The following is a 122,247-nucleotide window of genomic DNA, read 5'->3' on the forward strand; positions in this document are numbered from 1 at the left end:
CCCTGCCATTAGTATCTCTATTCCCCTGCTCCTGCCATTAGTATCTCTATTCCACTGCCTGCCATTAGTATCTCTATTCCCCTGCCATTAGTATCTCTATTCCTGCCATTAGTATCTCTATTCCCCTGCTCCTGCTCCCTTAGTATCTCTATTCCCCTGCTCCTGCCATTAGTATCCCCATTAGTATCTCTATTCCTGCCATTAGTATCCATTAGTATCTCTATTCCCCTGCTGCCATTGTATCTCTATTAGTATCTCTATTCCCCTGCCATTAGTATCTCTATTCCCCTGCTCCTGCCATTAGTATCTCTATTCTCCCCTAGTATCTCTATTCTCCTGCCATTAGTATCTCTATTCCCTGCTCCTGCCATTAGTATCTCTATTCTCCTGCTCCTGCCATTAGTATCTCTATTCCCCTGCTCCTGCCATTAGTATCTCTATCTCTATTCCCCTGCTCCTGCCATTAGTATCTCTATTCCCCTGCTCCTGCCATTAGTATCTCTATTCCCCTGCTCCTGCCATTAGTATCTCTATTCCCCTGTCATTAGTATCTCTATTCCCCTGTCATTAGTATCTCTATTCTCCTGCCATTAGTATCTCTATTCCCCTGCCATTAGTATCTCTATCTCCTGCTCCTGCCCTTAGTATCTCTATTTCTCCTGCCCTTAGTATCTCTATTCCCCTGCTCCTGCCCTTAGTATCTCTATTCCCCTGCTCCTGCCATTAGTATCTCTATTCTCCTGCCATTAGTATCTCTATTTCTCCTGCCATTAGTATCTCTATTATTCTCCTGCCATTCTCTATCTCTATTCTCCTGCCATTAGTATCTCTATTCCCCTGCTCCTGCCATTAGTATCTCTATTCCCCTGCTCCTGCCATTAGTATCTCTGTTCCCCTGCTCCTGCCATTAGTATCTCTATTCCCTGCTCCTGCCCTTAGTATCTCTATTCCCCTGCTCCTGCCCTTAGTATCTCTATTCCCCTGCTCCTGCCATTAGTATCTCTATTCTATTCCCTGCTCCTGCCATTAGTATCTCTATTCCCCTGCTCCTCCATTAGTATCTCCTGCCATTAGTATCTCTATTCTCCTGCCATTAGTATCTCTATTCTCCTGCCCTTAGTATCTCTATTCTCCTGCCCTGTATCTCTATTCCCCTCCTGCCATTAGTATCTCTATTCCCCCCATTGCTCCTGCCATTAGTATCTCTATTCCACTGCTCCTGCCATTAGTATCTCTATTCCCCTATCCTCTATTATTCCCTGCTCCTGCCCTTAGTATCTCTATTCCCCTGCTCCTGCCATTAGTATCTCTATTCCCTGCTCCTGCCCATTAGTATCTCTATTTCCCCTGTATCTCTCCTGCCCTTAGTATCTCTATTCCCTGCTCCTGCCATTAGTATCTCTATTCCCCTGCTCCTGCCATTAGTATCTCTATTCTGCTCCTGCCATTAGTATCTCTATTCCCCTGCTCCTGCCATTAGTATCTCTATTCCCCTGCCCTGCCATTAGTATCTCTATTCCCCTGTATCTCTATTCCTGCCATTAGTATCTCTATTCTGCTCCTGCCATTAGTATCTCTATTCCCCTGCTCCTGCCCTTAGTATCTCTATTCCCCTGCTCCTGCCATTAGTATCTCTATTCCCCTGCTCCTGCCATTAGTATCTCTATTTCCTGCCATTAGTATCTCTATTCTCCTGCCATTAGTATCTCTATTCCCCTGTATCTCTCCTGCCATTAGTATCTCTACTGCTCCTGCCATTAGTATCTCTATTCCTCCTGCCATTAGTATCTCTATTCCCCTGCTCCTGCCATTAGTATCTCTATTCCCCTGCCATTAGTATCTCTATTCCCTGCTCCTGCCATTAGTATCTCTATTCCCCTGCTCCTGCCATTAGTATCTCTATTCTCCCTGCTCCTGCCATTAGTATCTCTATTCCCCTGCTCCTGCCATTAGTATCTCTATTCCCCTGCTCCTGCCATTAGTATCTCTATTCCCCTGCTCCTGCCATTAGTATCTCTATTCCCTGCTCCTGCCATTAGTATCTCTATTCCCCTGCTCCTGCCCTTAGTATCTCTATTCCTGCCTGTATCTCTATTCCTGCTCCCATTAGTATCTCTATTCCCCTGCCATTAGTATCTCTATTCCCCTGCTCCTGCCATTGTATCTCTATTTCTCCTGCCATTAGTATCTCTATTCTCTTCCTGCCTGCTATTCCTGCCATTAGTATCTCTATTCTCCTGCCATTAGTATCTCTATTCCCTGCTCCTGCCCATTAGTATCTCTATTCTCCTGCCATTAGTATCTCTATTCTATTCTCCCTGCTCCTGCCATTAGTATCTCTATTCCCCATTAGTATCTCTCCTGCCATTAGTATCTCTATTCCCCTGCTCCTGCCCTTAGTATCTCTATTCCCTGCCATTAGTATTAGTATCTCTATTCCCCTGCTCCTGCCATTAGTATCTCTATTCCCCTGCCATTAGTATCTCTATTCCCCTCCTGCCCTTAGTATCTCTATTCCCTGCTCCTGCCATTAGTATCTCTATTCCCCTGCTCCTGCCATTAGTATCTCTATTCCCTGCTCCTGCCATTAGTATCTCTATTCCCCTGCTCCTGCCATTAGTATCTCTATTCCCCTGCTCCTGCCATTAGTATCTCTATTCCCCTGTATCTATTCCCATTCTCCTGCCATTAGTATCTCTATTCCCCTGCTCCTGCCATTAGTATCTCTATTTGCTCCTGCCATTAGTATCTCTATTCCCCTGCCATTAGTATCTCTATTCCCCTGCTCCTGCCATTAGTATCTCTATTCCCCTGCTCCTGCCATTAGTATCTCTATTCCCCTGCTCCTGCCATTAGTATCTCTATTCCCCTGCTCCTGCCATTAGTATCTCTATTCCCTGCTCCTGCCATTAGTATCTCTATTCCCCTGCTCCTGCCATTAGTATCTCTATTCCCCTGCTCCTGCCATTAGTATCTCTATTCCCCTGCTCCTGTCATTAGTATCTCTATTCTGCCCTTAGTATCCTATTCCCATTAGTATCTCTATTCTCCTGCCATTAGTATCTCTATTCTCCTGCCATTAGTATCTCTATTCTCCTGCCATTAGTATCTCTATTCTCCTGCCATTAGTATCTCTATTCTCCTGCCATTAGTATCTCTATTCTCCTGCCATTAGTATCTCTATTCCCTTCTCCTGCCATTAGTATCTCTATTCCCCTGCTCCTGCCATTAGTATCTCTATTCCCCTGCTCCTGCCTGTATCTCTATTCCCCTGCCATTAGTATCTCTATTCTCCTGCTCCTGCCATTAGTATTCCCCTGCTCCTGCCATTAGTATCTCTATTCCCTGCTCCTGCCCTTAGTATCTCTATTCCCCTGCTCCTGCCATTAGTATCTCTATTCCCCTGCCATTAGTATCTCTATTCCCCTGCTCCTGCCATTAGTATCTCTATTCTCCTGCCATTAGTATCTCTATTCCCTGCTCCTGCCATTAGTATCTCTATTCTCCTGCCATTAGTATCTCTATTCCCCTGCTCCTGCCATTAGTATCTCTATTCCCCTGCTCCTGCCATTAGTATCTCTCTCCTGCCATTAGTATCTCCTGCCATTAGTATCTCTATTCCCCTGCTCCTGCCATTAGTATCTCTATTCCCCTGCTCCTGCCATTAGTATCTCTATTCCCCTGCCATTAGTATCTCTATTCCCCTGCCCTTAGTATCTCTATTCCCCTGCTCCTGCCATTAGTATCTCTATTCCCCTGCTCCTGCCATTAGTATCTCTATTCCCCTGCTCCTGCCATTAGTATCTCTATTCTCCTGCCATTAGTATCTCTATTCTCCTGCCATTAGTATCTCTATTCCCCTGCTCCTGCCATTAGTATCTCTATTCTCCTGCCATTAGTATCTCTATTCCCCTGCTCCTGCCATTAGTATCTCTATTCCCTGCCCTGCCATTAGTATCTCTATTCCCTCCTGCCATTAGTATCTCTATTCCCCTGCTATTCCTGCCATTAGTATCTCTATTCCCCTGCTCCTGCCATTAGTATCTCTATTCCCCTGCTCCTGCCATTAGTATCTCTATTCCCCTGCTATTCCTGCCATTAGTATCTCTATTCCCCTGCTCCTGCCATTAGTATCTCTATTCCCCATTAGTATCTCTATTCTCCTGCCATTAGTATCTCTATTTCTCCTGCCATTAGTATCTCTATTCTCCTGCCATTAGTATCTCTATTCTCCTATTAGTATCTCTATTCTCCTGCCATTAGTATCTCTATTCTCCTGCCATTAGTATCTCTATTCTCCATTAGTATCTCTATTCTGCTCCTGCCATTAGTATCTCTATTCCCCTGCTCCTGCCATTAGTATCTCTATTCCCCTGCTCCTGCCATTAGTATCTCTATTCCCTGCTCCTGCCATTAGTATCTCTATTCCTGCTCCCATTAGTATCTCTATTCCCCTGCTCCTGCCCATTAGTATCTCTGTTCCCCTGCTCCTGCCATTAGTATCTCTATTCCACTGCTCCTGCCCTTAGTATCTCTATTCTCCTGCATTAGTATCTCTATTCCCCTGCCATTAGTATCTCTATTCCCCTGCTCCTGCCCTTAGTATCTCTATTCCCCTGCCATTAGTATCTATATTCCCCTGCTCCTGCCCTTAGTATCTCTATTCCCCTGCCATTAGTATCTCTATTCCCCTGCTCCTGCCCTTAGTATCTCTATTCCACTGCTCCTGCCCTTAGTATCTCTATTCTCCTGCCATTAGTATCTCTATTCCCCTGCCATTAGTATCTCTATTCCCCTGCTCCTGCCATTAGTATCTCTATTCTGCCTGCCATTAGTATCTCTATTCCTGCTCCTGCCATTAGCCCTGCCATTAGTATCTCTATTCCCCTGCTCCTGCCATTAGTATCTCTATTCCCCTGCTCCTGCCATTAGTATCTCTATTCCCCCTCCTGCCATTAGTATCTCTATTCCCCTGCCATTGGTATCTCTATTCCCCTGCTCCTGCCATTAGTATCTCTATTCTCCTGCCATTAGTATCTCTATTTCCCCTATTCCCCTTGCATTAGTATCTCTATTCCCTGCTCCTGCCATTAGTATCTCTATTCCCCTGCTCCTGCCATTAGTATCTCTATTCCCTGCTCCTGCCATTAGTATCTCTATTCCCCTGCTCCTGCCATTAGTATCTCTATTCCCCTGCTCCTGCCATTAGTATCTCTATTCCCCTGCTCCTGCCATTAGTATCTCTATTCTCTATTCCCTGCCATTAGTATCTCTATTCCCCATTGCTCCTGCCATTAGTATCTCTATTCCCCTGCTCCTGCCATTAGTATCTCTATTCTCCTGCCATTAGTATCTCTATTCCCCTGCTCCTGCCATTAGTATCTCTATTCCCCTGCCCTGCCATTAGTATCTCTATTCCCCTGCTCCTGCCCTTAGTATCTCTATTCCCCTGCTCCTGCCATTAGTATCTCTATTCCTCCTGCTCCTGCCATTAGTATCTCTATTCCCTGCTCCTGCCATTAGTATCTCTATTCCCCTGCTCCTGCCCTTAGTATCTCTATTCCCCTGCCCTGCCCTTAGTATCTCTATTCCCCCCTGCTCCTGCCCTTAGTATCTCTATTGCCCTCTCCTGCCATTAGTATCTCTATTCCCCATTAGTATCTCTATTCTCCTGCCATTAGTATCTCTATTCCCCTGCTCCTGCCATTAGTATCTCTATTCTCCTGCCCTTAGTATCTCTATTCCCCTGCCATTAGTATCTCTATTCCCCTGCCTGCCATTAGTATCTCTATTCCCCTGCTCCTGCCATTAGTATCTCCATTCCCCTGCTCCTGCCATTAGTATCTCTATTCTCCTGCCATTAGTATCTCTATTCCCCTGCTCCTGCCATTAGTATCTCTATTCCCCTGTATCTCCTGCCCTTAGTATCTCTATTCCCCTGCTCCTGCCATTAGTATCTCTATTCCCTGCTCCTGCCATTAGTATCTCTATTCCCTGCTCCTGCCATTAGTATCTCTATTCCCCCTCCTGCCATTAGTATCTCTATTCCCCTGCTCCTGCCCATTAGTATCTCTATTCCCTGCTCCTGCCCTTAGTATCTCTATTCCCTCTCCTGCCATTAGTATCTCTATTCCCCTGCCCTTAGTATCTCTATTCCCCTGCTCCTGCCATTAGTATCTCTATTCTCCTGCCCATTAGTATCTCTATTCTCCTGCCATTAGTATCTCTATTCCCCTGCTCCTGCCCCTCTAGTATCTCATTAGTATTCTATTCCCTGCTCCTGCCATTAGTATCTCTATTCTCCTGCCATTAGTTCTCCCCTGCCATTAGTATCTCTATTCCCCTGCCATTGCTCCTGCCATTAGTATCTCTATTCCCTGCTCCTGCCATTAGTATCTCTATTCTCCTGCCATTAGTATCTCTATCTCCTGCCATTAGTATCTCTATCTCTATTCTATTCCCTGCCATTAGTATCTCTATTCCCCTGCCATTAGTATCTCTATTCCCCTGCCATTAGTATCTCTATTCCCCCCCTGCCATTAGTATCTCTATTCCCCTGCTCCTGCCATTAGTATCTCTATTCCACTGCTCCTGCCATTAGTATCTCTATCTCATTAGTATCCTATTCCCCTGCTCCTGCCATTAGTATCTCTATTCCCCTGCTCCTGCCATTAGTATCTCTATTCCCCTGCCATTAGTATCTCTATTCCCCTGCCATTAGTATCTCTATTCCCCTGCTCCTGCCATTAGTATCTCTATTCCCCTGGCCCTGCCATTAGTATCTCTATTCCCCTGCCATTAGTATCTCTATTCCCCTGCTCCTGCCCTTAGTATCTCTATTCCCCTGCTCCTGCCCTTAGTATCTCTATTCCCCTGGCCCTGCCCTTAGTATCTCTATTCCCCTGCTCCTGCCCTTAGTATCTCTATTCCCCTGCTCCTGCCCTTAGTATCTCTATTCCCCTGCTCCTGCCATTAGTATCTCTATTCCCCTGCTCCTGCCCTTAGTATCTCTATTCTCCTGCCCTTAGTATCTCTATTCTCCTGCCCTTAGTATCTCTATTCCCCTGCTCCTGCCATTAGTATCTCTATTCCCCTGCTCCTGCCATTAGTATCTCTATTCCCCTGCCCCTGTCATTAGTATCTCTATTCTCCTGCCATTAGTATCTCTATTCCCCTGCTCCTGCCATTAGTATCTCTATTCCCCTGGTCCTGCCCTTAGTATCTCTATTCCCCTGGTCCTGCCCTTAGTATCTCTATTCCACTGCTCCTGCCATTGGTATCTCTATTCCACTGCTCCTGCCATTGGTATCTCTATTCCACTGCCATTAGTATCTCTATTCCCCTGCCATTAGTATCTCTATTCCCCTGCTCCTGCCATTAGTATCTCTATTCCCCTGCCATTAGTATCTCTATTCCCCTGCCATTAGTATCTCTATTCCCCTGCTCCTGCCATTAGTATCTCTATTCCACTGCTCCTGCCCTTAGTATCTCTATTCTCCTGCCCTTAGTATCTCTATTCCCCTGCCATTAGTATCTCTATTCCCCTGCTCCTGCCATTAGTATCTCTATTCCACTGCTCCTGCCCTTAGTATCTCTATTCCCCTGCCCTTAGTATCTCTATTCCCCTGCTCCTGCCATTAGTATCTCTATTCCCCTGCTCCTGCCCTTAGTATCTCTATTCTCCTGCCCTTAGTATCTCTATTCCCCTGCCCTTAGTATCTCTATTCCCCTGCCATTAGTATCTCTATTCCCCTGCTCCTGCCATTAGTATCTCTATTCCCCTGCTCCTGCCATTAGTATCTCTATTCCCTGCTCCTGCCATTAGTATCTCTATTCCCTGCCCTGCCATTAGTATCTCTATTCCCCTGCTCCTGCCCTTAGTATCTCTATTCCCCTGCTCCTGCCATTAGTATCTCTATTCCCCTGCTCCTGCCCTTAGTATCTCTATTCCCCTGGCCCTGCCCTTAGTATCTCTATTCCCCTGCTCCTGCCCTTAGTATCTCTATTCCCCTGCTCCTGCCATTAGTATCTCTATTCCCCTGCTCCTGCCCTTAGTATCTATATTCCCCTGGCCCTGCCCTTAGTATCTCTATTCCCCTGCTCCTGCCCTTAGTATCTCTATTCCCCTGCTCCTGCCATTAGTATCTCTATTCCCCTGCTCCTGCCATTAGTATCTCTATTCCCCTGCTCCTGCCATTAGTATCTCTATTCCCCTGCTCCTGCCCTTAATATCTATATTCCCCTGGCCCTGCCCTTAGTATCTATATTCCCCTGGCCCTGCCCTTAGTATCTATATTCCCCTGCCCTTAGTATCTCTATTCTCCTGCTCCTGCCCTTAGTATCTCTATTCCCCTGCCCTTAGTATCTCTATTCCCCTGCCCTTAGTATCTATATTCCCCTGCTCCTGCCCTTAGTATCTCTATTCCCCTGCTCCTGCCATTAGTGTCTCTATTCCCCTGCTCCTGCCCTTAATATCTATATTCCCCTGGCCCTGCCCTTAGTATCTCTATTCCCCTGCTCCTGCCATTAGTATCTCTATTCCACTGCTCCTGCCATTTCTCAACCATCACTGTCCATATCAGGCTTACTGCCTCTGCCTCGCTCATTGAAACTACAACATCCCCACTACTAAGTGCTTGTTTAGCCAGTATATCAACTACCTCGTTCCACTCCCACATGAGCTGGGACCCATGTAAATATTATCTGTATATATATTTGTCTAATCCTGCCATGGGTTTGTAGCACCTCATAAAGCTGGTCTTGTCTGCTACGTGATATAAAGGACTGAAGACTCATCAACACTGCACATGAATCAGAGTAAATAACTACTCTTTCTGGCTTAACATCCTCCACCCACTGCAATGCCAACAGTATGGCCATCATCTCCCCCGTACAGCCAGATGATCTGTAATGCGTTTCCTGACTTCCACCCCACATTCCTGCACTACAAATGCTGACCCAGAACATCCTGTCCTTGGATCTTTTGAACCATCTGTGTATATGGCCACAACATCCTGATAAACAGTATCCAGACATCTCTTAAACCAATCAGATGGATCAGCACCCTCCCGATCTGTCCCTAGTCTCTCCAATCAGATGGATCAACACCCTCCCTATCTGTCCCTAGTCTCTCCAATCAGATGGATCAACACCCTCCCTATCTGTCCCTAGTCTCTCCAATCAGATGGATCAACACCCTCCCTATCTGTCCCTAGTCTCTCCAATCAGATGGATCAGCACCCTCCCGATCTGTCCCTAGTCTCTCCAATCAGATGGATCAACACCCTCCCTATCTGTCCCTAGTCTCAAATCAGATGGATCAACACCCTCCCTATCTGTCCCTAGTCTCTCCAATCAGATGGATCAACACCCTCCCTATCTGTCCCTAGTCTCTCCAATCAGATGGATCAGCACCCTCCCTATCTGTCCCTAGTCTCTCCAATCAGATGGATCAACACCCTCCCTATCTGTCCCTAGTCTCTCCAATCAGATGGATCAGCACCCTCCCTATCTGTCCCTAGTCTCTCCAATCAGATGGATCAGCACCCTCCCTATCTGTCCCTTGTCTCTCCAATCAGATGGATCAACACCCTCCCTATCTGTTCCTAGTCTCTCCAATCAGATGGATCAACACCCTCCCTATCTGTCCCTAGTCTCTCCAATCAGATGGATCAGCACCCTCCCTATATGTCCCTAGTCTCTCCAATCAGATGGATCAGCACCCTCCCTATCTGTCCCTAGTCTCTCCAATCAGATGGATCAGCACCCTCCCTATCTGTCCCTAGTCTCTCCAATCAGATGGATCAGCACCCTCCCTATCTGTCCCTTGTCTCTCCAATCAGATGGATCAACACCCTCCCTATCTGTTCCTAGTCTCTCCAATCAGATGGATCAACACCCTCCCTATCTGTCCCTAGTCTCTCCAATCAGATGGATCAGCACCCTCCCTATCTGTCCCTAGTCTCTCCAATCAGATGGATCAGCACCCTCCCTATCTGTCCCTAGTCTCTCCAATCAGATGGATCAGCACCCTCCCTATCTGTCCCTAGTCTCTCCAATCAGATGGATCAGCACCCTCCCTATCTGTCCCTAGTCTCTCCAATCAGATGGATCAGCACCCTCCCTATCTGTCCCTAGTCTCTCCAATCAGATGGATCAGCACCCTCCCTATCTGTCCCTAGTCTCTCCAATCAGATGGATCAGCACCCTCCCTATCTGTCCCTAGTCTCCAATCAGATGGATCAACACCCTCCCTATCTGTCCCTAGTCTCCAATCAGATGGATCAACACCCTCCCTATCTGTCCCTAGTCTCTCCAATCAGATGGATCAACACCCTCCCTATCTGTCCCTAGTCTCTCCAATCAGATGGATCAACACCCTCCCTATCTGTCCCTAGTCTCCAATAAGATGGATCAACACCCTCCCTATCTGTCCCTAGTCTCTCCAATCAGATGGATCAGCACCCTCCCTATCTGTCCCTAGTCTCTCCAATCAGATGGATCAGCACCCTCCCTATCTGTCCCTAGTCTCCAATCAGATGGATCAACACCCTCCCTATCTGTCCCTAGTCTCCAATCAGATGGATCAACACCCTCCCTATCTGTCCCTAGTCTCTCCAATCAGATGGATCAACACCCTCCCTATCTGTCCCTAGTCTCCAATCAGATGGATCAACACCCTCCCTATCTGTCCCTAGTCTCCAATCAGATGGATCAACACCCTCCCTATCTGTCCCTAGTCTCTCCAATCAGATGGATCAACACCCTCCCTATCTGTCCCTAGTCTCTCCAATCAGATGGATCAACACCCTCCCTATCTGTCCCTAGTCTCTCCAATCAGATGGATCAGCACCATCCCTATCTGTCCCTAGTCTCTCCAATCAGATGGATCAGCACCCTCCCTATCTGTCCCTAGTCTCTCCAATCAGATGGATCAACACCCTCCCTATCTGTCCCTAGTCTCTCCAATCAGATGGATCAGCACCCTCCCTATCTGTCCCTAGTCTCTCCAATCAGATATCTATCTGTCCCTAGTCTCTCCAATCAGATGGATCAGCACCCTCCCTATCTGTCCCTAGTCTCTCCAATCAGATGGATCCCTCCCTATCTGTCCCTAGTCTCTCCAATCAGATGGATCAGCACCCTCCCTATCTGTCCCTAGTCTCTCCAATCAGATGGATCAGCACCCTCCCTATCTGTCCCTAGTCTCTCCAATCAGATGGATCAACACCCTTCCTATCTGTCCCTAGTCTCTCCAATCAGATGGATTCAACACCCTCCCTATCTGTCCCTAGTCTCCAATCAGATGGATCAGCACCCTCCCTATCTGTCCCTAAACTCTCCAATCAGATGGATCAACACCCTCCCTATCTGTCCCTAGTCTCTCCAATCAGATGGATCAACACCCTCCCTATCTGTCCCTAGTCTCTCCAATCAGATGGATCAACACCCTCCCTATCTGTCCCTAGTCTCTCCAATCAGATGGATCAGCACCCTCCCTATCTGTCCCTAGTCTCTCCAATCAGATGGATCAACACCCTCCCTATCTGTCCCTAGTCTCTCCAATCAGATGGATCAACACCCTCCCTATCTGTCCCTAGTCTCTCCAATCAGATGGATCAGCACCCTCCCTATCTGTCCCTAGTCTCTCCAATCAGATGGATCAGCACCCTCCCTATCTGTCCCTAGTCTCCAATCGGATGGATCAACACCCTCCCTATCTGTCCCTAGTCTCTCCAATCAGATGGATCAGCACCCTCCCTATCTGTCCCTAGTCTCTCCAATCAGATGGATCAGCACCCTCCCTATCTGTCCCTAGTCTCTCCAATCAGATGGATCAGCACCCTCCCTATCTGTCACTAGTCTCTCCAATCAGATGGATCAACACCCTCCCTATCTGTCCCTAGTCTCTCCAATCAGATGGATCAACACCCTCCCTATCTGTCCCTAGTCTCTCCAATCAGATGGATCAACACCCTCCCTATCTGTCCCTAGTCTCTCCAATCAGATGGATTCAACACCCTCCCTATCTGTCCCTAGTCTCCAATCAGATGGATCAGCACCCTCCCTATCTGTCCCTAGTCTCTCCAATCAGATGGATCAGCACCCTCCCTATCTGTCCCTAGTCTCCAATCAGATGGATCAACACCCTCCCTATCTGTCCCTAGTCTCTCCAATCAGATGGATCAGCACCCTCCCTATCTGTCCCTAGTCTCCAATCAGATGGATCAGCACCCTCCCTATCTGTCCCTAGTCTCTCCAATCAGATGGATCAGCACCCTCCCTATCTGTCCCTAGTCTCTCCAATCAGATGGATCAACACCCTCCCTATCTGTCCCTAGTCTCTCCAATCAGATGGATCAACACCCTTTATTTCACCTTTATTTAACCAGGTAGGCTAGTTGAGAACAAGTTCTCATTTGCAACTGCGACCTGGCCAAGATCAAGCATAGCAATTTGACAAATACAACAACACAGAGTTACACATGGAATAAACAAAACATACAGTCAATAATACAGTAGAAAAATAAGTCTATATATATAATATACCGATCCTGCGCAGGTGTTGTTACACGTGATTTGCCACTTCGAGGACGTTCAGCTGTCCGTCCTGTCTCCCTGTAAGGCTGTCTTAGGCATCTCACAGTACGGACATTGCAATTTATTGCCCTGGCCACATCTGCAGTCCTCATGCCTCCTTGCAGCATACCTAAGGCACATTCACGCAGATGAGCAGGGACCCTGGGCATCTTTCTTTTGGTGTTTTTCAGAGTCAGTAGAAAGACCTCTTTAGTGTCCTACGTTTTCATAACTGTGACCTTAATTGCCTACCGTTTGTAAGCTGTTTGTGTCTTAACGACCGTTCCACAGGTGCATGTTCATTGAGAAAGCATGGGAAACAGTGTTTAAGCCCTTTACAATGAAGATCTGTGAGGTTATTTGGATTTTTATGAATGATCTTTGAAATACTTTTTTTTCTGAGTTTACAAGTAGTGATGAAGTCAATCTCTCCTCCACTTTGAGCCAGGAGAGATTGACATGCATATTATTAATGTTAGCTCTCTGTGTACATCCAAGGGCCAGCCTTATATGTGGCACCTGGCCACACGACTAGGGCCTGTAGGACCTGCCTTGTTGATAGTGCTGTTAAGAAGGCAGAGCAGTGCTTTATTATGGACAGACTTCTCCCCATTTTAGCTGCTGTTGTATCAATATGTTTTGACCATGACAGTTTACAATCCAGGGTTACTCCAAGCAGTTTAGTCACCGCAATTTGACCAATTTACACATTTATTTATTACAAGATTTAGTGAATGATTTGTTCCAAATAAAATGATTTTATTTTTTGAAATATTTAGGACTAACTTTTTCCTTGCCATCCATTCTGAAATGAACTGCAGCTCTTTGTTAAGTGTTGCGGTCATTTCAGTCGCTGTAGTAGATTACATGTGTAGTGTTGAGTCATCTTCATACATAGACATACTGGCTTTAATCAAAGCCAGTGGCATGTCATTAGTAAAGTTTGAAAAAGTAAGGGGCCAAGACAGCTGCTGGGGGAAATTCCTGATTCTACCTGGATTATGTTGGATAGGCTTCCATTAACTCTTACTCCTACCTGACACGCAGGCGTCCCATCTAGACATCTGGAAATGCAAATGCGCTACGCTAAATGCTAATAGTACTAGTTAAAACTCAAACGTTCATTAAAATACACATGCAGGGTAGCGAATTAAAGCTACACTCGTTGTGAATCCAGGCAACAAGTCAGATTTTTTAAATGCTTTTTGGCGAAAGCATGAGAAGCTATTATCTGATAGCATGTAACACCCCAAAAGACCCGCAGGGGACGTAAACAAAATAATTATCATAGTCGGCGCTACACAAAACGCACAAATAAAATATAAAACATTCATTACCTTTGACCATCTTCTTTGTTGGCTCTCCTAGATGTCCCATAAACATCACTATTGTGTCTTTTTTTCGTTTAAATCGGTCCATATATAGCCTAGATATCAATCTATGAAGACTGTAATCAAGAAAAAAACGTTTTATAACGCGACGTCATTTTTTTTAATTAAAAAAGTAGACGATAAACTTTCACAAAACACTTCGAAATACTTTTGTAATGCAACTTTAGGTATTAGTAAACGTTAATAATCGATCAAATTGATCACGAGGCGATGCATATTCTATAGCTGTACGTCTGGAAATAATGTCCGGGTAAATCTCAACCAAAATATCCGGTCGGAGACCTGAAGAAATGGGCTGTCTCTTGTTCGTTTGACCAAGAAACAAAGCCTAGGCAAATGACAAGACTGTTGACATCGTGTGGAAGCTGTAGGTATTGCAACCTCGGCCCCATTTAATGTGGTTCACCTTTATCAATCGGTTGAAGTGGCGCATGGATATATTTTTCCATTTTCAGTGATCAGATTTTCCTGCACTTTTCCATGAAACGCACGTTCTGTTATAGTCACAGCCGTGATTTAACCAGTTTTATAAACGTCTTGAGTGTTTTCTATCCACACATACTAATCATATGCATATACTATATTCCTGGCATGAGTAGCAGGGCGCTGAAATGTTGCGCGATTTTTAACAGAATGTTCGAAAAAGTAGGGGGTAGGAGTAACAGGTTAAAGAACACCCTCTGTGTTCTGTTAGACAGGAATCTAATCATCTCAGTGCAAGAGGTGTCACTACAGTCCCTGGTTCGAATCCAGGCTGTATCACATCCGGCCATGATTGGGAGTCCCATAAGGCGGCCACAATTGGCCCAGCGTCATCCAGGTTTGGCCGGGGTAGACCGTCATTGTAAATAAGAATTTTTCTTATTCCTTAACACAACATTGGAATCACTACACAACTTATTGTATGACCTCTTATACACTATATTAGGCCCAGCCTTTGGAACTTTGGTTGTCCTACATATGGCTACTGTATTTTGATCACTACATCCGGTGGATTTGTGTAGAGGGTAAATTATTATGTTTTGGTCTTCAAAGTATCACAACCTATTTCTGCATATTGATTATGAATTTGGACATCAAAAATAAATAAAAATATGACAACAGGAAGCAGCAACAGTATAATTTAAGTTGTGTTTTGAATATAAATGGTACTTTTTACAGTTTCTCGATCGCTTTGGCACATTTTTTTTTAAACAGTCTTAACATTTTCTAAATTCTAAGTGCAATTGTCACAACAGTTTTATGGGACATCACAACTCTATTGCATGTCTGTCAAATGTAGTAACTCCCCCTAAAACATTTAATTCATGCTTCAAAATCTAGTTATTTTTCAGTAAATTGGCCAATGCCACCAAAATGAAACAAAATGTTTAGATGTTTTATTCACCATGGCAGTCAAACCCTGGAAATCTTTAGATGGTTTTTCACCAGGGCAGTCAACCCTGGAAATGTTTAGATGTGTATTCACCATAGCAGTCAACCCTGGAAATGTTTAGATGTGTATTCACCATAGCAGTCAACCCTGGAAATGTTTAGATGTTTCTTCACCACGGCAGTCAACCCTGGAAATGTTTAGATGTTTTTTTCACCATGGCAGTCAACCCTGGAAATGTTTAGATGTTTTTTTCACCATGGCAGTCAACCCTGGAAATGTTTAGATGTTTTTTTCACCATAGCAGTCAACCCTGTAAATGTTTAGATGTTTCTTCACCACGGCAGTCAACCCTGGAAATGTTTAGATGTTTTTTTCACCATGGCAGTCAACCCTGGAAATGTTTAGATGTGTATTCACCATGGCAGTCAACCCTGGAAATGTTTTATATACACATTTCAGTTTTGTTCTACTTCTTTGTTGACACTGACTGCTTACGGTACTATACCAGAATGTCAGTTCCCTCTAGCTGAATGCTGTGGTGTATCACACGGAGCTTTTTAGATACCGATTTCAACAGTAGGTCAAAGTTTGCTGGGAAGAGTCAATATTGTAGTACACAGAAAAAAAGATAATACACATTTGTATGTTTACAGTACATTTATTTTTGTAGCAATGTGTTTACATGTAAACAGAACGTTCACATTTGCATGTCCATTTTTACATTTCTTACATGTAAAGTCATATAGTGAACAGAAAATTTGGCATAAAGTGACATCCATGCAAATAAATAAATAAAACAAGCAACAATGAAAACCTGAGGTAGTTCTGTAAAAAATATATATATATATATAAAAACGTACCTCATGTCACGCTACAAGTTCCCCTCTTCTTGGTGGACATCCTGTCGCTCGTGTTGGTCTGGACAGAGATTTTTGTCAACATCACATCATATCTTGGCTAATAATATAATCCAGTTCCCCTTCAACGTCTATTCCACGTTGGTTCAATGTAATTTCATTGAAATGACATGGAAACAACGTTGTTCAACCAGTGATTGAAATAAGCTAGCAAGCTTACCTCAATTACCTCGTTAGACTCTTGTATTGCCCTTGATCATGATTTTCAGTTCCATTACATTACACAGAAGAGAAATTGGACGAAGGCGTCTTCTGAATGGGGAAGTATTGTTAATTAGGAGTCACAATGCTCGGTCTGAACATTAACAAGCATCGCTTGCGATTAGGGTTTGGAAACAGTAGGACCTTATCTTTCATATCTGCATCTTTAAAAAAAAATTGTTACAAAAGGTTCAATTGATACACACATTAACATGTTGTTGTTGCAAATATATTTTCAGATTTTGGTTTGCGCTAATGTGTAACCTAGGCCTAACCCGTTCGCGACTGCTCTCCTCTAATGTCCTTTCCCAGCCTCCGTACTTTCTGCTGGCCCCGCCCCTTTGTTGCTTCTTCTCGAAAGCGTACAGGCCGCTCTTTGAAAAGCTAGTTAGATAGCTAACTAGAAGACTATTGAACACTTCGAAAGGGAAACATAAAACTTGAGCTGGTGAGTAAAGCATTAGATATCTACCAATGGTCATAACGGGTCGCCCAGACGTCGTTATTAGTCGTTAGGTTTGCATAACCACTAGCTAGCTATCTGCTCTTCAGACCAGCTGCTGTTTAGCTTGGTAGCTAGCTAGCTAATAGCTCCTACTAACCCATTTGAAGCTGTGCTCAAACTCAGTCGATACACAAATACAATTATTGTTTTCTGACTGGTAACTACATGCAGATCGATTTTAGCTGTATAGAATAGCTATGTTAGTTAGCTTGTTAGTTAGCTTGTTAGCTATGTTAGTTAGCTTGTTAGCTATGTTAGCTAGCGGAATTATGCTTCCAGGTTGGATCCTTCAAAATAAAAGCCGTCATAGGAATATTTAAATTAATTAATGGACACCTGATATTGTTCTATTTAGTAAAAACAAAATATTTAAAATGAATGATAGAAAATGTAACGATTTGACACACTTGACAGCAATGGAATCTGACTATACATGTAGACATTGGATGGTACAGAGTGTTTTTGTATTACACCACATCCTCCTATCTACACAGGTGACCTCACAAGGAATTCCCCTCCTCCTCTGGTGGGAGGAAGAAGATCCAGTGTCATGACAACTCAGAACCTGGAATAACTTGTCTTGGTCGGAGACTCACAAAAGCAGCACTTCCTGAAACTCCCAGTGTGGGAGGAGAGATCTAGGAGACCTTTGAATACATATGAAAGGAAAGACACCTCACCCTATTTTTTGTTGTTGACCAAGACACATTGTAACTCATCAGAATAGGATCATTTAAGAATCTTCTGGGACAAAATGGATCGAGAGAAGGGAATGTTGATGGATGAAATCGAAAAGGGTTTATGGAATTTAACCGAGGACAATCTGCGTTACCTTTGTGAACGTCATGGACACGGTGGGAAAGATGGCTTCAGGGTTAAAGGCATGGATCACCGCTCGTTGCGGCGTAAAATCCTGGAGGAAATGTGGGACAATACGGATTCAATGAAATCAGAGGAGCAGGGAATATCTTGGTTAGTCCAACTGAAAGAGGACATCAGGAGGATACAGGAGGAGGGTAGCAGTGCTGCTGATGATGATGATGCTGTAGACTGTGACGAAGAATGGAACGGAGAGGGCGGGGTTCAGTTACCTAGCAATGGGTTGGAGGTGGAGCCCATGAGTTCCAGCCAATCTGATGACGATGGCGATGTAGACTGTGATGACGAAAGGGACGAGGAGGTCAGGGATTGGATGGCTAGCGATGGGCTGGAGGTGGAGTTGTCTCCAGAGAGACACACACCAGAGCAGAGAGTGAGAGAGGTGAGTACTTGATTTCCCAGTCTTACATTTTGTTTTGCAGGTCTTTCCTTGATTCCTCAACCTCCCTTTAAAAAAAAAGATCTGATGTTCCTCCTCTTGGTCTTTCTCCACATCTGGGGTGTAATCATTATTCCAAACAGTTGTAAAAAGTTTTACAACGGGGTAAGTGTTTTCTATAAGACAAAGTCGGTTAGGTCCCTCCCCGTTTTCATTCTGTTGACTTCTGTTTGTGTTCTCGTGAATACACCCCTGATGTTCCTCCTCTTGGCCTTTTCTCATGCAATGGATTTTGAGAAGTAGTTTGAATAATTGAGGAGGAATTGAGGAGAGACTTGGCGGGTAGGAGATGGTGTCCCAATCTGTTTCATTTGGTATTTTTACCGTTTCCAGGACAAGCCTCCCCGGCCCCCCGCCACCCTCTCGAAGTCCCCGGGTCGTGTGTCCCGCGGTAGCGCCCTACTGCGCTGTCTGAAGAAGAGGGTGTCTGTGCAGCTAGACGACAGCAAGACAACTCGCACAGAAGAGAAATCTCACAGCCCATCTAGCGCTAAACGATGCAAGAAAACTCTCCCAGGAGACAGGCCTAGCTCCCATATCTGTGATCACTGTGGGAAGAATTTAGGAAGTCAAAAAAGCCTGAAAAGCCACATGCGCGTTCATACCGAAGACAAACCTCATGAGTGCTCCGAGTGTGGGGAGACGTTCCGTCTGTTAAGAAGCCTTAAAAAACATCAGAAACTTCACACTGGTGAGGTTAGAGGGACGAAGAAAGTCAAAGTCCCTCATCCGTGTCCTCACTGCGGGACGATGCTAGCTTCGAAGAAAGAATTAAAGGATCATCTGAGAATCCGCCACACTGAGAAAACTCAGCTCTGCTCTGAATGTGGCAAGAGATTCTCTAGCACCTACGCCCTGAGGAAACACCAGAGACTACACACTGGGGAGCAGCTCCACCTCTGCCCTGACTGTGGGAAGACCTTCTATACTCAGGCACACTTGATATCTCACCAGAGGGTCCATGCTGAACACAGGGAAAGGCCGCATGTGTGTCCCGTCTGTGGGAGGGGCTTTACAGCAGCTTCGTCCTTGAAGTCACATCAGAGTATTCACACCGGAGAGAAACCTTATCTCTGCTCTGAATGCGGGAAGAGTTTCAGAACATTAGGACACTTCACAACACACCAGAAGCAGCATGTCGAAGCAAAGCCATCTTTCCCTTGCCCTGTTTGCAATCAGTGTCTCTCAACAAAGCGCAACCTGATATTTCACCAGAGAATGCACACGGGAGAGAAGCCTTACCATTGCTCTCAGTGTGACCGGCGCTTTGTTAATGAGCAGAAATTGAAAAGTCATCAGCGTGTACACACTGGAGAGAAGCCCTACCTTTGCTCCCAGTGTGGGAAAAGTTTCGCTCTTTCACAAAATCTTAAAAAGCATCTCAGGGTGCATTCAGGTGAGAGACGTTACAGATGTACCTATTGTGTAAAGAGTTTCATTTCTTCATCTGGTCTGAAATCACACCTGCAAACGCACACTGGAGTGAAACCCTGCCACTGCCCTGAATGTGGGAAAGGTTTCTCAGAGAAGAGAGCTCTGAAGAATCACATGCTCACACACGGGAGAGAAACCGCTCCAACGTTCCAATGTCTGTGAGAATGTAACTCAGCACCCGGAGATACACGCTGGGGTTGAAGAGCATAAATAACTGCCATTAGAATGAGTCGCTCTGGATAAGAGCGTCTGCTAAATTACTAAAACGTTTTAAAATAAAACGTAGATATTGTACACCGCTGCCTTCCCGACTCCCACGTGATAGTTCCTTTCTGTCTTATTTTCTCTGAAAAGACTTACCAAGAAACTACCATTAACTAGTTATTTTGTGTCTGGGTGTCCTGTTTATGAATTGTCTGCTTGCTTTTAACTGTTCTATCTAGCCTGAATCCAGAACCTGTTTTGTGCTAATATGTGTGTGTATATATAAATGTATATATGACTCCCATTTTGGCATGTATTTAGCAGTGTATGGTGCAGTACCAATGTGGACACAAAAAGGACACCACTTGCCTGTTTATTTTTATGTTGTGAGGTTGCTTCACTTGTCTTCTAGTACGGTTGGCTCGCGCCGTTTTAGAAGAGGTCTGCCAAGACAACTGTACACATCTGAACGAAGCAACTAGATAAATACATTATGACATCTTATTCCCGAGGTAACTAACATGCCTGAACTGATTTGCCTCGTATCTTTTGCATAGAGTTGATCAAAAGGACTCCGCCTACAATGGGCTGTTATAATGTTCAAAAATAATACTGAAGTGAAGTGAATTTATTTGTCAAAACAGGCTGATTTGGGGAGGGGGGGGTAGGCCGCCATTGTAAATAAGAATTTGTTTGTTAACTGACTTGCCTAGTTAAATAAAATATGTAAATATATTTTATCTAACTAGTAGGCAAGTCGTGGTGCTCCCTGTGCACATTGAGTGCTAGTGTGCATGTGAGTTGGCCCCGTGAAAAGGATGCAACCCGGAGATATACAGTGCGACAGGTAACCGAGCGGTTCGAATGAGACGAATAGGTGAAAAATCTGCCCTTGAGCAAGGCACTTAACTCTAAAGGCTCTGGATAAGAGCGTCTGCTAAATGTTTTGTATATACCGTCCACAAGTCAGCGTTTTGCGAACGTGAGTAGGTTACGTTGAAAACAGTTTTCCATTTTGGATGCGGTCTCCAGTTAATTAATAGGCCGAGAGGCTACGAATATAAAGTGTTCTCCCCCGCCTCTGTCCCTCTCCTTTAGAAACATTTCTCTCAAAACTAAGGATACAAATCATGTTTTGTGTTATTTTACACACATTCAAGTTTCTCTCTTTTAACGATGCTTTACTCCCCTCTTCTGAACCCTCGACCAATGTGATCGACATGGGGCTGTAGCCTCATATTTCTGAACGGCTGGAATATATCAACTCTGTGGCGATTTGAAAGAATATTCCCAAAATATATATATATGTGAAGTCTTTACTGTCTGTTGTGACGGATATTGCCTTGAATAAGACGCAGTTTACACGCTGCATTGGAGCAAAAAACGATCAGCCAGAGTTACTGAACACTAAATGCTTCCTCCATTAGCTAGCTACTGGCAACATTGTTATCGCAATAAATGAGGTTCTATTATTATTATTATTATTATTATTAATAATAATATCCATTAATTACATTTAGAAGAAGTCTGAAGAAGAAACTAGCCACATGTGTTTATATATTTATTTAAACGTCTAGGCTCCAATTCTTCTGAATGAGTGTATCTCTATCCGCTTCTTGTAATGTGTCATTGCTTAAGAACTAATGAATGATATTTTTAACAGACCCACGTTATGTTCCCCGGGCGCCGAACACGTCGATTTAAGGCAGCCTCCCCGCACCTCTCTGATTCAGAGGAGTTGTTAAATGCATTTCAGTTGAAGGTAGTACAACTGTCTAGGAATCCCCCTTTCCCCTTGACTTCCAGGAGTCATCTTTTAATTCTACATCAATACATGCACAATTCATAATGTAGATTATAGTGTTCATAGTGTACTCTGTAGTTTTTATCTTACTGTTCATAGTGTACATACTGTATGTGAATTGTGTATATCTAGTCCATATATTCTGTTTGTTGTCTGTCTGTAGCCTAGATTCTGTTTACTGTGTCAGCACCATATCACCGAGTCAAATGTCTGTACAGGCGAATGTGTTTGGCGAATAAAGGTGATTCTCCTTTTCCATCCGTTGATTGGAGGGGGAAGTTGACATGTCTCACACAGTTGTTCATCTAATGTTTCATTTTGATATGTTTAAAAATTAAACGTGTTTATATATTATATAAATAATAAGTCATGTTTGTTCCTGCTTGGCCCCAGTGGTGAGACTGGTTTGGATGCTGAGTCATGAAGTTGAGTTAATCTCTCGGTCTTGTATCTATCTTTCTTAATCCAGTGTTTCCCAACCAAACTCGGTCCGTTTTAGTTTTTGCCCCCTCCAGTACTTCACAGCTGATTCAAATAATCTAATCACATTTGCCCATTTGAATCCGCTGTGTAGTGTTCGGGCAAAAACCAAAACGTGGCAACCCTTGGGGTCCCGAGGACCGAGTTTGGGAAACACTGACTTCATCCCGCGGAAACTAAAGCGGGAACTGAAGTGGATAGAAAATGGGATGTATTCATTAGTTGCAGGTCATAGCAAACAGTTTTGCAACATAAAATGTTATGCAATGAAAACTAGTTTCGTTTGGACAAATCCCGAGTAAATACACCCAATGTATTAATGTATAGATTATTTCATAAAACTACTTTCACGTTTGCTTTCATCGCCCCATTTGGCAAATTACTCAATCATAAACAATACAACTAGTGAAAATCACCAGTAAACTCACTGAACACTCCTTTCTCTCTGTGCTGTGTAGAATTGCTTGCTGTTTGGGATTTTAGGCTGGGTTTCTGTACAGCACTTTGAGATATCAGCTGATGTAAGAAGGGCTCCATACATTTGATTTGACATAGGCACGTGGGATTGTTCGTGTACTGAGTAATTGTTCTTCGAATTTAGCTATGACGCAATATAGTGTATCTATGTCCCCAATGAGCGTAGTTGTATTGCTGTTCTCGAGACTCTCTGCCCTCCGCCTTCTGCTCTCAGGTCCTTCATGCTCGCCCCGCCCCTTTGTTTTGTTCTCATCTGGAACGTGAACAGGCCGCTTGCGTTTGAACAGGTAGCTAGAAGACGACTGAAAACGAAGAAAGGATTATGTTTACAATCCAACCGGTGAGTAAATCATTAAGGTATCTACTAACGGCCAGAAGGGGGTCGTCCAAAAATGTGTAATTAGCAAGTTGTTAGGTTTACATAACCGCTAATTTAGCTGGATAGCTAGCTTCTCTTCAGACTAGCTGTTTTTTTTTTAGCTTAGTAGCTAGCTAGCTAATTGCTCTTGTAAACAAGGTTTTAAGCTGTAGTCAAACTGAGTCGATATTCGAATAAAATTATTGTTTTCTGACTCGTAGTTACAGGCATATCGATTGTAGCTATATGAAATCATCAACGAGTTACCGTTGTATTTTCTGTCTATTAGCCATGTTAGCTAAGGTTAGCTGCTTCTTCTTTAGGATTTGGTTGGCGAATCGCATCCAACTTTTAGGGGCGCACGGCGCCACCTACTGTACTGGTGTGTGAGGCCATTCGGCCTACGTACGTTAATTGATATGGTAATACAAAATTAGGGAAAAGGAAAATTGCCCTGCCAACTATTAGCCATCTATAATAATTTAAAAAACACCACCCCAATCCACTATTTAACCCTCTTCTAACTCTACTCCAGACCAATGGTCTGAGAGCACTGAACACTACCACTCAACTTGTAATTTGTAAGTCGCTCTGGATAAGAGCGTCTGCTAAATGACTTAAATGTAAATGTAACACTCTCTGTTTTCCCCACGCTCTCCACCAGGTCTGAGAGAACAGAACACTACCACTCAACTCTCTCTGTTTCCCCCACGCTCTCCACCAGGTCTGAGAGAACAGAACACTACAACTCTCTGTTTCTCCACACTCTCCACCAGGTCTGCGTCACACCAAACGGCGGGTGTTATTTACATTTACATTTAAGTCATTTAGCGTTATAAACACTGGGAAACTTCAACTGATCCTCCTCAACACTTAATGCCAGCCCATGTATCACTCCTTTGAAAGATACCCTGCTCCACCAAAGCAAATCGCATGTCCCTAATGGCGTGATCTGAAGCGCCCGCTCCCCCTGGACTGAAGAAACACAGTAAATAATCACTTATCCTAGTTACTCTCAGCACCTCTTCTCCACCCAACCTGACAGCACATATGGATCTGCCCCACCCCACCCCAAAAAATGCAAGGATCCATTTTTCTCCACAAATCTCACTCCCACTGGGCCAGAATCATCCCTTTTCATCTTCTTGACGAGGCCCGAACTCGCCGGTCCTCGCCACAGGATAGCTTGTCGTAGCTGTTGGATCCTTCCAAATAAAAACTAGTATATGGGTCGCTGCAGCCCAATATGGTGACCGGAGTATGGGGGAGTGGGTGTGTCGGAAGGAGTGGGCGTGTCGGAAGGAGTGAAGCAACAGTACAATCAAAAATAAACAATCGTCAGTTTTATAACTGAAAATGTGTAATTATTTGTGTAAAACTAACAATGAAATACGACTGCCTCATCCTCTGGCTTCAGAACAGAAGTCCAATTTCTCGCGGTATCTCAATGTACGGTCGCTGCCTTTTAAGAAACCGAAGGGGAAGAAAGGGGAGCGATTTCCACCCACCCCTTTCCACACACCCACCCTTTTCTACACGCCCACTCATTATACACGCCCACTACTTTCCTTTTGACACGCCCACTCATTATACACGCCCACTACTTTCCTTTTGACACGCCCACTCATTATACACGCCCACTACTTTCCTTTTGACACGCCCACTCATTATACACGCCCACTACTTTCCTTTTGACACGCCCACTCATTATACACGCCCACTACTTTCCTTTCGACACGCCCACTACTTTCCTTTTCGACAGGCCCACTACTTTCCTTTTCGACACGCCCACTCATTATACACGCCCACTACTTTCCTTTTCGACACGCCCACTCATTATACACGCCCACTACTTTCCTTTTCGACAGGCCCACTACTTTCCTTTCAACACACCCACTCATTATACACACCCACTACTTTCCTTTCAACACACCCACTCATTATACACACCCACTACTTTCCTTTCGACACGCCCACTCATTATACACACCCACTACTTTCCTTTCGACACGCCCACTACTTTCCTTTTCGACACACCCACTACTTTCCTTTCGACACGCCCACTCATTATACACGCCCACTACTTTCCTTTCGACACGCCCACTCATTATACACACCCACTACTTTCCTTTCGACACGCCCACTCATTATACACGCCCACTACTTTCCTTTAAACTGATGGGCGAGTCACGACATACAGTACCAGTCAACAGTTTGGACACCTACTCATTCCAGGGTTTTTCTTTATTTTACTTTTTTCTACATTGTAGAATAATAGTGACGACATCAAAACTATGAAGTAACACATATGGGATCATGTAGTAACCATAAAGTGTTAAACAAATCTAAATATATTTTATATTTGAGATTCTTCAAAGTAGCCTTAACATTCTCTCAACCAGCTTCATGAGGAATGCTTTTCCAACAGTCTTAAAGAAGTTGCCCCATATGCTGAGCACTTGTTGGCTGCTTTTCCTTCACTCTGCGGTCCAACTCATCCCAAACCATCTCAATTGGGTTGAGGTCAGGTGGTTGGTGGTTGAGGTCAGGTGATTGTTTGTAAACAAAATAAATGTAAACAAACACTGTATAGTCTCAAAATATAGTTACAACTGTGTAATTTAGATTTCATGGATGGTCAGTCCTTGCATCTATAGCTCTGTCAATGAATTTGAGAGTGGTTAGATTTCTCCTGCCCCATCCCACCGCTTTTTATCAAAACAGGGTCGGGGATGACGCTTTGTTATTATTTTAACTGCTGATCGGTGCTTTAAGTAAAAAAATGTAAGATTGACAATCTAATGTAGAAAATGTTTTGATTTGACAGACTCCGCAAAACTGAGTGCCGCTACACATCTACATAGATGGTCAAAACTGTTGTTTCTTTTCTCTCACCATGTTCTCCTGTTTCCACAGGGGACCTCACAAGGAGATTCCACAGGGGACCTCACAAGGAGATTCCACAGGTGACCTCACAAGGAGATTCCACAGGGGACCTCACAAGGAGATTCCACAGGGGACCTCACAAGGAGATTCCACAGGGGACCTCACAAGGAGATTCCACAGGGGACCTCACAAGGAGATTCCACAGGGGACCTCACAAGGAGATTCCACAGGGACCTCACAAGGAGATTCCACTGCTCTGGTGACAGGAAGAAGATCTGGTGTTATGACAACTCCAGATATGAGTTCTCTATTTTTTACTTAACCAACAATGCAGTTTTAAGAACAATGATTGTCAAGGGCTTGTAAGTAAGCATTTCACTGTAAGGTCTCAACACATGTTGTATTTGGCGCATGTGAAAAATTAACATTTGATTTGACACAAGAGAGAGACACCTCACACTTGTTGCAGCTCCATTCAATAACCAGTTGTTATTGCTCCTTTTACCAAGAAACATTCAAACTCTGCAGGGACAAAATGAATCAAGAGGAGGGAGTGTTGATGGATGAAATTGAAAAGAGTTTATGGAATTTGACTGAGGACAATTTACGTTACCTGTGTGAACATCATGGACATGATGCATCCGAAGTTAAAGGAATCGATCACCGTTCGTTGCGGCGTAAAATCATGGAGGAAATGTGGGACAATACGGATTCAATGAAATCAGAGGAGCAGGGAACGTCTTGGTTACTTCAACTGAAAGAGGACATCAGGAGGATGCTGGAGGATGCTAGCAGTGCACCCTCGAGTCCCCTCCAGGCTGAGGATGCTAGCAGTGCACCCTCGAGTCCCCTCCAGGCTGAGGATGCTAGCAGTGCACCCTCGAGTCCCCTCCAGGCTGAGGATGCTAGCAGTGCACCCTCGAGTCCCCTCCAGGCTGAGGATGCTAGCAGTGCACCCTCGAGTCCCCTCCAGGCTATGGATGCTGTAGACTGTGATGAAGAGTGGAGCGGAGAGGGAGTGGCTGGGTTACCTAGCGACGGGTTGGAGGCGGAGTCCATGAGTCCCACACAATCCAACGACGCTGCAGACTGCGACGTGGAGGACAAGGATTGGTTACCTAGCAACAGACTGGAGGCGGAGTTTTCTCCAGAAAGGCACACACTAGAGCAAAGAGTGAGAGGCGTGAGTATTTATTATCCCAGTCGGAAAGGGAGTATTTATTATTCCAGTCCGAAAGGGAGTATTTAATGTCCCAGTCGGAAAGGGAGTATTTATTATCCCAGTTCGGAAAGGGAGTATTTATTAATTATTCCAGTCGGAAAGGGAGTATTTATTAATTATTCCAGTCGGAAAGGGAGTATTTATTAATTATTCCAGTCGGAAAGGGAGTATTTATTATCCCAGTCGGAAAGGGAGTATTTATTAATTATTCCAGTCGGAAAGGGAGTATTTATTCATTATTCCAGTCGGAAAGGGAGTATTTATTAATTATTCCAGTCGGAAAGGGAGTATTTATTTTCCCGTCGGAAAGGGAGTATTTATGATCCCAGTAAGAAAGGGAGTATTTATTGTCCCAGTAAGAAAGGGAGTATTTATTGTCCCAGTAAGAAAGGGAGTATTTATTATCCCAGTCGGAAAGGGAGTATTTATTATCCCAGTCGGAAAGGGAGTATTTATTGTCCCAGTGGGAAAGGGAGTATTTATTGTCCCAGTGGGAAAGGGAGTATTTATTATCCCAGTAAGAAAGGGAGTATTTATTATCCCAGTAAGAAAGGGAGTATTTATTATCCCAGTCGGAAAGGGAGTATTTATTGTCCCAGTCAAAGTGTTTCTCAACAGTCCTTCATTGATTCCTCAACTTCCTTTTATAAAAGACATTGGAGGAGAATATCTGAGGTTCCTCCTCTTGACCTTATGTAATCGGGGATGAGGGGAATTTAAAAACTTCAAAATTAATTGACAGGCAGAGGAGCATTTCCCACCCTGATTAATTCCGTCTCTATTTTTGTAATTTACAGGACACGTCTCTCCCGCCCCCCTCCACTCTCCTGAAGACCCTGTGTCGTGCCACTCCGGGTACCGCCTTAATTTGGGGTCTGAAGAGGGTGTCTGTGCAGCTGATGGACTGCAGGAAAACACCAGGGCAGAAAACACACAAGAAAACCCACTCCTGTCCTCAAGGCGGGAAGAGTTTTGCCACAAAAGATATTCTGGAGCGACATCTGCTAACTCACACTGGAGAGAAACAGAAAAATATATGCGCTGAATGTGGAAAAGTATTCAGTACATTTTCCAGCCTTACCAGGCATCTGAAAACTCATACTGGAGAGAAATGTCATGTTTCTGAAACCACATGCTCTGAATGCGGAAAGACATTCAGTACACATTCCAGTCTTAGGAGACATCTGCTAACTCACACTGGAGAGAAACCGTACGTTTGTCCTCGTGGGAAGAATTTCAATGATCCAGGCAACTTAAAGAAACACATCTTTAGAACTCACTCAGGAGAACATTTTGAAGAGGAACCTTCCGAAAACAATGTTGGTTCCTCAGAACATGATGGGGCCGTGAAGAAACAAGTCCTTCATCCATGTGCTCACTGTGGTAAGAAGTTGTCAACCAAGACAAGACTAAAGATTCACCTGAAGACCCACACTGGAGAGAAACCTCACGTCTGCCCCGACTGCGGGAAGAGCTTTGCTTTCCGTCCCTCCTTGACCAAACATCAGAAACTTTGTCATTCAGAGCACGGAGGAGTGAAACGGCACGAATGTTCAGTGTGTGGGAAAGTCTTTAATCAACCAGGAGCCTTGAGGTCCCATCAAAGAACCCACACTGGAGAGAAACCCCACCTCTGCTCCGACTGTGGGAAGCGTTTCTGTTTTCGTTCGTCTCTGAGAAGACATCAGGTACTCCACGCAGGAGACAGTGCGAAGCCCCACGTGTGCTCTGTCTGTGGCAAAGGCTTCAGAGATTCTGGATACTTAAAAAAACATCAATCCATTCATTCAGGAGAGAAACCTCACCTCTGCTCCAATTGCGGAAAAACTTTCACGTCCTTCCTTAGCTTAACAAATCATTCCAAATCACATCGTCTAGATGGAAACCAATTCCAATGCCCTGAATGTAAGCGCCATTTCCCAACAAAGGAAAGGCTGACAAGCCACCGGAGGACGCATACTGGTGAAAAACCGTTCTGCTGCTCCCAATGCCACAAGCGCTTCTCTCATTCAAATAGTTATCAAAGGCACCTTCGTATGCACTCCGGTGAAAAACCCTTTGTGTGTCCTCTCTGTGGGAAGCGATTTAATGACTCTTCGAACCTTAGAACACATGTTAGAAGACATAAAGGAGAAAAGGTAGGAAAGACACAGGTCTCTGAGCCATGCCCTCACTGTGGGAAGAGGCTGGCTTCTAAGGCAGGGTTAGAGACCCACCTGCGGATCCACACTGGAGAGAAACCTCACCTCTGTGCCATCTGCGGCAAGCGATTTACCTTCCTCTCCGCCTTGAGAAGACATCAGAAAACGCAGCACAGAGAGCAAGTAGCGAAGCCGCACGTCTGTTCTGTCTGTGGGAAAGGCTTCGTGGAGTCTGGAGCGCTGAAGAAACATGTGGTGACCCACGAGGAGAAACAGCACCTTTGCTCCGATTGCGGGAAGAGTTTTAGGGTGCTTCAGGCCTTGTCGATTCATCAGAGAACCAAGCATCAGAAAACAAATGAGCAAGTAAGAGAAAACAATTCATACCTCTGTCTTACTTGCGGCCAGGAATTCAATTCGAAGCATAGATTGGTAATCCACGAGAGAAAGCACACAGGAGAGAAACCTTACCAATGCTCTCTGTGTGGCAGGTGCTTCGCTGATAAGACTAACATGAGACGTCACCAGACAGTGCACACAGGAGAGAAACCATTCCAATGCTCCGTCTGTGACATGAAGTTCTCTCAAGTCGCCTCTTTAATACGGCACCGGCTAATACACTCGGGTCACAAACCGCACCACTGCACTTACTGTGACAAGAGTTTCTCTCAGTCGAACACGCTGAAAACGCACATACTAACCCACACCGGAGAGAAACCGTACCAGTGCCCCGACTGTGGGAAGGGTTTCACTGAAAAGAAAGCCATTAAGAAACACCAACACGACACACACGGGACAGGAGCACACAGCAACACACTGCTTTCTCATAGAGATTGAGTTAAGACCAGAGCCCTCGGGCAAAGCCCTACCGATGTCCTGACTGAAGAAAATGTTTCTCGGAGAAAAGAGCTCTTGTGAAAAACCAGAAGGCACACCGGAGCGACAGCGACCCTTATTGTTTCATTTTGATCTAAAGGTTTGAGAATGTTTTAAAATAAACATGTGCTTTTTAAAATAACGTTGTTTTTTTTCTCCACTTGGCCCCAATTGTGAGTCTGGTTTGGATACAGTCATGAATTTGAGCTCAGAACATTTTCTGGTCTTGAATGGTGATGTTTATTTTCGTATGTTTAGCTGTATAGATTAATCCTCTGGAAGCTAAAGTGGTTTTATTTCTGTATGTTTGGCTGTATAGATTAATCCTCTGGAAGCTAAAGTGGTTTTATTTCTGTATGTTTGGCTGTATAGATTAATCCTCTGGAAGCTAAAGTGGTTTTATTTCTGTATGTTTGGCTGTATAGATTAATCCTCTGGAAGCTAAAGTGGTTTTATTTCTGTATGTTTGGCTGTATAGATTAATCCTCTGGAAGCTAAAGTGGTTTTATTTTTGTATGGATAGAAACATGGATTTATATATTGATATTTCAATAATACTATTGCATTCATTTGCAAACCGTATCCTCAATGAGGATATCTTCATTCGTTCTCTCATCTCTCACCTCTTTAAATGTCATAGGAAAGCATCCAACAGGAAGATGTGGTTACTGACAGGAAACAGAGACAATGGAGCATGTTCTGATACAGTGTGGTCAGTAGGAGAGAGACTGATACAGTGTGGTCAGTAGGAGAGAGACTGATACAGTGTGGTCAGTAGGAGAGAGAAGGAGAGAGACTGATACAGTGTGGTCAGTAGGAGAGAGAAGGAGAGAGACTGACACAGTGTGTGGTCAGTAGGAGAGAGACTGATACAGTGTGGTCAGAAGGAGAGGGACTGATACAGTGTGGTCAGTAGGAGAGAGACTGATACAGTGTGGTCAGTAGGAGAGAGACTGATACAGTGTGGTCAGTAGGAGAGAGACTGATACAGTGTGGTCAGTAGGAGAGAGAAGGAGAGAGACTGATACAGTGTGGTCAGTAGGAGAGAGACTGATACAGTGTGGTCAGTAGGAGAGAGAAGGAGAGAGACTGATACAGTGTGGTCAGTAGGAGAGAGACTGATACAGTGTGGTCAGTAGGAGGGAGAAGGAGAGAGACTGATACAGTGTGGTCAGTAGGAGAGAGACTGATACAGTGTGGTCAGTAGGAGAGGGAAGGAGAGAGACTGATACAGTGTGGTCAGAAGGAGAGGGAAGGAGAGTGTGACGACCCTCCCACTCTGTCTGCCGTATTCTCTCTGTTATTTCCTTATTAGGATGCTGGTGGGCGGAGTTGGGAGGGTCGTCAGCTACATGGGAAACACCTGGGCCCGGTGTCTCCCAGGATAAATACACCACTTTATCATTCATGGAGGAGACTCTCTCCATGCAGACACCCTTTGTAGATTGTGTTGTGGTTCTTGGTGGCCGTTTGTTTGTTTGTTTGCTTTGGCACCTTTCATCACCTTGCATTATCACATTCATGCATGCAAAACACTCACTTACACTACTGATTACTGATTACACACACCATTGTATATTATACTTAGTTGCTTTAGGTAATAAATACATATTTTGCTACTCCTTATCTCCACGTTGTCTCCCTTTGTTACGGGCTTTGAGCCGGTTCGTGACAAGAGAGACTGATACAGTGTGGTCAGTAGGAGAGAGACTGATACAGTGTGGTCAGTAGGAGAGAGACTGATAGTGTGGTCAGTAGGAGAGACTGATACAGTGTGGTCAGAAGGAGAGGGAAGGAGAGAGACTGATACAGTGTGGTCAGTAGGAGAGAGACTGATACAGTGTGGTCAATAGGAGAGAGACTGACACACTGTGGTCAGTAGGAGAGAGACTGATACACTGTGGTCAGTAGGAGAGAGACTGATAGTGTGGTCAGTAGTAGAGAGACGGATACACTGTGGTCAGTAGGAGAGAGACTGATACACTGTGGTCAGTAGGAGAGAGACTGATAGTGTGGTCAGAAGGAGAGAGACTGATGCAGTGTGGTCAGTAGGAGAGACTGATAGTGTGGTCAGTAGGAGAGAGACTGATAGTGTGGTCAGTACGAGAGAGACTGATACAGTGTGGTCAGTAGGAGAGAGACTGATAGTGTGGTCAGTAGGAGAGAGACTGATAGTGTGGTCAGTAGGAGAGAGACTGATACAGTGTGGTCAGTAGGAGAGAGACTGATAGTGTGGTCAGTAGGAGAGAGACTGATAGTGTGGTCAGTAGGAGAGAGCCTGATAGTGTGGTCAGTAGGAGAGAGACTGATAGTGTGGTCAGTAGGAGAGAGACTGATAGTGTGGTCAGTAGGAGAGAGACTGATAGTGTGGTCAGTAGGAGAGAGACTGCTACAGTGTGGTCAGTAGGAGAGAGACTGCTACAGTGTGGTCAATAGGAGAGAGACTGATACAGTGTGGTCAGTAGGAGAGAGACTGATGCAGTGTGGCCAGTAGGAGAGAGACTGATACGGTGTGGTCAGTAGGAGAGAGACTGATACAGTGTGGTCAGTAGGAGAGAGACTGATACAGTGTGGTCAGTAGGAGAGAGACTGATACAGTGTGGTCAGTAGGAGAGAGGAGAGAGACTGCTACAGTGTGGTCAGTAGGAGAGAGACTGATACAGTGTGGTCAGTAGGAGAGAGACTGATACAGTGTGGTCAGTAGGAGAGAGACTGATGCAGTGTGGCCAGTAGGAGAGAGACTGATACGGTGTGGTCAGTAGGAGAGAGACTGATACAGTGTGGTCAGTAGGAGAGAGGAGAGAGACTGATGCAGTGTGGTCAGTAGGAGAGAGGAGAGAGACTGATACAGTGTGGTCAGTAGGAGAGAGACTGATACAGCGTGGTCAGTAGGAGAGAGACTGATAGTGTGGTCAGTAGGAGAGAGACTGATACAGTGTGGTCAGTAGGAGAGAGACTGATAGTGTGGTCAGTAGGAGAGACTGATACAGTGTGGTCAGAAGGAGAGGGAAGGAGAGAGACTGATACAGTGTGGTCAATAGGAGAGAGACTGATACACTGTGGTCAGTCTGAGAGAGACTGATACACTGTGGTCAGTAGGAGAGACTGATAGTGTGGTCAGTAGGAGAGACTGATAGTGTGGTCAGTAGTAGAGAGACGGATACACTGTGGTCAGTAGGAGAGAGACTGATACACTGTGGTCAGTAGGAGAGAGACTGATAGTGTGGTCAGTAGAGAGAGACTGATACAGTGTGGTCAGTGTGGGAGAGAGACTGATACAGTGTGGTCAGTAGGAGAGAGACTGATACAGTGTGGTCAGTAGGAGAGAGACTGATAGTGTGGTCAGTAGGAGAGAGACTGATACAGTGTGGTCAGTAGGAGAGAGACTGATACAGTGTGGTCAGTAGGAGAGAGACTGATACAGTGTGGTCAGTAGGAGAGAGACTGATACAGTGTGGTCAGTAGGAGAGAGACTGATACAGTGTGGTCAGTAGGAGAGAGACTGATGCAGTGTGGCCAGTAGGAGAGAGACTGATACAGTGTGGTCAGTAGGAGAGAGACTGATACAGTGTGGTCAGTAGGAGAGAGACTGATACAGTGTGGTCAGTAGGAGAGAGACTGATACAGTGTGGTCAGTAGGAGAGAGACTGATACAGTGTGGTCAGTAGGAGAGAGACTGATACAGTGTGGTCAGTAGGAGGACTTATACAGTGTGGTCAGTAGGAGAGAGACTGATACAGTGTGGTCAGTAGGGAGAGGAGAGAGACTGATACTGATACAGTGTGGTCAGTAGGAGAGAGACTGATACAGTGTGGTCAGTAGGAGATACAGTGTGGAGAGAGACTGATACAGTGTGGTCAGTAGAGAGAGATACAGTGTGGAGAGACTGATACAGTGTGGTCAGTAGGAGAGAGACTGATACAGTGTGGTCAGTAGGAGAGAGACTGATACAGTGTGGTCAGTAGGAGAGAGACTGATACAGTGTGGTCAGTAGGAGAGAGACTGATACAGTGTGGTCAGTAGGAGAGAGACTGATACAGTGTGGTCAGTAGGAGAGAGACTGATACAGTGTGGTCAGTAGGAGAGAGACTGATACAGTGTGGTCAGTAGGAGAGAGACTGATACAGGAGAGAGACTGATACATGCAGTGTGGTACAGTGTGGAGAGGAGAGAGACTGATACAGTGTGGTCAGTAGGAGAGAGACTGATACAGTGTGGTCAGTAGGAGAGAGACTGATACAGTGTGGTCAGTAGGAGAGAGACTGATACAGTGTGGTCAGTAGGAGAGGGAAGGAGAGAGACTGATACAGTGTGGTCAGTAGGAGAGAGACTGATACAGTGTGGTCAGTAGGAGAGAGACTGATACAGTGTGGTCAGTAGGAGAGAGACTGATACAGTGTGGTCAGTAGGAGAGAGACTGATACAGTGTGGTCAGTAGGAGAGACTGATACAGTGTGGTCAGTAGGAGAGAGACTGATACAGTGTGGTCAGTAGGAGAGAGACTGATACAGTGTGGTCAGTAGGAGAGACTGATACAGTGTGGTCAGTAGGAGAGACTTATACAGTGTGGTCAGTAGGAGAGACTGATACAGTGTGGTCAGTAGGAGAGAGACTGATACAGTGTGGTCAGTAGGGAGAGAGACTGATACAGTGTGGTCAGTAAGAGAGACTGATCAGTAGGAAAAACAGTGTGGTCAGATGGGGAGTTGACTGATACAGTGTGGTCATGAGAGAGACTGATACAGTGTGGTCAGTAGGAGAGAGACTGATACAGTGTGGGTAGGAGAGACTGAACAGTGTGGTCATGGAAGACTGTACAGTGTGGTCAGTAGGGAGAGACTGATACAGTGTGGTGTAGGGATTTGGAGGAGAGAGACTGATACAGTGTGGTCACAGGAGAAAGAGGAGAGAGACTGATGGAAGTGTGGTCAGTAGGAGAAGTTAAAAACTGATACAGTGTGGTCAGTAGGAGAGAGTAGGAGAGAGACTGATACAGTGTGGTCAGTAGGAGAGAGACTGATAACAGTGTGGTCAGTAGGAGAGAGTTAGGAGAGAGACTGATAACAGTGTGGTCAGTAGGAAAATGACTGATACAGTGTGGTCAGTAGGAGAAACTGATACAGTGTGGTCAGTTGCTAGATGTTTGATACAGTGTGGTCAGTAATCAAATCTCCCAGATAACATTCCTTAATAATAAATCAAATAAATGGGGTGCCCCAGAGCGAGACATTTCACTGCCTAATATCTTCTAAGGGAAAGCGGGAGGGGACAATAAGCGACCAGAGCTTCAGCCAATGCAGTGAACTCAACGAGAAGGATCGCCCACTTACACTGACAGGAACCTTGAATATTTTTATAATGGTAAGGCCTGAATCTTATTTATCCACAATCTTTGAATAACATTACATATCTATAACATATTGATATGTCACCTTATATACATCTACTATTGTAACTCTCAAAGTAGTTGAAACTGGCATCCCCCCCACCTTGTGTATTCTACTATTGTTTACAGTAAGTTGATACAGTCCCCCTCCCCCCACCTTGTGTATTCTACTATTCTAACCTCAACAGTAAGTTGATAATGAGTAAGTAACCTCCCCCACCTTATAAGGTGCATTCTACTATTCTAACTCTCAACAGTAAGTTGATACAGCCCCCATTTGTCAATTCTACATTATTAAAGTGGTAAGTTTGGGTCAGTGTCAATCCCCCAGTTGTGTATTCTACTATTCTAATCTCAACAGTAAGTTGTTTAACAGTCCCCCTCCCCCACCTTGAGTATTCTACTATTTTAACTCTCAACAAAGTTGATACTGTAGTCCCCCCACCTTGTGGATACTATTCTAACTCTCAACAGTAAGTAAGGATACTGATGAACCTTGTGATCTTTATGGCCTTCCTGTAACAGTGGTTGATGTCCTGAGCAGGTAGTCCCCCACCTTGTGATACTCTACTATTCTAACTCTCAACAGTAAGTTGCAGTGAGTTCCTTGTGTATTCTACTATTCTAACTCTCAACAGTAAGTTGGATACTGATGTTTTTATCGTTGTATACATCTACTATTCTAACTCTCATCATTTCCATCAACAGTAAGTTGATACTGAGTCCCCCACGTGATCCCCCAGTCTTGTGTATTCTACTATTCTAACTCTCCAGTGTTGACACTGACCCCCCTGGCACCTTGTGTATTCTAGTATTCTAACTCTCAATCAGCAAAATGATACTGAGTCCCCCCTCCTTGTGTAACTATTCTAACTCTCATACAGTAAGTTGATACTGATCCCCCCCTCCCCCCACCTTGTGTATTCTACTATTCTAATATGCTCAACAGTAAAGTTTACTGGAGAGTCTTGTTTTGTACTCTACTATTCTAACTCTCAGCAGTAATGATATGCAGCCTCCGGATCCTCCCACCTTGCAAAGAGTTAAATATTCTCAACTCTCATGTGTCAGTAAGTTGACACTGAGTCCCCACTCCCCCCACCTGTGTGTATTCTACTAGTGGTTCTCTATTCTACCCCAACTGAGTCCCAGTAAATTTTTATTTATTTATTTTTGAAATTGATGGGCCACCAGTTGCTCATCCCTGTTGTCCATGAAAAGTGGAGTCAATCAGAGTGACCAGATGCAACCTGGACTCATGGGTAGACGTAACATAGTGAATGGAAACAGTCCAATTAGTATGATATGGTGCATATTAATTTGTGGATGTCCGTTATCCATTTTTACGATATGTCAAATTCAAATCTTACGATATGTTGGAATGGAAATTAGTACAATATGTTTTTGCAGATATGGTATACATTTGCAAAATGTATGATACACTACGAATTCCAATTTCTCAACCTGTTAACCTAAGGTTAGGGAATGGTTATTAGCTAACATGCGAAGTTGCTAAAATGCTGAAGTTGTCTGTGATGAAATTCGAACACGCAGCCTTAAGTATCCTGTCTTATGTAACCATACCAAAACGTAACATATCATACTAATTTGAGTGTCCCCGGATTTACGTTCAATATGTTACTTCTAATCTATGCGGCCAGGCTGACAAGTGAGCTGGTTCTGATTCATTGTATTTCTAAAGAACAATAAAATTCCACTAGGACTCGCAACCATCGCAAATTCCAAAGTAACGTGCTTTGAACATCAGAGTAGGTTCCCTGTTAAAGGAGTCATTTCCGGGGTGTCTTTGGCAGTTGAGAATGAATACCTCAAGTAATCTCCGGGGTGTCTATGGCAGTTGAGAATGAATACCTCAAGTCATCTCCGGGGTGGTATGTCTATGAAGCAGTTGAGAATGCATACCTCCCAAGTGAAGCTCCGGGGTGTCTTTGGCATTCATGAATACCTCAAGTCATCTGGTGTCTATGGCAGTTGAGAATTACCTCAAGTCAGCTCATGGGATGTCTTTGACAGTTGAGAATACATTCACCTCAAGTCACTCTGGGAAGTCTATGGCTAGGAGAATATGCATTACCTCAAGTCAGCTCCGGGGTGTCTTTGGCAGTTGAGAATGAATACCTCAATTCATCTCTGTCTATGGCAGTTGAGAATGAATACCTCAAGAAAATAAGCTAAGGTGTGGTTGGTGCCCGTTTCCTGAGATGATTGGTGAAGCGGAGGAAAAGGAAGAAGAAAGTCAATGGTTCTATTGTTTTTTGATAAAGAGCATCTCCCTACATGCGAAGCTAGGTAAGGTATACATTCACCTCCCTACATGTGAAGCTAGGCTAGGTAAGGTATGCATTCACCTCCCTACATGTGAAGCTAGGTAAGGTATGCATTCACCTCCCTACATGTGAAGCTAGGTAAGGTATGCATTCACCTCCCTACATGTGAAGCTAGACTAGGTAAGGTATGCATTCACCTCCCTACATGTGAAGCTAGGCTAGGTAAGGTATGCATTCACCTCCCTACATGTGAAGCTAGGTAAGGTATGCATTCACCTCCCTACATGTGAAGCTAGACTAGGTAAGGTATGCATTCACCTCCCTACATGTGAAGCCAGGTAAGGTATGCATTCACCTCCCTACATGTGAAGCTAGACTAGGTAAGGTATGCATTCACCTCCCTACATGTGAAGCTAGGTAAGGTATGCATTCACCTCCCTACATGTGAAGCTAGGTAAGGTAAGGTATGCATTCACCTCCCTACATGTGAAGCTAGGTAAGGTATGCATTCACCTCCCTACATGTGAAGCTAGGCTAGGTAAGGTATGCATTCACCTCCCTACATGTGAAGCTAGGTAAGGTATGCATTCACCTCCCTACATGTGAAGCTAGGCTAGGTAAGGTATGCATTCACCTCCCTACATGTGAAGCTAGGCTAGGTAAGGTATGCATTCACCTCCCTACATGTGAAGCTAGGCTAGGTAAGGTATGCATTCACCTCCCTACATGTGAAGCTAGGCTAGGTAAGGTATGCATTCACCTCCCTACATGTGAAGCTAGGCTAGGTAAGGTATGCATTCACCTCCCTACATGTGAAGCTAGGCTAGGTAAGGTATGCATTCACCTCCCTACATGTGAAGCTAGGTAAGGTATACATTCACCTCCCTACATGTGAAGCTAGCTATCTTTCTGGTAAGAAGTATGCTGGGGCGTATGCCTCATGACTAACGAGACATGGTGTGATGAAGGAAACATACAGAACTCAAATCCTTCTGTTCACCTGATTTAGAATTCCTCACAATCAAATGTGAAGCCGCATTATCTTCCAAGAGAATTCTCTTCGATTATAATCACCAGTATATATCCATGTGAAGCAGACACATCGATGGCTCTAACGAACTTTATTTAATTGCAAACTGGAAACCATTTATCATGTGCATTCATTGTAGCTGGGGATTTTAACAATGCTAATCTGAAAACAAGACTCCCTAAATTTTATCAGCATATCGGCAACCAGGGGTGGTAAAACCTGGATCATTGTTACTCTGTGAAGCTAGCATATAAGGCCCTGCCCCGCCCCCTTTCGGAAAAGCTGACCATGACTCCATTTTGTTGATCCCTGCCTACAGGCAGAAACTTAAACAAGAGGCTCCCACGCTGAGGTCTGTCCAACGCTGGTCAGACCAAGCTGACTCCACCTCCAAGACTGCTTCCCGTGGACTGGGACATGCGTCAGATGAAAATATTGACCAATACGCTGAAGGTATTCATTAGAACCTCGAAGATGTCGTTCCCTACATGATAAAAACATTCCCAAACCAGAAACCGTGGATTGATGGCAGCAGCGTGAAACTGAAAGCACGAACCACTGCTTTTAATCAGGGCAAGGTGTCTGGTAACATGTGAATATAGGTAAGGTATGCTATTCACCTCCCTACATGTGAAGCTAAGTAAGGACAAAGGAATGCATTCAATGGCTCCCTACATGTGAAGCATGTGGCAGGTAAGGTATGCATTCACCTCCTACATGTGAACCCAGCCCAGGTCACGGATGCATTCACCTCCCTAGGCAGTAAATAACTTTTGCCCGCTTTGAGGACAATACAGTGCTGACACGGGTAAGGTATGCATTCACCTCCTACATGTGAAGCTAGGCTAGGTAAGGCTAGCGCCAGACGGCATTCACCTCCCTACATGCAGACCAGCTGGCCGGTGTGTTTACGGACATATTCAATCAGGCTAGGTAAGGTATGCATTCACCTCCTACATGTCAAGAGGCCACCATTGTTCCTGTTCCCAAGAAAGCTAAGGCTGAGGTAAGGTATGCATTCACCTCCCTCATGTGAAGCTAGGCTAGTCAAGGACCATATCACCTCCACCCTACCTGACACCCTAGAGGTATGCATTCTTACCGCCCAAATATGTGAAGCTAGGCAAGGTCAACCATGCATTCACACTCCCTAACACCTGTGACAAGCTAGGCTAGGTGAGAATGCTGTTCACGACTTCAGCTCGGCATTCAACACCATAGTACCTCCAAGCTCCCTACATGTGAAGCTCGAGCTGGGTAAGGTACCGCATTCAACTGGGTACTGGACTTCCTGACAGGCCACCCCCTAGGTGGTGAGGGTAGGCAACAACATCTCCTCCCCCTCCCAACATGGGGACAAGGGTGCGTTCTGAGCCCTCTCCTGTACTCCCTGTTATGCATTCACCTCCCTCCAACTCAAGCTAGGTCAAGGCGGACGACACAACAGTGGTAGGCTTGATTCACCGGCCTACATGTGGAGGTGAGGGCCCTCGGAGGTGGTGCATTCACACTCCTCAACAAAATGTGAGATGATTGTGGACTTCAGGTACAGGATGCATTCACCCCTATCCACATGTGAAGCAGTAGGGAAGGGTATGCATTCACCTCCATACACATCACAGACAAACTGAATTGGTCCACTACATGTGAAGAAGGCGCAGCAGCGTATGCATTCACCTCCCACATGTGAAGCTAGGCTAGGTAAGGTATGCATTCACAGATCCCTACATGTGAAGCATCCTGGCTAGGTATCAGGTATGCATTCAGGCTCTCCAGAGGGTAGTGAGGTCTGCACAACCATCACATGTGAAGCTAGGTCCAGGACACCTACACCACCCGATGTTACAGGAAGGCCATAAAGATCACCTCAACCTACATGTGTTCACCCCGCTATCATCCAGAAGCTAGGTCAGTACAGGTGCATCAAAGCTGGGACTGAGAAGACTGAAAAACAGCATTCATCTCCTATCATGTGAAGCAGACTAGGTAAGGTATGCATTCACACTGTCATGTGACACTGACCCAACTCCAGCCACTTTAATAATGGGTAGCCACTTTGAATGCTAGGTAGGTATGTTACTTGCATTCACCTCCCTACATGTGAAGCTAGTAAGGTAAGGTATGCATTCCTTATGTAATACATGTATCAAGCTTTAACTAAGGTATGCATTACTCTCTACATGTATATACTGTAGGATACCATCTACTGTATGCTGCTCTGTACCATTCACTCCTACATGTGAAGCTTATGTACATATTCTTTATCCCCTTACACTGTGTATAAGACAGTAGTTTTAGAACGGTTGCATTCACTTGTTGGTTATCACTACATGTGAACTAGGCACAAGCATTTCGCTATGCATTCACCTAACCATGTGTATGTGACAAATAAAATTTGAATTTAGGCTAGGTAAGGTATGCATTCACCTCCCTACATGTGAAGCTAGGCTAGGTAGGTAAGGTATGCATTCACCTCCCTACATGTGAAGCTAGGCTAGGTAAGGTATGCATTCACCTCCCTACATGTGAAGCTCCCTACATGTGGCTAGGTAAGGTATGCATTCACCTCCCTACATGTGAAGCTAGGCTAGGTAAGGTATGCATTCACCTCCCTACATGTGAAGCTAGGCTAGGTAAGGTATACATTCACCTCCCTACATGTGAAGCTAGGCTAGGTAAGGTATACATTCACCTCCCTACATGTGAAGCTAGGCTAGGTAAGGTATACATTCACCTCCCTACATGTGAAGCTAGGCTAGGTAAGGTATCCATTCACCTCCCTACATGTGAAGCTAGGCTAGGTAAGGTATACATTGAGAATGTTTGTTGTCAGTCAAGAGAACCGGGGACGATGTGTGTGGAAAAATGTGTATTTTATGGTGTTCGTTGCCACAGTTATTAATTGTACAGCACAAGAGTCGAAGGAATCGAAGAAACTGGACATATTGTCGCTGCGGCAGAAAAGTTGCTGGGTTTGCAAGAGTTCATAGCTGATGACCTAAAAATGCTACTGGCAGGTAGGTTCCACCCTCCCAGGTTCCTGAGCCTCAGTAGGGATTGGCTTTGCTGTTTTTAACAATAAAATAGGATGTTTTTGTTCAGTTTTTTTGCTGCCGTTGGTAGTCTGTATGGACCCCCCCCCCCCAAATCCCACAATGCTCCTGTTTTGTGAGATCTTTTTGTTTTCATCCCACACAGTAGGTGGTGGCGTACACCTCTGTTTGTTTGCGGACCGCCATAATACCATAGAAGAAGAAAAGCTAGCTACAAGACAACAGCGTTAAAATCGAGCTGGTGAGTAAAGCATCTACCAATAAAGGGGCCATCCACATGATGTATTTGGTAGCTAGGTTTACATAACCATTGACACAAGATGGCGCCAACAGACATGGTCAACCTAGCTCATAGTTGGCTATTTTATTTATTTAACCAGGAAAAGCTATGAGCTTCTAACTTTGCAATATTTTTATTTTTGTGTGTTATTTGTAACATTTATTTGCTCAGAACATTTTTTTGTATTATTATCTACAGCCGAAAATAACTTTTGGATATTAGATGAGCATGAATTTGACTTCTTGACCTGGATTCTTTATTTTAACTTTCTGAGACAGGTAATTATTTTCATCCCGGGAGCTACACTAAAACACTGACGCCGGAGAAGAAGGAGCCCTAGTCAGACACAGGTGGCGTGCATACCATCCACCGCTTCAGAGTACATTACTCGTTAACGTTCAGTCCCTGGACAATAAAGTAGACAAGCTCAGGGTGAGGATCTCCTTCCAGAGAGACATCAGGGATTGTAACATACTCTGTTTTACGGGATAGTGTCTCTCTCTGGATATATTGTCTCCCGTCCATTCAGCCTTACGAGGGTTCTCCGTCCATCGCGCCGACAGGAAGAAGGAATTCCCCAGGAAAAATCTAATCACATTTTATTGGTCACATATTCAGCAGATGTTATTGTGGGTGTAGCGAAATGCTTGTGTTCCTAGCTCCAACAGTGTAGTAATATCTAACAGTAATAAACATGAATCTACAAGTAAAAGATGTATATGTGATGGGATGTACAGATATTATGGACAGTATGTGGAAATAACATTTTTGTATATCTGTAGAATTCGTAGGATAGAATAGTATATGTACAGCAATAGTTGAATAGAACACCGTATGTATATATGAATGAGTGTTCTCTTATTAAAGTGAGGCGGAAGGGTTTGTTTCATGATTAACAACTCATGGCGGCGGCAGGGTGGTTAGAGCGTTGGACTAGTACCTTAAAGGTTGCAAGTTCAAATCCCCGAGCTGACAAGGTACAAATCTGTCGTTCTGCCCCTGAACAGGCAGTTAACCCACTGTTCCTAGGCCGTTATTGAATATAAAAGTTTGTTCTTAAATGACTTGCCTAGTTAAATAAAGGAATTGTTACATGGTGTGATTGTGGTAATGTACAGCAACTGAAGTGCTTCTGTTCTCCTGATCTGAAATACCTCACCGACTTCATGAAAATGGTTTTATTTGGTCATCGTCACTGCCGTGTTTATCCCCTCCCCGAGCCGACGCCGCAACGACTTTCAACGAACGACACTGGACTATTTGCAAACTGGAAAGCGCGTATCCTGAGGCCGCGTTCATTGTTGCTAGGGACCCTTTAACAGGCAGCTCAAACCTGTAGTTGAGATCATTTGAACAGCACATTTTTTATGAAATGAAACATATGCATTTTGTTTGGCATATTTTATCATCTCAAACAAACAATGCTATTTATCATCTCAAACAAACAATGCTATTTATCAGACTCACATTTTATCATCTCAAACAAACAATGCTATTTATCATCTCAAACAAACAATGCTATTTATCAGACTCACATTTTATCATCTCAAACAAACAATGCTATTTATCAGTCTCACATATTTTTAAAACACCCCATTCAAAGGTGGTTGAAAACCAGGAAGTGAACGTGAGCAAAACCAAACCTCATTTACCACAAATGGTTTTGTACTAATTGTGTGTATATATATAAAAAAAGGGAAATTACAAGGTTGTAATGTCATTTAAGGATGATTAAATTAAAATTGTAAAACAACATATTAGTAAAGAACTCTTTAAAAATATGCTCTACCAGGTGGTTGAGTTGCCCATTAAAGGAATGCTATTAAGTCAAAACTTGTGATAATGGGACAACAGAGAAATATTGTTACGGGATATGTTTGTCTGTGCAAGTACAACAATCCTTTCAAATCCAAATATTTACAGTCTCCCTGTTATCTTCAGTATGTTTCACAATATCATTCAGTACATGTAATATTACTGGAATTATAAGCATATACACTGCATTCGGAAAGTATTCAGACCCCTTAATTTTCTCCACATTTTGTTACATTTACAGGCTAATTATAAAATTGATAAAATGAATTGTTTTCCTTATCAATCTACACACAATACTCCATATTGACAAAGCAAAAACAGAAATACAGTATTTACATACTTATTAAGACCCTTTGTTATGAGACTCTAAATTGAGCTCGGGTGCATCCTGTTTCCATTGCTCATCCTTCAGATGTATCTACAACTTGATTGGAGTCCACCTGTGGTCACAAGGTGGATTGGGGAAGGGAACCAAAAAATGTCTGCAGCACTGAAGGTCCTCAAGAACACAGTGGCCTCCATCATTAAAAAAAATAAAGTTTGGAACCACCGAAACTCTTCCTAAAGCTGGCCGTCCAGCCAAACTGAGCAATTGGGGGAGATGGGAGTTGGTCAGGGAGTACCTGATGGTCACTCTGACAGAGCTCCAGAGTTCCTCTGTGGAAGATGGGAGAAACTTCCAGAAGGACAACCATCTCTGCAGCACTCTGCTAAATCAGGCCTTTAAGGTGGAGTGGCCAGACAGAAGCCGGTCCTCAGTAAAAGGCACATGACAGCCAAAAGGCACCTAAAGACAGAGCGTGAGAAACGAGATTCTCTTGTTTGATGAAACCAAGAATGTACTCTTTGGCCTAAATGCCAAGCGTTACGTCTGGAGGAAACCTGGCACCATCCCTACGGTGAGGGGTGGCAGCATCATGCTGTGGGCAAGTTTTTCAGCGGCAGGGACTGGTAGACTAGTCAGGATCGAGGCAAAGTACAGAGAGATCCTTGATGAAAACCTGCTCCAGAGCACTCATGAGCTCAGACTGGGGCGAAGGTTCCCATTCCAACAGGACAACGACCCTAAGCACACAGCCAAGACAACGCAGGAGTGGTCCTAGTACCCCTGGTTGAGAACCACTGCTCTCCTGTCATGTCATGTCCTTTCTCAGCCTCCGTACTTTGTTGTCCCGCCCCTTTGTTTCTTTTCTCCTCGAACGTGAACAGGTCGCGTTTGAAAAGCTAGCTAGCTAATAGTACACTGCTAAATACAGGGAAATATTTTTTCTTAAATCGAGCTGGTAAGTTAAGTATTAGGTATCTACCAACAGTCTTAAAGGTCGTCTAAACGTTGTAATTAGTTGATAGGTTTGCATAACCGTTAGCTTGGCTAGCTACCTGCTCTGTTTAGCTTGGTAGCTCGCTAGCTAATTGCTCCTGCTAACTTATTTGAAGCTGTGCTCAAATTGAGTCGATATAATAATACAGGTATTGTTTTCTGCTGACTGGTAGCTACATGCAGATCGATCGTAGCTGTGCATAATCAATTAGTTACTGTTGTACTTGATGTTCCTCTTTTCTTAGCCTGTTAGCTAGCGGAATAATGCTTCCGGGTTGGATCCTTCAAAATAAAATCCCTCATGGGAACATTGAAATGTCATTAAATCGGTAAATAAATGTGTCACTGATATTGTTCTATTAACTAAAGATACAAATTCATTATACAAAAGGTACATATTTGACACACTTGACAAAAATAGAATCGAAATATACATGTAGATATTGAATGGTACAAACAGTTGTTTCACTCCATATCCTCCTATGTACACAGGTGACCATACAAGATCTGGTGTTATGAGACTCCAGTTCTAGAAGACTTGTGAATAAACACAGCCCTCTTGGCACACACTGATTGAATCGGCGTTGTTTTCACATCATTTTACTTCCATTACTTTGAACCAACATGGAATAGACCTTGAATTGACGTCTGTGCCCAGCGGGAGGAGAGACACATCACGTGACAGCTCCATTCAATACCTAGGTTTATTTATTATTGCTGTTTTGTTTTTTTACCAAGAAACATTCTAACTCGACAGACAATATGAGTCAAAAGAAGGGAACATTGATGGATGAAATCGAAAAGAGTTTATGGAATTTAACTGAGGACAATTTACGCTCCCTTTGTGAACGTTATGGCCAAGATGCATCCGAAGTTAAAGGAATGGATCACCGCTCGTTGCGGCGTAAAATCATGGAGGAAATGTGGGACAATACGGATTCAATGAAATCAGAGGAGCAGGGAACATCTTGGTTAGTTCAACTGAAAGAGGACATCAGGAGGATACAGGAGGAGGGTAGTGGTGCACCCGTGAGTCCCAGCAAAGCCGATGAAGGAGGGGCTGGGTTACCTAGCAACAGGTTGGAGGTGAGTCCCAGCCAATCGGATGAAGATGATCCTGTAGACTGCGATGAAGAATGGAATGGAGAGGGAGGGGCTGGGTTACCTAGCAACAGGTTGGAGGTGGAACCCATGAGTCCCAGCAAAGCCGATGAAGATGATGATCCTGTAGATTGCGATGAAGAATGGAACGGAGAGGGAGGGGCTGGGTTACCTAGCAACAGGTTGGAGGTGGAACCCATGAGTCCCAGCCAATCGGATGATGATAATGACGCTGCAGACTGTGACGCAGGGGACACGGATTGGTTGCCTAGCAATGGGCTGGAGGCAGAGTCCACGAGTCCCAGCCAGTCCGGTGATTGTGATGCTGCAGACTGCGATGAAGAATTGGACAGGGAGGTCAGGGATGGGCTGGAGGTGGAGTTATCTCCAGAGAAGCATACACCAGAGCAGAAGGTGAATATTTATTTTCCCAGTCAGAAAGTGAGTATTTAGTTTGTTTCTCAATGCTTTCATTGATTCCTCAACAACTTATGCAAGGCTTTGGGAGAATATTGGATGCCTTCCTCTTAGACTTTCTCCTTTATTGAGAAGGATGAGGTTGAGTAATCGAGGAATTGAAAGACTTCAAAGTTCATTGACAGGCAGGAGAGGGTTTCCCATCCTGATTAATTAAGTCTATTTTTTTCTGATTTCTAGGACAAGCGTCGCCCACCGAAGACCCTGTGTCGTGCCTCTCCCGGTACCGCCTTAATTTGGGGTCTGAAGAGGGTGTCTGTGCAGCTGGTGGACTGCAGGAAAACACCAGGGCAGAAAACCCACTCCTGTCCTCAGTGTGGGAACAGTCTTGCCACAAAAGATATTCTGGAGCGACATCTGCTAACTCACACTGGAGAGAAACAGAAAAATATATGCGCTGAATGTGGAAAAGTATTCAGTACATTTTCCAGCCTTACCAGGCATCTGAAAACTCATACTGGAGAGAAATGTCATGTTTCTGAAACCACATGCTCTGAATGCGGAAAGACATTCAGTACACATTCCAGTCTTAGGAGACATTTGCTAACTCACACTGGAGAGAAACCGTATGTTTGCCCTCGTTGTAAGAAAGGTTTCAATGATCCAGGAAACTTGAAGAAACACATCAGGAGAGCTCACCCAGGAGAGAAGTTGGGTGTGGAGAGGCTCTACCGTGAACCGTGTCCTCACTGTGGGGAGAAGTTTCCCACAAAGAAGGCTTTGGAGGAGCACCTGGTAACCCACACAGGAGAGAAACCTCACCAGTGCTCTGACTGCGGGAAGGGATTCAAGGAATTGTCTAGTCTTAAGAGGCATCTGAGAACTCATACTGGGGAGAAACCATACATTTGCCCTCGTTGTGGCAAGCCTTTTAATGATCCAGGAAACTTGAAGAAACACATGAAAAGAACTCACTCCGGAGAACATTCCAAAGAGAAACCTTCCGAAAACAATGTTGGTTCTTCAGAACAGGAGGAGACCGTAAAGAAGCCAGTCCTTCATCCATGTGCTCACTGTGGGAAGAAGTTGTCAACCAAGACAAGACTAAAGATTCACCTGAAGACCCACACTGTAGAGAAATCTCACATCTGCCCCGACTGCGGGAAGAGCTTTGCTTTCCGTCCCTCCTTGACCAAACATCAGAAACTTAGTCATTCAGAGCACGGAGGAGTGAAACGGCACGAATGTTCAGTCTGTGGGAAAGTCTTTAATCAACCAGGAGCCTTGAGGTCTCATCAAAGAACCCACACTGGAGAGAAACCTCACCTCTGTGCTGACTGTGGGAAGAGTTTCTCTTTTCAGTCGTCTCTGAAAAGACATCAGGCACTTCACGCAGCAGGTAGTGCGAAGCCCCACATGTGCTCTGTCTGTGGGAAAGGCTTTAGAGATTCTGGATACTTAATAAAACACCAAGCCATCCATTCGGAAGAGAAACCTCACCTCTGTTCTGATTGTGGAAAGACTTTTGCATCCTTATTTACCTTAACGAATCATTCCAAATTGCATCGTTTAAACAGAGACCAATTCCAATGCCCTGAATGCAAGCGCCATTTCCCAACAAAGGAAAGGCTGACAAGCCACCAGAGAACGCATACTGGGGAGAAACCATTTCGCTGCTCCCAATGCCACAAACGCTTCTCTCACTCAAGTAGTTATCAAAGGCACCTTCGTATGCACACTGGGGAGAAACCCTTCATTTGCCCCCTTTGCGGGAAGCAATTTAACGACTCTTCGAATCTTAGAACACATGTTAGAAGACATAAAGGAGAGAAGGTAGGCAAGACACAGGTCTCTGAGCCATGCCCTCAATGTGGGAAGAGGCTGGCTTCTAAGGCAGGGTTAGAGACTCACCTGCGGACCCACACTGGAGAGAAACCTCACCTCTGCGCCGACTGCGGCAAGAGCTTCGGCTTCCACTCAGCTTTGAGAAGACATCAGAAAACGCAGCACGGAGAGCAAGTAGCGAAGCCGCACGTCTGCTCTGTCTGTGGAAAAGGTTTCATGGAATCTGGAGCGCTGAAGAAACATGTGGTGACCCACGAGGAGAAACAGCACCTCTGCCCCGACTGCGGGAAGACCTTCAGGGTGGTTCAGGCCTTGTCAAATCATCAGAGAACCAAGCATCAAAAAACGAACAAGGAAGTAAGAGAGAAGAATCCGTTCCTGTGCCTTACTTGCGGCCAGGAATTCAATTCAAAGCATAGATTGGTAATCCATGAGCGAAAGCACACAGGAGAGAAGCCTTACCAATGCTCCCATTGCGACAAATGCTTCACTGAGAAGTCATACATGAAACGTCACCAGACGGTGCACACGGGAGATAAACCTTTCCAATGCTCCGTCTGCGACATGAAGTTTTCGCATGGTGCATCTTTAATACGGCACCGCCTAATACACTCAGGTGAGAAACCGTACCACTGCACTTACTGCGACAAGAGTTTCTCTCAGTCAAATACGCTGAAAACACACATACTAACGCACACCGGAGAGAAACCGTACCAGTGCCCCGACTGCGGGAAGCGTTTCACTGAAAAGAAAGCCATGAAGAAACACCAGCGCAACACACACGGAACAGAGATACACAGCAACACACACGGGTCAGGGGCACACAACTCTGCTTTCTCTTTGCCTGGTAAAAAACAGAGATTGAGTCAAGACCGGAGCCCTCGAGCAAAGCCGTACCAATGCCCTGACTGTGGCAAGTGTTTCTCAGAGAAAAGAGCTCTTACGAAACACCAGAAGACACACCGGAGAGACAGCGCCCCCTATTGGTCCGGTATACTGCAGCGATGGAGTCAAGACCCGCAACACTCTAATACTGACTCAGACTCTGACCAAGACCAAGACTGGACCTCTTTATAAAGACTCAGACCAAGACTGGAGAGACTCAGACCTCCTTATAAAGACTCAGACCAAGACTGGACCTCTTTATAAAGACTCAGACCAAGACCTCTTTATAAAGACTCAGACCAAGACTGGACCTCTTTATAAAGACTCAGACCAAGACTGGACCTCTTTATAAAGACTCAGACCAAGACTGGACCTCTTTATAAAGACTCAGACCAAGACAGGACCTCTTTTTAAAGACTCAGACCAAGACAGGACCTCTTTTTAAAGACTCAGACCAAGACTGGACCTCTTTTTAAAGACTCAGACCAAGACAGGAGAGACTCAGACCAAGACTGGACCTCTTTTTAAAGACTCAGACCAAGACAGGAGACTCAGATCTCTTTATAAAGACTCAGACAGGGCCTCAGTATTGACCCCCAGTCAGATGAGCCCAGGACCTCGTTTAAACAGGGCAGATAGGATTGTGTTGTCTTGTTTTGGCCAGCAGTTCTTCAGGCTTTTCCCCTTCTTCACACTATGTCAACCTTCAGTATGTGAATTCTGCTTTAATTAAAGCAATTTTGTTTCGTTGCGTGTTGTATTGAGACTTTTCTCAATTATATAACATAATATATATATATATATATATAATTTTTTTTTAAAGAGTAATTGCACCAAGAGCATGAGAAGATCATTCTTTCAACCAAAGATCATTTGGTTGAAAACACCAAGATGATGAGATCAACACTCCATCTTCGGTATAAACAAGCTGAGGGATGGGAATGGGGGGAAAACAACCTCAAATTCATAGACATGGCAACAGAAAGCTGAGGGATGGGAATGGGGGGAAAACAACCTCAAATTCATAGACATGGCAACAGAAAGCTGAGGGATGGGAATGGGGGGAAAACAACCTCAAATTCATAGACATGGCAACAGAACGCTGAGGGATGGGAATGGGGAAACAACCTCAACTTCATAGACATGGCAACAGAAAGCTGAGGGATGGGAATGGGGGAAACAACCTCAACTTCATAGACATGGCAACAGAAAGCTGAGGGATGGGAATGGGGGAAACGACCTCAAATTCATAGACATGGCAACAGAAAGCTGAGGGATGGGAATGGGGAAACAACCTCAACTTCATAGACATGGCAACAGAAAGCTGAGGGATGGGAATGGGGAAACAACCTCAAATTCATAGACATGGCAACAGAACGCTGAGGGATGGGAATAGACATGGGAAAGGGGGGGAACAACCTCAAATTCATAGACATGGCAACAGAAAGCTGAGGGATGGGAATGGGGGAAAACAACCTCAAATTCATAGACATGGCAACAGAAAGCTGAGGGATGGGAATGGGGGAAACAACCTCAACTTCATAGACATGGCAACAGAAAGCTGAGGGATGGGAATGGGGGGAAACAACCTCCTTCATAGACATGGCAACAGAAAGCTGAGGGATGGGAATGGGGGGACCTCAAATTCATAGACATGGCAACAGAAAGCTGAGGGATGGGAATGGGGGAAACAACCTCAACTTCATAGACATGGCAACAGAAAGCTGAGGGATGGGAATGGGGGGAAACAACCTCAACTTCATAGACATGGCAACAGAACGCTGAGGGATGGGAATGGAGGGGAAAACAACCTCAAATTCATAGACATGGCAACAGAACGCTGAGGGATGGGAATGGGGGGGGGGGGGAACAACCTCAAATTCATAGACATGGCAACAGAAAGCTGAGGGATGGGAATGGGGGGGGACAACCTCAAATTCATAGACATGGCAACAGAAAGCTGAGGAATGGGAATGGAGGGGAAACAACCTCAAATTCATAGACATGGCAACAGAACGCTGAGGGATGGGAATGGAGGGGAAAACAACCTCAAATTCATAGACATGGCAACAGAAAGCTGAGGGATGGGAATGGGGGGGGAAACAACCTCAAATTCATAGACATGGCAACAGAAAGCTGAGGGATGGGAATGGAGGGGAAACAACCTCAAATTCATAGACATGGCAACAGAAAGCTGAGGGATGGGAATGGGGGGAAAACAACCTCAAATTCATAGACATGGCAACAGAAAGCTGAGGGATGGGAATGGGGGAAACAACCTCAACTTCATAGACATGGCAACAGAAAGCTGAGGGATGGGAATGGGGGAAAACAACCTCAAATTCATAGACATGGCAACAGAACGCTGAGGGATGGGAATGGGGGGGAGAAACAACCTCAAATTCATAGACATGGCAACAGAACGCTGAGGGATGGGAATGGGGGAAAACAACCTCAAATTCATAGACATGGCAACAGAAAGCTGAGGGATGGGAATGGGGAAACAACCTCAACTTCATAGACATGGCAACAGAAAGCTGAGGGATGGGAATGGGGGGGAACAACCTCAAATTCATAGACATGGCAACAGAAAGCTGAGGGATGGGAATGGGGGGAACGACCTCAAATTCATAGACATGGCAACAGAAAGCTGAGGGATGGGAATGGGAAACAACCTCAACTTCATAGACATGTCAACAGAAAGCTGAGGGATGGGAATGGGGGAAAACAACCTCAAATTCATAGACATGGCAACAGAACGCTGAGGGATGGGAATGGGGGAGGGGGGAACAACCTCAAATCCATAGACATGGCAACAGAAAGCTGAGGGATGGGAATGGAGGGGGAACAACCTCAAATTCATAGACATGGCAACAGAAAGCTGAGGAATGGGAATGGAGGGAAACAACCTCAAATTCATAGACATGGCAACAGAACGCTGAGGGATGGGAATGGGGGAAACAACCTCAAATTCATAGACATGGCAACAGAAAGCTGAGGGATGGGAATGGGGGGGAACAACCTCAAATTCATAGACATGGCAACAGAAAGCTGAGGGATGGGAATGGGGGAAAACAACCTCAAATTCATAGACATGGCAACAGAAAGCTGAGGGATGGGAATGGGGGAAACAACCTCAAATTCATAGACATGGCAACAGAACGCTGAGGGATGGGAATGGGGGAAACAACCTCAAATTCATAGACATGGCAACAGAACGCTGAGGGATGGGAATGGGGGAAAACAACCTCAAATTCATAGACATGGCAACAGAAAGCTGAGGGATGGGAATGGGGAAACAACCTCAAATTCATAGACATGGCAACAGAACGCTGAGGGATGGGAATGGGGGGAACAACCTCAAATTCATAGACATGGCAACAGAAAGCTGAGGAATGGGAATGGAGGGGAAACAACCTCAAATTCATAGACATGGCAACAGAAAGCTGAGGAATGGGAATGGAGGGGAAACAACCTCAAATTCATAGACATGGCAACAGAAAGCTGAGGGATGGGAATGGGGGGGGGAAACAACCTCAAATTCATAGACATGGCAACAGAAAGCTGAGGGATGGGAATGGGGGGGGGAAACAACCTCAAATTCATAGACATGGCAACAGAACGCTGCCCATAGCATTTTACACAGCTACCGTTTACAGCGATTGGATTTTAAAATGGATTCATTTATTGATTGACAGTTTTGTCCTTTCAAGATAACATTTCCACAACTCTTTAGTTACACACCAAGAAACAAGCGCCCCTCCACCACACACATATCTAAGAGACTCAATGAACTTAAAGTATATTGACATGTTTCACAGTGGTGTATAGCAAATAATTTTTTTGTTCTACATTTTTAGGGCTCTATTTCGATCAGATCCACTTTAGTGGTGTCGGAGGTAGAACTGCATTAGAGCTGTCAAATCCATAAGCGTCTCCTGGCATTATACCTCAAACCGGTTTTGCACAGTCACAGAAATCCCACGCAGCCCTTGTTCAGACGTTGGAACACTGAAATAGACATGGCAACAGAACACTGAAATGTGATGTAATCTACAGCCCGTTGAATGATTTTTAAATCCGAGTGTATTCTTTCTATGTATAGTCGACAGCTCCAACAGTTCCCCCTCAGACGCCACCAAAACATCCGCTATGTCGGTTTATGATCTCATTGAATCTAGGCCTAAGTGTATATACTTTGGCAGATGATATTGAGGAATGTTGTGTGTTTCAAAAGGCTGTTTTTGAGTCTTATGGAAAAACATCATGGAAACCGTGACAGTAAATATGTTTGAACTGAATTCTGATGTTGTAGTTTTTGTCTTCAGTTATTTGACTGTCTGGTCAGTGGAGAGTTTTACAGCAGAACCAGAGATTATCAATATGGACATCAGGACGACCTGGCATGGTGACTCCTTGCTGTCCCCAGTCCACCTGGCCGTGCTGCTGCTCCAGTTTCAACCATTCTGCCTGTGATTATTATTTGTTATTATTAATCAAATAAATTATAAATTCTTAATATTATTTATTAACTGGTCACCCCTCAGCCTGGTTCCTCTCTAGGTTTCTTCCTAGGTTTTGGCCTTTCTAGGGAGTTTCTCCTAGCCACCTGCATTGCTTGCTGTTTGGGGTTTTAGGCTGGGTTTCTGTACAGCACTTTGAGATATCAGCTTATGTACGAAGGGCTATATAAATAAATTTGATTTGATTTTGACATGAAGCGTATTAATTGGAGGTGCAGTTAGATAATTATATACACATGTCATTCAGACTAACACTGTCTAGATATAATTGCTCCTGGCGTCCTAGCCTGAAGTGCCAGGCAGTTGTATAATTATATACATGTCATTCAGACTAACACTGTCCAGATATAATTGCTCCTGGTGTTCTAGCCTGAAGTGCCAGGCAGTTGGGTGCCTTCATTGGCAGCGACGTAAGAAACATTTAAATTGTGATCAGGTCTGCGCCATCACATCCATGACCAGGATTGGCACTGCACAGGCAAACTGACAAGACATTTAGAAAAAACATCTTCCACTTCTAGAAATTGAAGCTCATTTCTAATAAAAACACATGATACCGTAAGGTTTGATTATAATTGTCAAGACGTAGGTGATGTGGATCTGTCTATACATGTTTGTGTTGGAAAAAAAATACACAAAAACTGAACAATAAGAAAACGCCGACAAGCTGAGACGTGACGTTGCCGTGGATATAGAACAGTACTAAATAGATCCTACACCGACAGCTGAGATTTTCTGTATCCACGGCAACGTTACATCTCAGCCATCGCTGTCGGATCTATTTAGTACTGTTCTGTATCCATGGCAACGTTACATCTCAGCCATCGGTGTAGGATCTATTTAGTACTGTAACGTTGCATTGGATATAGAACACTACTAAATAGATGAAAAAGGAAAAACACTGGATTACTAAGAAAACGTTCTTTAATTGTTCCTGTTCATAAGGAAATATTTGTTTCGACATTTTTCATACAAAAACAGCGTATTCTTTAACGTTGACACGTTTTGCATTGATACAATATTTGACACAGTTGCAAGGGAGGACATTACAACGAGGGGAAAGTAAAGACCGCAAAAATAAAGACATTTAAACGCCACAACAACAAAAAAGTTGTCCATACAAAAGTAATAATGCCACTAGACTGTCTGTTGTAGGGAAAAGACCAACCACGCCAAAAAACACACCTCTTGTTTCACAAAATGGCTTCCTACTCCCTAGTACACTGCACTACACAGGGCCCTATTCCCTAGTACACTGCACTACACAGGGCCCTATTCCCTTTCTAGTACACTGCACTACACAGGGCCCTATTCCCTAGTACACTGCACTACACAGGGAGCCATTTAGGACACACCATTAGAGAAGGTTCTAGCAGGATCTATAAAATTAGAGGGGAGGGGCTTTAACTTTATACATATTTTTTTAAAAAGGAAGTGATTTAAACTACATTTAAAATCCTACTACAGCACCAGGACAGTGTTACACTAGAATCAGTCAAGAGGCAATGGGGGGGTGGGTTTAAGAGACACTTAATGATGGTTCACGATGAACGGGACACGGAGGCAACATTTTTTACGGTTAAAACTAAACCGGTTTGGCACCGGTAACAGACACAGTGAGGGGAAAGATTTCAGACTCGGTGACAGTAACTATGAGGTCGTGGAACAACGAGCCTGGCCTGGTGTTCAGGATGATACAACGTAGAAAATACACACCACACCATGACACAATTCCCTCTTCTATAGAACAAAGAAGCGCATCAAATCTAGATAGTGATATTTCTAGATGAATAAACTATAACGTTGATCCTCATGGAACACAGACCCAGGCTGTGAACCAAATGGCCCCCATTCCCCTATATAGAGCACTAGTTTTGACCAGAGCGCTATAGACCCTGGTTAAGAGTAGTGGAACAGAAATCAGGCTATGAACCAAATGGCCCCCATTCCCCTATATAGAGCACTAGTTTTGACCAGAGCGCTATAGACCCTGGTTAAGAGTAGTGGAACAGAGATCAGGCTATGAACCAAATGGCCCCCATTCCCCTATATAGAGCACTAGTTTTGACCAGAGCGCTATAGACCCTGGTTAAGAGTAGTGGAACAGAGATCAGGCTGTGAACCAAATGGCCCCCATTCCCCTATATAGAGCACTAGTTTTGACCAGAGCGCTATAGACCCTGGTTAAGAGTAGTGCAACAGAAATCAGGCTGTGAACCAAATGGCCCCCATTCCACTATATAGAGCACTAGTTTTGACCAGAGCACTATAGACCCTGGTTAAGAGTAGTGGAACAGAGATCAGGCTGTGAACCAAATGGCCCCCATTCCCCTATATAGAGCACTAGTTTTGACCAGAGCACTATAGACCCTGGTTAATAGTAGTGGAACAGAGATCAGGCTGCCATTTCAGAGCCTGGTGGGTTGGTAGAGCCTGGGTGTGAGTTCTCCCTCTCTGTATTGAACAGCTGTCAGTAGCGCCACAACATGCAGAGTGGTAACTACCTAATCCATCACGATACAGGGGATTTATCAATCAATCAGAAATGAAAAACAGTGCGAGCAACAACAAAAAAAGCAGTGAAAAAAATATTTGGGACACAACAATCCATAGTGCACTAGTTTGAACCAGAGCTCTATTGGCCGTAGTTAAAAGTAGTGTACTATATACGGATTAGGGTGCCATTTGGGACCGTTTTTTCTTTCCTAAAGAATATCCTGCTATACCACATGCTGAGGACTCCTATCATGATTTATGGCTTCGTTTCTCTCAGCCAGTCAGATAAGTGCAGCTGGTTGAAACTTCAGGCATCGTTCCAAACCCGGTCCTAGGGGGTAGGAGTCAAGTGGCCAGGGGTAGGAAGTAGGAACCCAGGTGGTAAGGAGCCAGGAGCTCGGGTTCCATCGCTACCAGACCTGAGGTACGTCGAACAGAGAAGACGTCGTCTCTGCACCTAGAGGGAGGGAAAGACGAGACAGAGAGACAGGTCCCAGTCAGTCAACCTGAGGTACGTCGAACAGAGAAGACGTCGTCTCTGCACCTAGAGGGAGGGAAAGACGAGAGACACAGAGAGACAGGTCCCAGTCAGTCAACCTGAGGTACACCACTGGTGTCGAACAGAGAAGACGCTCGACCTCTGCACCTAGAGGGAGGGAAAGACGAGACAGAGACAGGTCCCAGTCAGTCAACCTGAGGTACGTCGAACAGAGAAGACGTCGTCTCTGCACCTAGAGGGAGGGAAAGACGAGACACAGAGAGACAGGTCCCAGTCAGTCAACCTGAGGTACGTCGAACTTTACCCAGTCTCTGGAATAACCCTAGAGGGAGGGAAAGACGAGAGACACAGAGAGACAGGTCCCAGTCAGTCAACCTGAGGTACACCACTGGTGTTTCGTTGTCCTGGTGATGATGCTGCGGACCACTGTTCCAATAGAGAGAAGCAGAGAGCAAACGCACAGCCAAGCTTCGCTGTTAGGCTCCAACTTATCAGGGTCTGGCACCAGAGGATGTTCCCTCCACAGATAAATTAGACTATTTAGTGATTTTAAAATACTTTAGAATTCACCAGCAATAAAGGAACCTTGATACAAGATACTCATCCTTTCATTTACCAGCAGGCTTGACTCCTGTAATGCTCTCCTGTCTGGTCGACCCAAGAAAGACATTGGTCAACTGCAAAACCACATACAGAACGCTGCAGCCTGGGTACTGAGGAGAACACACTTTACACCGGTTTAATAGGTCTCCGCAGCCTGGGTACTGAGGAGAACACACTTTACACCGGTTTAATAGGTCTCTAGAGCGAGGGGTACTGATGGAGAGGCACACTTTACACCCCAGTTTAATAGGTCTCTGCAGCCTGGGTACCAAGAGGAGAAGTACACTTTACCCCAGCCTCTGGAATAACCTGCACTGGCTGAGGGGGAGTTTATCAATTAAAAGCGTTCAGATTCTTGAGGGGGACCAAGAGCCTGTAGTAACTATACCCCCAGCCTCTATAGTAACTATACCCCAGCCTCTGATTTTTAAAATCAATCCATGATTTGTGCACCTCAATACAGGTCAGACATGCTTTTAAGTGATGGACCCAAGCAGGTCCCTCAGGTCCTCTGGCCTTTTAACTCTCCCAAAGCCTCAGACCAAGAGGCATGGAGAGGCAGCCTGTAGTAACTATACCCCAGCCTCTGGAATAACCTGCTAGAGAACCTGAGGGGGACCAAGAGGCATGGAGAGGCAGCCTGTAGTAACTATACCCCAGCCTCTGGTATAACCTGCTAGAGGACCTGAGGGGGACCAAGAGGCATGGAGAGGCAGCCTGTAGTAACTATACCCCAGCCTCTGGAATAACCTGCTAGAGGACCTGAGGGGGGCCAAGAGGCATGGAGAGGCAGCCTGTAGTAACTATACCCCAGCCTCTGGATTAACCTGCTAGAGAACCTGAGGGGGACCAAGAGGCAGCCTGTAGTAACTATACCCCAGCATCTAGAATAACCTGCTAGAGAACCTGAGGGGGACCAAGAGGCATGGAGAGGCAGCCTGTAGTAACTATACCCCAGCCTCTAGAATAACCTGCTAGAGAACCTGAGGGGGACCAAGAGGCATGGAGAGGCAGCCTGTAGTAACTATACCCCAGCATCTCAGCATCTGGAATAACCTGCTAGAGAACCTGAGGGGGACCAAGAGGCATGGAGAGGCAGCCTGTAGTAACTATACCCCAGCCTCTAGAATAACCTGCTAGAGAACCTGAGGGGGACCAAGAGGCATGGAGAGGCAGCCTGTAGTAACTATACCCCAGCATCTGGAATAACCTGCTAGAGAACCTGAGGGGGACCAAGAGGCATGGAGAGGCAGCCTGTAGTAACTATACCCCAGCCTCTGGTATAACCTGCTAGAGAACCTGAGGGGGACCAAGAGGCATGGAGAGGCAGCCTGTAGTAACTATACCCCAGCCTCTAGAATAACCTGCTAGAGAACCTGAGGGGGACGAAACTGGACATTTTTTTTTTTTTTTTAAACACATTTGTAGCTTTGCATTTCCTTAAGGTGCTTTTTAGTCGTTCGGTTGTTAGAACAAGCGTGGCTCTCACTCGTCTCACCATCAGTCTTCCTCATCCTGTTGTTCTTGCGGCTCTTCTTGCTCTGATTGGTTGAAGGCTGCTGTTGCCATTCGCCCGCCGCCGGATCACTAGCGTCGTCTACCGCCTCCGACCCCGCCTCTTCCTGGATCGGACTCATGCTCGACGAATCAGACTCAGACCTACAGGAAACAGCAACCAAATCACAGGCTTAACTAACTTCAACGAACACCCAGGTAGTTTTTCCAAGTTTAAGGCAGCACTGAAAGTACTGGAGTCACGTGTTCAACTGTACACAGCTTTACTTACTGAGTTTTCAGCCAGCCTTCTGACGTCCTACTGTCCACTACTCCTGCATACGTCCGTACACACACCCCTAGAGACAACACAGACCACAGATCAGATCTAAACACCCCTAGAGACAACACAGACCACAGATCAGATCTAAACACCCCTAGAGACAACACAGACCACAGATCAGACCGACACACCCCTAGAGACAACACAGACCACCACACCCCTAGAGACACCACAGACCACCACACCCCTAGAGACACCACCACACCCCTAGAGACACCACAGACCACCACACCCCTAGAGACACCACAGACCACCACACCCCTAGAGACACCACATCAGACCACAGATCAAACCCACACCAGACAACACAGATCACCACACCCCTAGAGACACAGACCACATCAGATCAGATGTTTCTTGATCAGTGTTTGCATTTAAACATTTTGTTCCTGATTTGTACTCTGGTGGTGGATATATACACTTAGTTACTGTCTGTCTTCTAGCAGGGGAGTGTGTGTGTCCTTACTGTCTGTCTTCTAGCAGGGGAGTGTGTGTGTCCTTACTGTCTGTCTTCTAGCAGGGGAGTGTGTGTGTGTGTCCTTACCGTCGGTCCTGATCTTCTTGCTGCCCGTGTCGGAGTGTGTGTGAGAGTGTGTGTGTGTGTGTGTGTGTGTCCTTACCGTCGGTCCTGATCTTCTTGCTGCCCGTGTCGGAGTGTGTGTGAGAGTGCGTGTAGCCACTCCACCCGTCAGCGTGTCTCTGAGCCTCTCCCTCCGTAGGCTGCTCCTCCTGGATCGGACTGACGCAGCGTTTCCCCAACGACGGCCTGACTCCCACAACACACGGACGTCACAGTTAAAACATCAACCTGCCTTAGAGACTCCACCTTGTAGAGCATCAACCTGCCTTAGAGACTCCACCTTGTAGAACATCAACCTGCCTTAGAGACTCCACCTTGTAGAGCATCAACCTGCCTTAGAGACTCCACCTTGTAGAGCATCAACCTGCCTTAGAGACTCCACCTTGTAGAGCATCAACCTGCCTTAGAGACTCCACCTTGTAGAGCATCAACCTGCCTTAGAGACTCCACCTTGTAGAGCATCAACCTGCCTTAGAGACTCCACCTTGTAGAGCATCAACCTGCCTTAGAGACTCCACCTTGTAGAACATCAACCTGCCTTAGAGACTCCACCTTGTAGAGCATCAACCTGCCTTAGAGACTCCACCTTGTAGAACATCAACCTGCCTTAGAGACTCCACCTTGTAGAACATCCTTCACTTCTTTTAATAAGAGAACAGGGACATTTTAATGGACAAGACGCCTTTCAACAACCCTCTTCCATTAAAAGTCCATTGAATAAAGGTGTGTGTGTGTCTCAGTGTACCTGTTGTGACCGTAGCTGTAGCCAGTAGGACCAGCACCAACTGTAGAGGGGGAGGTGTAGTGCGGTTTAACCCAGCCGTCCTCATCCCAGGACTGGGTAGAATGGCCCTGGCTCTCCCTGACCTGCTGCCTGCCCTGGACATACTCTGCATACGTCTGGATACGGTAGCTCTCCGCATAGCGACTGGTGTTCATCGCTGGACACGCAGAGAAGAGAACGGGAGACGGGTCAGAATAAATATAACGTAGCGCACTATATAGGGAACAGGGCCGGTCTCTGGGTCAAACGTAGCGCACTATATAGGGAACAGGGCCGGTCTCTGGGTCAAACGTAGCGCACTATATAGGGAACAGGGCCGGTCTCTGGGTCAAACGTAGCGCACTATATAGGGAACAGGGCCGGTCTCTGGGTCAAACGTAGCGCACTATATAGGGAACAGGGCCGGTCTCTGGGTCAAACGTAGCGCACTATATAGGGAACAGGGCCGGTCTCTGGGTCAAACGTAGCGCACTATATAGGGAACAGGGCCGGTCTCTGGGTCAAACGTAGCGCACTATATAGGGAACAGGGCCGGTCTCTGGGTCAAACGTAGCGCACTATATAGGGAACAGGGCCGGTCTCTGGGTCAAAACTATATAGGGAACAGGGCCGGTCTCTGGGTCAAACGTAGCGCACTATATAGGGAACAGGGCCGGTCTCTGGGTCAAACGTAGCGCACTATATAGGGAACAGGGCCGGTCTCTGGGTCAAACGTCAAGCGCACTATAGGGAACAGGGACGGTCTCTGGGTCAATAAGCGCACTATAGGGAACAGGGCCGGTCTCTGGGTCAAACGTAGCGCACTATATAGGGAACAGGGCCGGTCTCTGGGTCAAACGTAGCGCACTATATATAGGCAACAGGGCCGACCTCTGGGTCAGTCATAGCGCACTATATAGGCAACAGGGCCCGTCTCTGGGTCAAACGTAGCGCACTATATATAGGCAACAGCGCCGGTCTCTGGGTCAAACGTAGCGCACTATATAGGGAACAGGGCCGGTCTCTGGGTCAAACGTAGCGCACTATATAGGGAACAGGGCCGGTCTCTGGGTCAAACGTAGCGCACTATATAGGGAACAGGGCCGGTCTCTGGGTCAAACGTAGCGCACTATATAGGGAACAGGGCCGGTCTCTGGGTCAAACGTAGCGCACTATATAGGGAACAGGGCCGGTCTCTGGGTCAAACGTAGCGCACTATATAGGGAACAGGGCCGGTCTCTGGGTCAAACGTAGCGCACTATATATAGGCAACAGGGCCTATATAGGAACAGGGGTCTCTGGGTCAAACGTAGCGCACTATAGGGAACAGGGCCGGTCTCTGGGTCAAACGTAGCGCACTATATAGGGAACAGGGCCGGTCTCTGGGTCAAACGTAGCGCACTATATAGGGAACAGGGCCGGTCTCTGGGTCAAACGTAGCGCACTATATAGGGAACAGGGCCGGTCTCTGGGTCAAACGTAGCGCACTATATAGGGAACAGGGCCGGTCTCTGGGTCAAACGTAGCGCACTATATAGGGAACAGGGCCGGTCTCTGGGTCAAACGTAGCGCACTATATAGGGAACAGGGCCGGTCTCTGGGTCAAACGTAGCGCACTATATAGGGAACAGGGCCGGTCTCTGGGTCAAACGTAGCGCACTATATAGGGAACAGGGCGGTCTCTGGGTCAAACGTAGCGCACTATATAGGCAACAGGGCCCGTCTCTGGGTCAACGTAGCGCACTATATAGGCAACAGGCCGGTCTCTGGGTCAAGTCATAGCGTCGGTCTCTGGGTCAAACGTAGCGCACTATATAGGGAACAGGGCCGGTCTCTGGGTCAAACGTAGCGCACTATATAGGGAACAGGGCCGGTCTCTGGGGCGTCACTATATAGGGAACGTAGTCTCTGGGTCAAACGTAGCGCACTATAGGGAACAGGGCTGGTCTCTGGGTCAAACGTAGCGCACTATATAGGGAACAGGGCCGGTCTCTGGGTCAAACGTAGCGCACTATATAGGGAACAGGGCGGGTCTCTGGGTCAAACGTAGCGCACTATATAGGGAACAGGGCCGGTCTCTGGGTCAAACGTAGCGCACTATATAGGGAACAGGGCCGGTCTCTGGGTCAAACGTAGCGCACTATATAGGGAACAGGGCCGGTCTCTGGGTCAAACGTAGCGCACTATATAGGGACCAGGGCTGGTCTCTGGGTCAAACGTAGCGCACTATATAGGGACCAGGGCTGGTCTCTGGGTCAAACGTAGCGCACTATATAGGGACCAGGGCTGGTCTCTGGGTCAAACGTAGCGCACTATATAGGGACCAGGGCTGGTCTCTGGGTCAAACGTAGCGCACTATATAGGGAAGAGGCTTATGGATAGGCCAGTACTCACCGATCTGAACCTGGTCCGTCTGACTCAGAGATACAAACGCTGACGTGTCATCAATCCACGACACCTGGATGTTACCTAGGAGACATGCAGGAAGACATGGGAATTAAAAAGGTTTCCTGGTGTGGTGGCCCAGTCGGCGGTAGTGGCCTGGCCCAGGCGGCAGTGACCCGGCCCAGTCGGTAGTGACCTGGCCCAGGCGGTAGTCAGGCGGTAGTGGCCTGGCCCAGGCGGCAGTGACCCGGCCCAGTTGGTAGTGGCCTGGCCCAGGCGGTAGTGACCTGGCCCAGTCGGTAGTCAGGTGGTAGTGACCTGGCCCAGGCGGTAGTCAGGCGGTAGTGGCCTGGCCCAGGCGGTAGTGACCTGGCCCAGGCGGTAGTGACCCGGCCCAGGCGGTAGTGAGGCCTGACCTGGCCCAGGCGGCAGTGACTGCAGTTGAGTGGCCTGGCCCAGGCGGTAGGACCTGGCCCAGTTGGTAGTGACCTGGCCCAGGCAGGGAAGTGACCTGGCCCAAACAGTGACCTGGCCCAGGGGAGTGACCTGGCCCAGGGGAAGTGGGGCCAGGGGGAGTGACCTGGACAGGCGGTAGTGATAGATCATCATTATGTGGTGGGTCTTAGGGGGGCACTGAACAGCTGGGGAGGTCACTGGGGGCAGGGAAGGGGACAGAACATGATCCCTCTTGGGCTGGACTGCAGAGGAGAAGGGAAGGGGGCAAAGGGGGAGAGACAGAGGGAAGGGGATGAAGGGAAGGGGGAGGGGATGAAGGGAAGGGGGGATGAAGGGAAGGGATGAAGGGGGGGGGGAGGGGCAGAGGAAGGGGGGGGGGATGAAGGGAAGGGGGAGGGGATGAAGGAAGGGGAGGGGATGAAGGGAAGGGGAAGAGGGGATGAAGGGAGAGACAGAGGGAAGGGGGGGGATGAAGGGGGAGGAGGGGATGAAGGGAAGGGGGAAGGATGAAGGGAAGGGGGAGGGGATGAAGGGGGGGGGGATGAAGGGAGGGGGGGATGAAGGGAAGGGGGGAGGGGATGAAGGGAAGGGGGGGGGAGGGATGAAGGGGGGGGGGAGGGGATGAAGGGAAGGGGGGGGGGGATGAAGGGAAGGGGGGAGGGGATGAAGGGAAGGGGCGGAGGGGATGAAGGGAAGGGGCGGAGGGGATGAAGGGAAGGGGGGGATGAAGGGAGGGGATGGGGGAAGGGAAGGGGAGGGGATGAAGGGAAGGGGCAGAGGGGATGAAGGGAAGGAAGGGGGGATGAAGGGAAGGTGGGGAATGAAGGGAAGGGGGGGGATGAAGGGAAGAGGGGGATGAAGGGAAGAGGGGGGGATGAAGGGAAGAGGGGGATGAAGGGGGAAGGGGGGGATGAAGGGAAGGCAGGGGGATGGGCAGAGGGGATGAAGGGAAGGGAGGGGGAGAGGGGGCAGAGGGGGAAGGCAGAGGGGATGAAGTGAAAGGGGCAGAGGGGAGAAGGGGGGGGCAGAGGGGATGAAGGGAAAGGGGCAGAGGGGATGAAGGGAAGGCAGAGGGGATGAAGGGAAGGGAAGAGGGGATGAAGGGAAGGGAAGAGGGGATGAAGGGAAGGAAGAGGGGATGAAGGGAAGGGAAGAGGGGATGAAGGGGAAGGGCAGAGGGGATGAAGGGAAGGGGGAGAGGGGATGAAGGGGGAAGGGGGGGGAAGGAAGGGGATGAAGGGAAGGGGAGAGGGGATGAAGGGAAGGGGGAGAGGGGATGAAGGGAAGGGGGAGAGGGGATGAAGGGAAGGGGGAGGGGGAAGGGAAGGGGGAGGGATGAAGGGAAGGGGGATGAAGGGAAGGGGGAGAGGGGATGAAGGGAAGGGGGAGAGGGGATGAAGGGAAGGGGGGGAGAGGGGATGAAGGGAAGGGGGAGAGGGGATGAAGGGAGGGGGAGAGGGGATGAAGGGAAGGGGAGAGGGGGGAGAGGGATGAGGGGGATGAAGGGAGAGGGGATGAAGGGAAGGGGGAGAGGGGATGAAGGGAAGGGGGAGAGGGGATGAAGGGAAGGGGGAGAGGGGATGAAGGGAAGGGAAGGGGGGATGAGGGGATGAAGGGAAGGGGGAGAGGGGATGAAGGGAAGGGAAGGGGAGAGGGGATGAAGGGAAGGGAAGGGGAGAGGGGATGAAGGGAAGGGGGGGCAGAGGGGGAGAGACAGAGGGGGTAAAGGGAAGGGGGGGAAAGAGGGGAATAAGGAACGTTCTTAGTCACCACTGACTAATGACAGGTTTATGTACATCATTGTCACGGCCCATTTCTATATGCCATCTTTAATAAATCCTCTCCATTTTCTTTTCGCTGTCGACTATATGCAGACGAGGTAGTGTCAAATAGTGCTGTGCTGTAGGACATTGAACTACTACTAATACTGTGTTGTACAGTATATAGTATCACATTGAACTAATACTGTGTTGTACAGTATATAGTATCACATTGTACTAACACTGTGTTGTACAGTATATAGTATCACATTGAACTACTAATACTGTGTTGTACAGTATATAGTATCACATTGTACTAATACTGTGTTGTACAGTATCACATTGAACTACTATTACTGTGTTGTACAGTATATATAGTATCACATTGAACTACTACTAATACTGTGTTGTACAGTATATATAGTATCACATTGAACTACTACTAATACTGTGTTGTACAGTATATAGTATCACATTGAACTACTAATACTACTGTGTTGTACAGTATATAGTATCACATTGAACTACTATATACTGTGTTGTACAGTATATAGTATCACATTGTACTACTAATACTGTGTTGTACAGTATATAGTATCACATTGTACTAATACTGTGTTGTACAGTATATAGTATCACATTGTACTAATACTGTGTTGTACAGTATATATTATCCCATTGAACTACTAATACTGTGTTGTACAGTATATAGTATCCCATTGAACTACTAATACTGTGTTGTACAGTATATAGTATCCCATTGAACTACTATTACTGTGTTGTACAGTATCACATTGAACTACTACTAATACTACTGTGTTGTACAGTATATAGTATCACATTGAACTACTCACGGTCTGGTCCGCTGATGTTGAGGTAGGGAATATCTATGATCCTCATCAGGAACAGTCTGGCGAAAACAGGAGACGTCAACGTAGCATTATAACGCCTCATACAGCTGACAGATGTGTTATAACTACACTAAGACATGCTGAGGTAAGGGATATATACACCAGTCCCCCGTAGGAGAGGGAAAGAAACTGAAGGGGAGAGAACCAAGATCCTACTTGTTGACGAAGGGTTGGATGAGTTTCGATTGGGATGGGATGTGGGCTCTGGGGGGAGTCAGGAAAGTACCTGAGAAGAGAAAGAGAAAGTTTTAAAAGATTGAGAAACAGCCACGATGACCATAGGCATATCACAGCAGCTACTGCTATAGTCTACATGGCATCATAGAGAGATTCAAAGCTGTCCATGGAACTGTTCCCAGTAGTGTTACAGTAGTGTTACCATGGAGATGGCCTTTTCTCAACTGTTCCCAGTAGTGTTACCATGGAGATGGCCTTTTCTCAACTCCCGCCTCCTCTCCTGCCTCCTTTTGAAAAAAGGTCAGAGGTAAAAATCGAGGAGAGGCAGCGATGAGGGAACGTGGATGGAAATGGAGTCCTCCAGTAGCACCACATGAGGAGAGGCAGCGATGAGGGAACGTGGATGGAAATGGAGTCCTCCAGTAGCCCCACATGAGGAGAGGCAGCGATGAGGGAACGTGGATGGAAATGGAGTCCTCCAGTAGCACCACATGAGGAGAGGCAGCGATGAGGGAACGTGGATGGAAATGGAGTCCTCCAGTAGCACCACATGAGGTGAATGACGTTTACAAGGGGTGGATCTCAAAAGAAAAATGTATATTTGTGATGAAAACAAATTAGGTTCCGCAATACTTTTTATAGATAAAAACAATAAGTAGCATGTTGTTTTTAAGTGAGTACATGCTAGTCTCCTCCGACACCCGACTCAAAAAGCTGTGGTGGCAGAACAACTCCTCCATGAAGGACTTCGGGTAGGATACACTTCACTATCCTCAATGAAAAGGTGGCTGTCGAGGAGGGGAGGACTTCCGTTCCCTACGAACCAACTGACATCTTCGACCACAGGAGAGAGAGAGAAAGAAGTAGAGCAGATTTTTGGCCGGCGTCGTAGGGTTAGAGCCACGGGGCGTAGGGTTAGAGCCACGGGGCGTAGGGTTAGAGCCACAGCAGTACCTATAGCAGTACACAGTGTAAAAGGCAGTACCTATAGCAGTACACAGTGTAAAAGGCAGTACACAGTGTAAAAGGCAGTACCTATAGCAGTACACAGTGTAAAAGGCAGTACCTATAGCAGTACACAGTGTAAAAGGCAGTACCTAGGCAGTACACAGTGTAAAAGGCAGTACCTATAGCAGTACACAGTGTAAAAGGCAGTACCTATAGCAGTACACAGTGTAAAAGGCAGTACACAGTGTAAAAGGCAGTACACAGTGTAAAAGCAGTACACAGTGTAAAAGGCAGTACCTATAGCAGTACACAGTGTAAAAGGCAGTACCTATAGCAGTACACAGTGTAGAAGGCAGTACCTATGGCAGTACACAGTGTAAAAGGCAGTACCTATGGCAGTACACAGTGTAGAAGGCAGTACCTAGGTAGTTGGCCATGGAGATGAAGCAGAGACCAGTGATGAAGGCATCGTAGCCCGCCTCGTGGAGCTGTTCCTGGGCTGTATCGTAGCTGGGGAACCCCTCCGCCGTCACTGGGCCACGGAGGAAAGAAGCAGGGATAAATCAGACACTACATTAGCCATGGATGAGACCTGTCCTACTGTAATCAGACACTACATTAGCCATGGATGAGACCTGTCCTATTCTACTGTGATCAGACACTACATTAGCCATGGATGAGACCTGTCCTACTGTAATCAGACACTACATTAGCCATGGATGAGACCTGTCCTATTCTACTGTAATCAGACACTACATTAGCCATGGATGAGACCTGTCCTATTCTACTGTAATCAGACACTACATTAGCCATGGATGAGACCTGTCCTATTCTACTGTAATCAGACACTACATTAGCCATGGACGGAGACCTGTCCTATTCTACTGTAATCAGACACTACATTAGCCACCTGAGACCTATCCCAAAATCCTATTCTACTGTAATCAGACACTACATTAGCCATGGACGGAGACCTGTCCTATTCTACTGTAATCAGACACTACATTAGCCATGGACGGAGACCTGTCCTATTCTACTGTAATCAGACACTACATTAGCCATGGACGGAGACCTGTCCTATTCTACTGTAATCAGACACTACATTAGCCCAGACCTGTCCTACTACTGTAATCAGACACTACAGACCTGATTGACTGTAATCAGACAATGGACGGAGACCTTCCTATTCTACTTAATCAGACACTACATTAGCCATGGATGAAACCTGTTCCTATTCTACTGTAATCAGACACTGCATTGCCATGGACGGAGACCTGTCCTCCTACTGTGAATCAGACACTACATTGCCATGGACTGAGACCTGTCCTTCCCAGACTGAATAATCAGTTACATTAGCCCTGGGGTCACTTCCCAGACTGTCACTATCCCTGGGGTCACTGAATGAATACCACTGCAGTTGCCCTGGGGTCCTTCCTAGACTGTAATCAGACACTACAGTTAGCCCTGGGGTCACTTCCCAGACTGTAATACCACTGCAGTTGCCCTGGGGTCACTTCCCAGACTGTAATCACCACTACATTAGCCATGGACGGAGACCTGAATCCAGTTGCCCTGGGGGTCACTTCCCAGACTGAATACCACTGCAGTTGCCCTGGGGGTCACTTCCTATTCTACTGAATCAGACACTACATTGCCCTGGGGGTCACTTCCCAGACTGAATCTACTGTAATCAGACACTACAGTTGCCCTGGGGGACTTCCCAGACTGAATCCACTGCAGTTGCCCTGGGGGTCCTGTCCTATCCCAGACTGTAATCAGACACTGCATTAGCCCTGGGGGTCACTTCCCATTCTACTGTCAATCAGACACTGCAGTTGCCATGGGAGACCTGTCCCATACTGAAACCACTGCAGTTGCCCTGGGGGTCACTTCCCAGACTGAATACCACTGCATTGCCATGGGGGTCACTTCCCAGACTGTAATCAGACACTACAGTTGCCCTGGGGGTCACTTCCCAGACTGAATACCACTGCAGTTGCCCTGGGGGTCACTTCCCAGACTGAATACCACTGCAGTTGCCCTGGGGGTCACTTCCCAGACTGAATACCACTGCAGTTGCCCTGGGGGTCACTTCCCAGACTGAATACCACTGCAGTTGCCCTGGGGTCACTTCCTATTCAGACTGAATACCAGTGCAGTTGCCCTGGGGTCACTTCCCAGACTGAATACCAGTGCAGTTGCCCTGGGGGTCACTTCCCAGACTGAATACCAGTGCAGTTGCCCTGGGGGTCACTTCCCAGACTGAATACCAGTGCAGTTGCCCTGGGGGTCACTTCCCAGACTGAATACCACTGCAGTTGCCCTGGGGGTCACTTCCCAGACTGAATACCAGTGCAGTTGCCCTGGGGGTCACTTCCCAGACTGAATACCACTGCAGTTGCCCTGGGGGTCACTTCTACTGTAATCAGACAGACTGAATACCACTGCAGCTGAGGGTCACTTCCCAGACTGAATCACTGGGGGTCACTCCCAGACTTGCCCTGGTTGCCCTGGGGTCACTTCCCAGACTGAATACCACTGCAGTTGCCCTGGGGGTCACTTCCCAGACTGAATACCACTGCAGTTGCCCTGGGGGTCACTTCCCAGACTGAATACCAGTGCAGTTGCCCTGGGGGTCACTTCCCAGACTGAATACCACTGCAGTTGCCCTGGGGGTCACTTCCCAGACTGAATACCACTGCAGTTGCCCTGGGGGTCACTTCCCAGACTGAATACCACTGCAGTTGCCCTGGGGGTCACTTCCCAGACTGAATACCACTGCAGTTGGGGTCACTTCCCCTGAAAATCAGGATGACTTATAAAAACTTAGATTTTTATAGTCATCACTGTACTTCCAGACTGAATGGGGGTCACTTCCCCACCAGTGCAGTTGCCCTGGGGGTCACTTCCCAGACTGAATACCACTGCAGTTGCCCTGGGGTCACTTCCCAGACTGAATACCACTGCAGTTGCCCTGGGGTCACTTCCCAGACTGAATACCACTGCAGTTGCCCTGGGGTCACTTCCCAGACTGAATACCACTGCAGTTGCCCTGGGGGTCACTTCCCAGACTGAATACCAGTGCAGTTGCCCTGGGGGGGGTCACTTCCCAGACTGAATACCACTGCAGTTGCCCTGGGGGTCACTTCCCAGACTGAATACCACTGCAGTTGCCCTGCAGTTGGGGTCACTTCCCAGACTGAATACCACTGCAGTTGCCCTGGGGTCACTTCCCAGACTGAATACCACTGCAGTTGCCCTGGGGGTCACTTCCCAGACTGAATACCAGTGCAGTTGCCCTGGGGGTCACTTCCCAGACTGAATACCAGTGCAGTCCCAGACTGCCCTGGGGTCACTTCCCAGACTGAATACCAGTGCAGTTGCCCTGGGGTCACTTCCCAGACTGAATACCACTGCAGTTGCCCTGGGGTCACTTCCCAGACTGAATACCACTGCAGTTGCCCTGGGGTCACTTCCCAGACTGAATACCAGTGCAGTTGCCCTGGGGTCACTTCCCAGACTGAATACCAGTGCAGTTGCCCTGGGGTTGCCCTGGGGGTCACTTCCCAGACTGAATACCAGTGCAGTTGCCCTGGGGGGGTCACTTCCCAGACTGAATACCAGTGCCTGGGGTCACTTCCCAGACTGAATACCACTGCAGTTGCCCTGGGGGTCACTTCCCAGACTGAATACCAGTGCAGTTGCCCTGGGGGTCACTTCCCAGACTGAATACCAGTGCAGTTGCCCTGAGGGTCACTTCCCAGACTGAATACCAGTGCAGTTGCCCTGGGGGTCACTTCCCAGACTGAATACCACTGCAGTTGCCCTGGGGTCACTTCCCAGAGTCAGTGCAGTTGCCCTGGGGTCACTTCCCAGACTGAATACCACTGCAGTTGCCCTGCAGGGTCACTTCCCAGACTGAATACCACTGCAGTTGCCCTGGGGTCACTTCCCAGACTGAATACCACTGCAGTTGCCCTGGGGTCACTTCCCAGACTGAATACCACTGCAGTTGCCCTGGGGGTCACTTCCCAGACTGAATACCACTGCAGTTGCCCTGGGGGTCACTTCCCAGACTGAATACCACTGCAGTTGCCCTGGGGGTCACTTCCCAGACTGAATACCACTGCATCACAGTATCTACACAGGTCCTACAGATCAAAATGGTTCAACCTCGGTTAAAATACCAAGTATAATTTCCTCTGTCCGGAGTACACCCGAAGTACTCCCTCTTGCATTTTAACAGTAAGCCTATGGTATTAGGAGTCTTCTCAAGCACCCCATGTGGATAGGTCTAGTACCGCCAGGGGCTCCTAGTACCCCTGGTTGAGAACCCTGCGGGTCTTTTGGGGTGTTACATGCTATCAGATAATAGCTTCTCATGCTTTCGCTGAAAAGCATTTTAAAAATCTGACTTGTTGCCTCGATTCACAACGAGTGTAGCTTTAATTCAATACCCTGCATGTGTATTTTAATGAACGTTTGAGTTTTAACTAATACTATTAGCATTTAGCGTAGCGCATTTGCATTTCCAGAGAACCACTGCTGTAGAATCTTGTCCTCGACTATAGACAATAGAAGGTTGAGTAAGTTAGAAGTTTGTACACAAAATGTACCACCATTTCTATTATGTTCAAAGCTATATGATTTAGTTCATGTGATGTAGTTTATTTTGTTAGATTAGCTTCTGACATAACTTCCTGTTCCTTAAACGTGGCGTCGTCGTCGTGTTCTCTTACCAACTTTAGGAGATTTGAAGGGGCTCTCTTTCAGCTGTTTCTGCAGCTCTGCTAGAGACGTGATGTTGATCAACTCCTAGAAGGGTCATAATAACAAAGGCACAATGAATATTCTTCAGACTTCCACAGGGGGTTTCATGACATCCTTTTTGTTGTTGTTGACTTTTACCCCCTTTTTCCTCCCCAATTTCGTGGTATCCAATTGTTTTTAGTAGCTACTATCTTGTCTCATCGCTACAACTCCCGTACGGGCTCGGGAGAGACGAAGGTTGAAAGTCATGCGTCCTCCGATACACAACCCAACCAAGCCGCACTGCTTCTTAACACAGCGCGCATCCAACCCGGAAGCCAGCCACACCAATGTGTCGTAGGAAACACCGTGCACCTGGCAACCTTGGTTAGCGTGCACTGTTCCCGGCCTGCCACAGGAGTCCCTGGTGCGCGATGAGACAAGGATATCCCTACCGGCCAAACCCTCCCTAACCCGGACGACGCTAGGCCAATTGTTCGTCGACCCACGGACCTCCCGGTCGCTACAGAGCCTGGGCGCGAACCCGGAGTCTCTGGTGGCCCTGAACCACTGCACCACCCGGGAGGCTATGACATCCTTTAACCTGACATCTAAATACCTGAAATAGTATTACCTTGAAAGGTTGCGTAGTGGCCATGAGCTTGGTGTCCAACAGCCTGAGGAAACAGAGAAGATACTTGGTCCGTTGGTTAGAGAGGAACATCTGTCTTTACCAACAGCACCAGATATACACGCGTTGAGGGGGAGGGGCGGCGCATTGGGGAGGGGCGGGGGAGGAGGGGCGGCGCGTTGAGGGGGAGGCGCGCGTTCGAGGGGGAGGGGCGGCGCGTCGAGGGGGAGGGGCGGCACGTTGAGGGGGAGGGGCGGCGCGTTGAGGGGGAGGGGCGCCGGGTCAGACACAGAGCAGAGCTCCTGGGTGAAAAACGTGGTGGGTTAAGGGCCTTGCACAACGGCAGGAGATGGTACATGGGATCAGAGCAGCAGCCTTCCAGCTGCCAGTTCATTCCCATGTGTGTCGCCAGCTCTTCCAGCTGCTGGTCCCCCAATCCAACCTTTGGGCTACTGGAGAGGTTTCTAGATTAACAGCGCACCAGATAAATAGACTGACTCCCTGAGAGGTTAGGTCAAAGTAGTGGTAAGCCTTGTCGGAGCCAGAACGGCCCATAGAGATATAGTAGTAGTATGTCCTCACCCGGGGAAGACCCCACAAACCCTGACACAGCAGAATGTATTTACCTGGGGAAGACACACTGAGTGACTTCTTTAAAGTCATTCAGGTCCTGTGGGGAAGAAAGAAAAGACTGTCAAATAGAAAATAAACAGGGTTCCTCTAAACCACTGTTTCCGACCTCATTCCGTCAGTATGGAGAATAAGAGCACCACCTCCCAGCTGCCCACTGCACTGAGGCTAGGAAACATTGTCTCCACCGATAAATCTGCGATAATTGAGAATTTCAATAAGCATTTTTCTACAGCTGGCCATGCTTTCCACCTGGCCACTCCTACCCTGGTCAACAGCCCTGCACCCCCCACAGCAATTTTCCCAAGTCTCCATTTCTCCTTCACCCACATCCAGATAGACATCCAGATAGCCGATGATCTGAAAGAGTTGCAAAATCTGGACCCCTACAAAATCAGCAGGACTAGACAATCTGGACCCCTACAAATCAGCAGGACTAGACAATCTGGACCCCTACAAATCAGCAGGACTAGACAATCTGGACCCCTACAAATCAGCAGGACTAGACATCTGGATCTGACAATCTGGACCCCTACAAATCAGCAGGACTAGACCAAATCTGGACTAGACCCCTACAAATCAGCAGGACTAGACAATCTGGACCCCTACAAATCAGCAGGACTAGACAATCTGGACCCCTACAAATCAGCAGGACTAGACAATCTGGACCCCTACAAATCAGCAGGACTAGACAATCTGGACCCCTACAAATCAGCAGGACTAGACAATCTGGACCCCTACAAATCAGCAGGACAAATCAGCAGGACTAGACAATCTGGACCCCTACAAATCAGCAGGACTAGCATCTGGACAAATCAGCAGGACAATCTGGACCCCTACAAATCAGCATAGACACCCCTACAAATCAGCAGGACTAGACAATCTGGACCCCTACAAATCAGGACTAGACAATCTGGACCCCTACAAATCAGCAGGACTAGACAATCTGGACCCCTACAAATCAGCAGGACTAGACAATCTGGACCCCTACAAATCAGCAGGACTAGACAATCTGGACCCCTACAAATCAAATAGACAGCAGGACTAGACCATCTGGACCCCTACAAATCAGCAGGACTAGACAATCTGGACCCCTACAAATCAGCAGGACTAGACAATCTGGACCCCTACAAATCAGCAGGACTAGACAATCTGGACCCCTACAAATCAGCAGGACTAGACAATCTGGACCCCTACAAATCAGCAGGACTAGACAATCTGGACCCCTACAAATCAGCAGGACTAGACAATCTGGACCCCTACAAATCAGCAGGACTAGACAATCTGGACCCCTACAAATCAGCAGGACTAGACCATCTGGACCCCTACAAATCAGCAGGACTAGACCATCTGGACCCCTACAAATCAGCAGGACTAGACCATCTGGACCCCTACAAATCAGCAGGACTAGACAATCTGGACCCCTACAAATCAGCAGGACTAGACCATCTGGACCCCTACAAATCAGCAGGACTAGACCATCTGGACCCCTACAAATCAGCAGGACTAGACCATCTGGACCCCTACAAATCAGCAGGACTAGACAATCTGGACCACTACAAATCAGGACTAGACAATCTGGACCCTCTTTCTAAAATTACAGCCCAAATTGTTACAACCCCTATTACTAGCCTGTTCAACATCTTTCGTATTGTTTGAGATCCCCAAAGATTGAAAAGCTGCCGCGGTAATCCCCCTCTTCAAAGGGGGAGACACTAGACCCAAACTGCTACAGACCTATAGCTATCCTACCCTGACTTTCTAAGGTAATCGAAATCCAATTTAACAGCTCACCGACCATTTCGAATCCCACCGTACCTTCTCTGCTATGCATTCTGGTTTCAGAGCTGGTCATGGGTGCACCTCAGCCACGCTCAAGGTCCTAAACGATATCATAACCTCCATCGATAACAGACATTACTGTGCAGCCGTATTCATTGACCTGGCCAAGGCTTTCGACTCTGTCAATCACAACATTCTTATCGGCAGAATCAACAGCCTTGGTTTCTCAAATGATTGTCTAGCCTGGTTCACCAACTGCTTCTCTGATAGAGTTCAGTGTGTCAAATCGGAGGGCCTGTTGTCCGGACCTCTGGCAGTCTCTATGGGGGTGCCACAGGGTTCAATTCTCGGGCCGACTCTCTTCTCTGTATACATCAATGATGTAGCTCTTGCTGCTGGTGAGTCTCTGATCCACCTCTACGCAGACGACACCATTCTGTATACTTCTAGCCCTTCTTTGGACACTTAACAAACCTCCAGACAAGCTTCAATGCCATACAACTCTGCTTCCGTGGCCTCCAACTGCAAGTAAAACTAAATGCATGCTCTTCAACCGATCGCTACCAGCATCTGCCCACCCATCCAGCATCACTACTCTGGACTGTTCTAACATCTACAAATATCTAGGTGTCTGGTTAAACCGTTAACTCTCCTTCTAGACTCACAAAATGAAATCTAGAATCTGCTTCCTATTACGCAACAAAGCATCCTTCACTCATGCTGCCAAACATACCCTCGTAAAACTGACTATCCTACCGATCCTCGACTTCGGCGATGTCACTTACAAAATAGCCTCCAAAACGCTACTCAACAAATTGGATGCAGTCTATCACAGTGCCATCCGTTTTGTGCCCCCCAGTATCTCTACTTGCACATCTACCACTCCAGTGTTTAATTACTAAATCTGAATTATTTCACCACTACGGCTTATTTACTGCCTTAACTCCATTATCTTACCTCATTTGCATACACTGTATATAGACTTTTCTATTGTGTCATTGACTATATGCTTGTTTATCCCATGTGTAACTCTGTCACACTGCTTTGCTTCATGTTGGTCAGGTCAGATGTAAATGAAAACTTGTTCTCAACTGGCCTACCTGGTTAAATAAAGGTGAAATTTTAAAAATAAATAAATAAACCACTGTGTTCATATATAAATGGTGCGTGTTTTGTACCTCTGGCAGTAGGCAGTAGAACTGATGGATGGTGTGCATGACGTCCAGCAGCATGTTGTGGCCAACCACCAACTTTCCCTGGGTTGGAGAGAGGGGGGAAAGAGATGAGTCCCATCCTAAAGGTATAGCGCCCAAAGAGAGATAAAGGAGAACTCACTCAACTACAATATTCCTTATAGTTTCAGTGGTGGATTGCAAAGGCAGTTGGCATATACTGGTACATCGTAACGTAAAAGATAGATTAAAACTAAACAATTTGATACCAGGTTGTCAGGGTAACTCACAGATTTGGAGATGGCGTGTATGACCCTGGAGAATCCCACAGCGTCATTCAGCTCCTCCTGGAAGGATTGACGAGGGTCATGTTCAGTAGGAAACGTAGCAAAACATTGCAAAGTAACTACAAAGGAATGTCTCTTATTGGACAAGTAATCTCCCAGATTCAAAACGTTGCCTCCTGATCGTGTTTCTTCAGGGGGGGTTGAAGGTTTGGAATATTTCAAGAAGAAATGTATCGTCTGCTTTTTTGATACAGTAGAAGAAAATTCAGCTGGTCGTGTCATTCTGGAGTTACTGTGTTTAGACTGCTTCCATCTAGAACACCACAGTTCTGTGTTTAGACCGCTATCTACTATCCATCTAGAACACCACAGGGAGGAATGTTCTGGAATGTTGGGTTTGCTTCTTTTTTTTTTGAAAAAACGGTAGAAGGAACGTCACCTGTTCTCTCTCCTGTTTCTGCCGTTCCCTCCTCTTCCTCTCCTCGTCGTCCACCTTGCTGATCTGGATGTATCGCTCTTTCTGAAACCCCATTATGTCATCACATAATACACCCGTCTATTAATGTACATCAACACACACATACTGACTGGAGACAATCCCACAGCATCACTCACACCTACTGACTGGAGACAATCCCACAGCATCACTCACACCTACTGACTGGAGACATCCCACAGCATCACTCACACCTACTGACTGGAGACAATCCCACAGCATCACTCACACCTACTGACTGGAGACAATCCCACAGCATCACTCACACCTACTGACTGGAGACAATCCCACAGCATCACTCACACCTACTGACTGGAGACGATCCCACAGCATCACTCACACCTACTGACTGGAGACAATCCCACAGCATCACTCACACCTACTGACTGGAGACAATCCCACAGCATCACTCACACCTACTGACTGGAGACAATCCCACAGCATCACTCACACCTACTGACCACAGCATCACTCACACCTACTGACTGGAGACGATCCCACAGCATCACTCACACCTACTGACTGGAGACAATCCCACAGCATCACTCACACCTACTGACTGGAGACGATCCCACAGCATCACTCACATTACAGGAGAGTATTTCTGTACTCTAAGTATTGTGTTATTCCTTCTAGATCTGGATGAGATGAGAAAACCGGCAGGGGGGGGTCAGACTAGAACACCGGCAGGGGGTCAGGAACACCGGAGACTAGAACACCGGCAGGGGGGGGTCACTCAGAACACCGGAGGGGGTCAGACTGTGTTATTCCTTCTAGATCTGGATGAGATGAGAAACCGGCAGGGGGGTCAGACTAGAACACCGGCAGGGGGGGTCAGACTAGAACACCGGCAGGGGGTCAGACTAGAACACCGGCAGGGGGGTCAGACTAGAACACCGGCAGGGGGGTCAGACTAGAACACCGGCAGGGGGGTCAGACTAGAACACCGGCAGGGGGGTCAGACTAGAACACCGGCAGGGGGGGGGTCAGACTAGAACACCGGCAGGGGGGGGGGGGGTCAGACTAGAACACCGGCAGGGGGGGGGGGTCAGACTAGAACACCGGCAGGATAGTATTTCATCAAATCAAATCTATAATAAAACATACATGTGTTTATAATGTCAACAAACATACACCTCACACTGACTGGAGACAAGTTACTCTAAGCAGTTATATTGCAGAGAAAATAAAATAATTTCATTAATCCTGATTACTAACGTAGAAGATCCCTGAGTAAATCCATAGGTATAAAGACAGTTAAAACGGAGCCCTAAACTAAAGTTGAAACTGGTATCACTCATTACATCCTCTAGCTTAATGGTTTTATTTAACTCGGCAAGTCAGTTAAGAACTAATTCTTATTTTACAATGACGACCTACCCCTCCCCTAACCCGGTTGATGCTGGGCCAATTGTGCGCTGCCCTACGGGACTCTTGATCACGGCCTGTTGTGATACAGCCCAGGATCGAACCAGGGTCTGTAGTGACGTCTCTAGCACTTCAATGTAGTGCTTTAAATCGCTGCGCCATTCGGGAGCCTTATTCCTAATATAAAGGTCTTGATTAGCTGAATCAGGTGTGCTAGCGGTTTAAGGCACTGCATCGAAAGTGCTAGAGGTGTCACTACAGAACCTGGTTCGATCCCGGGCTGTATCACAACCGGCCGTGATCAGGAGACCCGTAGGGCTCTGGAATAGATCAAATACATGGACTGGCTGGGGTTCCTCCCCGAGGAGAGGTTTGAGAACCTCTGATCTAGCTGGCAGACTGACCTTCTCTGTCTCCAAGGTCTCGACATGAAGACCCTTTGGGAACCTATAGGAAATTAGATCAACATTATCCTTCTATAAAGATATGTCACCTCTGTACAATACACACACTCAGTACTAGAAATATATTAACATTTTATTATAAACATGAACTGTCACTAAGCAGCGTTAAAACTACAGTTATAAACCCTTATTCGTCTGTTTTAGAAATAGCTAGATGTCATTCATTTCCCTGTGTTCACGGGATGGAACACTGAATCATATCTGCAGAGTTCTAGAACATTGCTGCTCTTGAAGGACAGAACGTACTTACTTGGAGTTGAGAGTCTGGTAGATCAGCTTCCTCTGAAACCTGGAGTGGAGCAGAGAACAGAACAGGGGGAATGGAGGTTTTTAATAAACAAAACACCGGTAAATGTTGCTGGGGGGGGGGATCAGGAGAGCCATGTTAACATGGTAAAGCACTTTGAGACTGAAATTAAAGTGTTGCATAAATGCACATTTCTCTCTTTCACACACACACGCACACACACACGCACGCACGCACGCTTCTTTACCCAGTGCAGGGCTCCAGGTCCACAGTCTTCTCTGAGGTAGTATACAGAGATTCCACCTTCTCTCTGCAAGGGACAAGAGGCAGGAGGAAGACTTAACAAAACGACGACAGAGATGCATTCTGGGCTGGAGCTGAATGGTCGTGTCTGGACTGTTACCATGGATTTCTGCTCCGCTAGACATAAATCAGTACCATGTGACTTCACCGTGGACCGTAGGACGGGTTCCGCGCTGAGGCTGTAACACCCGTTTGGAGGAGTTTAAACCATGCCTTATATGAAGGAGCAACTGGTGTCAGCGGGTGGCTAGGGAGGGAAGGGGGCGGTAGGAGGAACTAGTGTCAGAGGGTGGCTAGGGAGGGAAGGGGGCGGTAGGAGGAACTAGTGTCGAGGGTGGCTAGGGAGGGAAAGGGGCGGGAGGAACTAGTGTCAGAGGGTGGCTAGGGAGGGAAAGGGGCGGGAGGAACTAGTGTCAGAGGGTGGCTAGGGAGGGAAGGGGCGGTAGGAGGAACTAGTGTCAGAGGGTGGCTAGGGAGGGAGGGGGCGGTAGGAGGAACTAGTGTCAGAGGGTGGCTAGGGAGGGGGCGGTAGGAGGAACTAGTGTCAGAGGGTGGCTAGGGAGAAAGGGGCGGGAGGAACTAGTGTCAGAGGGTGGCTAGGGAGGGAGGGAAAGGGGCGGTAGGAGGAACTAGTGTCAGAGGGTGGCGGTAGGAGGAACTAGTGTCAGAGGGTGGCTAGGGAGGGAAGGGGGCGGTAGGAGGAACTAGTGTCCGAGGGTGGCTAGGGAGGGAGGGAAGGGGGCGGTAGGAGGAACTAGTGTCAGAGGGTGGCTAGGGAGGGAAGGGGGCGGTAGGAGGAACTAGTGTCAGAGGGTGGCTAGGGAGGGAAGGGGCGGTAGGAGGAACTAGTGTCAGAGGGTGGCAGGGGGGTGGAACTAGTGTCAGAGGGGGCTAGGGAGGGAAAGGGGCGGTAGGAGGAACTAGTGTCAGAGGGTGGCTAGGAGGAACTAGTGTCAGAGGGTGGCTAGGGAGGGAAGGGGCGGTAGGAGGAACTAGTGTCAGAGGGTGGCTAGGGAGGGAAGGGGCGGTAGGAGGAACTAGTGTCAGAGGGTGGCTAGGGAGGGAAAGGGGCGGTAGGAGGAACTAGTGTCAGAGGCTGGCTAGGGAGGGAAAGGGGCGGTAGGAGGAACTAGTGTCAGAGGGTGGCTAGGGAGGAAAGGGGTCAGAGGGTAGCTAGGGAGGAGGAACTAGTGTCAGAGGATGGCTAGGGAGGGAACGGGGCGGTAGGAGGAAGTAGTGTCAGAGGGTGGCTAGGGAGGGAAAGGGGTGGTAGGAGGAACTAGTGTCAGAGGGTGGCTAGGGAGGGAAAGGGGCGGTAGGAGGAACTAGTGTCAGAGGGTAGCTAGGGAGGGAAAGGGGCGGTAGGAGGAAGTAGTGTCAGAGGGTGGCTAGGGAGGGAAAGGGGCCGATTTGGGACCAGGCTGTCATCTCTCTTACCACATGCAACTACAGTCTGAAGTTGTAACTAGAAATGGGAGTCAGGTTTAAACGTACACCACCCGTCCGATGTACTCCCTGTGCTCCTCGGGGACGCTGCCGGGGCCTTTGTTTGGGTTGGGGGAGATGTAGGAGGGGTTTCCTGATCCGTTACTCTGACTCCGCCTCTCCTCATACTGCTCCCGCAGCTGCACTTCCTCTTCCTGGTTCAGGTACGGGATCCCTACGGCAACCAGAAAAGGAGGCGGGGTTAGATGGCGGAGTGTTGGTTGGCTTAAATCAATCACTTAGTCATCTTTATTGACCTAGTTGGAATTCCTAGAGCAGCCAAAACAGAGGGGTTAGCTAGAGTAGCTTCAATCCATCAAATCGATTTATTGTCCTAGTTGGGATTTCTACGGCAACCAGACAGAATGCCACCTACCGTGACGGAACACTTTGTTGAAGTCAAAACCCTGACTGGCCAGGAAGTCTATGCTGGAACTCTGAAATAACAAACAGACATATTTACCAAAGCACCACCAGGGGCAACATGGGTCCTATTCTCCAGGGATGGAAAGGAAGCAAACGGGCTGAAACGCGGAGTGACGACCTAAACCTGTCCAATCAAATCAAATGTATTTACATAACGGACTGAAACGTGAAGTGACGACCTAAACCTGTCCAATTAAATCACGTGTATTTACATAACGGGCTGAAACGCGGAATGACTACCTAAACCTGTCCAATCAAATCAAATATATTTACATAACGGGCTGAAACGTGATTTGATTGGACAGGTTTAGGTCGTCACTCCCCATGTATTTACATAGCCCTTCTTACATCAGCTGATATCTCAAAGTGCTGTACAGAAACCCAGCCTTAAAAAAAAAAAAAAAACAGCAAGCGATGCAGGTTGTCGAAGCACCAATAAGAAACGCTTGTACCACCCGGATAAAATAAGACAGACCAACGGTTTCCTAACCTGGCAGATGAACTTGGTGTCTGGGGAGGTTCTGTTGAACGGCTTTGGGAATATATAAAAATTAAAAGTCTTGATGACATACCTGTGGAGACAAAAACACCAGGAGAGAAAGAACAGCAGGTCAGCTAGGTTAAACATTCCTATAGCCTGCATAGAGATCACATATAGCTGACTTACACTTTCTATTTAACACTATATCAGCCTATATCAGCAGGTCCCAGATCAGTATTTCAGACACAACCCATTTGTTATGACAGTGTAACAACACAGCAGAGAAAAGTTGGCTAAATCACCAACTGATCTGGAGTCAGGTCAGGGGTCCTATTGCGTCAAGGGCCGATATAGGATCAGGTCCATATGGAGTCTCATTCAGAACAATCTGAAAGGCTAAACACTGATCCTAAATCAGCACTCCTACTCTCAGTCAGGTCACGGGTCTTATGAGTCAAGCTTAAGAGGGCCGATATAGGATCAGGTCCACATGGAGTCTCATTCAGAACAATCTGAAAGGCTAAACACTGATCCTAAATCAGCACTCTGAGAAGCGCCATGTTACTCAGATGTAAACTCAGTTAAAAACTGACCGCGTGTTAAATGTTAAATCGGAGAGAGAAATCCCACTCACTTGGACTCTGCCTGGTCATATGTGAAGGAACACAGTCCAAACTGAAACAGCAAGAAGTCCATGGAATGCTGGGGGGGGAGGGGAGAGGGGGGGGCAGAGGAGTGGAGAGGAGGGGGGGCAGAGGAGTGGAGAGGAAGGGGGGGGGGGAGTGGAGAGAGTCTCAAACGTGTACATTTAAAGCAGGACCGATAGCACATGGCCTTGTTGTGGCCCATACATACAGACTCCAGGAATCAAAAACACCAGGAAACCATGATCAAATTCAGCCATGATATAAAAAGTTACGCGAGCTACCTCGCTATATTAGTTATATACAGTGGGGAGTTTACATACACTTAGGTTGGAGTCATTAAAACTCGTTTTTCAACCACTCCACACATTTCTTGTTAACAAACTATAGTTTTGGCAAGTCGGTTAGGACATCTACTTTGTGCATGACACAAGTAATTTTTCCAACAATTGTTTACAGACAGATTATTTGACTTATAAATCACTATCACAATCCCAGTGGGTCAGAAGTTTACAAACACTAAGTTGACTGTGCCTTTAAACAGCTTGGAAAATTCCAGAAAATGTCATGGCTTTAGAAGCTTCTGATAGGCTAATTGACATCATTTGAGTCAATTGGAGATTTACCTGTGGATGTATTTCAAGGCCTACCTTCAAACTCAGTGCCTCTTTGCTTGACATCATGGGAAAAATCAAAAGAAATCAGCCAAGACCTCAGAAAAAAATGGTAGACCTCCACAAGTCTGGTTCATCCTTGGGAGCAATTTCCAAACGCCTGAAGGTACCACATTCATCTGTACAAACACCATGGGACCACGCAGCCGTCATACCGCTCAGGAAGGAGACGCATTCTGTCTCCTAGAGATGAACGTACTTTGGCTCAAAAAGTGAAAATCAATCCCAGAACAGCAGCAAATGACCTTGTGAAGATGCTGGAGGAAACAGGTACAAAAGTATCTATATCCACAGTAAAAATGAGTCCTTTATCGACATAACCTGAAGGCTGCTCAGAAAGGAAGAAGCCACTGCTCCAAAACCGCTATAAAAGCCAGACTACAGTTTGCAACTGTACATGGGGACAAAGATTGTACTTTCTGAATTAATTTCCTCTGGTCTGATGAAACAAAAATAGAACTGTTTGGCCATAATGACCATCGTTATGTTTGTAGGAAAAAGGGGGAGGCTTGCAAGCCAAAGAACACCATCCCAACCGTGACGCAAGGGAGTGGCAGCATCATGTTGTGGGGGTGCTTTGCTGCAGGAGGGACTGGTGCACTTCACAAAATAGATGGCATCATAAAGGAAAATAATGTGGATATATTTTAGCAACATCACAAGACCTCAGTCGGGAAGTTAAAGCTTGGTTGCGATGTGGTCTTCCAAATGGACAATGACCCCAAGCAAACTTCCAAAGTTGTGGCAAAATGGCTTCAGGACAACAAAGTCAAGGTATTGGAGTGGCCATCACAAAGCCCTGACCTCAATCCTAGAGAACATTTGTGGGCAGAACTGAAAAAGCACGTGAGAGCAAGGAGGCCTACAAACCTGACTCAGTTACAACAGCTCTGTCAGGAGGAATGGGCCAAAATTCACCCAACTTAATTGTGGGAAGCTTGTGGAAGGCTACCCAAAACATTTGACCCAAGTTAAACAATTTAAAGGCAATGCTACAAAATACTAATTGAGTGTATGTAAACTTCTGACCACCTGGGAATGTGATGAAAGAAATTAAAACTGAAATAAATAATTATCTGTACTATTATTCTGACATTTCACATTCTTAAAATAAAGTGGTCATCCTAACTGACCTAAGACCGGGACTTTTTACTAGGATTAAATGTCAAGAATTGTGGGGAAAACTGAGTTTAAATCTTTTGCTAAGGTGTATGTAAACTTCTGACTTCAACTGTAGCGACTCACTCAGTGCCTGACCGACACCGACAGTTATGACCAGGGCCATACATTGTGTTTATGTTTATGTTAGAGTTTTGAATATCGTTCTCATTCTAGACATTCCGTTACATTGTTAAATATTCTCCATGTTAAACTAACGGGGAACCAACATGGCTGCCATAAAACGTTGAAGTGTCAAGTAAATGCAGCATAATGCAGGACACCGCATTGCCCCCCAACTCTAAACGCATGTCTCTCTTGACTGTTACCTTTTTTAGCTTCATGTAGCGCTCCTCTGGCGTGTCCAACCCGTTAGTCAGTGCGCTGACGTTGGGCCCATCGCTAATACCTGAAACCGAATAGAGTGTATTTTCTACTGTATTAACTAGAACGTGATGAAGATGTCAGAGTTCAAAACCGACTGCGTGTGTGTGGCTTGTAGCAGCCACGGAAACGGGTTGGCCAGCGAGCTAGTTAAGACTATAAATGTTTGCCAGTTAAATAGATAGCTAACAATGACTTACCTGAAAATTCCCCATCGATTGCGAGAAAGTCTGCTTCCTCTATTGCGCTATACACAGTGCTTAAACTGTCTTTGAAATCTGTAATACAAAAACAACAATCAGCCAACATGCGTTGCTGGTTTACTCAACACGCAAGCTAGCTATTAATGCTAGTTAGCGGGTTAGCATTCACAACCTCGCGGAAATGAACGGAATCATGATTGTGCGGTGAGAAACCACAGCTAAATTGGTGTATCTAATAGCATATGACTATAATCTTGGTGTATATTATCTGTAAGGGTGCATAAAGAGGTGAATTACTTGTTCGTGTCACCTCCATCCCTACAGAAAGACAAAAAATACAATGTACCAAACCGCTGCTGTCACTCAAGAGGATTTTAATCTTTCCAACACTTCCGGCGTAGTGACGTTTTTGACACGACGTCAATCAAAAATATGGCTACGACAAAATAAAAGCCGTACGATGCACGATTCACGATTACGCGCTTTCTAGCTCGAATGTACAGTGTGGGTTTATCAGTCGTGCGGTGAGCATAACTGAACATGTTATAATGGGTGTGTCCCCCCCCCATTTTGACCAGCAATTTTAATTTGTCTTTTCACGCTATCAACGGTCACCCAATGCAAAAGCCATGTAAGGCAGACTGAAATGAAGATCCAATTTTTTAGGTGTCAAATAATGGTAGTATAGCAATCTTATCCGGATTAATGTGTGTTTATGTTAAAATTACACATATGACTATTGTTATCTAACTGAAGCTAGAGTTTCACCTTTGTCATTGTTGATCAATTAACAAATAATTACAAATCTAAGATTTTCTTACATTTCTGTCCTCACAAAATGTTGATGTAACAGTACATTCATACACTTTGCCTGTGATACTTGAACCCTTGGTTATACTAGGACCCTTGGTTATGCTAGGACCCTATGTTATGCTAGGACCCTATGTTATGCTAGGACCCTTGGTTATACTAGGACCCTTGGTTATACTAGGACCCTTGGTTATACTAGGACCCTATGTTATGCTAGGACCCTAGGTTATGCATAAACATTCTTACTCATAAAGATCTACTCCAACAACACATTGCTGTCACCATTTTTATTAACTCTAGTTGGTGTTCAGCAATAAATTCAAAACATTCTTTGAAATGGACAACATACACTACATGACTAAAACGACCCCCCCCCCCCCCCGTTGCTATAACAACCTCCACTCTTCTGGGACGGCTTTGGAACATCGTTGCGGGGACTTGCTTCCATTCAGGCACGAACATTAGTGAGGTCGGGCACTGATGCTTGTAATTAGGCCTGGCTTGCGATCAGGTCAGGGCTCTGTGCAGGCAAGTCAAGTTCTTCCACATCGATCTCGACAAACCATTTCTGAATGGACCTCGCTTTGTGCACAGGAGGATTGTCATTCTGAAACAGGAAAGGGCCTTCCCCAAACTGTTGCCACAAAGTTGATTCATCTACAATGTCATTGTACGCTGTCGTGTTAAGATTTCCCTTCACTGGAACTAAACGGCCACTGACCATTACTTTTCGTAGGCATGTGTATGGCTGCTCAGCCATTGAAACCCATTTCATGAAGCTCCCGACTAAGTTATTGTGCTGATGTTGCTTCCAGAGGCAGTTTGCTACTCGGCAGTGAGTTTTGCAACCAAAGACAGATGATTTTTACACACTGGTTGTTTCAGCACTCGCCGGTCCCGTTCTGTGAGCTTGTGTGGCCTACCACTTCGCGGCTGAGACGTCGTTGCTCCGAGATGTTTCCACTTCATAATAACAGCACTTACAGTTGACCGGGGCAGCTCTAGCAGGGCAGAAATTTGATGAACTGACTTGTTGGAAAAGTGGAATCCTATGACGATGCCACATTGAAAGTCACTAAGCTCTTCAGTAAGGACCTTTTACTGCCAATGTTTGTCTATGGAGATTGCATGGCTGTGTGCTCGATTTTATACACCTGTCAGCAACGGGTGTGGCTGAAATAGCCAAAATCCATTCATTTGAAGGGGTGTTCACAACCACTACAAAAACAAAAATATCTAAACATCAACTCTTAATACAAAAACTCCCGGGCTAAAATGTGAACTCAACTTGAACAGGGAGCCGAGCAGAATAATTTCAGTTTGAGACAGATTTACAAAATATAATTATATTCCAAGTTATACATACAGGATACAACAGCATGGCATTTTGAATTTAGAATAAACTAGTCATGGTGGTAAGATTGCTGACAAGTATTTTAAAACCAGATTGACACATTGACCCAATGGGCCCAATCCTAAACCCTATGCCATATGCACTTGTGGAGATCGGAGAGGTTTTGTCAGGTGTAAGCAATATAGTAATAGCTCTACCACACAATGATAGGATAGGTGGAAGTAAACCCATATTGCTTACAACCAATTAGATTATCTTACATCTCCACAAGTGCATAAGGTCTAGATGTCAATTTGGGATTGGGCCCTTCTCCAATGGTCCAATGATAGGAAGTCAGCTGTATATAGTTCTACATTCAGCCGTTTTGTCTTTGGTAACCTCAGTCATCTTGTCCCTAGATCTGCCAACATGGAGGGTTGTCTACCACCAGACCAGAGGTTACAGTGACAGGCTTCTCTGGCTACTGATGGTCATTAGTAACCTACCAAACTAACTGCCTGGTACTCAGCACTGTATCATCCCTTTAAATCATCAATGTAAATGTATTACAACAGAATTATAACATCTCCTGATGCTACTGAAGGCATGAGAGCCCATGAGCTCATGTTGCGCAACATTTCTATAGGCTATGTAACTGCGTGAGAAAACAGAGTGGTGGCCTCTGTTAAAAAGAGGAGGATCCCATCAGCTTTCTATAGGTTAGGCCTATTATATTTATAAACTTTCCTAATATTAAGCACATTGCTTATCTTTACAACAGGAGTATAGCCTACCTGGCTGGCATGAAAATGAACCACGGGGAAAAGCGTCCTCCATTTTGCTATTTAAGTGCATAGTTGACATTCTTTCCCCCCATACCCGTTTCGATACAGGTGCATGATAATGGTCCATTCTAAATCAAAACTAATTTCACACACATATAATAAGGTATATGTAAAGACAAGATTAAATTAAGAATAGTCTGATGGGTGACAATATTGGCCTATCACTTGTGGATTATGTATTATCACTTGTGAATGACGCCCAGCTTGTGCAGTGAGGCGAGGAATAACTTGTGCGTTTTTTTGCGACTTCTTCAAATCGTATGTCGCACATCGTATGTAGCCCAGCCCATAGACCTATATGTTTTGATAAGGTTAGTATCACACCGTATGTAGCCCAGCCCATAGGCCTATATCAAATCAAATCAAATTTATTTATATAGCCCTTCGTACATCAGCTGATATCTCAAAGTGCTGTACAGAAACCCAGCCTAAAACCCCAAACAGCAAGCAATGCAGGTGTAGAAGCACGGTGGCTAGGAAAAACTCCATAGAAAGGCCAAAACCTAGGAAGAAACCTAGAGAGGAACCAGGCTATGTGGGGTGGCCTGTCCTCTTCTGGCTGTGCCGGGTGGAGATTATAACAGAACATGGCCAAGATGTTCAAATGTTCATAAATGACCAGCATGGTCGAATAATAATAAGGCAGAACAGTTGAAACTGGAGCAAGCAGCACGGTCAGGTGGACTGGGGACAGCAAGGAGTCATCATGTCAGGTAGTCCTGGGGAATGGTCCTATATGTTTTGATAAGGTTAGTATCACACAGTATGTAGCCCAGCCCATAAGCCTATATGTTTTGATATTGTTTTTTATCACAACTAAAGTGGCCAAATAACTCCTTAAAACGAAGCACAGAGAGCGCAGGTAGCCTAGTGGTTAGAGTGTAGAGGCGGCAGGTAGCCTAGTGGTTAGAGTGTAGGGGCGGCAGGTAGCCTAGTGGTTAGAGTGTAGGGGCGGCAGGTAGCCTAGTGGTTAGAGTGTAGGGGCGGCAGGTAGCCTAGTGGTTAGAGTGTAGAGGCGGCAGGTAGCCTAGTGGTTAGAGTGTAGAGGCGGCAGGTAGCCTAGTGGTTAGAGTGTAGGGGCGGCAGGGTAGCCTAGTGGTTAGAGCGTAGGGGCGGCAGGTAGCCTAGTGGTTAAAGTGTAGGGGCGGCAGGTAGCCTAGTGGTTAGAGTGTAGGGGCGGCAGGTAGCCTAGTGGTTAGAGCGTAGGGGCAGCAGGTAGCCTAGTGGTTAGAGGCAGGTAGCCTAGTGGTTAGAGTGTAGGGGCGGCAGGTAGCCTAGTGGTTAGAGTGTAGGGGCGGCAGGTAGCCTAGTTGTTAGAGTGTAGGGGCAGCAGGTAGCCTAGTGGTTAGAGTGTAGGGGCGGCAGGTAGCCTAGTGGTTAAAGTGTAGGGGCGGCAGGGTAGCCTAGTGGTTAGAGTGTAGGGGCGGCAGGTAGCCTAGTGGTTAGAGCGTAGGGGCGACAGGTAGCCTAGTGGTTAAAGCGCAGGGGCGGCAGGTAGCCTAGTGGTTAGAGTGTAGGGGCGGCAGGTAGCCTAGTGGTTAGAGTGTAGGGTCGGCAGGTAGCCTAGTGGTTAAAGTGTAGGGGCGGCAGGTAGCCTAGTGGTTAGAGTGTAGGGGCGGCAGGTAGCCTGGTGGTTAGAGTGTAGGGGCGGCAGGTAGCCTAGTGGTTAAAGTGTAGGGGCGGCAGGTAGCCTAGTGGTTAGAGTGGAGGGGCGGCAGGTAGCCTAGTGGTTAGAGTGTAGGGGCGGCAGGTAGTCTAGTGGTTAGAGTGTAGGGGCAGCAGGTAGCCTAGTGGTTAGAGGCAGGTAGCCTAGTGGTTAGAGTGTAGGGGCGGCAGGTAGTCTAGTGGTTAGAGTGTAGGGGCGGCAGGTAGCCTAGTGGTTAGAGTGTAGGGGCGACAGGTAGCCTAGTGGTTAGAGTGTAGGGGCGGCAGGTAGCCTAGTGGTTAGAGTGTAGGGGATGCAGGTAGCCTAGTGGTTAGAGTGGATGGGTGGCAGGTAGCCTAGTGGTTAGAGTGTAGGGGCGGCAGGTAGCCTAGTGGTTAAAGCGTTGGGGCAGTAACCCGAAAGGTTGCAAGATCAAATTCCCTGAACTGACAAGGTAAAAATCTATCATTCTGTCCCTGAACAAGGCAGTTAACCCACTGTTCCTAGGTCATCGTTCAAAATAAGAATTTGTTCTTAACTGACTTTCCTAGTTAAATAAAGGATAATAATAATAAATATTAAACCGCTTTATAACCGGTGTAGAGCCTAACTGGCAGACATAAGCTGTGTGAGTGTCACGTTTGGGGAAGATCATTTTCACCATAAATATGCACCTTTTATAATAAACTATTAAATGCACCTTTTATAATAAACTATTAAATGCACCTTTTAAAATAAACTATTAAATGCACCTTTTTAAATGAACTATTAAATGCACAATCACATTTGCCTTCACTTTCGGGAACAGTGTGCCACCGTGTGCACATTGATACGCTTCTAATGTGAAGAAAAAGCCCAATAGAAAAAGCCTTAATCGTTTATCAACATTTTAAGCTAAACGTTCTGATCTGTTGCATCAGCCTCACTGCTTTAAAAAAAAAAAAAAATGGATGCGAGTTGCTGTATTCAATTGGGATCTATCGCATCCCACAACTGTCCTACAGTATGTTTGGCATATTTATTTATTGCACAGAAGAACAGTTGACCAATAGCATAGGTCAACTTTTGCACTATGGGGGGGATAGTACATTGGCATAAGCTAGTGCTGTTGGTTAGACCGACTCATCTGATTGGCTGACGAAAAGTAAAATGTGGACAGTTCTCTAACATTTTCAATATGCGCCTCGGAATTGGACGCGCGCAGTTACGCCCCCCGATATGTCTGTCTTCACCAATCACGTGACGGGCATTGGCTACATCTGAAGGAACCATGTGAGTGAGAGTAATTATATAATAACACCCACATTGGCCGTAAAAGGCACAGATTTTTTTTTATGGGGCATTACAGCCACACAAGGGGGATGCCACCGGGAAACTCGAGGCCTGCTGAGAATATTGTCAAGTGCTTGTCAAAATTGTGAATGAGAGACTGATGAAGTGTGTTCAGCTTGCAACTTTTTTTCAAATCATCAGAGTCCCATCATGCAGCCTTATTAATATATTAAGAATAAGAACATATCTCAACGTTCGTATCACAATTAAAGTCGATAAAATAACTCTGAATGAAGCATATGAGAGAACCGGTTTCTTTGTTAACCTCAACACAGAATAGCCGCATGTGTGCACTTCGTTTGAAATCGTTTGGGGAAAATATCTTTTATTAAGCTATTTTATTAAGCTATGTTCAATTGTGATATAAATGTTTATACTTAAAAAATATATATATATATTATTTTTATTTAACTAAGCAAGTCAGTTAAGAACAAATTCTTATTTACAATAAGGCCTATCCTGGCCAAACCCGGACTACGCTGGGCCAATTGTGTGCCGCCCTATGGGACTTCCAATCAAGGCCAGTTGTGATACAGCCTGGAATCGAACCAGGGACTGTAGTGACACCTGTAGCACTGAGATGCTGTGCCTTAGACCGCTGCGCCACTCGGGAGCCGAAAGGTCCACATCAGTGGCTTGTAGGCTAAACATGTTTATGACAATTAAACATTCAATTGCCATGAGACCGGCAGTTATTTACTTGGCAGTTATTTGCATGCCAATCACCTGCTGACCACCACAGCACTAGTGAGGACCAAGCAAGGGCATGTGGTAGGTTGGGGTTTGGGACATCCTGAATTCAAAATGGCACCCCGATGGGCAGGGGTCAAAAGTAGTGCACTATATAGAGCATAAGGTGTTATTTGGGACAGGCTGAGTCTAGGGCAGTGTTCCAATACTTTTAGAAATGCTTCCTTCTGTACATAGCCTGTAGTCTTGTGGTAGCACAGCTGGATGCTCTATGTATGCCTCAGCCTCCCCACTGGAGACCAGGGTTCAATCCCTGCATCTACTCTTCACTGTCTTCCCTCCTCATCTGTCTCCCCCTCTACTTTTAACCTCTCCATTAAAAACAACTACAACATCAAATATACCCCCCTTTAAAAAAAACACATGCTTCACATCTTGTTTCCTTGAAGTAGTAAACACATCTGTAATGGATTGGACAGGTGTAAACCAGGTTACCATGGTGTCTGATGTGGGTAGGGAAAAGGGACATGCTGATTGGGTGGTGGGTAGGGATAAGGGACATGCTGATTGGGTGGTGGGTAGGGATAAGGGACATGCTGATTGGGTGGTGGGTAGGGATAAGGGACATGCTGATTGGGTGGTGGGTAGGGATAAGGGACATGCTGATTGGGTGGTGGTTGAGCTCTTTTCATGGGTCTCTTTAATAACTCCAAGCCTTCCCACAACGAAGGGCGCCTTCCGCTTCGTTCCATTCTTCTTTGCGGTCTGCAGTGTCATCATCGGATTGGCTGGGACTCATGGGCTCTGCCTTCAGTCCGATGCTAGGCAACCAATCCCTGTCCTCAACGTTGCAGTCTACATCATCAGCATGAGCCTGGCTGGGACTCACGGGCGCACCGCAAGCATCCTCCTCTTTCAGCTGGAGTGACCGAGACATTCCCTGCTCCTCCGATTTAATTGAATCCACAGTCATTTCCTCCCTACTCTCTGTAGGGTAACTCCTCTGAGTGTCGACCCTCTTAACAATCATCTCTTCTCCTGGGTGAGTTTTTCTCATGTGTCTCTTTAAGTTTCCAGAATCACTCCAAGCCTTCCCACAACAAGAGCAAACAAATGGTTTCTCCCCCGTATGAGTCCTCAGGTGTCTCTTAAGACAGCCGGCTTTTTTGAATCCCTTACCGCATTTAGTGCACAAGTGTGGTTTGAGAAAAACACTTTCTGACTGGGAAGTAGTCACATCACTCTCCCTCTGCTCTGGCGTGTGCCTCTCTAGATCAGATTTCGCCTCCAGTCTGTTGCTAAGCAACCAAGTTCCTCCCTCATCACCGTCTTCAGAATAATCATTGGCTTGGTTGGGACTCATTGGTGCACCGCTGGCATCCACCAGTATCCTTCTGATGTCCTCTTTCAGCTGGAGTGCCCGAGACCTTCCCTGCTCTTCCGATTTAATTGAATCCACATTAATTTCCTCCCTAATTCCTGTAGGGTAACTCCTCTGAATGTCAACCCTCTTAACAACCATCTCCTCTCCTGGGTGAGTTTTTCTCATGTGTCTCTTTAAGTTTCCAGAATCACTCCAAGCCCTCCCACAACGAGGGCAAACAAACGGTTTCTCCCCCGTATGAGTCCTCAGGTGTCTCTTAAGACAGCCGGCCTGATGGAAGCCCTTTCCACATTCAGAGCACACATGTGGGTTCTTCAGAGGATCCCTTGGCGGGTGTTGTGTCTTAATGTGTGATTCCAGTCTTTCTGCAGTTATGAAACTCTTCTTACATTGACCACAGCAATGAGGGTGATCTGTGTGAAAAACATCCCGGTGATGTTTAAGGCTTGATTTTACAATGAACTGTTTCCCACAATCAGAGCAGTGGTGAGGTTTCACTGTGTATTGTTTATTAACAGTATGCCTTCTCATGTGTCTTTTTATGTTTCCATAATCACTCCAAGCCTTCCCACAACGAGGGCAGATGTACGGTTTCTCCCCAGTATGAGTTCTCTGGTGTGTCTTAAGACTTCCGGCCTGCGTGAATCTCTTTCCGCATTCAGAGCAGATGTATGGTTTCTCTCCAGACAAATACAGGAAGTGTCTTTTCAGATTGGTTGCTGTGGTAAAATTCTTCCCACAGTGATCACAGATATGGGAGCCAGGCCTGTCTCCTGAGAGGGTTTTGTGTTGTTCAGCATTAGACCAGCTGTGGGGTTTCTCTCCCGTCTGTGTTGTCTTGTGTATTATATGGCTACTCTGCCCCGGTGTCTTCCTGCAGTCGACCAGCCGCACAGACACCCTCTTCTGACCGCACAATAAGGTGCCACCGGGAGAGGCACGACTCGGGGACTCTGCGAGGGTGGAGGAGGGCAAGAGAGGCTTGTCCTGGAAATCAGAAAAATAGACATGAAATCAAAAATCAGGGTGCTGGGATTTTTCTGTAATTGAAGTCCTGGAAAAACACTTTCAGGGTAAAGGACTAAAACCAGATAGAAAGTATGTAGAAAAGATAACAGACTGATACATGTATCAATAATATAATCTGAGAACTAACAATCATCAAGATAAAAACTAGACAGTCAGGGAGAATAAACAATGCCCAAAACAATTCATTTAGCAGAATTAATTTAGATTTTCTTTGTTTGAGCAAAATAACACAGCATTAACCATGGCAAAATGCATAGAGTTCAAGGAAATTAGCTTCAAACTCCAAAATCTTCTCTCAGGTCCATGGCAGAATACGTAGAAACACAAAAAAAAATGTTGCTTTAAAAATGTGTTAAAAATCTCTCTCAGCTCCATGGAGAAATTTGAAGAGTTGCAGAAAATTGGCTTAAAAATGCTAAGAATTCTGTAGACCGCAAAGATGGGGGTCTCTAAAATGCTGTCCAAAATTCAACTGAGCCAATGGGCCGAACCCGCCCATTGCCACGCCTCTATACCACGCCCCCATGCCGTACCCATTGCCACGCCCCTATGCCACACCCCCACGCCACGGCCCCATGCCACGCCCACCCCCTAAGTCCATTTATGATCCAGAAAAACCCTTAGTGTGGAAAACTCTCTCCTACCTGTCAAGGAATTTTGAAGTCTCAAGAGTCTTTCCTCGATTACTCTCATCCTCGATTACTCTCATCCTCGATTACTCTCATCCTCGATTACTCTCATCCTAGATTACTCTCATCCTCGATTACTCTCATCCTCGATTACGCTCATCCTCGATTACTCTCATCCTCGATTACTCTCATCCTCGATCACTCTCATCCTCGATCACGCTCATCCTCGATTACTCTCATGCTCGATTACTCTCATCCTCGATTACGCTCATCCTCAATTACGCTCATCCTCAATTACTCTCATGCTCGATTACTCTCATCCTCGATTACTCTCATCCTCGATTACTCTCATCCTCGATGACTCTTATCCTCGATGACTCTTATCCTCAATGACTCTCATCCTCAATGACTCTCATCCTCAATGACTCTCATCCTCAATGACTCTCATCCTCGATGCCTCCTTCTCAAAATGCATTGGAAGTCCAAGAGGTGGAGCCTCAGTTATTCTCCTCCCAATGCATTTATAAAAAGAAGGTTGGGGAATCAAGGAAAGACTGTTGGGAAACAAAATACACAATGACTGGGAAATACTCACGCAACTGTGGCGCTCTCGAGCTGACTCCGCCTCCAGGCCATCGCTAGGCAACGTAGCGCCTCCCACTTCGTTCCATTCTTCTTTGCGGTCTGCAGCGTCATCATCGGATTGGCTGGGACTCATGGGCTCCACCTTCAGTCCGATGCTAGGCAACCAATCCCTGTCCTCAACGTTGAGGTCTACATCATCAGCATGAGCCTGGCTGGGACTCACGGGCGCACCGCAAGCATCCTCCTCTTTCAGCTGGAGTGACTGAGACGTTCCCTGCTCCTCCGATTGAATTGAATCCACATTCATTTCCTCCCTACTTCCTGTAGGGTCACTCCTCTGAGTGTCGACCCTCTTAACAACCATCTCCTCTCCTGGGTGAGTTTTTCTCATGTGTCTCTTTAAGTTTCCAGAATCACTCCAAGCCCTCCCACAACGAGGGCAAACAAACGGTTTCTCCCCCGTATGAGTCCTCAGGTGTCTCTTAAGACAGCCGGCCTGATGGAAGCCCTTTCCACATTCAGAGCACACGTGTGGTTTGAGAAAAACCCTTTCAGACTGGGAAGTAGTCACATCACTCTCCCTCTGCTCTGGTGTGTGCCTCTCTAGATCAGATTTCGCCTCCAGTCTGTTGCTAGGCAACCTAGTTCCTCCCTCTTCATTCCAGTCTACGTCATCTGATTGGCTGGGACTCATGAGTGCACTGCTACCCTCCTCCTGTATCCTCCTGATGTCCTCTTTCAGTTGGACTAACCAAGACATTCCCTGCTCCTCTGATTTCATTGACTCCGTCTTGTCCCACATTTCCTCCATGACTTTACGCCTTAATAAGCGATGATTCATCCCTTTAATTTCAGGGCCATCCATTCCACAACGTTCACACAGATAACATAGATTGTCCTCAGTTAAATTCCATAAACTCTTTTCGATTTCATCCATCAACGTTTCCTTCTCTGAACTCATTTTGTCTCAGCAGAGTTAGAATGTTTCTTGGTTTAAAAAAAAATCTACAACAACTGGTTATTGACCGTAGCCGTCACTAATGTGAGGTGTCTCCTTTATCTCCCTTTACACTGGGAGTTGTAGTTTTTATTTAACTAGGCAAGTAAGTTAAAAGAACAAATTCTTATTTATAATGATGGACTACAACCGGGTCAAACCGGACGACACTGGGACAATTGTGCGCCACCCTATGGGACTCCCAATCACGGCCGGTTGTGATACAGCCTGGAATAGAACCAGGGTCTGTAGTGACGACCTCTAGCACTGAGATGCAGTGTCTTAGACCGCTGTGATACAGCCTGGACTCAAACCAGGGTCTGTAGTGACGACCTCTAGCACTGAGATGCAGTGTCTTAGACCGCTGTGATACAGCCTGGACTCAAACCAGGGTCTGTAGTGACGACCTCTAGCACTGAGATGCAGTGTCTTAGACCGCTGTGATACAGCCTGGACTCAAACCAGGGTCTGTAGTGACGACCTCTAGCACTGAGATGCAGTGTCTTAGACCGCTGTGATACAGCCTGGAATCAAACCAGGGTCTGTAGTGACGACCTCTAGCACTGAGATGCAGTGTCTTAGACCGCTGCACCACACAGGAAGCTTCAGGAGGTGCTGTTTTGTCAGTTATTCCAGGGTGAGCGTTATCTCAGAACACCAGCTCTTCCTCCTGTCACCAGAACAATGGGATCTCTTTGTGAGGTCACCTGTGTAAAAATAGGCAGACATGGTGAAAAGGTCAAGTCGGACGAGATCAGTTATTTACCAAACTGCCCCCTGTAATTTATTTATATTTTTCCTCATTCAAACTTGACCGTTATGATGGAAGCCTGGAGGCTCTTCTAGGCGTGCATATATTGCAACTTGTCTATGGATAGCCTAATATAATATTGACTTGCATTAAGATTGGAGAAAATCTAAATAATATCAATAAGAACTGTGAACTGTATGCTGACATCTATTTCAAGCTGTTGTATTTGGCCATGTATCAATTTGCACAGCCTTTGTTCCCATGTTCTTACCCAAACTGCAAGCAGCACCTGTTAAACACTGTAATAGCGCTCAAAACACAGTGATGTCGATTCGCGCAGGATAAGTACTATCAGAGGATCTTGGAGTTTGCCCCCCCCCAAAAAAAAATGTAGGTTATTCCGACTAGAATTATTATTCTCCCTTCGTGTGAAAATTACTGGACATGCCAGATTCGCACGGGGGGGGAAATGAGGATAGTTGAGTTATGTGCTCGTGCGCATAATTACTTTACGCGATCTCCCCCAGTAAAACGAACCCCGTCCTAATGGGGACAAAAGCTATTTGTACCGTCAAATATGTCGTGACATTCTATTTCTGTCAAGTCCATCAAATGTTTAAATGTTATATATTTCCCCGTCACCATTTCATGTTTACTTAATAGAAAAATATATTAGAACAATATTAGTGAACTTTAATACCATTTAAATTGAAAAGGTTTCCACAAATGAGGACTTTTATTTTGAAGGGTACAATTTGGCATTTTAGAAGCTAGCTAGCGAAAATAACATAACAGGAACATTATGTACAACAGCTCATTAATTATATGTAGAGTCCCCTGCCTGTTCGTACCATACAGAAAACAATTGTCGTTTTATTCCTGTATCGACTATGTTTGAGCAGAGATTAAAATGAGTTAGCAGGAGCTATTGAGCAGCTAGCAACCCAAGTAAAACAAGTAGCAATCTGAAGAGCAGGTACATAACAGTAACTAAGCTATGCAACCCTAACGACGAACTAACTACATCGTTTGAACAACCCCAATACCTAATGCTTTACTGACCAGCTATATTCCAAAATTGTCCCATTCTTGCTTCAATCAAAGAAGAATGGCGTCCACCATCTTTGGTATTGATACCATTGTGAAGCGGGCAAGAATAACCAGAGATACAGTTATGGAGATGAGAAACTCCAGTGTAATCGTGTTAAGGACCATTGGGTATGTTGCCCATGCTTCGTCAATGGGCCGCGTGGTGCATTCTGGGTGATTATTGGACAACGCGCTCACTCCTTCAGGGAGTCCATTGGGCTCCACCTTAAAAACCCAACATTAGCATGAATTACGTGAACAAGAAGTACAACATTCAACTTTTTTTTTTATCGGGGTGTGAGATAATTAACTTGTTCCCTGTGATATCGTATAGCTTTAAAATCATGACATTACGTACTATTGAGGAAAATAGGCAGGTGTCTCGACCCATTCCCCGACTTTTAAGAAGGAATTGCGTGCCGATTCGTTTTTACAACCACGTGACGCAACACATTGGTCGACATTCATATTGGCAGAGATCGAAAAAGTACCCAATTGTCAAACTTCAGTAAAAGTTTAAATACCCGAATAGAAAAGTAGAAGTGAAAGTCACCCAGCAAAATACTACTTGAGTAAAAGTCTGAAAGTATTTGATTTTTACACATACTTAAGTATCAAAAGTAAAATTATAAAATAATTTCAAATTCCTTATATGAAGCAAACCAGACACCATTTTCTTGTTTTTTAAATGTATGGATAGCCAGGGGCACACTCCAACACTCAGACATACTTTACAAACGATGCATTTGTGTTCTGAGAGTCTGCCAGATCAGAGGCAGAAGGGATGATCAGGGACTTTCTCTTGATAAAGTGGGTAAATTTGACAATTTCACTGAACTGCTAAGCATTCAGAATGTATTTGGGTGTCAGGGAAAATGTATGGAGTAAAAAGTACACGATTTTCTTTAGGACTGAAGGGGAGTAAAAATGCAAGTTGTGAAAAATATAAATAGTAAAGTAAAGTACAGATACACTTTATTTACACCACTGCATATTGGTCGACATTCAGATCCTGCTGAGATTCTTATCTCCTCATTCTATAATAGCTCTGGCATAACTAAGCACTTCCGTGTCACGAGTTTTGGAATCTTTCAGAATAAGAGTCCAGTCCTGTATACTTTGTAAATTAATAATTTGGGCGAAAATAAATGGAAAATGTGTACAATTGTTGATATTTAAATGGTCAACAATGTTTTTTTGGTGTGTGTGTACTCTTATAATTTATTGTACATAATTGCCTGTACGTTGTGTCGCATTCTACTCAGGAGCACTTCTACTTTCCAAATCCACAGAGTTTACACCCTGAGGAGCGTTGCTGCTCGTTTTGCGGCTCTTAAAGCAGTAGCGGTGAGCAGGTTAAATCACTGGGGCAGGGTAGCCTAGTGGTTAGAGCGTTGGACTAGTTACCGGAAGGTTGCAAGTTCAAATCCCCGAGCTGACAAGGTACAAATCTGTCGTTCTGCCCCTGAACAGGCAGTTAACCCGTCATTGAAAATAAGAATTTGTTAACACCGTGTTAAATAAAGGAAAAACAAAAATAACAAAAAAGCCAACTTATGTTGTGATAATTGCTCTATAAACCCATTCATTCATATGCCGCTGAGATGACAACGGTGGCGAAATATACGGAACAAAAATATAAAAGCAACATGCAACAACCTTCAATGATTTTACATACAGTTCATATAAGGAAATCAATCAATTGAAATAAATTCATGAGGACTTCATCTGGATTTCACATGACTGGGCATGGGTGAAGCCATGGGTGGGCTTGGGAGTGTGCAGGCACAGCCAATCAAAATGAGTTTTTCCCCACAAAAGGGCTTCATTACAGGCAGAAATACTCATCAGCTGTCTGGGTGGCTGGTCTCTGATAATCCAACAGGTGAAGAAGCTGGATGTGAAGCTCCTGGGCTGGCTTGGTTAGACTGGTCTGCGGTTTTGAGGCTAAAACACTAGCCACTTTAATAATGTCTCCGTATCTTGCATTACTCATCCCAAAGGAAGAATTGGCTTGGGGGTGACCAGTGAGATATACCTGCTGGGGCGCGTGCTATGGGTGGGTGCTGCTATGGTGACCAGTGAGCTGAGATAAGGCGGGGCTTTACCTAGAAGAGAAGAGACTTGTAGATGACCTGGAGCCAGTGGGTTTGGTAACGAGTATGAAGCGAGGGCCAGCCAACCAGAGCGTGCAGGTCGCAGTGGTGGGTAGTATATGGGGCTTTGGTGACAAACGGATGGCACTGTGATAGACTGCATCCAAAGTGTTGAGTAGTACACACCTTTAACAGTACAACCATCAAGATTAATTGTCAGATCCAACAGAAGATATCTTTGTTTCATGGTACTTAGCACTAGCATCTCTGTTATGTCCGAGTTTAAAAGTGAAAATATTGTCGCCATCTACTTCCTTATGTCTGAAACACAGGCTTCCAGGGTAGGCAACTTGTGGGGCTTCACCATGTTTCATCGAAATGTACAGCTATGTGTCGTCCGCATAGCTGTGAAAGTTAACATTATGCTTTCGAATGCCATTGCCGTTGTCCTTTCATGAGAAGGTCTCCATTACAGTGGAAGTCATTTTGGTGCACCCAATAGGGCTTCAGCAGTTGAGGCAGTTCTGGGCCATCCCTTTGGTGCACCCAATAGGGCTTCAGCAGTAGAGGCAGTTCTGGGCCATCCCTTTGGTGCACCCAATAGGGCTTCAGCAGTAGAGGCAGTTCTGGGCCATCCCTTTGGTGCACCCAATAGGGCTTCAGCAGTAGAGGCAGTTCTGGGCCATCCCTTTGGTGCACCCAATAGGGCTTCAGCAGTAGAGGCAGTTCTGGGCCATCCCTTTGGTGCACCCAATAGGGCTTCAGCAGTAGAGGCAGTTCTGGGCCATCCCTTTGGTGCACCCAATAGGGCTTCAGCAGTAGAGGCAGTTCTGGGCCATCCCTTTGGTGCACCCAATAGGGCTTCAGCAGTTGAGGCAGTTCTGGGCCATCCCTTTGGTGCACCCAATAGGGCTTCAGCAGTTGAGGCAGTTCCTCCTGCCTGGGCCATCCCTTTGGTGCACCCAATAGGGCTTCAGCAGTTGAGGCAGTTCTGAGCCATCCCTTTGGTGCACCCAATAGGGCTTCAGCAGTTGAGGCAGTTCTGGGCCATCCCTTTGGTGCACCCAATAGGGCTTCAGCAGTTGAGGCAGTTGCCTGGGCCATCCCTTTGGTGCACCCAATAGGGCTTCAGCAGTTGAGGCAGTTCTGGGCCATCCCTTTGGTGCACCCAATAGGGCTTCAGCAGTTGAGGCAGTTCTGGGCCATCCCTTTGGTGCACCCAATAGGGCTTCAGCAGTAGAGGCAGTTCTGAGCCATCCCTTTGGTGCACCCAATAGGGCTTCAGCAGTAGAGGCAGTTCTGGGCCATCCCTTTGGTGCACCCAATAGGGCTTCAGCAGTTGAGGCAGTTCTGGGCCATCCCTTTGGTGCACCCAATAGGGCTTCAGCAGTAGAGGCAGTTCTGGGCCATCCCTTTGGTGCACCCAATAGGGCTTCAGCAGTTGAGGCAGTTCTGGGCCATCCCTTTGGTGCACCCAATAGGGCTTCAGCAGTTGAGGCAGTTCTGGGCCATCCCTTTGGTGCACCCAATAGGGCTTCAGCAGTTGAGGCAGTTCTGGGCCATCCCTTTGGTGCACCCAATAGGGCTTCAGCAGTTGAGGCAGTTCTGGGCCATCCCTTTGGTGCACCCAATAGGGCTTCAGCAGTTGAGGCAGTTCCTTGCCTGGGCCATCCCTTTGGTGCACCATCCCTTTGGTGCACCCAATAGGGCTTCAGCAGTTGAGGCAGTTCTGGGCCATCCCTTTGGTGCACCCAATAGGGCTTCAGCAGTAGAGGCAGTTCTGGGCCATCCCTTTGGTGCACCCAATAGGGCTTCAGCAGTAGAGGCAGTTCTGGGCCATCCCTTTGGTGCACCCAATAGGGCTTCAGCAGTAGAGGCAGTTCTGGGCCATCCCTTTGGTGCACCCAATAGGGCTTCAGCAGTTGAGGCAGTTCTGGGCCATCCCTTTGGTGCACCCAATAGGGCTTCAGCAGTTGAGGCAGTTCTGGGCCATCCCTTTGGTGCACCCAATAGGGCTTCAGCAGTTGAGGCAGTTCTGGGCCATCCCTTTGGTGCACCCAATAGGGCTTCAGCAGTTGAGGCAGTTCTGGGCCATCCCTTTGGTGCACCCAATAGGGCTTCAGCAGTTGAGGCAGTTCTGGGCCATCCCTTTGGTGCACCCAATAGGGCTTCAGCAGTTGAGGCAGTTCTGGGCCATCCCTTTGGTGCACCCAATAGGGCTTCAGCAGTAGAGGCAGTTCTGGGCCATCCCTTTGGTGCACCCAATAGGGCTTCAGCAGTAGAGGCAGTTCTGGGCCATCCCTTTGGTGCACCCAATAGGGCTTCAGCAGTAGAGGCAGTTCTGGGCCATCCCTTTGGTGCACCCAATAGGGCTTCAGCAGTTGAGGCAGTTCTGGGCCATCCCTTTGGTGCACCCAATAGGGCTTCAGCAGTTGAGGCAGTTCTGGGCCATCCCTTTTTGCACTGCTGCACTATCTGTTGGCAGATGTGGTCTCGTTGTTGCTCCTCTGCAATCTGCTGCAGTTTGGTCTGAGATGCAGGTGGACTGTCCCTTATTGTATTAATGGATACCTGTACCTCCCCCTCTAGACATTGCTCCTCCTCTGATAATGGACGTTTAATTGGGGCCCTGAAGAGTGCGTCTGCTGTGATCAGTGCCTTCCCTGGCACATACACCATCTTGTAGGTGAACCTCAGTAATCTGAGGCGGAAGCGCAGAACTCTGGGAGGCAAGTCGTCCAGTGCTTTTGTCCCTAACAGAGCCAACAGTGGTTTGTGGTCAGTCTCTGCTGTAAACTGCAGGCCAATAAGGTATTGGCTGAGCCTTTCACCTGCCCATGTGATCGCCAATGCCTCCTTCTCCACTTAAGCATATCTTTGCTCTGTGTTGGATAAGCTTCGGGAGATGTATGCTGTTGGACGCCACTCCATGTTGTCCTGCATCTGTGTGAGGACCGCCCCTAGCCCAAAGGATGATGCATCTGTGTGAGGACCGCCCCTAGACCAAAGGATGATGCATCTGTGTGAGGACCGCCCCTAGCCCAAAGGATGATGCATCTGTGTGAGGACCGCCCCTAGCCCAAAGGATGATGCATCTGTGTGAGGACCACCCTTAGCCCAAAGGATGATGCATCTGCTGATACTTTTGTCTTAGCGTGGGGACGGTACTGGGCCAGCACTCTCTGTGAGGCCAGGTCTCCACCTGTTGCATGTGACCCCATGACCAGTCATTCTCTTTGGCTTGTAAGTCTCTGAGGTTTGGTTGCATCTGAGAACTGTGGGAGGAACTTACCCGCATATGTGGCCATGCCTAAGAAGGTTCTGACTTCAGCCACATTCTGGGGTCTGGGCATATCTGTGATGGCGCTGATCTTCTCTGGGTCCTGCTCTATTCCAGCTGCACTGATTTTGTGTCCCAAGAACAAGACATCTGATTGTGCAAAAGTGCATTTTTCATTGAGTGTCAGGCAAGTCTCCTGGAGTCGGGTCAGAACTGCTGTGAGCCTTACATCATGTTCTGCTCTGTCCCTTCCGCACACGAGCACATCGTCCGCGTGGACTATGATGCCACTCAGCCCATCCAACAGCTGGGACATGCGTCTTTGGAAATGCTCAGGACCGGAAGCGACTCCAAATGGCAAAACAGTAACGGCCAAACGGTGTTATAAACGTTGTGAGTGCCCTACTCTGTGATGACAGCGGTATCTGCCAGAAACCTGAGCGGACAACCAGCTTTGTGAAGACTTGTGAGCCATCCAACTGAGCCAGTGACTGCTCCACTGATGGTATGATGTGTCTGTCTCTGCAGAGTGCCTCATCCAACTGAGCCAGTGACTGCTCCACTGATGGTATGATGTCTCTCTCTGCAGAGTGCCTCATCCAACTGAGCCAGTGACTGCTCCACTGATGGTATGATGTGTCTCTCTCTGCAGAGTGCCTCATCCAACTGAGCCAGTGACTGCTCCACTGATGGTAAGATGTCTCTCTCTGCAGAGTGCCTCATCCAACTGAGCCAGTGACTGCTCCACTGATGGTATGATGTCTCTCTCTGCAGAGTGCCTCATCCAACTGAGCCAGTGACTGCTCCACTGATGGTATGATGTGTCTCTCTCTGCAGAGTGCCTCATCCAACTGAGCCAGTGACTGCTCCACTGATGGTAAGATGTCTCTCTCTGCAGAGTGCCTCATCCAACTGAGCCAGTGACTGCTCCACTGATGGTAAGATGTGTCTCTCTCTGCAGAGTGCCTCATCCAACTGAGCCAGTGACTGCTCCACTGATGGTATGATGTGTGTCTCTCTGCAGAGTGCCTCATCCAACTGAGCCAGTGACTGCTCCACTGATGGTATGATGTCTCTCTCTGCAGAGTGCCTCATCCAACTGAGCCAGTGACTGCTCCACTGATGGTATGATGTCTCTCTCTGCAGAGTGCCTCATCCAACTGAGCCAGTGACTGCTCCACTGATGGTAAGAAGTGTCTCTCTCTGCAGAGTGCCTCATTCAAGTGAGTCATGTCCACACAGATCCTTATGTCCCCATTGGCTTTTGGGACCACCACTATCCCTGCACACCAGTCTGTGGGACTCTCTATTTTAGACACCGCCCCAATTTCTTCCTTTACTCTGGCCAATAAAGGGACACCCGGCGGGGGGTGGTAAGGGCATAGGGGACAGCATCCTCTTTCAGGCGGATTTTGTAGTCACCTTCTATCCTTCCTAGACCAGAAAACACTTTTGGGAATGTCTTTTTGAAAACCTCACCTGGGTCCTCCAGTTCGCTCACTCTCTCAATGAGTTGCAATGCTTCAATTGCTGGCAGCCCCAGCAACGGTCTGGCTAGAGAGTCAATGACGAAGACAGGCTGGATGGCACTTTTGTCTTTACTCTGCAGTTTAATCACCAAGTGCCCTACCACTGGTAAAATCGTATTACTGGGCCCGTACAGTTTTTTGTTTGTAGAGAGCAAAGGGCCATCTCTGCTATAGCTATATACAGCCTAGTTGGGATAGCTGTCACTGCTGCCCCAGGGTCTAGTTTAAATAACACAACCTCCCCATTGAGTTTAATGTCTGAATGCCAGCCAGCGTTGTTTTCCTTTACGTCTCCCAGAAAGATGCTGTCCTGCTTGTACCTCATGCATTTGCTTTAATCGACAGACAGCTGAAAAGTGTCCTCTCCTGTGACATTTCCTGCATTCCGCATTCTTTGCTGGGATCTGTGGAAAGGGGATTTCCCACATGTGCGACAAACACTTGAACTAGCTACTGGTGCTTCTGTGATTGTTTTCTCCACGTCTGTCTCTGTTCTGTGTTCCCCTCCGTTGTTTTAGCTCTGTATGAAAATGCATGTATTTCCTCACTCTCTTCGCTCTGCAAGGAGCTGCTGTCGCGCAGTATCGTCTGCTGGCTTTTTGCTGTCTCACTCTGCCTAACCTGGTTTACAGCTTTGGACAAGGTAAACTGGGAATCCAACTGTAACTTTTCAGAAAGTGATATATTTCTTATTCCCACTATAATCCGACCTCGGATCAGCTCTTCCCTGAGCGCGCCAAACTGACAATGTTCTGCTAGTTTGTGAACAGCTGTGATAAAACTGTCGGTGGTTTCACCCTGCTCCTGTATATTAAACCTAGCTCTCTCAAATATAATGTTGTGTCTCCCTACAAAATGCGTTTCAAAACAGTCTTTAAAACGGCACTGTAGTTAAGTTTATCTTCCTCGGTCAACGTTGAAGCATTTAATATATCCTCGGCTTCATCACCCATAGAGTAGATCAGTGTATTAACTTGAAATGCCTCATTTTTCACGTTTAAGCATGATGCTACCCTGTACCTTTCAAAGCGCCTGATCCATTTTGGCCAGTTTTGAATGTCCATACAAGCAAAATTCTCCGGGGGACTAATGCGAAATCCGTCAGCACTAGCCACTGGCCTGTCAGTGTTTGCACCAGAGGCCGTTGAACTTGGAGTCGCAAAACCCTGAAATCCCGCCAGCTTCTTCCTCTTGCAACATGTTGCTTAGCAGTAACTTAGTCCTTGCTCGTTAGCTAGCAAAATAATGATATGCGCTGTTTTTTATCTCCAACACTGTGCCCTCCCTGCTTTGAAACAACCTGAATATATGATTTATTTGGGACGTTCTTCACGTTTATGTGAATTTTAAAACCACTTCTGACACCATGTAGTATTATTTAAAATAAGGACAAACGACAACGAAGTTTTAGCTCCAGCATGTTTACTAACCTAAACCTCGCATATCATACATAGGTACGGATACCCCCAAGGGACATCCTACTAGAGCTTGAATCCTAGGTTATGCTGTGACCCTAGATTATGCTGTGACCCTAGGTTATGCCAGGACCCTAGGTTATACATGAACCCTAGGTTATGCCAGGACCCTAGGTTATACTTGAACCCTAGGTTATGCCAGGACCCTAGGTTATACTTGAACCCTGGGTTATGCGTGAACCCTAGGTTATGCTGTGACCCTAGGTTATACTTGAACCCTAGGTTATGCCAGGACCCTTGGTTATACTAGGACCCTAGGTTATGCTTAGACCCTAGGTTATACTAGAACCCTAGGTTATGCTTAGACCCTAGGTTATACTAGAACCCTAGGTTATACTAGGACCCTAGGTTATACTAGAACCCTAGGTTATGCTGAGACCCTAGGTTATACTAGGACCCTTGGTTATACTAGGACCCTAGGTTATGCATAAACATTCTTACTCAAAAATCTACTCCAACAACACATTGCTGTCACCATTTTTATTTAACTCTAGTTGGGGTTCAGCAATAAATTCAAATGGACAACATATCTAAACATCAACAGTTAATACAAAAACTCCCGGGCTAAAATGTGAACTCAACATTGAACGGGGAGCCGAGCAGAATCATTTCAGTTTGAGGCAGAAAAAAAAAATATTGTACATACAAGATACTAGCCTGGGTAGCAGTCTAGTTGTGCTTACAGTCCACACAGTATCCATTTTTCTAATTATAATATGCCAAACATGGCATGGAGATGGAATGTTAGCACAAAACAGGTCTGGATGTCAAGCTAACAGGTCTGGATGTCAGGCTAACAGGTCTGGATGTCAGGCTAACAGGTCTGGATGTCAGGCTAACAGGTCTGGATGTCAGGCTAACAGGTCTGGATGTCGGGCTAACAGGTCTGGATGTCAGGCTAACAGGTCTGGATGTCAGGCTAACAGGTCTGGATGTCGGGCTAACAGGTCTGGATGTCGGGCTAACAGGTCTGGATGTCGGGCTAACAGGTCTGGATGTCGGGCTAACAGGTCTGGATGTCGGGCTAACAGGTCTGGATGTCGGGCTAACAGGTCTGGATGTCGGGCTAACTGGTCTGGATGTCGGGCTAACAGGTCTGGATGTCAGGCTAACAGGTCTGGATGTCAGGCTAACAGGTCTGGATGTCAGGCTAACAGGTCTGGATGTCGGGCTAACAGGTCTGGATGTCAGGCTAACAGGTCTGGATGTCAGGCTAACAGGATACCCACATTTGTCATTTAAAATGAACTGGTCATGGTTAAAACCAGAGATCAAGAAGACACCTGATCCAATGCCTTCCGATGGCCCCTAATGAGAGGAAGTCTGCGATACAAAGTTGTATTTACAGCTGTTTGTCTTTGGTAACTTCAGTCCCCTGGTCCCAAATCCCTCCCTAGAACTGCCAACATGGTGAGGGCCAAAGGGACAGGGTGGGTAAGTATTAGGGATGGACTGATTGTGTGGTACGTAGCGAAGGGACAGGGTGGGTAAGTATTAGGGATGGACTGATTGTGTGGTACGTAGCGATTCCCGACAGAGACAGGCTGGATTTGTGTCTCTGGATAATTCTTCATACTGCTCAACTGGGCCAAGGCTTTATCTTACAGTGTGATTATGGCTGTGTGTCTCCTGATGTTTCTTCAGACTGGTCAACTGGGCGAAGGCTTTATCACACATGCGGCACTGGAACGGTTTCTCTCCTGTGTGGGTCCGCCGGTGGTTTTTCAGGACGTTACCGTCAGCAAACCTCCTCCCGCAGTCAGAGCATTGGTACGGTTTCTCTCCAGTGTGGATTCGCATGTGGCTATTGCAGTGGCCCTTCCTTGTGAATCTCTTGTCACAGTAAGTACAGCAGTAAGGTTTCTCACCCGCATGAATCCGGAGATGCAGTTTTAAACTCCCTGCCAGAGAGAAACTCTTCCCACACTGAGGGCAAAGGTAAGGCCTCTCTCCAGTGTGTATCCGCTGATGAACCAGTAAATTACCTTTATTGGAAAAGGTCTTGTCGCACTGGGAACAGTGGACCCTGCTAGGGTGGGTCCGTAGATGATCCTTCAGAAGAGCCTTGGATGAGAACTCCTCCCCGCAGTGGGGGCATGGAAGAGGATCTTGGTGCCTGTGGATGGGACCCAGTGTCTCCCCCTTGTGGTTCTCCTGGTGATGTCGTTGTAATGTTTTTGTATGACGGAACTTCATCCCGCACACCGAGCAGTGGTAGGGTTTCTCTTCTGTGTGAGTTCTGATGTGTTTCTTTAAATTTCCACGATCACTGTAACTGTTTCCACACTGAGGGCAGGAGTACGGTTTCTCCTCAGAATGAATTCTCAGGTGTCTTTTAAGACTGGCGGCCACAGGGAATCCCCTTCCACATTCCAAGCACACGTGTGGATTCTTCAGAGGATCAGTTGGCGGGTGTCTTGTTTTTATGTGCGATTCCAATCTTGCTGCAGTTATGAAGCTCTTCTTACATTGACCACAGCGGTGAGGGTGATCTGTGTGAAAAACCTCCCGGTGATATTCAAGGCTTTGTTTTCCAATGAATTGCTTCCCACAATCAGAGCAGAGGTAGGGTTTCACTTTGGGGTTCCCTGTGTGTTGTTTAATAGCATGGGACCTCATGTGTTTCTTTAAGTTTCCAGAATCATTGTAGTCTTTCCCACAACGAGGACAAACAAACGGCTTCTCCCCAGTATGAGTTCTCTGGTGTCTCTTAAGATTGCCGGCCTGCGTGAATCTCTTTCCGCATTCAGAGCACATGTAAGGTTTCTCTCCAGACAGACACAGTAAATGTGTTTTCAGATTGGTAGCTGTGACAAAATTCTTCCCACAGTGATCACAGATATGGGAGCCAGGCCTGTCTCCTGAGAGGGTTTTGTGTTGTTCAGCATTAGACCAGCTGTGGGGTTTCTCTCCCGTCTGTGTTATCTTGTGTATTATATGGCTACTCTGCCCTGGTGTCTTCCTGCAGTCGTTGAGCCGTACAGACACCCTCTTCAGACCGCACAATACTGCCCTGCTGGGAGAGGCATGACCCGGAGACTCTGGGAGAGGGGAGGGGGGTGGTAGAGGCTTGTCCTGGAAATCAGAAAAATAGAGAATCAGGGTGAGAAACACTCTCGTACTTGTCAAGGAATTTTGAAGTCTCAAAATGTAGCCTAGTGGTTAAGAGCATTGGACCAATAACCGAAAGGTTGCTGGTTTGAATCATCAAGCCGACTAAGTGAAAAATCTGTCAAAGTGCCCTTAAGCAAGGCACTTAACCCAAATTGCTCATGTTAGGGCGGCGCACAATTGGCCCAGCGCCGTCTGGGTTAGGGTTTGGCCGGGGTTAGGCCGTCATTGCAAATAAGAATTTGTTCTTAACTGACTTGCCTAGTTAAATAAATGTAAGTCTCTCTGAATAAGAGTGTCTGCTAAGTGACTAAAATGTTTTTTTTTTAAAGGTGATCTCAAAGGTCTTTCCTTGATTCCCATCATCTTTGATTACTTGGTCTTCTTAAAATACATTGGAGGATAAAAGTCCCAAGAGGAGGAACCTCCGATATTCTCCTTCAATGCATTTATAGGAGGTCAAGGAATCAAGGAAAGACTGTTGAGGAACAAAACCCTTTCTGACTGGGAAATACTCACGTAACTGTGGCTCTCTGGAGCTGACTCCGCCTCCAGTCCATTGCTAAGCAACCCAGCTCCTCCCTTTTCATTCCATTCTTCATCGCAGTCGACAGCATCATCATCACATTGGCTGGGATGCAAGGGTTCCGCTATCAGTCCGTTGCTAGGCAACCAATCCCCGTCCCCCTTGTTGTGTTCTTCATTGCGGTCTACATCATCTGATTGGCCGGGACTCATGAGTGTACTGCTACCCTCCTCCTGTGTCCTCCTGATGTCCTCTTTCAGTTGAACTAACCAAGACATTCCCTGCTCCTCTGATTTCATTGACTCCGTCTTGTCCCACATTTCCTCCATGACTTTACGCCTTAATAAGCGATGATTCATCCCTTTAATTTCAGGGCCATCCATTCCACAACGTTCACACATGTAGCGTAAATTGTCCACAGTTAAATTCCATAAACTCTTTTCGATTTCATCCATCAATGTTTCCTTCTCTGAACTGAGTGGATTCATATTGTCCTGCTCGTGTGGCAACAACGACAATGCAGTCAATGGCAGGACTTTAGAGAACCTGTAAAAAAAAGATGTATACATCAAAACACTCATCTGTAACGTCACGTCATTATTAACTGATATTTAAACCATATAACCAGCCGTTTTGAGATCAGCCTGGAACGTGGCCATTGCTCTGTTAGCATGAGTTAGCTGGCTAGCTAGTTACTTAGCTATTCTATTCATGCTGTGTAGGGGACCCAAATCAATCCCAACATTGGAGCAAATCAGTCGGGACGTAACTAGCAAGCATAATAAATCCAATAGCTCTTATAGTGTGGACTGTAATATTGGGTTTATCTTACAGTCCACGCTACAACAACTATAGCTAGATAGCTAGCGGTGTACAAGGCAGCTAACGTTAGCGGAGCTAGCTAGATCAGCGTGCTATCCATGTGGACCTAGCTAGCCAACGACTACATGGTTCTGGCTATGCCTATCGACAAAGCGAATATAATTTCGCTATATACGCATACGAAATACCTGATTACTCTAAATATGTTTTATTATATCGTCTGTGACTTTCCTTCCGATGTGTTCTGATGTATACCTTTTGACCTCGGGGAGCATGTCGATGGCGTCATTTCCGGTATGGTAATAAGAAATCCTTCTAAATAAAAGCCCTTATTTCAAGACTTGACATTTCTTCAAACCTTCACACCCACTCCATCCCTTCTCTCTCTTCCGGTGAATGATAGGATAAGTTGTACCAGACAGTAGAAGCCAGCTCCTCATTAAATGACCGAACCATGTTATCAACAATCACCTGTTTATTAGGTGGACATGATAAAGACAACACAAGGCATCATGTACCTAGGACCAGGGGTGAAATTCAATTTGTTACCGGTATGAGTCCTACCATGTTTTTTTACTTGTCTATTCATAAAATGACATATAGATGCATAGATTACACATAGTGAAAACATGTTTTTAGAAATGTGTTCAAATTGTTTGAAAATTAAAATACTGAAATATTTTGTTTACATAAGTATTCATACCCCTGTGTCAATACTTTGTAGTAGCACCTTTCTGGGTAAGTCTCTAAGAGCGTTCCACACCTGGATTGTGCGACATTTGCCCATTATTCTTTTCAAAATTCTTCAAAATCTGTCAAATTGGTTGTTGATCATTGCAAGACAACCATTTTCAGGTCTTGCCATAGATCTTCATATACGTTTAGGTCAAAACTGTAACTCAGCCACTCAGGAACATTCACTGTCTTCTTGGTAAGCAACTACAGTGTAGATTTGGCCTTGTGTTTTAGGTTATTGTCCTGCTGAAAGGTGTATTCATCTATCAGTGTCTGGTGAAAAGCAGACTGAACCAGATTTTCCTCTAGGATTTTGCCTGTGCTTGGCTCCATTCTTAAACTCCAGTCCTTATCGATTACAAGCATACCCATAACATGATGCAGCCACCACTGTGCTTAAAAATATGGAGAGTGGTACTCATTAATGTGTTGTATTGGATTTCCCCCAAACATAACAGTTTGTATTCAGGACCAAAGGTTCATACAGTGCCCTCCACTAATATTGACACCCTTGGTAAATATGAGCAAAACGGGCTGTGAAAAACATTTATTGGCTGTTTATCCTCTTGGTCTTTCATTCAAACATTCACAAAAATCAAACCTTTAATTGAAGTAAAATGATTGGAAAAAAACATGCAATAAATTAATTATATATTTTTCTCTAAAACGTGTGCCACAATTATTGGCACCCCTAGAAATTCTTATGAGTAAAATCTAACTGAAGTATATTCCCATTCATATGCTACATTTAAGATAACCTGAGTGATTAGGAACACTTAAGTGGTAAGCTTCCTGTTTCACTGGGGTATAAATATGAGGTGACACAGAGGCCAAGTTCCCATAGTCATCCAACACTATGGGAAAGACCTGAGAATACAGTAATGATGTGCGACAAAAGGTTGTCGAGCTGCACAAATCAGGAAATGGCTATAAGAAAATAGCTCAACGGTTGAAAATGCCCATTTCCACTATCAGGGCGATAATTAAGAAGTTTAAAGCAACTAGAGATGTTAACAAATCGGCCTGGAAGAGGACGTGTTTCTATATTGACCCCACACACAGTGAGGAGGATGGTTCGAGTGGCTCAAAAATGTCCAAGGATCACAGCTGGAGAAATGTAGACGTTAGTTGGGTCTTGGGGTCAGAAAGTCTCCAAAACTACGATCAGACGCCACCTACTGTACATAACCACAAGATGTTTGGGAGGGTTGCCATGAAACCACAAACAACAGCTGTCATCAAACAACAACTCAAGCGCCTACAGTTGGCCAAACGTTACTGGAACTTTCAGTGGGACTGGGTTCTATGGTTCTAGACCAGGTTCTAGAGCTTTTTGGAAACAATCACCAGAGGTGGGCTTGGCGTAGACAGAAAGATTTCCATGCAGAAAGTACCTCATCCCCACTGTGAAGTCTGGTGGTGGCTCTTTGATGTTCTGGGCCTGTTTTTCTTCCAAAGGCCCAGGACTAATTGTTAGGATACATGGTATCATGGACTCCCTCATGTACCAGCAGATATTAAATCAAAACCTGACTGCCTCTGCTAGGAAGCTTAAACTGGGCCTTGGTTGGATCTTCCAGCAGGACAATGATCCAAAGCACAACTCAAAATCAATACAAAAATGGTTCACTGACCACATAATCAAGGTTTTGCCATAGCCATCCAAGTCCCCTGACTTAAACCCCATAGCAAACCAGTGGGATGAGTTAAAGAGGAGAGTCTACGAGCGTGGACCTGGGAATCTGAAGGATCTGGAGAGATTCTGTATGGAGGAATGGTCTCAGATCCCTTGCCATGTTCTCTCTAACCTCTTTACCCATTATAGGAGAAGACTCAGATCGGGTGCACAAAGTATTGAATGAAGGGGTGCCAATAATTGTGTCACACATATATTTGAGAAAATATTTGTTTTATGATTAGAATTAATTTTTTCTTTCAATGATTTTACTTTAATTAAAGGTTCGATTTTTGTGACTATTTTGAATGAAAGACCAAGAGGATAAACAATCAACTTTTTTTTCACAACCCGTTTTTCTCATATCTACCAAGGGTGCCAATATTAGTGGAGGGCACTGGAGCTTTTCCAAATGCTTCCATCCTCAGTTTTCTCCTATCACAAAGCTGTCGTCAAGGCAAAGGGTGGCTTCTTTGAAGAATCTAAAATCTATTTAGATTTGTTTTAACACTTTTTTGGTTACTACATGATTCCATATGTGTTATTTCATAGTTTTGATGTCTTCACTATTTTTCTACAATGTAGAAAATAGTACAAATAAAGAAAAACCCCTTGAATGAGTAGGTGTTCTAAAACTTTTGACTGGTTATGTATGTAGACCATATACACACTACACGCTGCTGTTCTTTAATTTGGCAACATTTTAGTGTTCTCGCGGAATTACAATGCCATTTTGAGGATTTACTGCCAGTTTTCAAGTCAAATCACTAATTTTCACTATTTCCACCAGTTGAGGTTCGGCCATGAATTTTTTAAACACTTTTTAAAATGAACAACATATCCAAATATCAACTGTGAAAACAAAAACTCTGGAGATAAAATATGAACTTTGAGCAAAATAATTATTTTGAGACAGATGGACAAAATACCATTCTATTCCAAGCTCTATATACAGCATATCAATCCTCAATGACTGCAAACCTGCCTCAATAAAATCATAACAAATTAAAAGAAAGAAAGAAAATGGATCCTTCAATTCATTTCCATCTAGTTATCTACAAGGGAATGGACAGGTTTAAGCAAGCTTAGCATTCACTGAGTGCATGGCAGGTTGGGTTTTGGGACAGACTGAGTCTAGGGTTCCTGTCCCAATACGTTAGAAATGCATCCTTCCTATCTGGGACAGGTAACAGATAGGTTACCAGGTAACAGATAGGTTACCAGGTAACAGATAGGTTACCAGGTAACAGATAGGTTACCAGGTAACAGATAGGTTACCAGGTAACAGATAGGTTACCAGGTAACAGATAGGTTACCAGGTAACAGGACACCGGACAACTTGGTAAGGTGTAAACCAGGTTACCATTGAATCTGTGATGGGTAGGGATAAGGGACATGCTGATTGGGTGGTGGGTAGGGATTAGGGAGTCTTGGGACAGAGACAGGCTGAGTTTGCCTGTGTGTCTCCTGATGTTTCTTCAGACTGCTCAACTGAGCGAAGGCTTTATCACACAAGCGGCACTGGAACGGTTTCTCTCCTGTGTGGGTCCGCCGGTGGTTTTTCAGGACATTCCCGTCAGCGAAACACCTCCCGCAGTCAGGGCATTGGTACGGTTTCTCTCCAGTGTGGATTCGCAGATGAAGATTGCAGTGACTCTTACTTGTGAATCTCTTGTCACAGTAAGTACAGCAGTAAGGTTTCTCACCCGCATGAATCCGGAGATGCAGTTTTAAACTCCCTGCCAGAGAGAAACTCTTCCCACACTGAGGGCAAAGGTAAGGCCTCTCTCCAGTGTGTATCCGCTGATGAACCAGTAAGTTACTTTTAGTGGAGAAGGTCTTGTCGCATCGGGAGCAGTGAACCCGGCTAGAGTGGGTCCGTAGATGATCCTTCAGAAGAGCCTTGGATGAGAACTCCTCCCCGCAGTGGAGGCATGGAAGAGGATCTTGGTGCCTGTGGATGGGACCCAGTGTCTCCCCCTTGTGGTTCTCCTGGTGATGCCGTTGTAATGTTTTTGTATGACGGAACTTCATCCCGCACACCGAGCAGTGGTAGGGTTTCTCTTCTGTGTGAGTTCTGATGTGCTTCTTTAAATTTCCACGATCATTGTAACTGTTTCCACACTGAGGGCAGGAGTACGGTTTCTCCCCAGTATGAATTCTCAGGTGTCTTTTAAGACTGGCGGCCACAGGGAATCCCCTTCCACATTCCAAGCACACGTGTGGATTCTTCAGAGGATCACTTGGCGGGTGTCGTGTTTTTATGTGCGATTCCAATCTTGCTGCAGTTATGAAGCTCTTCTTACATTGACCACAGCGGTGAGGGTGATCTGTGTGAAAAACCTCCCGGTGATGTTCAAGGCTTTGTTTTCCAATGAACTGTTTCCCACATTCGGAGCAGAGGTAAGGTTTCACTGTGTGTTGTTTACCCATGTGACTTTTGATGTGTTTCTGTAAGTTTCCAGAATCACTGCAAGCCTTCCCACAATGATGGCAGACGTACGGTTTCTCCCCAGTATGAGTTCTCAGGTGTCTCTTAAGACTTCCAGCCTGATGGAAGCCCTTTCCACATTCAGAGCACACATGAGCTTTCTCTGCAGTCAAGTTCTCTCTCCTTCTCTGCAGGGACTGTAAGTGTAGTTTTAGACTTCTTGCTGTGGCAAAATTCTTCCCACAGTGATCACAGATATGAGAGCCATCTCCGGAGTGGGCTTGTTTGTATTCATTACGAACGCTCTTCTGATAGGCAAGTCTCTTCACAATGACCTCCTCTCCTGGGTGAGTTTTTCTGATGTGTCTCTTTAAGTCTCCAGAATCAGTACAAGCCTTCCCACACCGAGGACAGACGTACGGTTTCTCCCCAGTATGAGTTCTCAGGTGTCTCTTAAGACAGCCGGCCTGTGTGAAACTCTTCCCGCATTCAGAGCAGACGTGTGGTTTCTCTCCAGACAGACACAGTAAATGTGTTTTCAGATTGGTAGCTGTGACAAAATTCTTCCCACAGTGATCACAGATATGGGAGCCAGGCCTGTCTCCTGAGAGGGGTTTGTGTTGTTCAGCATTAGACCAGCTGTGGGGTTTCTCTCCCGTCTGTGTTGTCTTGTGTATTATATGGCTCCTCTGCCCCGGTGTCTTCCTGCAGTCGACCAGCCGCACAGACACCCTCTTCTGACTCTGCAGTAAGGCGCTACCGGGAGAGGCACCGGGGACCGCTACCGGGGACTCTGGGAGGGCAAAGGGGGGCGGGGGAGGTTTGTCCTAGAAAATCATAAAAAATAGAGATGGAATGAATCAAGGCGGGAAACACTCTCCAGCCAGTCAAGTCATTATTGCAGAGAAAATCAAACGTCTTTCCTTGATTCCTCTCATCTGCCGATTACTCTGCATCCTTCTTAAAATACATTGGAGGATAAAGAGAAATAACCTAGAACCTTCTCCAATGCATTTATAGAAGGAGGTCCAGGAATCAACGATGAGATGACTCAAGGAAAATTGAAACACACTTCAAGCAGAGGTCGCATTAACGCCGTTCTTCACGCATAAAAGGAAAGATAAAAACGCATAAAAAAATATATTGTTTTGCGTTTTTTTGTAAAACTTCAGTAGGTTTCACTCCAAATCATGAATTTAAAAAACGGACACATTTTTTTTGTGCTTCAAGTTGCACTTCTGCAATCGGATGAAATATCTTCGCTCTCGTCTTGACCAATTACATTCCACCACTCTGACTGCTGTGTGCTTCAGTTCAGTTACAATGCTTAAAGATCACCGTCAAAGCAAAACATCAGGAAATGTATCTGGCTCCATTCTTTCTATGATAAACATTATAAATATGTTGGCCATGCATCGTTTTGGTAAAATATACCTTGTTTTTTTAGTGTAAGCTCATTTACTTGTGTGGCTGCCAAATAGCTTCTATTGATCACTCTCTATTGATCACTCTCTATTGATCACTCTCTATTGATCACTCTCTATTGATCACTCTCTATTGATCACTCTCTATTGATCACTCTCTATTGATCACTCTCTATTGATCACTCTCTATTGATCACTCTCTATTGTTGCATGTCTATTGTTGCATGTCTATTGATCACTCTCTATTGATCGCTCTCTATTGATCACTCTCTATTGTTGCATGTCTATTGATCACTCTCTATTGATCACTCTCTATTGATCACTCTCTATTGTTGCATGTCAATTGATCACTCTCTATTGATCACTCTCTATTGATCACTCTCTATTGTTGCATGTCTATTGATCACTCTCTATTGATCACTCTCTATTGTTGCATGTCTATTGATCACTCTCTATTGATCACTCTCTATTGATCACTCTCTATTGATCACTCTCTATTGATCACTCTCTATTGATCACTCTCTATTGTTGCATGTCTATTGATCACTCTCTATTGATCACTCTCTATTGTTGCATGTCTATTGATCACTCTCTATTGATCACTCTCTATTGATCACTCTCTATTGTTGCATGTCTATTGATCACTCTCTATTGATCACTCTCTATTGTTGCATGTCTATTGATCACTCTCTATTGATCACTCTCTATTGATCACTCTCTATTGTTGCATGTCTATTGATCACTCTCTATTGATCACTCTCTATTGATCACTCTCTATTGATCACTCTCTATTGTTGCATGTCTATTGATCACTCTCTATTGATCACTCTCTATTGATCACTCTCTATTGTTGCATGTCTATTGATCACTCTCTATTGATCGCTCTCTATTGATCACTCTCTATTGTTGCATGTCTATTGATCACTCTCTATTGTTGCATATCTATTGATCGATCACTCTCTATTGATCACTCTCTATTGATCACTCTCTATTGTTGCATGTCTATTGATCACTCTCTATTGATCACTCTCTATTGTTGCATGTCTATTGATCACTCTCTATTGATCACTCTCTATTGTTGCATGTCTATTGATCACTCTCTATTGATCACTCTCTATTGATCACTCTCTATTGTTGCATGTCTATTGATCACTCTCTATTGATCACTCTCTATTGTTGCATGTCTATTGATCACTCTCTATTGTTGCATATCTATTGATCGATCACTCTCTATTGATCACTCTCTATTGATCACTCTCTATTGATCACTATGTTGAAGAAAAAACACTTAACTTTCAATATAAAAAGCAGGGGAAATGGTTTAAAAAAAGGTTGACTTTCAATATAAAAACGCAGGGGAAATGGTTTAAAACACTTTATGGTCTGTGTTTTAAAATAATGCTGATTTCTAAAAGCTAATATTTAACAGGAATTTAAGTACTCACCTCTCTCACTCTCTGCTCTAGTGTGTGTCTCTCTGGAGACAACTCCACCTCCAGCCCATCGCTAGCCATCCAATCCCTGTCCTCCTCGTCCCAGTCTACAGCGTCATCGGATTGGCTGGGACTAATGGGCTCCACCTTCAGTCCGTTGCTAGGCAACCAATCCCTGTCCTTAACGTTGCAGTCTGCAGCATCATCGTCATCATCATCGTCGTCATCAGCACCATCGTCATCGGATTGGCCGGGACTCATGGGCTCCGCCTTCAGTCCGTTGCTAGGCAACCAATCCCTGTCCTTAACGTTGCAGTCTGCAGCATCATCGTCGTCATCGGATTGGCCGGGACTCATGGGCACAACGCTACCATTCTCCTGTATCCCTTTGAGGTCCTCTTTCAGTTGGAGTGACCCCTGCTCCGTATTGTCCTGCATTTCCTCCACATTCCCTGTAGGGATGCTCCTCTGAGTAGCCAAACTCTCCACAACCATCTCCTCTACTGGGTGAGTTCTTCTCATGTGTTTCCTCAAGTTTCCACAGTCACTGTAGTCCTTTCCACACTGGGGGCAGACGTACGGTTTCTCCCCAGTATGAGTTCTCAGGTGTCTCTTAAGACTGGCAGCCACAGGGAATGCCCTACCGCATTTAGAGCACACATGTGGGTTCTTCAGAGGATCACTTGGCGGGTGTTGTGTCTTAATGTGTGATTCCAGTCTTGCTGCAGTTATGAAGCTCTTCTTACATTGACCACAGCGGTGAGGGTGATCTGTGTGAAAAACTAGCCGGTGATGTTTAAGGCTTGATTTTACAATGAACTGTTTCCCACAATCCGAGCAGTGGTGAGGTTTCACTGAGGGATTCACTGTGTGTTGTTTAACAGTGTGCGATCTGACGTGCCTCTTTAATTTACTCTGGTCTGGTGTGTTGCTAAGCAACCCAGCTCCTCCCTCTTCATTCCATTCTTCATCGCAGTCGACAGCATCATCATCATCATCACATTGGCTGGGATGCAAGGGCTCTTCTGTCAGTCTGTTGCTCGGCAACCAATCCCTGTCCCCCTTGTTGTGTTCTTCATTGCGGTCTACATCATCTGATTGGCCGGGACTCATGAGTGCAGTGCTACCCTCCTCCTGTATCCTCCTGATGTCCTCTTTCAGTTGGACTAACCAAGACATTCCCTGCTCCTCTGATTTCATTGACTCCGTCTTGTCCCACATTTCCTCCATGACTTTACGCCTTAATAAGCGATGATTCATCCCTTTAATTTCAGGGCCATCCATTCCACAACGTTCACACAGGTAGCGTAAATTGTCCACAGTTAAATTCCATAAACTCTTTTCGATTTCATCCATCAACGCTTCCTTCTCAGAACTCATTTTGTCTCAGCAGAGTTGGAATGTTTTTGTTTGTTTGTTGTAAAAATAACAACTTGCTATTGAATGGAGCCTCACTAGTGTGAGGTGTGTCTCTCGCCTGTGTATTCACACGTCTCCTATATCTCCTGCCACACTGGGAGCCTCGGGAAGTGCTGCATTATGAGTCTCTGTCAAAGACAAGTTATTTCAGGGTCCGATCTTCTTCCTGTCACCAGAACAGTGGAATCCCGTGTGAGGTCACCTGTGGAATCCCTTTTGAGGTCACCTGTGGAATCCCTTGTGAGGTCATCTGTGGAATCCCTTGTGAGGTCACCTGTGTAAATAGGACATATGGTGTAAAACAAAAACATTTTATAGAGGCGTGCATTATGTATAGTGACATTCTATATTTGTCAAGTCCGTGAAACGTTGACTTTTGATTTACTGTCACTATTTCATTTGAACTTAATAGAACAATATAATAAAACAAATATTAATTACAATAAAAATATTTTTGTAAGATATACATGAAATGTCAAGGTTCCCACGACGAGGGCTTGTATTTTGAAGCTAACTAACGTTAACTAGAGTAGCACGAACATTAGGTACAACAGTAACTCATTGATTATATGTACAGTCACTCTGCCTTTATTTACCAAATAGAAAACTATCGTCGTTTTACTCCTTCGTCGACTCTGTTTGAGCAGAGCTTCAAATTAGTTCGCAGGAGCTATTAGCTAGCCAACAGTACCAAGCTAAAAATGTATCTGTCTGATGATGAAACGTTACCTAGCTAACAGTTATGTAACCGCTAGCTAACTACACCGTTTGGGCAAAGCCAATACCTAATGTTTTAATGACCTGATGTATTTAAACATTTCCCCATTCTCCCCTCACCGTTAACGCAATCAAAGAATGGCCATATCCAAACTATGTGGAATGGCGTCCAGTGACGGCATCAACTTCCGGGTTAGCTGCTGCCCCGGAAGTAGTTCTAGGCGGTTCTGTCAACATTAGCTAGCCTGCTTTGATAAACCTTACTCAAAAGCATTGTAGCTATAGTTATTTATAAATATATCTTCACTATAATTGGCGTAGATTATTTCCATCCTGTGATAACGTAGATATGGAACTATTAAACCAGACAGACGTGAAGTTACAAACGACAAGTTAAGCTAACATTATTAGCTAGCTAAGTACCGTTAGCTAGCTCAGTATGCTATGCTAACTTAGCCTGCTATCTATTTTTGCAAAACAGCTGTGATTTCTCTTAGCTTAGCTTGCTACAGCCAGAGAACCACATTTTCTCGGCAATTTTTTTGTTGTCGCTTCGGCTCACACAATGTATGAGGTGAGAAGTGAGCTTAAGCTAGCTAGTTGCCCTGAAACTAAAACATGTTTTGCTTGAGCCCAAAGCCATATATACAGCAGGTATAGATATAGCTGGTTAGCTAGTTATGTAAATACATAGCTCTGCTTTAGTAAACTCCATTGTCAATGTCTTGTTCAAGGTTAGCTTGTCATTTGTAGAAGTTGATATACATTTGTCAAGTAGTAAGGACTATTTTATCAAGTCAGTTCGTTATTAAGACCAAAACCAATGACATGACATTATCTTCTAGGCCTATCTCTGACTGTACTTTTTAAAATCAGGATTTTGATGAACCCCAGCCAAACCTACTGGTTCCTGACTGTGTCCATGGTGACCAGAGAACCAGCGGCCCAGAGATGGTTCCTAGGAGCCTTGACTACTTCAGTGACTTTCTAAGATTGAGAGGTAAGTCGGGTTGAGAGATTTTCGTTAACTTTAGTAGGTGGAGGATGAGGCAGACTGAATGTTTAAACGATCTGACTGTGTTGTTTAGGTACAGTTTTAACAAAACAATGCAACACTTACACAAGCTGGGATGTACTCACCAGGAGCCTAATGGCCGAAACAGGGAAAGAGACTATAAGAAACACTTGTTTTTGTTTGCTTCAGTGTACACTAATGAATACACCCCTTTGGTTTCCACTCGAGCAATCCTGATCAGACTCTTCCTATATCCCCACAGGGGAGACAGGAGAGAGTTCCAGCCGTCACTCTGACAGTGAGGGGACAAGTTCTACCTCAGGAGAACC

General features: G+C 46.0%; 6 protein-coding genes across 7 annotated transcripts; 2 read left to right on the forward strand and 4 right to left on the reverse strand.

The window, feature by feature from the left end:
- Positions 1-16,767: 16,767 nt before the first annotated feature.
- Positions 16,768-20,228, forward strand: LOC115115836 (gastrula zinc finger protein XlCGF26.1-like). The gene is made up of 3 exons (XM_029644322.2): positions 16,768-16,911; positions 17,463-18,229; positions 18,620-20,228. Exons 2-3 carry the CDS (start codon positions 17,723-17,725, stop codon positions 19,880-19,882), a joined length of 1,770 nt encoding a protein of 589 aa, XP_029500182.2. The 5' UTR covers positions 16,768-16,911; positions 17,463-17,722; the 3' UTR covers positions 19,883-20,228.
- A 2,686-nt stretch (positions 20,229-22,914) lies between these two features.
- On the forward strand, positions 22,915-50,339 carry LOC115115853 (uncharacterized). Its single transcript, XM_065002183.1, has 6 exons — positions 22,915-23,025; positions 23,708-27,112; positions 27,949-30,110; positions 36,386-36,437; positions 46,044-46,856; positions 47,100-50,339. Exons 2-6 carry the CDS (start codon positions 26,465-26,467, stop codon positions 49,779-49,781), a joined length of 6,357 nt encoding a protein of 2,118 aa, XP_064858255.1. The 5' UTR covers positions 22,915-23,025; positions 23,708-26,464; the 3' UTR covers positions 49,782-50,339.
- Positions 50,340-55,018: 4,679 nt separating this feature from the next.
- parn (poly(A)-specific ribonuclease (deadenylation nuclease)) lies at positions 55,019-85,515 on the reverse strand. The gene is made up of 26 exons (XM_065002184.1): positions 85,409-85,515; positions 85,109-85,186; positions 84,854-84,933; positions 82,683-82,750; positions 82,058-82,139; positions 81,518-81,578; positions 81,151-81,316; positions 79,601-79,663; positions 79,357-79,395; positions 79,047-79,089; positions 77,218-77,298; positions 76,782-76,838; positions 76,498-76,575; positions 73,534-73,577; positions 72,911-72,953; positions 72,267-72,342; positions 67,949-68,059; positions 66,559-66,628; positions 66,346-66,401; positions 63,594-63,973; positions 63,285-63,381; positions 60,873-61,068; positions 60,168-60,313; positions 59,497-59,563; positions 59,209-59,369; positions 55,019-57,065 (listed from the first exon to the last, which is right to left on the reverse strand). Exons 1-26 carry the CDS (start codon positions 85,425-85,427, stop codon positions 57,019-57,021), a joined length of 2,409 nt encoding a protein of 802 aa, XP_064858256.1. The 5' UTR covers positions 85,428-85,515; the 3' UTR covers positions 55,019-57,018.
- Positions 85,516-87,865: 2,350 nt separating this feature from the next.
- LOC135559990 (zinc finger protein 27-like) lies at positions 87,866-98,339 on the reverse strand. The gene is made up of 3 exons (XM_065000934.1): positions 98,204-98,339; positions 95,404-97,097; positions 87,866-94,137 (listed from the first exon to the last, which is right to left on the reverse strand). Exons 2-3 carry the CDS (start codon positions 96,352-96,354, stop codon positions 92,467-92,469), a joined length of 2,622 nt encoding a protein of 873 aa, XP_064857006.1. The 5' UTR covers positions 96,355-97,097; positions 98,204-98,339; the 3' UTR covers positions 87,866-92,466.
- Positions 98,340-107,075: 8,736 nt separating this feature from the next.
- Positions 107,076-111,379, reverse strand: LOC135559991 (zinc finger protein 883-like). The gene is made up of 3 exons (XM_065000937.1): positions 111,325-111,379; positions 110,241-110,793; positions 107,076-109,685 (listed from the first exon to the last, which is right to left on the reverse strand). The coding sequence occupies exons 1-3, from the start codon at positions 111,342-111,344 to the stop codon at positions 108,207-108,209; spliced, it is 2,052 nt and encodes a 683-aa protein (XP_064857009.1). The 5' UTR covers positions 111,345-111,379; the 3' UTR covers positions 107,076-108,206.
- A 147-nt stretch (positions 111,380-111,526) lies between these two features.
- LOC115116158 (zinc finger protein 420-like) lies at positions 111,527-121,095 on the reverse strand. 2 transcript variants are annotated; one of them, XM_065000936.1, is made up of 3 exons: positions 121,024-121,095; positions 118,780-120,460; positions 111,527-116,737 (listed from the first exon to the last, which is right to left on the reverse strand). In XM_065000936.1, the coding sequence occupies exons 2-3, from the start codon at positions 120,145-120,147 to the stop codon at positions 114,839-114,841; spliced, it is 3,267 nt and encodes a 1,088-aa protein (XP_064857008.1). In that variant the 5' UTR covers positions 120,148-120,460; positions 121,024-121,095; the 3' UTR covers positions 111,527-114,838. The 2 variants fall into 2 exon arrangements, with proteins under 2 accessions (XP_064857008.1, XP_064857007.1); XM_065000935.1 differs by having other exon boundaries at positions 120,783-121,057.
- Between the last annotated feature and the right edge of the window lie 1,152 nt (positions 121,096-122,247).

The sequence above is a fragment of the Oncorhynchus nerka genome, linkage group LG15 (genome assembly GCF_034236695.1).
Source record: "Oncorhynchus nerka isolate Pitt River linkage group LG15, Oner_Uvic_2.0, whole genome shotgun sequence".
Taxonomy (NCBI): Eukaryota; Metazoa; Chordata; class Actinopteri; order Salmoniformes; family Salmonidae; genus Oncorhynchus; species Oncorhynchus nerka.

Coding starts and splice junctions, on each gene's coding strand:
- LOC115115853 (XM_065002183.1), top strand. CDS start 26,465: ATGAATCAAGAGGAGGGAGTGTTGATGGATGAAATTGAAAAGAGTTTA. Junction 27,113..27,948: donor TAGAGCAAAGAGTGAGAGGC/GTGAGTATTTAT, acceptor TGTAATTTACAG/GACACGTCTCTCCCGCCCCC. Junction 30,111..36,385: donor GGAGCACACAGCAACACACT/GCTTTCTCATAG, acceptor ACTCTCAATCAG/CAAAATGATACTGAGTCCCC.
- LOC135559991 (XM_065000937.1), bottom strand. CDS start 111,344: ATGCTCCCCGAGGTCAAAAG. Junction 110,794..111,324: donor ATGCTCCCCGAGGTCAAAAG/GTATACATCAGA, acceptor TTTTTTTTACAG/GTTCTCTAAAGTCCTGCCAT. Junction 109,686..110,240: donor CTCCAGAGAGCCACAGTTAC/GTGAGTATTTCC, acceptor TCTGATTTCCAG/GACAAGCCTCTACCACCCCC.
- parn (XM_065002184.1), bottom strand. Junction 76,839..77,217: donor AGAAACAGGAGAGAGAACAG/GTGACGTTCCTT, acceptor CAATCCTTCCAG/GAGGAGCTGAATGACGCTGT. Junction 61,069..63,284: donor GACGGACCAGGTTCAGATCG/GTGAGTACTGGC, acceptor CTGCGTGTCCAG/CGATGAACACCAGTCGCTAT.
- LOC115116158 (XM_065000936.1), bottom strand. CDS start 120,147: ATGAGTTCTGAGAAGGAAGCGTTGATGGATGAAATCGAAAAGAGTTTA. Junction 116,738..118,779: donor TAGAGCAGAGAGTGAGAGAG/GTGAGTACTTAA, acceptor ATGATTTTCTAG/GACAAACCTCCCCCGCCCCC.
- LOC135559990 (XM_065000934.1), bottom strand. CDS start 96,354: ATGAGTTCAGAGAAGGAAACGTTGATGGATGAAATCGAAAAGAGTTTA. Junction 94,138..95,403: donor CTCGAGAGCGCCACAGTTGC/GTGAGTATTTCC, acceptor TCTGATTTCCAG/GACAAGCCTCTCTTGCCCTC.
- LOC115115836 (XM_029644322.2), top strand. CDS start 17,723: ATGGATCGAGAGAAGGGAATGTTGATGGATGAAATCGAAAAGGGTTTA. Junction 18,230..18,619: donor CAGAGCAGAGAGTGAGAGAG/GTGAGTACTTGA, acceptor TACCGTTTCCAG/GACAAGCCTCCCCGGCCCCC.